The sequence below is a fragment of the Dreissena polymorpha genome, chromosome 7, assembly GCF_020536995.1.
Source record: "Dreissena polymorpha isolate Duluth1 chromosome 7, UMN_Dpol_1.0, whole genome shotgun sequence".
In the NCBI taxonomy this organism is placed as follows: domain Eukaryota; kingdom Metazoa; phylum Mollusca; class Bivalvia; order Myida; family Dreissenidae; genus Dreissena; species Dreissena polymorpha.
The window spans coordinates 20,852,145-20,996,323 of NC_068361.1; the positions used below are offsets into that span (position 1 = coordinate 20,852,145).

Genomic DNA, 144,179 nt, shown 5'->3' on the forward strand with positions numbered 1-144,179 from the left:
TGATTGCGATCATTTAACAATGCAGAGCGTGAAAGACGGCTAAAGTGTGAATTCTGTAAGTATGCATGTATAGATAAGAAGATAATTATTAGCCGTGTCACCATCCCCGGTCCGTTCCATGTAACCGATAGTTTGTATTATTTCACTTTCTAGTGTGCGATATCCAGCATATTGACCGGATCACCCATGGATAGTTGGTATTATTTCGCTTTCTAGTGTGAAGTATCCAGCATATTGACCGGATCACCCATGGATAGTTTGTATTATTTCATTTTGTAGTGTGCGATATCCAGCATATTGACCGGATCACCCATGGATAGTTGGTATTATTTCGCTTTCTAGTGTGAAGTATCCAGCATATTGACCGGATCACCCATCTTGTTTATAACCTCCTTCGTATTGACTATACCCGGATCCCATACTTCACGTGTCTTCTCATGTATTTCTTTCCATGATTTTGACAGGGGGACCACATCATCTACGTCATCCAACTCATAACCAAGTTGATACTCTAGACGACCATCCACGATGGTTTTCCTGCACAAAGCATCAGGATTGCCGTTCCTTGCTCCTGCCCTATGATTAAACATCTTGGTCCTGAACTTCATGCCACTTTGCTCCAGCTTTTTCTCTTTAACAAAGAGGTCTGCTCTGGGAGTGTTCAGTGTGATCATAAGTTTGTCCATCTGAACTTGTCCCTCTTCAAGAGCCTTCCGTAACTCAGTGGCATGACTGACTGATACACTGAACCTTGCCTGGTCTTCACTAGATCTGTTGAGTTTGTCCAACTGCGCTTGTCCCCCTTCTGGAGCCTTCTGTAACTCAGTGGCCTGACTGGCTGACTCACTGAACCTCTCTTGGTCTTCCCTAGCAGCCTTTATCTGAGCCTTGTATCCACTGACTACCTCCTGAGGATCTGCTGCATGTTCTTCAGCCTTCTGCGAAGTGGTCTGATGCTGGATCAGGATCTCAGCTTCGTATTTCTCATGGTACGCAGCCAACTGGGCAAGACTAGCATCTGACATGTGACCAGCTTCACTAACCGGTCTCTCGTATTCCTCCTTCTGTCTATCGGCCTCAACCTGCATCTGATGGACCAACATATCCAACTCACTTCTCTCCAGAATTGTGTGGTTGTGTTGTTCATTCATCTTTCTGAAATTTTCCCAACTTTGTGCCAGTCTCGTTTACGGTTGGTTATTTTCTCGTACCCCATTCTGGAAGTCATTGCCCTGCTTCTGCAGGTTCTCCTTCTCCACTTTCATTTTGTTCTCCGTCAGTCTCGACTTCCTCTTAGCAATGGCCTCCGACTTCTCTGCTTTCAAACGCTTGAAGATTGCACGAGCTTTCGCCAACTGATTTACTCGGGCTTTCTCCAACTGATTTGTTGAAGCTTTCTCCAACCGTTCAATGCATTTCTTCAGCTGCATGTTTTCGTGACCAAGTGATTGTACCTCTGACCTTGACCTTAAGATTTCTCCATCTTTTCTCTCCATCTCCTCATGCACTTGCTGCTTCATCTCTGCAATAGCTATCTGTCTGTCTTTCTTTAACTGTTCTATCATCTCATGTGCCTTTTGTACCTGCTGCTGTAATTTACTCTCGATGGAACTCTGCAGTTTTTGAAACTGGGCTTGCAGCTCCCTTAATTCTTGGTCAACGCGTGCTTTATCAGTGAGCATAGCCGCCTGCTGTTCTTATCTCTCTTTCAAGAGTTCTATTATCCCTACTTTGTCTTCTATTTCCTGGTTGACTTTCACCACCAGGTCTCTCTTTGCCTGCTGTTCCATGTCTATCTGTTTTTTCATCTCCGAGATACGTCGGGAAGCGCGGTCTTGACACTGAATCATCGTCGACTTTAACTTATCTCGTTCTTGTACCACGTCTTTGTATACGCCCATCAGGTCCCTCTTAGAGACGTTGTTCAGGTCCATCCCAATCTCATCCATCTCTAACTGTAGATCAGATGAGAGGCTGTCCTGCATATGACTGAAACTCATGTTGGTGCGGAATGATCCCCTGTTTGTCGCAGAGCAGATGGATGAAGTGCTGGCCCGAGACGTGACATTACCTGCCCTTGTCTGATTGCTGGGTGAATGAAAAGGTGTATCAATTTGCTGCTTCACAGGTACTCTGGCCGGGCTGACTTCCACAGACTGATTAGCCGTAACATAGCCAGACGAATAAAAACTGCTGAACTTGTTACTGTCTTCAGGGACTGCTTTTGTTTTCGGCGTGCTCTCTGCGAGTGGGAGGTCACCCTCTTTAATGTCAGCTGTTTCGGGGAGTTCCTGGCATATCAAAAAATGTACTCATAAAAGCTCAAAGCATTCAAGAAGAACTAGGCCCAGTACATGTAACTGAGACAGGCCAGAATTTGAACAGGGTATGCTTTTACAACATAAAAAGCAATACACAGCAAAGCAGTTCCCAGAAAGCTTTTTGTAAAAACTAGGAAAAAGTAGGAGACTTACCAACAGTTTTTGTAAAACGAAAGTCGACAACACACAAATCCGTAATATTTTTTTCTGAATGCAAGTCAATCTGATTTACATTCACCATAATATCATTGTATAATTACAATTGTACACCTACCGTCACCGTTATGTCTCGCGGTTTTCAGTTGTATTATTTTATTGTTGAAATAGAACATAATCTGTAACAACATTTTAGTTTGGCCTAGAAATAGCAGCCTTGACTTTGATTAATTTTAAACGAAAATTTAGCCAGTGTGCTTAAATAACATTCAGATGTGGTTTGAATATTAAAAATATCCAATCATTAATTATGACTTATATTTATTTTGTATGTCTCATTCATGGTCGGATATTATAGTAAGAGATGTCTTTCGAATAAAATAATAAACTACTTTCGTATAATAAGATTATATTTTTGAAAAACCCATGTAAACACAAGCACGTGTTAGTATCGTGTCGTCTGCATGGACAATTGATCATTCATGCATTTATTTCGGGGTCAACATTAAATTGGGTCGCCAACATCGGAAAACTAACTACTTTCCGTCCGATTTATTTATTTTTAAAAACTAAAATGAGCTCAATTCGAGTTTGAATATTAACAAGTTTTCTCTGTGTATCAAATGCACTAAGTTTTATTAAAGGGATTTACACACATACCGGCGCATTGTTTTGATGCATGTAAATAAATGCATTCAATTGCTAGATATAATCAACGGAATTCTTTCTTTCTTCTTTTATGATAATGGCTATGTTAAAAAAATGATACATTATGGCCATGCGTGGGGGGTTAAAGTAGAAATAGATTGATAGGTTACCCGAGTTACTCAATCAACTCAGGAAATCCTATCAACAGTGATAAAAAAAGGTGCAAAACCTAACACCATAAGCCCTTGAAACCTAAATTAGACATATACAACTGTGCATGTGGTGAGAATATTAGTAGAGTTAAAAACAGGATAAAAGCAGAAACATGTGATCTAAGGAAGGAACACTGATGTATACAGCACTGATTTAAATCCAGGGATCGTATCAGCGCCGACTCGAAATTTATTGATTTTCTGCACTCAAATGTGCTCAATTCCAGGTTCTCAAAAAGAACACTTTTAAATGCTTATTGTAGATAGTCCTCATTCCTTTAGGCTAAAATTAGACTGCCGTCATTCAAAAATGCAAAACATTAATTTTCCTTATGGCTTAAAAAACTTTCCTCATTTCAAGATGCTAATAATAGACTGTCCTCATTTCATCTCATTTCAAAATGCTAGTTATATACCGGCTTCATATCAAGACGCTAAAAATGGACTCCCCTCTTTTGATGATACTTACCCTTAAATAGACTCCCCTAATTTCATGAAGCCACAAATAGACTCCCCTTGTTTCATGTTGTAAAAAATAAGCTGTCCTCATTCCAGATGGGCAATCCTGTTCTCCCACCCTGCAGACTACACGCCTGTCTGCACAACGGAACTCGGAATGGCCAACAACATGGTGGAGAAGTTCGCTAAACGCAAGGTAGCTGATAGCTCTGTCCAGTGATGATGTGGACAGCCACCAGGGATGGTCAAAGGTAAATATTACGTGTTTTTATGGGAATATTGTGGTTATCTCCGCCGTCCGTCTGTCTGTCCGTCCGTCTGTCTGTCCGTCCTGGCCACTATCTCCTCCTACACTGTAAGCACTAGAACTTTGAAACTTACACACATGGTGGCTATGAGCATATGTGCGACCGTGCACTATTTGGAATTTTGATCTGACCCCTGGGTCAAAAGTTATGGGGGTTGGGGCGGGGTCGGTTCAGAGATTTTCACTCATTTGTATACGCCCGTTTTAAAAAATGGACGTATTATAGTTTCACCTTGGCCGCGGGCGGCGTCCACAGCAGGTTCCGCTCTCTAATGCAAATAGTTTTCATCTGATCTTCACCGAACTTGGTCAGAAGTGTTATCTAGACAATATCTAGGTCAATTTCGAGTATGGGTTATGCCGGGTCAAAAACTAGGTCACAGGGTCACTTAGTGCATTTCAAGCATTTAGCATGGTTTCCGCTCTCTAATTGAAGTAGTTTTTATCTGATCTTCACCATACTTGGTCAGAAGTTGTATCTGGACAATATCTAGGTAAAGTTGGAATATGGGTCATGCAGGGTCAAAAACTAGGTCACGGGGTCACTAAGTGCATTTCAAGCATTTAGCATGGTGTCCGCTCTGTAATAGAAGTAGTTTTCATCCGATAATCACCATACTTTGTCAGAAGTTGTATCTAGACAATATCTAGGTCAAGTTGGAATATGGGTCATGCAGGGTCAAAAACTAGGTCAGAGGGTCACTTAGTGCATTTCAAGCATTTAGCATGGTGTCCGCTCTCTAATTGAAGTAGTTTTCATCCAATCTTCACCAAATATGGTCAGAAGTTGTGTCTAGACAATATCTAGGTCAAGTTCAAATATGGGTCATGCTGGGTCAAAAACTAGATCACGAGGTCACTTAGTGCATTTCAAGCATTTAGAATGGTGTCCGCTCTCTAATTGAAGTAGTTTTCATCTGATCTTCACCAAATTTGGTCAGAAGTTGTGTCTAGATGATATGTAGGTCAAGTTCAAATATGGGTCATGGAAAAGTTATCAAGTTGTCCAAAACCTTCAAACGGGCGTATCTTGTGACAGTTTAGCACTCTTGTTTATGTTATTTTACATTAACTTCTTCATTTTCCACCGACTTACTTCAAATTGATACTGAACCTCCTTTATGACAATACGGTCAATCTCAACTATGCATGGCCCCATTTCCAACCCTGGGGCGCCCCGCCCACATAGACCACACCCACCCAAAATTGCCTTTTACTATAATTTCTTCATTTCTACACAGATTCACTTCAAATTGATACTGAAATTCTCTTATGACAATACGGTCAATCTCAACTATGCATGACAATACGGTCAATCTCAACTATGCATGGCCCCATTACCAACCATGAGGCGCCCCACCCACATAGGCCACACCCACCCAAAATTGCCTTTTGCTATAACTTCTTCATTTCTACACCGATTCACTTCTAATTGATACTGAACTTCTCTTATGACAATACGGTCAATCTCAACTATGCATGGCCCAATTACCAACCCAAAGGGCGCTCTGCCCAAATAGGCCACACCCACACAAAATTGCCTTTTACTATAATTTCTTCATTTCTACACCGATTCACTTCTAATTGATACTGAACTATTCTTATGACAATACGGTCAATCTCAACTATGCATAGCCCCATTACCAACCCTGGGGCGCCCTGCCCACATAGGCCACACCCACCCAAAATTGCCTTTTACTTAACTTCTTCATTTCTACACCGATTCACTTCTAGTTGATACTGAACTTCTCTTATGACAATACGGTCAATCTCAACTATGCATGGTCCCATTACCAACCCTTGGGCGCCCCTGGGTCAAACATGCGGCCTGGGGATACGCGTCGGCCTCTGCCGCACCATTTTTAGTTAAATGTTTTTTTTGGTCAAATTTGGAGCTGCAATTTTGCCCCATTCCCGAGGTATATGCTTGCCAAATGACTGCATAAAATTCCCCCAAAAAATAAAATAAAACAAACAAATTATTATAACATTAGGTTAATTTCCCTTACAGCTCAAAGTTGAACCTGAAGTAGATATAATAATGGAAACATTTGTATTTTAAATTTTAAAGTATTTGTAAGCGAAATTCCTAAAATAACAATTTTCCCAATTCAAAAGGCCAGAACCTTATTCCCAAAATGGTGAAAACCACTGGTTTTGTAGTTGGTGCGGTAAGTGTGTTGTCTGTTATAATACAAGGTCAACCAGATTAACCTAAAGAGTAAAAGACTGAAATTTATAAGAACACCTTTCAATTGTTTTGTCAAAGGATTTACATTAAATATATTAATGTATGCAGCTATTTGCTCTGTTTACCAAATATAAAGCCATTACTGTTGAACTCAGGCATTAATGGACAATTATTGGCTGGTGAAATTCAACGAGCCTATGGTTAACATTTTGCCTGGGGATGTGGCCTATACATGTTAAAAGACCCTTAACCCTTTACCACATAGATATTATTTTGACGCATTTGTAGTTGTGGTATATTGATACATGGTCCAAGGGAGATAAATCTTGTGAGTATGCTGCAATAGAACTGTAATAGTTATCTACCAAATGACGTAAGCTACTCTTCAATAAGAAGTTATGGTTGGTATGATTATGATGAAATGAATACACTAAAATAAACCATTGAAACAGAGTAATGACTTGTTTCTGCGTTTATCCTGTGTTGTAAGGACACCACAAATTGGCGACGAGGACGAAACGAATCTACAATGTTCAGTGCATCCTAAGAACTAACTGTCAAGCGGTAAATACGTGCAATGGCGACGTACGGCCGAATTAATGAATTCGACGAACAGACTGAAAATTGGGGTCAGTACATTGAACGTTTAGGCCATTACTTCGTAGCAAACGAAATTGACGATAATGGAAAGAAACGGGCCATATTTCTATCAGTTTGCGGTAGTAAAATCTACAAACTCATGTGTGATCTGCTGTCACCAGCCAAACCTGGTGATAAAACATTCGCTCAACTGGCTGAAATTGTCAAAAACCATTTACAACCCAAGCCATCCGAAATCGTACAAAGATACAAGTTCCACAGTTGTTTCAGAACGAGTGACCAATCAGTATCAACCTATGTTGCTCATTTACGTCATCTTTCTGCTGACTGTAACTTTGGAGACACTTTAGAGCCTATGTTACGAGACAGATTGGTTTGTGGGGTAAACAATGACCGGATTCAGCGACGGTTACTGGCTGAGCGTGAATTAACTTTTGAAAGGGCATTAACAATAGCTCAGGGAATGGAACAGGCAGAGCAGAGTGCTGCAGATCTACAGAAAAATGAGAAATTGGGTGCAAATAGTCATTCTGTAAATAAGGTCAAACATGACAAACATTCCAACTATTCAAAGAAGCAGACTCTTTACGATTTACGATTTACGATTTAATTCGTGATTTTGAAGGCATTTTCGACGGCGAAAGAGGCACTTACCAGGGAATTAAAGCTAAGATAATACTTAAAGATGGGGCACAGGCCAAATACTTTAAGGCAAGAGCGGTACCGTACGCACTTAAAGAAAAAATTGGTAAGGAACTGGATAAGTTAGAGACAGAAGGTTCAATAAGGAAAGTACAATACTCAGAATGGGCAGCTCCAATAGTGCCAATAGTGAAAGAAGATGGAAGTATCAGGATATGCGGGGATTATAAAGTAACCATAAATCCTGCGGCACAATTGGACAATTACCCCATTCCAAAGACTGAAGATTTATTCGCGAACTTGAAAGGAAAATACTTTTCCAAGTTAGATCTCAGTAACGCGTACCAGCAGATTGAATTAGATGAAAATTCAAGACAATACACTACAATCAATACTCACCAAGGACTTTACGAGTACAATAGACTTTGCTATGGAATATCTTCAAGTCCAGGAATATTCCAAAGAGTTATGGATAACATTGTACAAGGGCTAGAAGGAGTAAGGGTGAGAGTAGATGACATTTTAGTAGCGGGAAATACTGTGCATGAACACAACACAAGAGTACGCGAGGTTTTTAAGAGACTTCAAGAAGCAGGAATGAAACTGAAGAAAAGTAAATGCATCTTCATGGGTAAAGAAGTGATATATCTTGGACATAAAATATCAGAATCAGGGGTTGAACCACTTAAAGAGAAAATTCAAGCAGTGGAAGCAATGGAAAGACCCACTGACAAGAAAGAGCTACAGAGCTATTTAGGGTTGATAAACTATTATTCGAGATTTCTACAAAATATCTCGACAGTGTTAGCGCCAATGTACTTACTTCTTCAAAAAGGAGAACCATTCACCTGGGGCAAACAACAAGAAGAGTCGTGGATTAAGTCTAAAAAACTATTAGTTGAATCAGACCTTCTAGTGCATTATGATCAAAGTAAGGAAGTCATACTTACATGTGATGCGTCACAATATGGAGTGGGAGCGGTATTATCTCACAAAATGGAAGATGGTTCGGAACGACCGATTGCTTTCGCGTCCAGAACATTAACAAAGAGTGAAAAGAATTATAGCCAGATAGAGAAAGAAGGACTAGCTATTATTTTTGGGGTTAAAAAATTCCATCAGTACTTGTATGCAAACAAACAGTTTTGTATCATTACGGATCATAAGCCTTTGTTAGGATTGTTCAAAGAGGGCAAAGGGACATCAATGATGGCTTCGGCAAGAATCGTTCGTTGGTCATTAATATTAAGTGCCTACAACTACATCCTTGTGCATAAGCCTGGATCATGCATAGGGCATGCAGATAGTCTGAGTAGATTTCCGCTAAAAACGGAAAATAAGGAACCACCAGTACCAGGGGAGACGATTCTGTTAATGAACTTCCTGGAAACAAGTCCCGTGACTTCAAAACAGATTAGACAATGGACAGCTAGTGATCCTGTTTTGAGTAAGGTGAAAACATACATTCTGCAAGGTTGGCCATTTGATGTTGACAATGACTATAAGCCATACTTTAACCGTCAAAGTGAACTGAGTGTGGTTAGTGACTGCATACTTTGGGGAACAAGGGTAATCGTACCACCACAAGGTCGTGAAATGTTACTAAATGAACTACATGATGGACATATTGGCATGAGCAAGATGAAAGCACTAGGACGTTCATATCTATGGTGGCCAAATATGGACAAAAACATCGAACTTAAAGTAAAAGAGTGTCATATTTGCCAGATCAACAGTAAGACTGAAACCAAAGGACCATTACATTCATGGGATTGGCCTGGAAGACCATGGTCAAGAGTTCATATCGATTATGCTGGACCGTTCATGGGGAAAATGTTTCTCGTGATTATCGATGCGCATTCGAAATGGATGGACGTATATCCAACTTCAACAGCGACATCAGAGGCAACTACCGAGTTGTTACGACAATCATTCGCTACAAATGGATTACCAGATGTCATCGTTTCGGACAATGGAAGTTGTTTTACCAGTGACGAATTTCAAAAAATCATGACGCTTAATGGTATAAAACACATTACATCTGCGCCATATCATCCATCAACCAATGTATTAGCGGAACGAGCGGTTCAAACATTCAAAAATGGAATGAAAAAGCAAGGAGCAGGTTCGATACAAACGAAAGTATCAAGATTTTTTCTTATTCCATTATAGAACAACATGTCAATCTACAACTGGACAAACACCTGCAGAGCTGCTGCTTAATCGGAAGCTGAAAACTCGTTTGGATTTAATTCAACCAAATCTCAGAGAAAGGGTAGAGAGGAAGCAGTGCCAACAACAAATTAACCATCCCTGCAAGAGTAAAAGTGAATTTCAAGAAGGTGATCATGTGTATGTTAAGAATTACGGTGTTCATGGTGATAAGTGGTTAAAAGGTCATGTAATTGAGAAAAATGGTTCAGTGTCATTTAAAGTAAAGTTGAATGGTCAAAATGTGGTAAAAGGCACATAGATCAGATGAAAAAGTGCTACGAAAATGAATCAAGTGAAAATGAGTGGGAAAATAATGTTCCTTTTCACATTGATGAGTTGGAAAAACAACGCGATCAAGTGATTATTCAGGACCAAGAGACTCCCAAGGAGAACACTGAAATGGTAACCGACCAAACACAAACAGTCGAGAAGTCTGCCAGACCAATCAGAGAACGAAGGAGACCTGTCAAACTGAAAGACTATGTGTAGACAAGAGCTGTTTGTTATACAATGTTTTCAAACTTTGTGTTAACTGAAGTAATAATGTTTTAAGTTACTATTTGTTTAAGACAATTAGAACAAGGATAGTTCTGCTTAGAAATCCTAACTGTTTCCAAATGTTGATTTATAGTTTCAATATAAAAAGTTAGTTTCTGGTTTTCAAAAGTAAACTTATGAAAAATCTAAGGAGGAGGATGATATGTGGTATATTGATACATGGTCCAAGGGAGATAAATCTTGTGAGTATGCTGCAATAGAACTGTAATAGTTATCTACCAAATGACGTAAGCTACTCTTCAATAAGAAGTTATGGTTGGTATGATTATGATGAAATGAATACACTAAAATAAACCATTGAAACAGAGTAATGACTTGTTTCTGCGTTTATCCTGTGTTGTAAGGACACCACAGTAGTCCCTTAGAAATTTAATTTTAATTAAATGCCTTTCTTACTAGATTCAAGTTTTCAAGGCTTCATTTCCAACCCTGAGATACTGATGAGCAGCAAACAGCATAAAACCTGAACAGACTGTGACTAACTCGCAGGCTGTTCTGGCTTTATGCTGTTTGCACATATCCATTTTCACTTTGCTTTTGAGTGGGAAAGTGTTAAAATGAAGTTGTAATCATCTTTAATGGCTTGTTTTGTTGGTATTTTGCTTAACTGTACTTTATTTTGTATTAAATGCGCTTATATATACATTGAACTTGCATTTTTTGGAAGATGAAATTCCCAAAAAATATTTTAAAAATCAAAAACACATTAAAATTGTAGGCATATAGCAAAGAAATATTGTTGTATAATTTGTCTCTACTTATTTTTATCATAACTTCAGGTAAAAAAAAGTGTGCGTTTTGCAAGGTCACTGTTTCTAAATATAGACAAAAGCTTTCTGTCAATAACTTATATTAGTTTGATTGCATTGAAAGTACTAACTTCATATTTGAAATGCTCTCGAGTCCATTTCCTGGGCCTAGAACCAGTACTTTGTGTCTTTGGGGAAAATTTAAAGAACGCTCCCGCGATGGGAATCAAATCCGTGACCTCCCAGTTTCTAGGCAGACGCCATATCCATGCTTGGGCTTACATTTGGCCCCAGTCATGTCAAGGTGAAGGCTACTGCTATCTTAGGTTAGCCTTTGTGTATTTTAAATAACTAAATCCACGTAAACACTCAAAATCAACGAATATATGATATATGTTCGGATATTGTCGCGGGAAATTAAAATGGTATATATTGTCCCACAAGAAATAAACACGGAGCGTTAGGTATTTCCGTAAAGCTAAGTTACCAGATCACATCTAGCGTTGAAATTTTGGCTATTTCTGTAAGGAATACCAGTTTGTTATGGGTTTACTTTGTTTTAAGTAATAGTTTACAAAATATTCTTTGATTTTGAGTGTTTTTGGAGCTTTAAGTAGGTATGGTAAGCATGATTATATTGAATGTAGCGAGCAAGTCACCTAAAGTAGGTCCAAAGTCAAAGTAACTTTCTAGGTCGAACAAATGTTATTTTTTTACTCCACCTGTATTTAAAGCTAGCCCTTGTTATAACTGCAAACTTGACACTATTATGAATGGAATGTCTGATAAATAGAGCAGCAGAGTGGAGTATTTTTAAGGCTTGTGATTTAACCTGTCCTGCCCAAAATATACAGTATTGAAGTCCAGTGGTAAATGTAAGGGCAACTGTTATGTAGGGTTTTTTACTTTGCTGTGCAAATATAAACACAGTTATAATTAAAAAAAAAAAACTGGTGGGACTGCTGTTAGCTGTAGTTTTCAGCATTATTCCTTAATTATTTTACTCACTTTTTTGTTTCACTTTAAAAAATCCACAAAGTTTTTAATTGTCTGCTTTTGAACATATCCAAATGTTTACAAAGCAAGATGCATATAAAATATGTGGACTGTAATGTTTCAAATAACAAAACAGACAATTTTGAGTCCTTTTTAACAAAAACAAAAGATAATTTGGTACAGCTTAGTCTTATTGTCATAAATACTGAATGAAAATTAAATGAAAGATTTAATTCCGAAATTATATATTTTAAAATGCATTTTTATTTTCACATGTTTACAAAATGCACTATCACACTGAAAGATGAAAATATTTATGTGTTTAGACTAAAGTCAACAATTATTATTCACATATTCTCTATGTAATTCCCAACCATTATGTTTCACAATGGAAGATAGCTATGTATGTATGTATTTAAACAAGGGTTAAAATTGAACAATGATTATGCACGACTTCTTGATATAATTCACAACAATTACACACCTCTTATTCTGCAGGATGAGGCTGACTTTGGAGGGGCCGCCAAGTTCAATTTCCCGATCATCGCAGACCCTAAAAGAGAGCTGGCAGTACAGCTGGGCATGCTCGACCCCGATGAGAGAACTGCTGCCGGGCTGCCCCTCACTTGCAGAGCGGTACACTGATCTGTTTGTTTGTTTATTAAGCAATTCTGGGAAAACTGGACTTAATGCTTGACAACTGAGATATGTATTTTGATCACTTAGATAAGTATTTTGACCACTTAGATAAGTATTTTGACCAATAAGATAAGTATTTTGACCACCAAGGTATGTATTTTGACCACTTAGATACGTATTTTGACCACTAAGATGCGTATTTTGACCACTTAGATAAGTATTTTGACCACTTAGATACGTATTTTGACGCATTTGTAGTCCCATTGAAAGTTAAATTCTATTATAAACCTTATTTACTAAATTCAAGTTTTAAAGGCTTCATTCCCAATATTGATGAGCAGCAAACAGCATAAAACCTGAACAGACTGCGAGTTACTCTCAGGCTGTTCTGGTTTTATGCTGTTTGAACATAGCCAATTTTACTTTGCTTATGAGCGAGAAAGGGTTAATAAAGGTGCAACTTTCCGCTTAAACTAAATTTTTGTTGAGAAGAAAATTCCTTTAAACAAAAAATTGATTAAAAGCAGAAAGATTTGTCCCTTATTAGCCTGTGCAGGGTGCACCAGCTCTCAACAGGCTAATTTGAGACGACACTTTATACACATGCATTAAGCCCAGTTTGCCTAAAAAGAGGGTCATTTGACTTTGTTCCTATTTATAGTAATATTTACATGACTCTGACCGTTACAAATGAATGTTAAAATGACTTTAATGATGAATACATAAGTTTTATACTGGCAATTGGCCCTTGTTTCTTAAAAAATTAAAAATTGTTTCTGCAGGATTAGCTTATGCTAACGTATTTAATAATAATATTGCAATAAAGTGTGCAAAACTTACATTTTAGAACTTCTACCAGCCATAATTCAAAATTATAATATGTGAATTTAACAACACAAATACTTTACAGTACAACACCATCAACTTTTAAATAGTAAAATTAATCAATGAAAAACGTAAATTTGATTTTCTTATACCAGATTTAACTTGATTAAGAAATCTTGGCTGTGTTACCTAGTCACAAGACTATCAGATTACTTTCTGTTCTTGTGATATTTATCTCAGGAATTATGTGCAGGGAACAAAACCAAGTATAAATATAGGACACATTTCAAGTGTGTTATCAGGTTTTTTCTGCTATGTAAAAAACGGCTGTAAAACGGAGCCAAACCCAAAGCAAATGGACCTGGTACCAAACCCAAATTGAAAAAAAAATCCAAATAAAAAAGTGTCTATTGATTATTATATCTCAATTGTATTTCATAAACATTTAACAAAATATATGACTATAATTTATATTATTTTTTTCTCAAAATAGCCAGGAAAAAGCCTGATGTGTCAATATTTGTTGTTACAAAAAAAAATAAGTTGGTCCATTTTGTTGATCCAAATTTGCCATTTTTATCGATTTAAAAAATCCCAATTTAACCAGACTCTTTCCCAAAATACCTAGAAAAACCCTTTTTGAGATGGTCTTTTGTTAACACTCTAGGGCCACATACATTGTCCAATCTTCATGAAACTTGTTCAGAATGTGTGTCCCGACGATGTCTTGAATGAGTTTAATAATGGTTCTGGTTGGTTGAAGACATGGTGCAAAATGGTACCACCCACGTGACATGGAAATTACATAGCATATCTTGCATTCTGCACTAATAGGGCGATTAATTGTCCAATCTTCATGAAACTTATACAGAAAATTAGTTCTAATTATGTATTGGATAAGTTAAAAAAATTGATTACGGTCTGTTGAAAAACATGGTCACCAGGTGGTCGGGCATTTTGTGAAATTTAATTGAAACTTAGTCAATATACTTGTTCTCATGACTTCTTGGTCGAGTTCCAACATTCTTCTGGTTTGTTGAAAAACCGATGAACATACAAAATATCTTTCGCCATCAGCCATTAATGTTTACTATATAAAAAATATTTTTTTTTTTTTTTTTTTTTTTTTTTTTTTATTCAATATAATACATACAATATATACATGTATATGATTAAACAACATAGTGATTGTACAAAGCAATAAAGTTCAGACATGTTATACAAGATATGCTAATATATATATATTTTTTTTAAGAGAAAAGAAACGAAAAACAGAAGAATAGTTATGAAAAATGATGAGTTGTGTAAATTTGGAAGAAAGTATACTGGACTTGTGTGTTTTTTGTATATTCACAATGATCTTATAAGAAAAATATACAAAACATATTTTAGAAAGATAAACTAACATTAGAGTGAAATGTATATAAGTGGACAAACATTATGAGAATTTAATCCGATTCCATTTTTGTTCAAAGATTTGTAATGTGTCATTACTGAGGGCTATTTCTTTCTCAATCTGGATTTTAAGTTTAAGACTATGGACAAAACAATTAAAATTTGGTACTTGTTTTTTGTACTTCATGTTAAAGATAAAAAATTTCATCAATATAAGAATAAAATTCACAATATTATTATAGTCTATTGATTTCAATGAGTAAATTCCGAAACTTACATTTAAGAAAGATAGTTTAACGTTTAGTTGCTGTTGTTCAAGAAAAGATACTAATTGATTCCAGATAGGCTGGATGTGTTTGCACTCCCAAAAAAGATGTTCTATAGTTTCGATGTTTTCACCGCAGAAGTCACACAGATTTGAGTTAGATAATTTGCATTTAAAGAGATATTTATTTGTAGCTATAATTCTATGGATGTATTTATATTGAAAATTTCTCAGTGTGCTTTCAATAGTTGATTTATATGACATTGTAAATATTTGTTTCCAATTAAGTTCATGTTCTCCGAAAAGGACTTGCCATTTATTTTGGGTTTTAGAGTTTTCTGTAGGGTTTTTAATTTGTAGTGTGTAAAATATTTTATTCGTTTTGTTTTTTCTTCCAAGTATGTTTTCTACGAATGTTGTTTGAGTACATGGTGTATTATTTGTATTGATTTCAGATTTAATATGTATGGGTATGCTTTTGATTAGTGTGTAGTACTTCAGAAAATGATTTGAAGGTATTCCGTATATGTAGCATATATCATCAAAAGAGTAGAAATCCTTAATTCTGTAGTCATATAATTGGTCGACATATTTAATGCTTCGTTCAAACCAATCTTTATAGAAAAACGTCTTATTGTTTGAAGTTATGTTTTTATTGTTCCATAAAATAGTTTTACTGCTGGTTTGGGTTTCTAAGTTATGAGTGACATCACTCCATGCTGATAGAACATCAGACAGAAATATGTTTTCGTTTGCAATTTCCTGTAAGATAGTATTGCTGATGTTACATTCAAAGAGTAAGGAGTCACCATATTTTTTTAGGATTTTCTGGTAGAATAATTTCCATTTACTCGTATTGGTATTATCTAGGTATCTTTTAACCCAGCTGCATTTGATTGCATTCAAGAATGAGTCAATGTTTGTTAATTGGATACCTCCATTTTCTACAGATTGAATTAACTGAGTTCGTTTTATTTTATCAGGCTTACCGTCCCATATGAAATTAAATATTGCTGATTTTATATCGTTAATAACATCATTTGGTGGATTTGGGAGAACTGTTAATACATAAATTAATTTAGGAAGTGCAAACGTTTTCAATACTGTGTTTTTTCCGATTAGTGTAAGTTTACGGTGATGCCATGATTTTAAGCAGTTTTTAAAATTCTGTAATTTAGGTAGTATGTTTTTAAGAACTGTATCCTTTTCATTATTTGTGAAAGTAATTCCTAATGTTGTGGCTTCATCGGATGTCCAATTAAATTTCATTTCTTTTTTATATAGGACATTACTTTGTTTTAATTTACCTACTCGTAGCACAGTACATTTGCTTTTGTTTAGTTTAAGACCCGATGTCTCTCCGTAAAGGGTTAGTGACTCTATAAGGTTATGGAAAGAATCGTAATTGTCGTTTAAAAAATAGGTTGCATCGTCAGCAAATAGGGACTGCTTGATATCTTCATCAGGTTCTAGTGATATGCCTTTTATGTGTTTATTTGATTGGATGTGATGTGATAGATACTCGATGCAAATAATAAATAGCGATGATGAGAGTGGACATCCTTGTCGAACCCCTCGTTCGATGTTAAAACTGTTTGAAAAGAAACCATTGTTAATGATTATACTGTTAATATCGGTATAGAATAGTTTAACCCATTGAATAAGACTTTCACCAAAGTTCATACTTTCTAAGCAAGAGAACATAAATGAATGATCAAGCGAGTCGAATGCCTTTTCAAAGTCTGCAAAGAATATTAGACCAGGATTGCTTGAATTGTTGAAATAGTTTATGCATTCTTGGATAAGACGAACGTTTTCACCAATGTAACGTCCTTTTATGAAACCAGATTGAGATTTTGAAATGATTGATGGTAATATTTTTTTAATTCTATTTGCTATACTTTTAGTTGCAATTTTATAATCATTGTTTAGTAAACTAATCGGGCGCCAGTTTGATAAGGATTCTAAGTTTTTTCCAGGTTTTGGAATAAGTGATATAATACCTTGTTTTTGTAGCGTAGTTAAGTTTTCGTTGTTATATGAATAGTTAAGTGAATTAATTAGATGTGTTTTTATATCATTCCAGAATATTTTATAAAATTCGATTGTGATGCCATCAGATCCTGGGCTTTTGTTATTTTGCATTTCTTTTAGGGCTAATCCACATTCATATTCATTAAGCAATCCGTCGCATAGTTGTTTTTCCTCTTGGTTTAAAGCGTGATGTGTATTTTTGAAAAGGGTGTTATTTTCAACATTTTTTCGTTTATAGAGGGTTTCGAAAAATAAACGTTGTTCTTCTAGTATTTGAGTTATGTTTGTTATATCTTTGCCATTGACTACTAATTTGTGTACAGTTTTTTGTTCACTTCTACGTTTTTCAATGTTTGCGAAATATTTTGTATTTTTTTCATTGTGTTCAACATGCTGTGCACGCGCTCTTAATATTATTCCATTGAGACGTGTATGATAGATTCCATCTAATATTTGTTTTTTTAATGCTATTCCATTTTCAATGTTGGTGGTATCATTTGTGTTTGTTTGATGCAATTGTTTTTCAAGTGTTTCAATAGTTTTGATGGTTTCAGTTTCAAGTTTGTGTGTTTCTTTTTGTTTAAATGATGTGTATCTAATTGTTGTGTTACGGATATTTCCTTTAATTACTTCCCATAAGGTGTTTGGGTTTGCATCTTTATTATTTTGAACTGTATTTAATATTTCCTGTTTTATTTGTGTTTGATATTGTGTATCCAATAAGATGCTGTTGTTAAGTTTAAAGTATCCTGGGCCTCTTTCAGGTTGTATATTGTGTAGTTTAAGTTCAACTAGAGAGTGGTCAGTCATAAATCCTGGTTTTATATTACATGTGTCAATAATGTTGCAAAGAGATTCAGATATTAAAAAATAGTCTAATCTACAAAATATTGTTGGTTTTGTGTTTGAGTGCCAGGTGAATTTGCTTTCGTTTGGGTATACTGTACGCCAGATATCTATCATATTGTAGTTTTCAATTATGTTATTTAAAATGTTTCTATTTTTAGGATGAGTATAAAGATTTCCATTCTTTTTATCTAGTAATGGGTTCAGGACAGTATTGAAATCACCACCGATTATAATATTTTTATCTTGGTTATTAATTATAAAGGATTGTAATGTTTCGTAAAATGTGGAATCATCTATGTTAGGACCGTAAACGTTGATTATTGTTAGTTGTGTTTCATGTATTTTGATATCTATACTTGCTATTCTGCCAATTATTATTTCGTTAAGGTTATCAACTGTGATCCCTATGTTACTTTTTATCAGAAAGGCAATGCCTTGTTTATTAGTATATTGTCCACTGAGGTAGATGTCCCCGTCCCATTCATCTTTTAAGGTTTGTGCTAAAGTATGTGTCAAGTGACTTTCTTGTAATAAGCATACATTATATTTTTTTTCGTCTAACCATTTGAAGATTTTTATGCGTTTATCTTTGTTGTTTAGCCCTTTTACATTTAAAGTACATAGTTTGATCATATAAAAAAGGTGGAGGGTGATGTAAATGATAATGTGTGTGTGTTTGTCCAGTTAGTTTCTATTTGAAAACGTGTCAGGTTGGTTTCTAATATGAGAAATAAAATGTCTATATATATATATATATATATATATATATATAAAGATGTGAAAATGATTTATACAAAAAAAAAATGCTTTTTATCAAGGATTCGTCGAAAAAATGACAAGTAATATGACAATATATTTAGATCATTTCAAAATCTAGCCTGTTTACATAGTGCATACCTTATAATAGCAATACCTTATCAAAAAATCATTTTCATTGTCACAATTATATCATATATAGTTAAAATGCAATCATGTCAATTCGTGTCGCAAAGAAATGAAAAGTAATATGACAATATATTTACATCATTTCAAAATCTAGCCTGTTTACATAGTGCATACCTTATAATAGCAATACCTTATCAAAAAATCATTTTCATTGTCACAATTATATCATATATAGTTTAAATGCAATGTCAATAAACAACATTTTAACATAACACATTGTTTTTATGACTGTTAATATTATACATACTATCGTCATACACATATTTTACCAACGCCTATGTGTTACAAATAATGTAATCAGTGTTGTTTTATATACGAACTATTTTACACAAAATGTTATTTATATAAAAAATACAGTTGCCATGTATCTGTGGCCGAGTAGCAAGATTGGTATATTTTATTTTATTTGAGTTTTTCATAATTATTTTATTCACGCCTTCTTTTTTTAATCATGTTCGGTTGTGTTATATTTAAAAAAAAAACAACAAGATATGTCCATACAAATGTTAAACAAGATAGTTTTAGCCAGCGGCTGACAGTATTAATTTTATAAAATAGGTTTAATTACAAACAAAACAATGTTGATAGTTGCCCATGTATGTTTCTATAAATGGTAGTTATAACTGTACTTAGTATAATAATCTACCGTAGAAAAAAAGATCAAGCTATAGATTCAGTGACACACTGACAAGATATATGAGGACTATAGTACTAACATATTAATTGGTAGTTATAACTGTACTTAGTATAATAATCTACCGAAGAAAAAAAGATCAAGCTATAGATTCAGTGACACACTGACAAGATATATGAGGACTATAGTAGTAGCATATTAATTCACGGTTATTTCTTACAAACACCATGATTAATGTCGTTTGATTTACATATACATAATTACAGAAAATATATATTGGGTTAGTATTCATATAATAAATCAGAGTAGTTCGTTTAAAAATACAGTAGTCTTAACCGTACAAGCGTTGTGTTTCTAAATGTTACTTTTTTGTTATAAATATGTGTATGAACGTATTTGCACGTATGTTTCCCGGTAAGGAGACCTTGTATTCAAATACAAGAGGACTTTGAGGGAAGCATTTATGATTAATCAATAAATAATCTATTCGATCGTTCTTAGGTCAGTTTAACGAAAAACCGAAAGTGACCCAAGAATATTCCATGCGTATTTAACTTATTCGTTTAGAATCAGGTAAATAAAAGGCTTTGTTTCTTGTTAAAAGCCTATATATTGATATGAAGGTGCAATATTTATGAAGACGAAACTCTATTTTCAAGTCTATTGACATCTGACTATAACTCACCTTAAACGTACGTGTATATGCTAATTGTTTTATCAACATACAATTTAGACATAAATGAACCAATTAAGGAGTAATACAAACAATGTTTTTATAATACAGTTGGGCTTTTATATGTAAAAGAAATCTGTAAATATAACAACACTATCAATTATCGCAACTCTTCAGTAACACAAAACACACCCACGCACGCACGCATGAACGCGCACGCACTCACACACACACACACAAAGCATCAACTAAAGGCGCTATCAAGGTACTAATATGTCCATAATATAGCTCACACATAAGCTCAATATAACTAGTATATGCATTGCATTTTTGTTAAACCTATTGATCCTAAGCCAATTCCAGGTTTACATATTTCCATACAACGCAACATACAACAAACAGTTATCTTGCTTGTCGACGGCACTGGTTATTACACACAAGATTTTTATTATGAAGTTTAAATATCGACAATTATTTGTTTTAAAATGCATTTTGGTTACTCTGGTAAACCGGTAGATAAAACAACGGCCTCACCTCAATGGATTAAATATATAATGTTCACATGGTTGAAGCATGAAGAGGCATGATTTGCTCGTGTTTTGTTTTGTTGACTTTTCCAGTATGTAATTGTGTAGTATATTTTTCAAAAAAAGAAGGGTGGTCAACAAGCAGTTGGTGTTATCAAAAGAGAAAAAATGATATCACCCATACTAAGCACTGTCTATATGATATTATTATGAATGCAGATCTTTTAAAAATAAAATTTTAGTGATATGTGTTGTTAATTAAACTTCTATTATTTACGATAAAGAGTATTTGTTTAGTTAGTTTTACACATTTATGGCCAAGGGAGGTCAATCCAGGTTTGGTAGCTTTCGTACGGGACTGTTTGGATTCTACCAGATTTGTTTTTGTAGCGTAAAGTTCCGTTTACTGACCATGCGTCTTCGACTTCATCACTCATCTTTTTTTTGATACACATTAGTACGTGAAGGTTCAGTCTAGTCAGGTCTTCATTAATGAAGACACCGGTGCTTTTCAGTTTCCGTCTGTTGCTCATCACCGTTTCTCTGGTTAGTCTTGAAACAAACCGCACTATGATGTCTCTATTTTTATTGAGTGGGTTGGGCAACCGATGCGCGATGTCAATGTCAGACAGGCTTAGGTTTGCAATACCTTTTTCGTTGAGAAACTTTACAACTTTTTTTGCAGAATCAATTGCAGTTTCTTTTGCATCGGTATCTTGGATTCCCCGTATTTTAATATTGTTTCTCCGGCTATATTGTTCAGTCTCGTTTTCTAGCTTTTTCAATTTCTCTTCTTGTTTCTTAACCATCTCTTCTAGCCTATCATTTGCTTCATCTTTGTCATTGACCTTACTTTCCACCGTTTTTAACAATGTTCTTAGGGCGTCACACTCTTGCTCTTTCTCAAAAACTTTACTTTCTACAATCTCAATTTTGTTAATTACCGATTTCAATAGGTCGTCTTTCATCTCTTTGATCAACTCTTTTAATGTTTCGCGTAGGCTGCCATCGCCTTTCATCACTACATGTTCAAGCTTACCATTCACTCTATTCATCGAACCATCTAAACGTTCTAGCTTGGAGTTGATTTGCCTCATTTGCTTTAGTACGTTTTCTAATTCTTTCTTAAAACATGACTCATTTGGTTCTTCTGTATCAAGTTCATCAATGCAATCAATACGTGTGTCAGAAAGCTGTCCTTTCTTTTTCTTCTTTTTCTGCTTTTGGTTTGTTGGTGCCTCAGCAAGACTTGTCTCTAGTTCACTAGTACTGGAGACTTCACTTCGTTTTCTTTTATTATCATCTAATTCTTTGGCGTTACTATTGGCCTTATCAGTTTCTTTTGTTTTTTGTGGGTTTTGCACTGTTTTACCTTGTTTGCTTGCCATGGTTGTACCTGCTGTATGCAATCTTTTTTGATCAGTATACTTCAATTTTAGGCACGAGTAATGTCGATCACATTTAGTTCATCAAAAACACTCTTTCTATAACTATATTGCTTTAATTTACATTTTATACAGTAAGAGTCACTCACATGTCATCCTCATCCCAAATCCTTGATAAAAAACTTTTGAAAAACACAGTTTATATCATTTTTTTACGCTGATCAAAGTTTGTTTACAACTCACGTTAAGGCTACACATCACCTTTTACTTTTGACTTTTCAATATATGGATTTTAATATTCCTTTTGTCTTTAAGGTTTTCATTGTTCGACCAGATTTCAAACTGAAATTGTCCATGCTTTATCCTGCAACTGGCAGAAACTTTGAGAAAGTAAAAAAGGTCACGGTGGAATAGTGGATACGATGCCTACCTAGGGACCAAGAGGGCAAGGGTTACATCCCCACTGAAGGAGCTCTATTTTTAAGATTTCCCATTAAGATTCCAAGTACTGGTTTTGCCCAGGAAACTGACTCAATGCTGTTTTAAAGCTGTCAATCACGAATGAGGAAAAAAAGAAAAGTTCTAAAATACCGTATTTTTTTTACAATTATTAGTTTATGTTGATGATGACTATCATGACTAGTATTATTACATTACTTGAAAAAAGTTCATATTTTCAGTATAATCGGTAATACAATTTTGCGATGTGAAATCGAAAGTACATCGCGAAAATAGGTGACATAAGGATATACACACTATAAATAACGCAAGCAGATAGATTATTTTATATATAAAATATATAAAATTCACTACGCATGCACAATTTGCATTCCTGGGTTGACCAGGTGACGATGATGATCAATTTACTTGCGCTGTTTATAGTTAACTGGTAGTTACCTGGTACTAATAGCCAGTAAAAATTTTATTACCGAATAGAGCTAAATAAAAATATTAAAACTTTTTTCAAGTAATGTAAAATAACAGTCTATTTCAATCAATATAAACTAATAATTGTAAACAAATACGGTATTTTATAACTTTTCTTCAACCATGGTTGACAATAAGCCTCCGACTTTCAATGAAACGAAGCTAAAATAAACAGGTTAAAACTAAGTATGTTCAAATACAGTTTGCTCACATGTCTTTCTGTAGTGTTGACATGTTTGAGGATTTCATGTATTTTACCTCAGAAGTAAGAATATGCTATTTTCAGGTTATATGATGTGTAAGCATTCGATAAATGATTAACCAATCTACCAATTCATTGTGCGACAGGTTTTAATATAAAAACAAAGGCCACTGAATAGATGTAGCTATGCAACTCGACCATCTCTCAGAAGTTGCATGGGTCTTATTCAATAGTAAAAACTTGTTGAGCAAACGTTCATATTTACGCCATATTATGCCCTGATCAGTGTGTTTTTTTTCCACCATTTTGGGAATGGGACTGGGTCCCTTTGGATTGGAAAATATAGCGTCCTTTAGACTAAAATTGGGAAATTTCGGTTGTTGATTATTTGCTTAAAACACATTAAAATTGATAATAAAGGCGATTTCAATATTATATTTTCAAAGGGTCCATTTAAAGACCTGGAGTTGGAAATAAATGACATGTTTAGACTCCTTTGGAAACCTTCAATTGGGATTATGGAGGTCCCACTTGGGAAAAAATATACTTTGTTGCCATTGGGAATGGGTCCCCCTATCAGACCCAAATTTGAACAAAACAATTACTGCTGATGGTATTCAGCTTTATTCAGATCATTGTTTGTCATTTTGTTCAGTTGCTGAAAAATACCCATATCACATGACATAGAGGTATAAATAGTTGAGCATGATTATAGTCCTGAAACACTACCTTGTTGTGTTCACATTTTAAAAATTAAATTTAGGCCGTGCTCTGTGAAAAGGGGCTTAATGCATGTGCTTAAATCGGCACCCCAGATTAGCCTGTGCAGTTCACGCAGGCTTGTCAGGGATGACACTTTCCGCTTTTATGATATTTTTCGTTAAAAGAAAGTCTTTTCTAAGGCTCTTAGCAAAATCAATGTTTGGTGGAAAGTGTTGTCCCTGATTAGCCTGTGGGGACTCTACAGGCTAATCTGGGACAGCACTTTACACACATGCATTAAACCCCTTTTTCACAAAGCATGCCACATGTATTTTATTTCTATATACAATATAGTGAAATATTTTATAAAATCGGGTTCGGAATACTCATTTTTATCCACTACCGAGGGGACTTATGACAAAGGTAAAAAAAAATCAAAGCGGCGCAGTAGGGGGCACTGTGTTTCTGACGAACACATCTCTTGCTTATTCTATAAATATAAGAAAACTGCCCCCCTGGCAGCAATGTTATTCAACTGACCGGAACCATTTTCGAACTCAACTCTCGTATCAAGGAAACAAATGTTCTGATCAAATTTCATGAAAATTGGGCCAAAAATGTGACTTCTAGAGTGTTCATCATTATGTCATTTACTGATTTTTTAGGTCAATATAACAAATATTTGACTTCTAATTGATACAAATGTACCATAACAAGATATGCAACTGCAGCTTTTTTAGCAGACCATACAAAATAAGTCCATATTAACAGTGACCATTTTTAATCCCATTGGGAACATTTAAGCATATATTTTTGTATACGGCATTCTCACTAATCTTTGAACATGCTCAAATTAATGGGAGTAATAAAATATTTTTACAAACAGTTGTAGACCTATTTAGTTTTTAAGTTATTTTACATATTTCTGAAAAATTAGCGTTTGATCTATCCAGTGAAAAAACATTTACATGTACCCTAATATATATTTACAAAGCAAGATATGGACTTAAATAAATATCTAAATTATAAGTTTTATAGTTATTAAATCTTGACCAATAATTCAGTTATAATTCAGAATTTTTAATTTATATAGACACAAAACTATAATTTGAGCTAAATAACTTTACAATTTACCACACATTTAGTTGTGACCAGACAGTGTGGATTTTTGCTATAAATCACAAATTTATTATAAAAAAATTCAAGTTACACAATGTTTAAATACCATGAATTTAAAAATATTACATTTGATATTTGAATTGTTTTCAAACACGAATATTAAAAATGATAAATATAAGGAAACCTGCAAGAATAAACTGTGAATAGAATCAACCTTATGTAAACATTTCAAGTATAATTTTATTTCCTTAAGGTAAGGTAGGACAATTAAAAAATGGTTGTCTCCTTTAGTTTTGTTTCACATGTAAATTTATTAAGATTTAAGAACTGCTCAATGAATTTAATTGTTATCATTTATTTTTGGTCAACATCTGTATATATATATATATATACGAGTATGCACCTGTGCATTTAAATATGGTAAAAACATGTTTAGTTGCGATAATAATATAGATCTCAACAATTGAATAAAAGCTACAGACAATGTTAACAAACCTTAAATCTTTCTGAAACTATTCTGTATCGTAAACATCTGTAAATGTCACTACCTGTGTTATTCATCTCCTGATTGGAACATTCCATTAATAATAATTCCCTGACGCTTTGAACATAATCAAATATAACCTTCCAGTTAATTCAATCCTAGAAGGAAACTGTGATTTTGTTACACTTAACAGTCGTTAGTAGTTGCCACAATAAACATGTTCGTGTCGTCTGTATCAATCACCCATGTATTCCATTTTACTCTATACATTCCAGTTTGACATAGATCTAACTAACCATTTAAAATATACAGTAAGAGTCGCTTTGGTAATAATCCTCTCTTCTGTATGTATAAAATGCTTATCCAGAACTACAAAGCACGGTTACTGCAGTAGTGGTTATTCAAAAGAAACATTACATTAAACTGTGTTTACATTTGACTTTGTTTTCTCATTTCGCAAACAAGTGAAACAAATGTGCACTCTATAATGTATATTCCATAAAGATAAATCATTAAAATGTGCAAAGATTTTCCGATTTTTTTCATTTTCAAGAGAAAAGTCATGTTTCTTTTAAAGAACAAATGAACTTTAAATAGTCATTTTTGTTTTGTAAAATTTGTGAAGACGTTCACTCGCTTAGGCGGCCATATTTGCGAACGCTTCGACAGCAATTCGTAAATTTTACATTTGGAACTTACGCATTCGTAGGAGGTGGTTGCGTAAGAATTTGTTTATGAAACTCTCGGATTTTCGTACGACGTTTGTAAATAAACTTACGTAAGAAAACGTGCGTACGAACTTTTATGAAACGGCCCCATTTACCTTATTTAAACATCTGCATTAACACATACATGCAATTAAATGTACTTATCAGTTTGCAATCAATTCGTTCTTCTCTAATAGCATATGAGCAGCGAAAGTACGGTTTTTGACTGTTGTCTGTGTATGCAATTCAATTGTTTTGTTTACCGATTGATTACCGCATGTTAAAATAAATATCGCTACATTTTAAAGTGTGCTCTAAATTGTGCTACATTAATCTGTAAATCTAATGATATACAAAAAAAATTGCCGATAACTTTCAAACAAATATGTTGTTGACATGTTATACAATGTATGCATTGACTCTGAGGGGCAATTTCTTGTTTGATAATTTCTTGCAAACAACACAACTTTCGGTAAAAATTGCAGAGATATTCAGCACAATATATGATGCATATAGATTTGAAAAAGTAACCAACTAAATGAATTTGAAAAATATACATCATGGTACATCACTTCACTAGTCCAACTTGTTGACGCTCTCAAATATTAAGCTACTTTTTATATTTGTAATATTTGGAGCATCGAACGGCTGAACCTTTCGATTAATGGTGGAATTTTTTCCTTCTTTGTCTATATTGTTGCGCAAAGATTTTGTGCGCAACATTCAAGCCCCGATATAAGACAATGTCAACGGATTGCAATAATATTTACATACCTGTGTAGATAATTCATTTCTCGATAATGTTCCGTAAAAATTATGGAATGACACTTTGAATTGTGCACGCCTGAGCAATTTAAATCCAACCACTATTCAATTTTTCAACGACGTTAAATACAGTTTGCGTTCGTCTGTTGTGGTGCAGAGCGTTACATAGTAAACCGATGTTCCCAGCTAGCACGTAACGTTCAAATAACGTTACGCTTCAGTTCTATTTAGGTTATGATCACACAGAACGTTCCCAGAATGTTTTCAGAACGTTGTATCAAAAATCAAACTATCAGTATTCGTAACTTATTTTAGTTATATAAAAAATATATGTTATGAAAGTCACATTTGAACAGTATATTTTTACGATCATAGGATGTGTTGGTGGACTTTAAAGGTGTTACGTTTCTGTAACGTTCTTACAACGTTTTTTTCGGAACGTTATCGGAAAACCAAATGTCAACGTTACATTCCTAACGTTCGCAGAACGTTATAAGAACGTATAAAATCACACAATATAAACATGTACATTAAATATGTTTTCATAAAGAATTTGACTTGGTTTTTTGTTTTGTTATTTACAAAATACGCTTATAAGTAGATTTGCATTTTGACCCTGCGTTTGTGTATCTTCGAATGTTGCAGGCAAGCGCGATTCTTATCACGAACTGCGATAAATTATACCTTGGGTGTGGATGCTGGATCTGATATTGTTCGAGAGAGAGAGAGAGAGAAATAGTTTGTTTGTTTAGATTAAATGTGCTCTTTTGTGAGAGAGATGACATTCTCGGGCTGTTTATGTTGTGAATGTTGAGTGTGGGTCTGTTTGGTGATTGTGGACACAATTGTAGTTAGAATTTAGGCTTTAAAGTATGAAACATTGAAACACTTTTCATCGTGGATTATAGTTGTATTAAGACCAACAATGAGTTAACACCAGTTGAATTTCTGCTAAGAATAAGACATAAAACTATGTGTTAAAGAATAAACTGTTTAATTTGTGTTATAAGTTTATCCGATGTTGCGAGTAAATGAAATACAGTCCGAACAGTTATTCAACAGCGCGCCACTCGCGTCCTTTGTTCACTGCATGACCTACTGGCTAATTGGATTTTCAAACTTTGCTGTTTTTGAATGTAAACCTTTTTGTTCAATAAAAAGAGAAGTTGGAAACTACTACAATCGACGATAAACAACAGTTTACGAGGTAGGTTTTATTGTTATTTCAATTCGTAACATTAAAATTGATATCATTATGCACTTAGTTTAAATTAAAATTCGGTGGGAAACTCGTGACATGGAGACTTCGTACCAAAGGCAGCAGAATCATAAATTTGCCCCCCCCCCGGACCCCCCCCCCGAACTTACCCCAGGGGTTTCAGATTGTTAAATGTACACCTATTGTGTATGGTTTGAATTTTCTACAACGAATATTGACAAAAATTCATAGTTTGAAAAAATAACATCGTATAGGTATTATATATACACAAGGTATGAAACGCACTATATGCCTATTGCTGAAAGATTGTGGAACACTGGACGTGACCTTTTTCATCGAAAACACACATGTTCCCATGCAGTTGCCGACAAAATGCAACTGGATTCGTTAAAAGACAGTAAATGCAACGAGATTACACTACTAACCGATCTCCTGCTCGGCTAATAACTTTAATATTCAATTAAATTCGATTTTCTCGCTACATGTCTGTGTTTTGCTGTCATATTTTGTCGATCGAATGCTGGATTCTAAAACACCATATCATTGGCCAACACAATGAGAACAACCAGCCAGATAACGCGTTATAAAATTAAAATGGTGTACATGTGTAGATGAAACACCGAGTGACATATAGCGAGAAAGTCAAATATAATTGAATATTAAAGTTATAAGCCGAGCAGGAGATCGGTTAGTTGTGTAATCACGTTGCTTTAACTGTCTTTTAACGAATCCAGTTGCATTTTGTCGGCAACTGCATCGGAACATGTGTGTTTTCGATGAAAAAGGTCACGTCCAGTGTTCCACAATCTTTCAGCAATAGGCATATAGTGCGTTTCATACCTTGTGTATATATAATACCTATACGAGGGTTATTTTTTCAAACTATGAATTTTTGTCAATATTCGTTGTTGAAAAGTCAAACCATACACAATAGGTGTACATTGAACAATCTGGAACCCCTGGGGTAAGCTCGGGCGGAGGGGGTTGGGTTCGGGGGGGAGGGGGCAAATTTATCATACTGCTGCCTGTGCTTTGTACCACTTTTGAATATACTAACATTCACTTAAAGTCATTTTTGGTAGCAATTTGTTGTTGAAAACATTTATGAAAAAACAAGTAATTACGTGAAAAATAAATATGTACACTTCAACACTGTTATTTCGAACACTGATAATCCGAATTCACCATTTATTGAAAAAGAAATAAAATTTAAAATTTTACCTTAACCTCAATTATTAATTTTATTAAATTTAAACATTGAAATATTTAATTCTGTTAAATGTAGCTTATAAAAAGTATTTGTTTGTCATGACATGATTAAAATATTGATCTTGTAGGTTAATTTCAAATTTAGATATGAATTGATACAGTCATAAAATGCATTATTAAATTTAAAGATGTTGTAACGCTTGATTATTTTACCATGTATGATAGAAAATTCGATTTCATATGTGTATGTTCAAGATGACGCATATATGTGTGTTTTCTTGGTGTTATTCATGCGGTACATGTATGTCTTGTCATTATTTTCTCCGTTTTATTAAAAAAAGAACAGTTGGTCATTCTGATATTTTTTGTACTTCCAGGAAAACAGGGAAGACACCCGAACAGATCCGGTATCAAAACAAAAAAGAACATCATGACCAATGCGATGATATATATTTGTATAAATTACATTAATGCAATAAACTTGTGTATAATAAATATGTGTTGGTTTTCAACCTCAATATGAAAATTAGATTTAGGTTCGTTTTAGGTTAAATGATAACGTTATTCCGCAACGTTTCGGGAACGTTAAGCGAACCATACATTTTAACGTTAGGAGAACGTTGCAATGCAACGTTTCTGGAACGTTTGGGCTAACGTAGGGATAACGTTCTAAGAACGTTTGTGTGCTAGCTGGGTTATTATACTTTTCTGGATTAATTTAGGATTGTTTTTTTTCTAAAGTGACAATTAAAAAGTTCTGAAATAAACTACATCTTTTATTTTTATACTGCACATAAATAATATTGATAAAGATCGTACAGTATACCGTCCTATGTAACGTAGAATATAAGTAAATAAAACAACACAGACAGAGGTGCGAAAAAGACATGCATAAAAACTTGCTGAAACTTAGAAGAGTGAATAGAAATTGCACCATATCTGTTTTGAACATATGCTTATTTAATCGACAAAGATTAGCATACTAGATCTAGTTAGGTAAAAGTCGGTGTTAAAAGCTCATGTTAAATAAAATTACGCGTACACGTTACACCGTAATGCCTTCTTCTGATTGGTTCATATTTAAATCAGTTTCATGACATGGCTACAGGTCAGTTATTGTTTTGCGATTTAAGCAGAAGTTTAACTGAAGAATTTATGCCTTTCTAACTTCAATTAAAAGATATTTGAGATAAAAAATGGACTTCTGAACTAAAACATTATGAGTTGGTAATGTTATTTTGCAATTTTACGCAAATTGATGAAAATTTAAAATTTCTGGTGTCCACCACAAAAAAAAGTCCTTCACCGATGAGACGTTCCAAATAATTTAGCCCATATAAAAGTATCTCTAAATTCTTTGCGCGTCTTATAAATGAGACTAATCACTACACTTGGCTGTGTAATGTAAATATAAAACAACATCATACGTAGATATAGTTTAATTTGAAATAGATTCCAAGGGGATACATACAGCAGCAGGTCGTTTACACAATCATACGAGTTTGAGTAGCAAATACATTAGTAAGAATAAACAGAACATGCTAACATATTATCGACCATATATTAGGGCAACTGGAAAAACAAGATGACTTATGCATTTCAACATTTTATTTATTTCGAGAACACCCGTCTTACTTGTTTCGGTACACGATTTTTGTTTCAAATAAGTTAATAAGCTTATAAAGTGTATATTTTAGCCATATGCCCACCCTCAAGCATCTCCAACGAGACATAAACGAAATAAACTTAAAATACACATATTATGAGAAATCAAAACTATGATCAATATTGGCTTTGCATATACAAAGAAGAAAATATTAAGTATCATTTTGCTATACAATTTATATTAGCAATGTAAACTCCGCGGCACCAGTTTTACCGCATGGGTATCATATGAACAAAATAAGTTGAGGACTTCTAAATGATGATTTATACAGCAAATAACACACATGTTGTTTGTGTGTGAGATATGCTTACAAATATATTTGATATAAAGTCTATATATAACAGATTTACACCAAGGCAGAGCTTGTTATGACCACAGTGTCACGATCTGAACAAACGTAGTGGAATACAACTTTAACACATCTAAGGGTGAATTGTTTCTTAATAAAGTCCTTTTTTGAATTTGATCTTTGTGCGATGCCAGTTTTGTCCGCAGTGTGATTTTGGAAACAACCTATGCAAAAACAAACATATGATGTTAACAGGCAAATATCAAGAATCTGGGCCGTGTGGTTTTTAATAAGATGTTCATATTAATTTTGATGTGTATGCCTATATTAATTACGTGACCCACAGCCGGTCCACCTCAAGCAATTTTTAGAACACAACTCGTAGAGGACTAATATTTGTTGATGCATACCAAACATTACATCTCTTGTCCTAGCGTTATGAGAGAGGAATCAAAATATTTTGCTAAAAATACTACACTGATATTGTGACCCTGTTTTTAATCTAGGGAAATCATTTGAAAATCCGTGTAGTAGAGGAATATACAAGGTTAGGCATCAACTTTTTACATTGTGTTTTAAAGATCAAAATACTTGTTGGTGAATTAATATTGGTAAAAAAATCAAGTCGAGCATCTGATTCTCTGCAGCCCTTGGTATCATTACACATTTAATAAATTGATAATATGCATATTTAATTGAGTCTCCCACAAAATGTTTATTTACATCTTGACATCAAACATAACAATAGCTTAAATAAATTTAAACAAGATAATATGAAAACTAAACTTAACAACATCAATGCAAGCAGATGTATCACTTATTATATGTGTAAATGTTTGTGTTGCTAATACATGATTAAACAATGTTCAAACAGTTAGAGACTCATGGGTAAATCTCATTTTCTGGTTTTCAAAATTCATATTGGCATCCTCAAAGATGAAACGATGGGACACAACAAAATGGAATAAAACAATAAGACGACTCTTATTGTGCTCCTCCTTGCAGACATAATGTTGCAAACAACTGTTCGTATTACGCGTTCAATCATACACTGTGACAGAAATGCACATAACAAGTCAAAAATTGTTTTTTGTTTTAGTTTCAACTAAGAACGCGTTTTCTTATAAATATACAGTCATAGTTATTGTTATCAATATTTCTTAAGTTTGCGTATGATTTATAGGTATATTATTAACAAAAAAGGATGCAGATTTCAACATATAATTTTACTTTATTGCATAGATAACCACGTTGATGCAGGTCGAAAAGTTAATATGTGTACATAAATATTTACCATACAGTGATTTAGCAGTATTAAAACTATTTCGATTCGAAATTGAATAAGTTATTTTGAATTGTGTAGTTTACATATAGTATTTGCGAAGACAGTGTTGATGCTGTCTATCTGAGTATTATTTCATTTGATTACACAGTGTGGGACCTTAATCAAACTTAATATTTATTTAAATGTAAATGCTTCTAAAAGGCACTTGTCTGATAAAAATATTCCGTGAATCATAGTATATTGAATCTATACAGAGATAATTATAGAACCACAATTTCAATAAATTCGCCGACAACTGACAATTCTAACTGCAGTTACGATCCAAACACTTTATGCACAAAAGCAGAGTATGAGCCATTCGACACCATATTGACTTAATTGTTGTTTTACAAAAATGTTTACAATTCTATCAACTTGTACAAATCATAGCCATTAAATTATCTAAACGTCCACCGCATGTTCTTTTGTCAGGAATTCGCCAACTTCGGAAAATATTCATTTTAAACAGAGAAAATCATAGAAAAGTCATGATTACCATTTGAAACTGTGCACGCCATCGGACAATTTTATTCATTGAAGATATATTTCTCATGGATCTATATTAGTTGGTCTAGTATGTCGCCTAGCATGTGCAATTTATAACGGTCAAGTATTTAAAGATTGAAACATGCTTATTATCTCTGCTTAATCGTTGTTTAAAACTCATTTTAGCTTAACACTAAAGTTACCATCTAAATTGACGTTGAATATTTCCTCAAAACCATTATGTTTTACCTAAGATCATCATTTTCTCATGACCATTGATAGAACGGTAATATTATAAAAGTCGCGGCTAAGATTGAAATTCACGTGCCTAAAAAAACTTTTTTCAGTAATAGTATTGCTGAGTGGGCTATACATTATACATATAAACATACATTTTTGACATATGTAATTCAATCAATATTGAGGACACACAGATACCCCTTAGTTTTCTAAATAAAATATCCAAACTCAGTTCGAGCGTTACCTATTGTTACATAGAAGCACAATAACTGTTAGACAACACGAATCCGAGTCTAATTTTTAACAAGAATCGTGTTCGATCAGCTTTACATCGCATGTTTGAAGCCGATGAACTAGACTGTCACCCGATTATCTGTTTGTATGGACTTCATTATTTACCGTTTATCATAACTTTGCATCAAACAGATTTTAGTAAATATCTATGAAATGTATTTGTGAGCTGAGTTATTAACATGGTACAGTAACTGTTAAACCGATACACTTTCAACGTAACTATAAAATCATAGTATGCATGTTAAGACAATTCACCACCATATAACATAACACATAACATACCAAACTAAGAGCAGTTATAAAGTTTGCACAAATAAAATTGAATATATATTTAACATTTCATTAACGTATTTATAAATCGCTCAAATAACACAAAGACTTGATCAAAATTAATGAACTCATGTTCCAAATAATACATTAATTAATATGGAAAAAAAACAACAGTGCAATAACTTTTATAAATGTGCACCAAAATAGTATTCAAATAGTTCTTAATATTTACGTCTTCAATATCACACACAGAGATTTATCTTTTTTAAAGTATATCTGAAATGTGTTATTGTCATATTGTGTTTTATTCATCTAAAAACACAAATAACCGAACTTACTTGAACATTGCTCATAAAAGGCAGCCCATAACATACGATGCATACATATTAAGTACTCTTCTTAAAAGATATAATAAACAATGGGTATGCCTGAGTATCATTAAATATAATGAACATCTTTTGATCTTGTAAATCAAGAGAATTCGTCACCGAATCATATAATGCATGTTTCCCACCTGACGGCTTAGGTGGCGGTACTCGCATTTCAGGGTCACCCTTTGCATATTCTCCTGTCAAAACTGAGCAGTAGTACATTCGCTTGACGCCGTTAGCATCTGGTTTGGAATATATGTCGTGTGTAGAATACGACGCTTTGATCGCAAAGTAAACTCCGCATCCATAATAGGTCGCTGAAAGTGAAAACTTTAATTTGTGCACTCGTTATTAACATCATCCACACACTTAAGATGCACGTATTCATACTGTATATTAAGTTTTGTCCTCCTGGGTGTTTTGAATTATTAGAAGATATGCATGCATTGAATACTTTTCAAAGAATAAACAATAAAAAACAAAAATAAACTTAATTTAAAGGCTACCTTTAAATACTTATTTAAAACCCCTTTATCACACATTTATAATTCTGGCTTACATAACTTACTATGTCGCTTTTTATTTCTTGTTCAAATGTGATACTTAAAGTTATGGCTCAACAGCCATACCAAAGTTTACCAATCTACACACGTCGATAAACCAAAAGATAAGCAAATAAATAAAACTGTGGTACAAAAGTTACATCGGCAATAAGAAGTTATCTGCATATTTCGATTTTGATTAGTAAATGTTCCATCACATAAACAAACATATGTCTTACACTAACATGCGCTTAATGAAGAAGATTATATATATATATATATATATATATATATATATATATATATATATATATATATATATATATATATATATATATATATATAAATAATAATAGTGGCATACACAACTTGCAACAATAGGTGTGTCCATTATGCACGGCTGTCTTCTTTTCAGTCAAAACTCCACTCATGTAAAAACAAGTTAAGTTTGGCAAATTCTTACTTTAGACTTATAAGTGTGACCTTGAGCATTGAGATTATGAGACGGTGGATGCACGCGACACTATGTCTCCGCATGATGTCATTTGTGATAAGTTATCTCAGATTTGCATGATTTATGACAAAATACATTCCGGACTAGCTTCTTTGTGGTTAAATTTAATCTTTGACCTAATATGTGACCTTTACTTTTGTCGAAGGGGGGCAGTTGTAACAAACAACTTGCCTTCCCCTATTTGGGGTCACTAGTTATTTCTAACAGCTTGAGGATGAATGACACATATTTATTTTAAAAAAGCTACAGTATGCCCAAAATTTACATTCGACCTCATAGTGTCACTTTGACCTTTGAGGTAGGGACATGAATGTTACACTGTGCACGGCGTCTAGCAACTATTTGCATTTGTGCTAAGTTATTTTAATATTAATTAATATATGGCTTACTTATGGATGATAATTGTTTTTCAATCCGTTTTCAATCAGTGTTATTGCCAAATTTTATCTTAGGCCACTTAGTGTGAAGCTAGAATTGAGGTCGGATGTCCCAATGGGTACGTTATATTATGATGCATTACATTTAATCCAAGTTATTATAAAATCAATAAATATATAGCAAGGAAATGGAAGAGACGGGAATGTTCAAGCTAATTTATAGCCAAATTATGCTATATTGTAAGAATATCCCATGGTAATAACTTCCAATTGTGCTGGTCGGGGTACTTGGTCTACATGTTGTGCCTTTTTACATGATGAAATGTTAAGTCATACCCAGATACAAACTGTTTGAGTACAGAGAGAACCTCTATAAAAAGCCATGTATTTAGACATAAAAACGAAATAACTTCAAAATGCCCTTAGAGATTAGGCATGTCATTGAACTTAAGTGGATGCTATTTAATATTTTCAGAAAGCTTTGTAAGATCAGATGAAAACTAGTTGAAGTAGAGAGTAAAAACCAAATTTGCAATCATACTGAGGATTGTCGGACATTAAAGAAACTACATATCTCGCTTAGAGGAGCATATCATGCGTTGGTATTACATGATTGTCGTTGTTTATATTGACCCATTTTGAAGCAAACTACAGAGGATGATACAAACCTTCTGGAAGGTCGTTCATTATTCGGTACCGCATAGATTTCTAAGCAAAGATAAATGAAGGATTGGAATGTGTTTGTTTATAAATAAGCCCAACTAAATTAAAATATGTTGTGCAAAAGACATAACTTATTATTAATAAATCCCAATCTGCGCAAACAATTCAAGGTTAGTTGTTTTTTGTGTGTGTTCTTATTGTGTACACATAATTTTACACGATACCCATGCTAACCTATATTATGTCCTTCAATTAATAAATTAATTTGGATAACATTAACATTTTCTGTGTTAAATACTTTGTCACTATGCTTTTTGCAGTGATAAATAATTTCAAAATGTTTTGTGATTGTATTAACTTTTTTCGCAGAGGTAGTTTCTTTTGTCGCGTTGAGTGCCATTTAATACTTAATCTTTGCGCCGGGGCTCTGATTTCAAGTGTAGCATACACACATTAACGGTAATAACTTTTTTGTTTAACGTTGTTATGATTTTGTTGATTAATACGGTCATGTGCATCAATATTTTGGAAATATTGTGTCATGCAACAAAATTTACGGTACGTTCCGTTTTAAAAGGATTCTTTATATTTTTATTTCATTTGTTTTATAGTTGTGTTACAATTGGTTACTATTTCGAATAAGGAGTTGATTCTTTGGGTCGGTATTAACAATTGTAGGTGTTGTTTTCCATCGTCTTATTACGTTAGTTTGCTAAAAAAATGCACACATGAACAGGTCGTGTGTCTAGTCTGAACAGTAAGCCTTTTTCTCTGAAGTTTTTAAAGCTAAACACCTTCATAAACAACCGAATCCATAAAACATAGCAAAGTAAAGTAAAAACATTATTTGTACTTATTGTTTATGCGAATAAATTAAAATTACGTAACAGTATTTCGTATCAGGATGATTATGTACGAATAACCATTTAATAATGGGATCAGCGACAATAATTATGTTGTATGCGTGTTCAACTAATATGAGCATGATTGCTCAAGGGTAAGCTACCGTATTGCGTTCGTCAATAATTTTATTTCGCACATTATTGCCTATAAAACCGAAGGGTATGTTCAAATAAATGTTAAGTCGTTTTTTGCTCACGAAATTCGTTAATTATTCAATTATTTGGAAAACGTAAGCTGCTATGACGTTATAATCAAAACTAAACAAACGATGTTATATCAGAAAACCACTCATTTGAAATGAAATTATTTTCAAAGTAGATCTTAACCTAATTCCTTAAATTCCATAAATGCCCAATTGCATGTGTACTTAGAGTAGTATGTGGCATTTTGGTAACAAAACATTATACAAAACACACACTGGCAAAACAAATTCTGATGGGATGTGATAAACCCTCATACACATCATTGTGTGGCGACCACCTCGTGAGAAACCATTCACTAAATGTTTGAATGAAGGAATTTAGGCACTAGCTACATTTCTAGGAAACGTTTAATATCTGCTGTTAAGAGTTCTTTGATTAGTTGAATCACTCTGACAAATGTGTTCAATATCTGACTTAATTAATTCAGGTGATTTGATTTATTACTATTAAAGATTCAATGTGATTTTATGACCAACTAATGACCGACTGGGCAATTTGACAATTCAAAAACAACTTCATTGATATAAAATATCGCAAAATATGTTGATTTTTTTTCGAAAATAGCATATTTACAATTAAGATAAAACTTCTCAAGTTGCAAAATTGTATCTATGTTGAAAGCATTGCTGTTAATAAAAAACATAACTCGTGCAGATTTGTGTCCTTCTTTTTTGCTATGCGTCAAACCCGTCGCAAGGCCCGATTTCAGCTATTCACTTTAACCGTCAACGACAATGAATACGTTTTTTTTGCGTGTTTTTTAGTGTTAATAACCAAATTTGCATTTCAATTTCATCGTCCCTCTAAAAGTGTAACTCTGTTGCTCTGGTCTTCTTCCTACCATTGAGTAATTAAATGGTAATTCAATTGAATGCATTTTAATTATCTTTTATTACTGTTTAATTTGAGCTTCAATGTTATGAGGTTATATTGTATATACACTTATATGTATCATGAATATTTTTGGGCCAAGTGTGAAGTTGTGCGCACTAAAACCGGTTTAAACCCCCAGTGCTTAGTATTCACCGTTCCAAGGCGGAACCCAGCTTAATTATACTATGTGTGTATGTGTTTTCGTATAGTGCCGTACTGTTTAGGCAATTGGTCACTTGCCATGAATAAAGGACCACGAACGTGTTTATAATATGAATGCAATACTGCTGGAGCAACCTGTATTTCACTTGATTTTATATAGAGTCAAATGTTCCAGACCATACCAGAAAGCCAGTACGAAAACGAGTGAATATGTAGTAATAGTTTATTCCTGTAAGAAAGTCAGTGTCGTGTACATGTTTCCGAGCGCTTAAACTATGATAACGAATATCCAGAAATAGTATCTAGAGAGAAGTTCTTTACGTGTCTAAAATTTAAGGTAAGTATAAAATTTCCTGTACAATACGCACTAATGCATGAATATCGTTTAATATACAAATATTTTTTAAACTGGTGTCACCGCCTTGGAACGGTCAATACAAGACTTCGGAGGATTTGAAGCCGGTTTGTGCCTAACCTTATACAAAGCCCATTATGTATAAAAAACACACTTGTGCAAATACATATTTACATAATAGCCTCGCAATTAAAACAACAACAATTTCAATGAAATGTGACCAATTCATAAGCTACCTAACACAGCGCAAAAACACTAACCACAACACAAAACACAAACGAAAAACAACAACAACTTGGGAAAAAACGTTGGAACGGCCAAGGTTAATCAGAGTTTACTTCACTATGTTTTTTTAATGATTAACGTCATTTAGACATGTGAAGTTTCTCACGGCAATGTTCATGTCGCGATATTGATAAAAACACTGTCATACATATATCGGCATGGTAATATATCAACATTTAATTGTTCATGTAAAGCCGTCTTAAAACATTGACTTTGCGTTCACTATGTGCTGCTTTCTTTAAAACACCCTTACGGAAAACTGGTTATCTCTCGGTAAAGGTTTGCGCGAGCAATGTTTGTAGTCCCTCCTTATTATATATTGTTTTAAAAAAATATTTGATTTCATTGTAATGTAGGAAAAATTTAACGCAAGTCTTTGCGTCAAACGTAACACTCAAACCATCAGTGCTTTACAAACTTAATTTCGTTGAAGTTTAGATTAAGCTTTCAATACCTACCATTCTTTCCACAGTAACTGCGATTGAAGCCATGCAGATTGACGCTATCCACGGTGCTCTCTGTTGTTCCATGCCACAGGAAACGTTCGTTTGTTGTTCCCGGCGGATTTTGTTCTTCTAGTTGCTTCTTCTTTGCATGATATTGACGCCATAGGGCCTTGTTCTGGACCTCCTCAATCTTAGTACGAAATAAGTTACTAATATACATACATAACAGTTGGTGCTTACATTTGTCCCAAAACATGTCAATAACCAGGCATGTTAACTTCTTTTACTTCTTTCTATTGTATATTATGTGATAACTGGGAAGGTATTCTATGCAATTAATTAGTGACGAGTTTCCTTCCCGGAGGCGGTGATACAAACAACAATTATACTCTTAGTTTAAAGGACCGATATATTGGATCGCAATTTCATTCGCACACATATAGAATTATACAACATACAAAAACAACTTCCCCGATGACGATTATCGTAATATCTAGTTAGTTAGACTTTCAAGATATTCTAAAATATGGCTTTACTTAAGTAATATTTAAAAAGTGGGAATTTAAATGCGTCATCAGGATAACGAGGCCCCCGCATTAAGTCAGAAATAAGTATAAACAAAACTGTCAATTAGTGGAGAAAATTCAACTATTTATAATATTATCAAAAATATAATTTCCATTTATGAACCGTTAACCCGTTGATAAACACATGCTTATTACCTTATTCTCACCTTGATCTTTAACTCTCGGCTTAAAACATCATTCATCATCAAAAAATCTTTCAATGACAAATATTAAAATTGTACGATTTTTCATAAAAATTTTGTCATGCGGGGTTAAGTTTTGTTTTTGAGTATTATTTGGTATAAACGAGAGTTCGAACAGAAATTTGTGATAGTGACAGTGACAACTGGAGCCTCAAATCAACGTTTAGATCATTCAATGCACAGACAAAATCGGTATATAGGTGGACAGAAAAATGACCAAGGTTTTAATATGAAAAACTAAGCGATATCGAAGCAAAACTAACTTATATATTGGAAGAACAGATAAAAAATTAATTCACAATGTCTAATATCAAACATAGACACATTATTATGTTAACGCGATCAGTTTAGTGACATAAAAACTATGTTTGCTAAATATTCAACCAAGCATATCAAAACAATCTAAAAAACGAATGAATTTTTTATAGTATAAATCCTGCTGTAACACAATCCCATATAAGTAGATTAATATTTAGTGGTTTTACCTTTAGGACAGTCCACCCGGGTCCAGACGTTTCCTTGAATGTATTTTCAATAGGTTCATATTTAAGATCCGTACAAAGCAAGACGTTCACATAGCAATTTCCTTTTGTTTTCTTCCATTCACTTGGTGTTTCTATGTGTCGGTCTGTACCAATGTAAACATAAATACCGTGAGGATCATTAATAAAATAAAATAAGATATACATTACAATATGCAAAATGTTAAATACCAAATTGCAAATGTATGCTTAATCTGTATTACGAATATATTAAAAATTACTGTATACCTTCAATTAAATCTTTTCGAACTAATTGCAATTTTTTACTATCATCGGTTTCGCCCTTCTCATATTTTTGTAATGTTTTGAAATCAACGACAATTTCTAAGCCGCCGCTTCTGTAATAACAATAAAAAAATACGTTTATCTACAACAAACCAAAGAAAACTAATAATGGCTATAATTGATAGTAGGATCAATTGTATCAAACGAAGCATTCCCGTCTTTAGTATTACTGTCTGAAGAATTTCTATGTTACATACAGTGTGCCATTTCAACATCTATTTATAACATATTTCTCTTGAATGTGCATGTAAAATACAAAACATATATATGAATCAAATAAGAAAATACAATCTTTAAAAGCATTATGTTTGGATTTTACAGTTATTGTACAATATTTTATGAAGCCGATTCGATTTCTTATGGTCATTTACATATTGAATTAGTGAATATATAGGAGAAAAGAAACTCTATGAACAAAATCAGTAGGAAAATTATTCTTACATAAAGCAAGTTTCCTAGTGTACTTTCAATACACGCGATATGACATAACACATAAAAATGATTTAAGCTAGTTTCATTTGAAGTTTACAAGCATATACATAATAAATATTTGCAAGTGAGAATTTTCGACTTGTACGCGTGAATTGATATGTATTTTTGAAATTTTTAGAATGAATTATTTGTAATAACACATTACAAATAAGTTATTCCTATAAGTACATTCAAATTGATGTATTGGTTTAGTTTCAAATTAACCTTGTTGCGTTACCAATTATTTGCTTAAGCTATAGCTGATAAAATTTATATTGTATATAACGCATAGTTATTTAAATATACATATTCAAAATACTTACCGATATATGAACTTGTCTTCTTTATTTTTGTATGATTGTTCTATTTTCAGATTTACTTTGTCTGGAAACGCGGTATTAATTTCATCACCATTCACTTCTTCAATGAAGAACCATTTGACAACCGCTTTACACATCAAAGCTAGTTCACTGTCGTTTTCTATCTGGATCGCATCCTTAATGATCCTGTAAACACACACACACACGTTACCAAATAAAATACACGATTTAGGGCGAGTTTGTCGCACTGCGACGGCTTGTTCATAAGTAAATGATTTGTTTTAAGAGTACGACCTTTCTCAAACAATACAATATTTAGATTTTGGTATATTGACCTTCTAGTTCTTATTGGTAATTGTTGAATCGTGCTATAAAATTGTTCCAACATTCACTGATATTTTCATGATAGGTAACATAGGTAATTTATATGCAGATTCTACTCATACATTTACATGTGCTTAATCAACAAACGGACAAGAAAAATGTACATAAAGTATTTTTTCACTTTAAGTTTTACTCACAACATAAGAGGTGCATTTACACGCAATCATTTGTTTTCATTTTTAGTCTGTTTATTTCAATTGTCGTGATATGTATATGTATAATATACTACTGTTTTCGAGTGTAAAGAATATATATATTGTGCACAGGTTCCACAACCTCGTTGGGTAAAACAACGGTGATACATTTGGCCGAGCACAGGGCTGACATACCATAATTGATAAGCCGATTAGTGAAACTAAGTTGTGTATGTCAGATGTGTACGAATGCAGATAAATCACAGTATTTTACACAATTACACAATGCTTTAAAATAATCGTTTAATAAGATAATTTTAGCATTCTATATTTTAATATCCACTTTCAGAGCGCGAGCGTTTACGTCATTCTATGACGTTGTTTGATGTTAGCTGAAAAAAATTCAATAAATATGCCCTCAAATCATATTTAGAATGTTATTTTAAGCATCTTTATTTGTGGGATTTATTATTGAACCACGTGTTCCAGATAGGCAATAGTTATAGTTTTAACATCACATATATTCTGTTTATACGCGCGTGTGAAGTAAATACTCGGTATTGATCTGAAATTGTCGCTTAAACTCGGACCGTCCAATAAGGAATATATTGGACGCACGCGTAGTTTTGTGGATTGTTTACATATGTATATTATAAAGCCGATTATTTAATCGGGAATCTATTTCAATGTTTAACAATGATATGGAATGTGTTCTTCAATATGAAATAGTGTCGTCAATAAGGGATTGAGCTGATATGTGTATTCACTTCGTTTTATAATTACTCACAAAGGTGCTCCAGTTAACAATCTGCCTTAGGGTAATTCTTGCAGTTTAATAGAATTGTTGTTCTTCTGTATTGCTTTTTTTATATTTTAAATACAACGGTATTCGACTTTTTTAACGTGTGTGTTTGTTAACTATTTCTGGGTTACACGTTAGATTCAGGATGTTTTTTTTCATCCATCTGACACAAAACACAACCGACTCATAAGCAACCCACGCGATGTAATACGAAAGCAATCAGCAGCAACATGTAAGTGGTTATATATAAAACTCGGTTGCTAGTAAAAACGTTATTAAACTTGAAATAATAGTGTATCAAAATATATTAAAAGCACAGTTGGCATAGCATTGTCAAATATCGGTTAAATATTTAAAGCTTGTTTCTTCTTTTCAGCTGAAATGATTAAAAGCAGTAAATCGCTTATATCAAATAAATACAATTTGTGGTAAGCGCGTCAGCTTTCTTTGCTTTTAAAACATTCTGTTTCAAAACGTTTAGATCTAAATTACACATAATGCATAAGGTAATGATAACAGATGAACTATTAAAATGATGATATTTGTTTGATGCCGTTGTAATATCTAGAATGATATTTGTTAAACTAGTTAAATAGTAAATATATGGGGGGTTTTCTAATGGGACCATTTATTTCACGGTATACCTCAAGGCAAACATATTTTCTGTCTATTTAATCATTTAATAATTATTTTTAAATAAATAACTGTTTAAATGTTTAAAGTGCCAACTCTTGTCCATTAGATGTGTAGTGAGTGGGTGAGAAAAATCAACATCCGAGCGTCGTGTTAGATTTAGATGAATGTTTGCCATGGTTTTCAAACTTAATTTGTGTTGGGTCATAACGACCAAGACCGTTTGTGTGTCATGACTTTATAAGACTCAACTTAGCCTAATGCTGTAGAGGCTTACTGAAAGTTAATGTCATGGTCACAAAATTGAAACGCAGGTGTGTTTTCGTTAACAAGATGAATAAGTTAAATGCTCCTTATATTGTAAAACTGTATAAGGAATATGGTGGAAGAGTAAAATGTCAACGTACCTGATTTAGAAAAGTGGCATAGAAAACGCGATGCGGTATAATCAATTAATCATGGTAATTAAATACTGAGAATATGATTAAAATTACTATGAATTGTAAAATGAAGTAGTACCAAGAAGGCTATAGCCAATGTGTAGTGGGTTTTATATATACTATCGAGACATCGTTTGGAAAGGAGATAAAGAAAAAAACAATGGAACGCAGAGGTTAGTCATATGATTCAATGCAATATTGATTGTTAGCAGTTATAATAAGTTACTGTACACTTATTTATCAAATACGACTTATTGAACCATTTAATATTAAAAGCAAGCAATTGTATGAAAAATAAACACAATAGTTAGTCATGTACGTAGTTTATGTAATACATATCCTTGATAAAATAACGTATTACTTATAAGGGAAAGCATACTTTTGCTGAAAAACATTACTCACAAAAGACAATCTCCTAACGAACTAATTAATATATACGCTGTACAACCGGTAATATCTTTAATGTCAAAAGAGAAAACAAAGTTAATATTAAGGCATGTTCGACGCTTTCAACATTCTGTGAAAGGTATTCGTTAACTGTTTTGCGACAAATAATTAACAAATATGGTTTAAAAAAAAAAATATGCATTGCAATTATTCAAAGTAGCAAAATTGCACATTGTAGCACACATATATGTTGGGTAATTACTAATCATCAATCAAAACTGATAGAAGCTTGCATCGATACATAGCAAAAACATGATTTACCAACAAAGCTCTTTAACAACCCTCAACATTTTGTTGCGTGCACGGTGTAGTGGCAGCGCTTTACCTTTGCTTGTAGAGGTCCCTTATTCAAACGCCAGGGCAAGCGCTTTGTTTCTTTTTGTATCATTCTCCTTGTTATAATAATTATTTGACAAATATTATAAAACATATAGTTGTGTTATTGTTTTTATTTAATGGCATCGTTCAAAGTTATAAAATATTGTGAACATGTCCCTTTAAGGCATCATACTTGGTCACAAAGTCAATACAATAAAAAAGCAGCATAACGTGCGACTTCACTACCATCAAGCGTACTTATCCTTATATAACAACTAGCATTTTGCAAAACTTATTCCGCAGTATATCTTTTACTTAAAGACCAACCTGTACGTAGTTTAAACATTTACTGTTGGTAAAATCGCATATGAATGCCACATGTGAAAAAGTCGAACATATAAACGAATTAATCAAGAGAACAATACTTTTCAGTAATTTACATTTACAAGACAGCATGCTAAATTACCTGTTAATATGAGTACTTGCTTCGTGTACATTTGTTAGAAGCCCATAAATTTCTATTCTACCGTCGGTGTGTTTCAGGCAAACATGGTTGGTTTGTACAACTTTCCCGATCGCCTGCATCTACCATAAAAAATATTAATTATGTGTAACTGTTTTGTTCGTCCTATTCTTTATTCAAACAGGTACGCAAAATTATTATCGTATTGTTTTAATTGAAAATACAATATATAATGTACTTAAATACACTATATACAAAAGATTGACACAAAGATAGAGCATGACCCAGCAGTGTTAGAAAAAGGTCTACCACTGCCGATTCGATTGTTGGTATTTTAATACTTTTACAGAAAAGAAAAACATTCATAATGACACGGTTTCCACCGAATCGTTCCCATAACTGATTTAGTATGTCTTCAGATGTCTCAACATGCTAAAAAGCGAAACGTTTCATTAAACATGGATGAAGAAAAATAACTTTGTGCCCATATGAAATGTACTGACCCTGAATTAAGATGACCCTGAAGACCTATAAACTATCACATGTGAAAATGTATCCCATACATATTATACCTGAGAACCTTTCTGTATATTTCGTTTTGACCTAAGAAACTAAACAAACTAAGTAGAGGATCAGTACCAGATGTGTCCTACCATTTATTTATAGTTAACGGCATTGCCATTGTGAAATGATTGTATCAGTTATTTTGCTATAATAATATATAATAATAATTTTACTTCATTTAAAAAAATGCGACCCCTAGAGCGAGGTCAGTTCTCAAATCATAGGAAGGATTTAAACATTTGTAGAAAAATTCTAGATAATATAATTTTCCAAAGATGAACTTAAGCAAACGGAGAAAATCAAGAAATTCTATCAGGAGAAAAGTTCTTGTTCTTATCCACTAACTTTATAACAGAACACCAACTATAAACTTGAAATGTCTTAAACTGAGATAACCGCATTGGAACGGTCAAATATAAAGCATTTGGGGTTCAAACTACTAGCAACCTTACACTTACACCTTAATTATTCGCAAATAAAACACACGTTTAATACAATGTACATATGCAGAAAGAAAGCCATGGGCTTTGAAGTTTTAAAACCACAATAATATTCTTTTTTAAAGACTGCCCCTATATTATTCATTGTTTAATGTTCAAACTGTCGACCCCACTGGGCGAGGCAAGTATTCATCTCAGGGGGGATAATTTGAATGAACGTTGCACAGGACTTTAAGGCGATGCCACTTACCAAATATGAAAGTGTTTTCAGAACAGAAGATTTTTTAGGTTTTTCTATATGTCAAACTGGTAAATCTCAGAAAATGAGAGTTTGGGCTATCTGGGCAAAAAGGAATAACATATGTGCATGACATTTTAATAATTCCTCATAACAAACATGCAATCCTTGGGCTTTGCGATATTAGTTTAGCGGACACTGATGGACAACACACAGAAGAAAAGCGGAGGAGTATAAGTGCAATTGCTAAGGATAAAGCAGGTACTCGGAGAAAGTTTAAATCATATATTGATCCGTTGGATTCAAGCAAGCATCCAATCAGTCTAGTGAACATTAAGGCTGGAACAATAGCACCAAAATGTGTTGATCAAGCAATAGATACTTGTAAACCAACGGAATTCGAAAATGCACGACCAGGCAATGTGTATGGTTCACTTTATAAAATGAACCAAACCCATGTTGTGTCCAGAAAGCAGATTAGGCTTGCAGACTACTACTAGTGTATGACATCATTTTATTTATTCAATATGTATTGGCTAACAAGCTATTTCTAGTAAAGTTGACATTGACCATATACTAAGCCATGAATTAGCTCTAATACCTAGTGCTATGTTGTCTGAAAAGGAGAAGTTTAGATTAAGAAAAAACAAATCGATGATAAAGAAACAATTAAAAGCAGAAGTGTCTGAGTGGCAAATTCATAACCAAATCATATGTTCCGTAATAGATTATCCTGCTTTGCTGTATGTCATTCACTGGCTCCTAGACGGAAAAAAGACTTAACTGATACTTTAAAATCTTATATAAGAAAAACCCGAAAAAATTGGATGTCCACTTAGCGATTGACCTATATATGGGGTTCAGCACTGAAAATATGTCGAGGTCAAGTAGATAATGCAATTCCTCAAGGGTGTACGAACTGACAGATGACATATCATTACCACCATCGAATATAAACCTAGGTGTCACTGAGATCAAACAAAAGCTGATCTCTTTAATGTGTAAAGCTTTATGCACGGTTAAACAATTTCGTATCTAGTGATCTAAAACACGCTACAAATCGCTACATCCGATCATGACAAGCCCGATGAGATTTATAAGAATGTCAAAGACATTCGCAAAACTGCCCTAAAGCATAGACATATATTGAAGACTTGCTTTCTGTTCACGCCGTCTCTGGATGCTAAACTGTGGCCGGGTATTTTGGTATCGGTAAAGGTAGATTTATTTATATGCTGAACGCAGGCAATGTCATCAGCTATTAAGCGATATGATAGCTAGCATAATAAAGTTGTGAAGAAATTGCCCAGATTTGTCACAACATGCATGGAAAAGTCCGATACATAGAGAATTTCTATTACAAAACTGACCTTGTGGCAGCAAGGAAAAGCAAGTTGGGTAGGTTTTGCCATCGCTAGCAAGAGCAAGCTTTCCATTTACCACGGAAGCATCAATGAACATTTTTAACCTGTCCACGCGTGTGTTTATGGAAACATTAATTAAATGCAGACGACCCCCTCACAACTGAATCTATGTGATTATGGTTTGTGAAACTTCAGTGCGTCAAACAACATTTGCACATTACAGTAGCATCAATTGTTGCTTAAGCTTACCCCAATATGCTTACAATTATGAAGTGTGGGAATACAAGCGATAGCTCGTTTTCAAAACTTCATTGCTGGTGTTATCAAGCACGACTTTCATGTATCATTTCTAACGGTGAAAAGGTTCAGGTTGACATAAAATAATTTTAAAATGAGCACAAACAACATGCCCAGTAGATTATACTTTGTCGATGAAAAAGATAAGACGGAGAAATATAGTGCATTGTGCTAATTGTTTGCATAAAATAAAACTTTACGACTATTTTCATTAGATTATGACTACATACTAAACAACTCATAGCATGAGCTAAACCTATAAACATACAACTGTATACCATGATTTTAGAAAATGGCGACCTGATCGTCACTTTCGTGAACAACGGTTTAATAAAACGTATATGGTATTTCAATTGTTATAAACTTTGCTTTATGATATTACACCGGTATATTTTCATAAAACAAATCATACATTGGACGAAGGTGCTGTACACAAAGATAACATATTTTTCTCAAATATGGCCGATATATTCATGCTATACTATTCTGAGCACATACGTATTTAAATTGATATTATCAGACACTTATTAAACACTTTGCTGCATAACTATTATTATTGTATTAGTTGCGTCATATTCAGTAAAATATTCGGATATGATTTTGGTTTTAGAAGCAGTTTTTAGCATCCATCTCGATTCTTGCAGCCAGTTTGGATGCCATCTTCATCATTATTAAAAAATAAGATAAGTGTGCACTCCGTTTTTCATACATAATATGTGTAACAATATCAAAATGGCATTAATACACATAAAAATGCATTTCAATACGTCATACCAAATGAGACTGAAAGTGGCAGCCATCTTGACGGACATCTTGAAATGAGACTTAAAATAGCAGCCATCGTGGACGCCATCTTGAATTTCTCAAAACCCTCAATGATGCGAGCCTGGCATCATTTAGATTCTTCATCATATACATATCCCCTAACCAAAACCCTTTAACATTTAATATACACCTCAATGCCCGGTCTATTGAAAAATCAAAGTATTTACAGAACTGGTGTGACGATGATTTTGAAGAGGTCGGATATAAAAGCATCAATATAAGTTGATCTACATCACCACAATTATATACTTTTTATTGCTTGTCATTTATTCGGATCATTAATTTAATATTTGTCATAGCTGCAGTGTACATCGACTTTTAGACTATCCACAGTTCTTTGTAAAACTATATTAAGAACAAGAGGCTTTGTTGGCATAATGTTTTCATACCTAAAATTTTCGAACCCAAATGTTTTTTCATACCCCAAATTTTCGTACCCATATGTGAAAACTGTGGGTACGAAAATTGTGGGTACGAAAACAAATGTGGGTACAAAAATGTTGGATGCGATAAAAAAATTGGATACGAACATTTTGGGTGCAAAAAAATATGACCCAAATAATATGGTACGAAAAATAATTTGAGTACGAAAAAAAATATAAAAAATGGGTACGAAAAAAATGGATACGAAAAAAATTGGGTATGAAAAAAAATTGGAACGAAAAATTTTGGGTACGAACAAAAATGTGGGTACGATTTTTTTATTTGGAAAGATGGGGTACCTGTAAGTATACCGTGGTACCCAACAGTATCTGTGAAAATCAGTGTAGGTTGAAGTATACTTCAAAGTACCCGGGGGAACGGGGAGGTAGTACCCGTGGGGAACTTGACCCATTCAGCCTAAGAACCGGTACATAGATTGTTATATATACTTAATTTGGAACGAAAAAAATTGCGTACGACAAAAAATTGGGATCGAACAATTTAAGTTCGAAACAAGTTTGGGTGTCTGGGTCATGTCTCGAACCTCTTGATAAATTTGAAAGAGGACGGGAATCAAGCTGCCTTTACCTTTATCAATAATAATCAGCGAGGAATGCCGATTGAGAAAATTTAGCTAACTCATTAAATTTAGCTCGGTCTTTTACATAGGTCGCCATTGTGAAGAATTTTTTCACGGTATGATAACTTAGACGAGCTGCTTCGCTGAAGCAGCATTGTCAATAATCATTTTTCTGCCGGACTATAATATGAATACAGAAAGTTTCAAAACGAATAACGCGTCAAATATTTTGTTGAACATAACTAAAGCCTTTATATTTTACTTTAATAAAAAAAACTAATATATGTTTACTTGTATTTTCTGACATTGTTAAATTAAGTTGTTGTCAAAGTTTGTCTTTGCATATTGAAAATAGCTATGGTATTTTGCAAACAAAATCAAATTTAAAGAAAAAATTACCGAGCAAATACGGTTTTTGAGACCTTCCAAGTTGTCAAACTTAACTTTTTTCCCCCATAATCATGTTATTATAAAGTTCATTATTATGAACATAACTATTGACAAATTAAGACTTATTGGGTGTGTATTTGTAAGGAATGGTGACAATTTTTCGAATATTTGAATATCGGCCGAATATTTGAATCCAAAATTCATAATTGAATATTCGATTTTTATGCAAAGAAACTTGTATCAAATCTATAAGTGGAAAGTCGTATTGTTGGGGCAGTGCAGGCGACATTCTTGTATCAGTCATTTTAAGATAACAGCTCCCATCAAGTAACGAAATGATTATTTGCATACGGGAGGGTGTCAAGGGAGAGGTAAGGACCTTTTTAGTTCTATCTGAGGTTTACAGGACTGTTAATACACTGTGTTTAACCATTTGCCTGTGATAATCAAAATGTTATTCAGCGTCTTGCAATTAGGGCAATAGAGGTGACTTGCTTTACTTTAAACAGCAATTGCTATATCTATATATTGAATAAAATATTATCTTATCGAAATTTATTTTCTCAAATATAAATCAATAAAATCGTCGAGGAACTGGAGTCCTTTTAAAAATCAATTAGCGAATACAAAACATATATATATATATATATATATTTATATATATATAAAATAAATGTATACATATAGAATATCAGTCATATTTTCAAGTCGTACCTGTGTCTCATTTAAACGTTTTATGATGGGATCGGTGAAATGTAACTCCTTGCACTCGCCCTCAATCGTTCTGTCCAACTGTTTGATAGCGTTTCTGATGTTTGAATCATCCAATGCGTACACTCGTAGGTGAATGGTATCGACAGCCATTTCTTGAAACCGTGTTGAACCAACATCGATAGTTGGTTTCTTGGCCAGTCCTATAAAAAAAGGTGCACCTCTAAAAGTGTAAGGTTCAGCTAAAGGAGTGTATTGACGGCTAAATCGGTAAAAATGTAAAACTAAAGTTTTCTTAAATTCACTTTTTCAACACATTATATCATGAGTGACAAGTATTTTTTAAAATACAAACAGTAATATATATTTATTGGCTTGCCAGGGTAAGAACCTGGCACTACTTGCACTACTTGCGGGCAGGGTAAAATAAAAAAGAGGCTTTTCAAGCGACATATTTGAAATGTGCATAACATAAAGCAATTTCCAAGAAATCTAAAGTCATAATAATAGCGTGTGAATGTTCAAAATGTCATCTTTTTAGTAGGCGCCATTTGTTCAAATTATGATGTAACAATCAAAATCGTTTGGAGATTTTCCATAAATGCCACTTAATGATGCCATTGATATTTGAATGATATTCAAATGGTGTATATTTGTGTGTTGTTATTTATGTAATCGCATCACACACTATTTACAAATATATATTACTAATCTAATTTTAGATATTCTAAGTAATAAAGCTTAAATGATTATTACTATACGTGATTAGAATGGAGCTGTCATACAACAGAGCGCTCAACTTTATTTCGTTGGACAATTGTTGTTGTTTTTTTAAACAACCACAACAACCAAACCAACAAACATTGCAAATAGTTGAAGTAAATAAAACAAATTTTATTTCATTTTCAGCAAACTGAGATGACATTATTTTTTACATTTTCGAATCTGTGTAACAGGTTTATTTGTTTTCCAGGTCTCAACATTTTTATTTTGATTACATTAACTAAAGTGTATGACGTTTGAAGCAAGTTCTTGAATTAATATACATTGATAACAATAACACCATTTCCTATTGAACACTGAGCGTGTTTTAAACATAAACAATTCTGTTTTAAGTATCACTTAAACATATCTCAGCTATCATATTTGTTTTTACAACCTGGGTCTTTAACTTTGCATCTGTATATTAACATTTTGGAAATTTCATAACGTTAATTTCCGAATGTGTCGTTTTAAAATGACCACAACCATTAGACAACATAGTACGTATGTGCTATCCGTTACATGTACCTGCATGCGACCACTGAGCATGTTGTGCGGCTTGGCGGAACTTATCAACCATCTCAGTCTTTAAAATAACAAATCTGATATCTGTCATCGATCCACATCCTTCTTTTGCGAATTCGTGAACAGCCATGCACATTGCATTGGCCGTATCGTCAACACGGATTGTCAAACCTGTACCAAACGTGATACGTATAAATATATAATTTCCCGTTGAATGTCTGTATTACCATAAACAATGAACACCTTTTAGTTTATAATTAAGTAAATAAGAAAGCAAACCTGTCCCTAATGCCGGAAAAGCAATGCTTCGATAGTGATCAGTTTTTGCTTTCTTTAGACATTGATCAACAACTTGTTTCCACTCATCTGCAGTATGTTTGGCAACAACGTGCATAATGTTTCTGCACGGAAGTCCAGGCGCTTGGGTTATCGCTAATCCTGTCGTTTTCATTTCTCTTTCTGTTCATAAACATCAATATAAAATATAATTATTTTGTCTGCCAAATGCGTTTTAGAGCATTGTTGTAATTCAAAGTTACAAGGAATGTAAACGATTGAAAACTGACAACAATACCGTTGGCATTAAACATTTACATTAATTGACCTATCACTAAAAGGGAATAATTCTCACACATAGTTTTGACAACATTGTAGAATTATTGAAAGTGTGTCGTATTTTGACGCTCACTTTTTTACCTTGCAAATTGTCTCAAACAATTAACATTTGAAGTTATTCTACATCATTAAATGTATGTGAATGAATGCAACATAAAGACTTGAATATACAAAGACACATTTATAAATTTGTCTTCCTTTTCATCTGATTGTCAATTTTAGAAATAATATAGTATTACTCGCGACATGCTTAAAAATTGACGTAGGAGTATTTCTTTTTTGAGTGAATAATCTCCTGTCAGTCATATTCAAATCTATGTCGGCCGTCTTTCTTCTGCTAATTAGTCTCTCAACGAAAGTTATATCGCACACACTATTTTTTTATGTAAACCAGTTGTAAGAGGGTTCAGGGCAATAAGTATTTCCCAACGGTTTAAGAAATCTGACATGGCTTCTAATCGGCAGTCTTCTTTTTTTAATCGAAAGGAATAATGTACTTCTACTCATGTTTTATATTAAGTTGCTTGAAAATCGAATACAAATTGCAGAACTAAAATGCTATATAACATTCTTTCAATAAATTTTTGAAATAAATCAAACATCACACTTTTCGTCGTCGATGAGGTGAATAAATTACTTTTCACAAAAAGCTGACTGAAGAAAATTAGAACATTACTTTATCAAGTAAGAAAACAATAGGAAATATGGCGCTCTACATGTACTTAAAAACGGCGGCCATTGACCATATTGACCTGATCAACGAACAAAATATGATACCCACTTATACATTTGTTTGAATATGAAGATTCATGTGTATTGCGATAAATCAGATCATTTTGCTCTACAAAATAAATGTCACTTATTTAATTTTATATACTGCACATTTAAATATTCATTTAAATTGAAACAAACAAGTACCTCTAGCTTACTTATCAGCCGACATAATGACTTCACTATTCAACCCATTAATCCTGTTTGATTTGTTATGATGGGAAGAGTTAATTTAGCGTCCGGTGAGACGAAAGGAAACTTTCAAGATTTTCTAGTATATCAAAAAAATAACCCCACCGGTTTGAGGACCATATTTTAACGAATAGATATGATTCGAGAAAATTTAATAGTGAATTAACTTGAGGACATTTTGATGAAAAAAAGTAATCCAATTCAATAAATGGGAGTAAGTGAAACATTCTGGTTAATTGTTATTATAATTTTTGATAAAATGAGATCTCAGATTGTTTGAAGTTGTTAAAAGCTATCGTAAACTTTGAACAAAGTATGACGGGCAGCTGCTAATAGTAAGCCACTTAAGTCACCCTTGATCACGTTGTGTAAAGGTTTGGTATCATCGGTATCTTTAAGTTAATAAACAAAAACTAGTATTGCAATCTTATGTCATTAAGTATTAATTAAATACAATTAACACATTAAACATACGCTTGGCCTTGGCCTCCTCCACAAGCTTTTTCCCACATAGATTGACAAGGGCTATAGATACTTGTCCTACAACATTTAAAAACAAACATGAATTTGTTATCTTTTTATTACATCTTCATATCGTGTTTTAAAACATATAAGTTCCATTTTGAAATTATGTATATCATGTCATGTGTACCAAAAACGTACCTGCTGTAAGATCTAAATTTTCATTGGAGCTGTTAACAATGCAGTCAGCATCTTCTTTAGTGATGTCACCATCTTTGATTGTTATAGTTACCTTGCCAATAACAAAAACATGTCTCAACTCTCCGGGCGTCGATTCAGGCAACTCTTCGTAAATGTGGTCTTCATAACCGTCTGTCAGAAGAAAAAACGTTCTGTATTTGACGTCGGTTTGTCGCGTATACAGCTGCTTAATTGAAGGGACTTTGTCATTTGAAAGGGGCAACCTCTTAAAAAATGAGACATTGACTATCAATAATTACAGAATATAATAAAGTTTACAAACAGTGTTATATACAAAATATTATACGATATGGGACTTGTTTGTTTGTCATTTTTATGTTTACATTTGGGCGTCATTAGTGTGATTATTGTTTATATCCATATGTTTGACAGAATTATTTACACATCATGATCTCTCAATGTTTCTTCGTATCGCTCAACTTGTGGATTGATTTTTTTTTACTTGACTATTTTAGTTATTTATTGTTGCATGTTTTAGTATATTATATTTGATGAACTTAATGAAAATGTTTAAGTTATGTGAACTTATGTAATTTACATTGCAGTAGGAATATTGCTTTTTTTTCTTACCATGTCTTTAAATGAAATGAGTGAAATCTGTCTTGCCTAAATAATTCATTTACAGTTATCCTTGCAGTTATACTATTCATGAAATGAATATGTTCATCAAATACAAATATATATCTTAAGAAACGTTGTGTTTTTGCTACTCGTGCAACATTGTCCTTTTATTAGAAATGTTGAATTTAAAATGCTTACTAGAATCGATATGACCTTGCACAAGTCTGGCATTTATCAAAGAATACCGTCTTAGACCATAACTTAATAAATTTGCTTCATGTTAAACAATCGCTTAAAACTGATTTGGTTTAAAACTGAACTCATGTATTCACATTTTCGAACCCATGTGCATACATGCAAGAAAAACATTAATCAACCTAAAACACAAACCATACATTGAACAATTGCATTACCGACAAAACAACACGAACACTGATCTAACAAGCATTACGAAGATGTATACAGCTTCCGTAAAATAAATATTGTTATTAATAAACCTCGACCAGCACTAGAGATTTACACAGTAGTTACCATAAATACCCACTCACGCCACATGCCGTAATGTGTTTCAATTGGTACAACCTTTGGCGTGACCATTTGTTACGACTAAGGCAAGGTTCAAAACAAATGTAAAGGGTTACTTTATAAATCAGGTGACAACTAGATTGTGGCGCATTTTGACCGATCGGGGCATGATATAAACACCTGATGAAGAGGAAAGGACAACAGTATGATGTTACATACCAAATATAAAACACATTCACGTTGTAGTCTTATGGGAATATATGTTAGTTTGTAATATAAATCTATACAACATTGTGACCCCTAAGGCGTTGCCAGTTTTCATCATACGGATATACTTTAACCAAATTTGTAGATGAGAACTATGCGATATTACATGCCATAATTATATAACATATGTTAACCCTGTAATTTAAAAGAATTTATTTTGCTGATAACATCATATAGAATTGTTGACTGTAACAGTAGTATCACAAGTTACAATATTTTACAATTATACGTTGAACATTATAAGAGAACGCCTTTGAACAGGTTTGTGTAAAAAGACATACACACAGTTAAACAGAAGAAAATAAAGACGTAAAGCGTCAATGGTTATTTAAGTTTAACCCCCTTAACTTCGTTAAGGGTATGCAACTGAAACATGTTTTACAATAAATACAAGATAAAAAAAATGTGTACGAGGGATGATAAACCTATATAAGAATCTATACATTAGTACCAAACACGTTATATGATAATTAAAAGCTACAGCAGGTTTCTATATATAAATAACATTCATATAGGTTTTAATCAACATTTTAAATAATACGAAGCAACAACCAGATACAAATATACATTAAATAAGAAACGGAACAAATCCGGAAATGTCGACGTCAACAATTATTTTTAATGTTCACATATATTGATCTCCATATTTTGCACTAGTTTAAACATACATTTTATTATTAAGGTGTATCTTTCGAGATATTATTATTATAGTATCCTTCAGTACAACAAACAAGAAATCTTGTTAAAACAAATGTGGTCAGTATCTTTATCTTGGCTTTAAACAGATCAGCATTCCGACTTGACTCGCATATGGCTTTCTCCTCAATTAAACGAATACATACACGTTTTTTCACCACTGCACAATCCATGTTAACATCAAGACTAAATAGTAGTATGATGTGCAATTGTTGTAATGATTATCATATTTAAATGTAACGATACAGAGTGTATTTGATTTTCAACAAATATTGCATGATTTTATTTACAGATATTCATGCAACATGACCCGTGGCTATAACAACAGCTTTGCACGTGGTCCTAACTGACCATTGATATTCTTGAAGTCGTACTCATTAGAAAGCATATTCTCACGCTACCAGCGTAGACAATTTGTCGGTCGATTGAATGCCTTGTAAACCGTTCATGTAAGCGCAACATAAACAAATGTGATGCAGGTTGCATACGTTTAGACGTGTACATGAAAACAACACTTGGGAAACACATAGATTCCAGAATACTTAAACTACATTGCGTCATTTGAATACGTGTTTGCACTGGCTTATAACTGATACAACTTTTGTAATACCTCAAAGCGTGTTACATAATTATGTTGCAAGGCACGTCATCTTGATATGATGGTAATGTGAACAAATGTGTGAAAATTTAGTTTGAGATCTCATCATTCACAATTGAATTATGGACCCATCACGAAATCCACGTCATTATATCCATTTGAGAAATGTGTTTTCTATTGAGAAATTGTTTAAATTCAAATGCCCAATGGGCCCATTGAACTTCATACAAAAGACTTCATTTTAAAAACGCCAAGTTGTCTTTTTTATGTTGATTATAATGTAGCATTTACTGAAAAATACCTACACGCTGAAACGTATTATTAATTGGTTATCACAATTAAATGCGAACGTGAATGACAAGTATTTATGCCTTGGAAAGTTGTATATAAGTCCAACAAAAATACTATTTTCAGTGAGTTGCTGCAAAATAAACTATATAAAATGCATAACATCACTACATGAGGTTATTTTTACAGCATAGTTATTGCAATAATATTTATCTGATTCTCCGGAAGTAATCACTTGTAGTAATACATTTGTACTGATAATGATTATTATTGTAAACTATTATCAACGTTATTGTCATCATTCAAATCATCATCTAAATTATCATATAGCTGCTATACCAAGTGCTGTTTGTGTAAATTTAAGACCACACTGTTAAATATAAATATAAGTTTTAACGTGAATTCTTCAAAAAAAAAAGATAGTTTCATTATTATTAGTATTATAATTTAAAGTGCATAAATAATTGATATGACGAAATAAAAGGAAGTTTACCATTTTATCTTTATTATACTGTATTAGGCAAATCGGCATAATCCATGCCTTTGGCCATTTACAAATACAGAATTACAAAGAGATGGTCATTGCAAAACATATGTAAAGTTTAAAGTGCATGGTATTAAAATAGTCATGTACAAATACATATCGAAAAATAAAACAAATACATAAATACATCTGACCAAACATATTTATAGAGCTTAAGAAGCAATACAATCAAGGATTTGGGAACGTCGTTTCATAGAAAAATATACAAATTTTGCCAGGCGTCTTAAAACTCCTGTTTGATTTGAGGACATAAGTTTTATAAATTTATTCATTGTATTAAAAGCAGTTGGGATATGATATTTTCGTATTAAATCTTGATACAAGGGACAACAAAGTACAAAGTGGAATTCCGATTCAACTACATTTAAATTACACAGTTTACAAAGTCTTCTTACTCTATCAACATTATTGAATCTACCTGTTTCGATCTCAAGCTGGTGGGAACACAGTCTCAGTTTTGTTAATGCGATTCTATAATTATCATGGTCTACTGCATCTAGATATTTTTCATATTTGAAAACAGTTTTAAATTTGTTAAAATAGTATAATTTGCTTTGTGAGCTAACAATGTCGCACCAAGTCTATATGTATTGATCACGGATTTTTGTGTTAACATATGTACATAGCTACAGTTATAATCGAACATTGACCATAGGTATCCATAACCAAGGTTATTTAATATATAATTAATGGCTTTGCCCCAGCTATTTTTTACATTCAATGAGTTGAAACTTACGTCATGCATTGGTTCTTGAAATATTTTGCTTAAAGGAGACTCAGAATTTTTCATAATTTTACATCAATACTTTAAGGCCCTTTCCTTACAGATGACCGAAAAAGGAACTCTGTCTAATTCGCCAAGGACTGCAACTCCGGATGTTTGGGGACGAACGCCAAGGATATGTTTACAAAATTTAACATGGAGTTTGTCTACTTCCTTAAAGTCATATACGCCCCATATATCGCTACCATATAGAGTAATCGGCGCAACGTTGCAGTCAAAAAGTAGCAACTTGGTTTTAAAATCAAATGATACTCTAGTAAACAATGTTAAAAGACCATTATATGCTTTGGGTGCTCGTTCATTAAGTGTTTTTATAGCCTGGTTAAAGTTTCCGTTATAATAAAATGTCATGCCTAGGTAACAGAAACTATCAACCATCTCAACATCTATATTGTTGATACACCAAGTATAGTTGTTTCTAGATTTTTTTTCGTTCAAAAATACAAATTTTAGTCTTTTCTACATTTATTTTAAAGGCCCCATGTCCAAGAAAATCTACTTATACAATCAAGTTGAGTCTGGAGATTTTTTTGGATGTGTTGTAAATGATGCAATGTCATCAGCAAATAACAGCGTATATTGTGACAATTTTTCAATATCATTTACAGACAAATTAGTTAAGTCCATATAGTCCTTGATGTCATTTATAAATAATATAAACAAACGAGGGGAACGAGGCTCGCCCTGCTTTACACCAAGTGTTAGATCAAACAGTTCAGAATACGACATATTTTCATTATTTCTTATACAGGCCTTAACATTCGAGTATAAGGATTTAAGCATGTTTAACATCTTAGAACTTATTTGTGAATTAGTTGATTTCATTTATAAAGCGTCATGTATAAATGTGTCAAAAGCCTTTTGAAAATAAATACATGCACAATATAATTTTAGTTTATTAGCAAGTACTTTCTGTATTATAGTATGAAGAATAAAAATACAATCGCTAGTACTACGGTTCTCACAAACACCAAATTGAGCCTCATTCAACTTTTGTTCACTTTCGCACCAAGCGTTAAGTCTATTTCTTAGCAAGAGTGAACATACTTTAGACATTGTATTTACTATTGTAATGCCCCTGTAATTTGATGGGTCAGATTTACAACCCTTTTTATGAATCGAATTTATCAGGCTTCGCATACAATAAAACTATTATCAACCTCATCGTCATCATTCATATCATCATTACAATTATCATATAACTACTATGATAATTACTTGAACATTTATATGTGATTGTCGTTCATTTCCGTGTATATCTGTAGTATACATCACTACTTGTTTTTGTTAATTGAAGACCACAAATACATATATGTTTAATGTGGATTCGTAATGGAAAAACGTATTAGTATTACTATAACTATAAATTAAAGTGTATAAAGGATATAAAAAAGGAATGTTACTGTTTTATCACGCCTCGCATACAATACAACTTTTATCAACGTCATCGTCATCATTCATATCATCATTAACATTATCATTGTTAATAACACAAATCGATATATTAAAATGTAGAAAAAATGTTTCTTGATTTTTTCTTTTATATGAGTCCAGTACTTGTATTTTAAAAACAGAGACACAAAACGTTTTTTGTGAAGGTGTGAATATACGTAGAATGTCTAAAATAACATTCTTCTGATGGCATCCTTTTCTATAATGCACATTACAGACTGTTAGTTTCTTGTTTCCACCTTTGGATATATTTAATATCATTAATTCTATGCATTTATTTTCTCAACCAGGGCACAGCAAGAGTCTTGACTTCTTTCCAGTTTATAGGAACTGTCCAACATACTCGCAAATACTTCGAATGATATTTCCGTGTCTTCTTTATGTCGCTGAAAAAAACAACAAGTGCACATTACTTAATGACAAGACGATTTAGTGTTCAGTGCGCCAATGTTAAGCGAATATTGAAAAATAAAGAAATTATCATATATCATAAGGATGCCCGAAGATATTTGACGTTGGTCTATACTAAACTGAGTATTCATTTCTACAAAATATTACAAATATTTACATGAACACACGTTTGCCCTATTTTTTCAGTAGCATTCACACCAAATTGGATATACAAAAAAGAGTTATTCGAATGATTAAGCGTAATACAGTAGTGAACTTTAATTTACAATAACATTTATCAATCACATATTTTTCGGCACCGATCGTGAGTGAAATTGAAATATATCTCGTAATAGTAAAACGTTATTGTAGTGTATTAGCTGAACGTAGCGAATGAGATGAAGCCATAAGCAGTGTACTTAAATTAATCTTTTTAACACAATATTTGAAATGTTGACAGTGACGCATAAACAATTGAAGATTTTGGTATTTAAGTTCACCAGCGACGACATCATATTTAAGAATGCCATATAGCAAGGTTTTGTTTATTTAATAATACACAACATGTTACGAACATTAAATGAAATAATTTGAAATACTAAATAAACGAATAAGTTATTACCTCCGTAAGCATATTCCGAAAGCATTAACAAACTCCTCGAAAGCCTACACTGGCGAAAAAGTACCATTAGGCATGCTGAAGTGTTGCGTTGTTGTTACTTCATGAGCCATTAATAACGTTCTTCATGTTTCGCGAGTTTGAACCTCGGATATGACATTGCTAGTCTGTAATCTATCATACATCCACATGATTGTATACTAGTAGTATTTCGAAACTTTGGAATTATATTTAATATTAAAAAGGAAATATTTAAAAAATTTATGCACATTACATTATATCTCAGTGATGGGACGCTGTTTTACTCTTGTTGTTAAACATTTCTTGATATCAAGAAATATATTTTTTTTTAATAAAATAATTTCTTGATAACAACAAGTCTCTCTTAAAATACGTCGGAAAATAAACCCAACCGCTTTTGATAATTATTTCCATATAGTCGTGCGCTCAATATTACAATCAAATCATAATTATCCATATAACGTGTTCCCAACACATGGGCGTGTTTAATTTTGTAAAATAAATGCGTATGTTGATGTTGGCCCACAATATTTGCAAAGAAATATTTGCGAAAGACTGCGTGACTTCTAGCTTATGTAAAAGTCTCGCACACTTATCATTTACAATAAATAATAATTCACAGTACCGTTAGTAAAACGGAATTTATGCATTTGTAAATAGATTTATACATATTTATCCCGATTGTTTTGTAAATATTTTATTCGGTCACGCATTGTAAGTATTTCTTGATATTTGGTCTTATTTGTACTTTAAATAACTCGACTGATATACACGAATAGTCAAAATTTGTATATTCAAATTCATCATATAAAAAAATGAAAGTCTGCTTTCAGAAATTGGACTAGATTTTGCTTAAATTTCAATAAAATCAATTTCTTAATTTTAATAAATGAATTTTGAGAATCAAGCATTCTTATATAATTATAAAAAATGCATATATTCATACCAGTATTTGTTATTTGATAAAGACGAATAAATACTGTCATTGGGGATTTGAATTACTGAGGCGTTTATCTAAGTAAATCTAGGTTTTTACTTGACGTTTCGATTTTGAAGTGTATTAAGTCGGTTGCGTGACTCTACCAGCGGGGACAATCCATGGATTGGACTCATTTTTACTGAGCTAATGTTTGTAGGAATGTTGAGGTTTAATGTATAATTTCATATTATAAGAAACTATGATATTATAAAGTATGTAATGTAATATATTGTATATTGTTTTCACATTTGCGAACATTCAAACGGAGTAAAATTTAAATTATTTGTGAACGAATGAATTGATAAATGGATTGTCAGGCAGATAGGTTACTAACAACAAGGTCGATAATAAAACATCATCAAAATAAAATAACCGATAACTTACCTGCGATTTTTACCGATATAAACTGTGCTGTGTATAAGGTTACACATTCTCAATCTTCTATAATGAAGAGTTTATCAAAGTGGCATTACTCTTGTAAATTTCCCATCATTGAATACACTTGATGTTTAGGATACTTGTTATTCGAAATACGTTTTCAGCAAAGAAAAGTCCTCAATAATATAAGTGTTTGCATACAGTTCGTTTAACACTGGGAAGTCATCAAATACTGCATCTTTAATTCGTTTTAGAAAATATTTCAGTCACATATTACGATGCTATTTAAGTGGACGCATAATATGGCAAGAACAAAAATGTTGCTTCATTTTAACTTATTTTAATTTTGTGGAAATATAAGAACTTCCAGGTTTTATTTTACCTTGAACACAGCGAGCTTTAACGCATCTTCTGATAAGGATGAGCATAGGATCCAAATTTAAATTAATTTGTTTATATAGACATACGTTCAATACGGGGCAGGAATTGACCCTATTGCTCTATATGTTACATTTAACTAACTGTTTCTTGCGCGCGATACAGCATCGTCTGTTGTTTCATAATTACAAAGTCACATTATTTTTAAGTTGGCTAATGACAATCAAGTATGGACAGGCCAAGAAATATGCATTTTATTAGCTACGAATACACTTTGACTTCAAGTGTGAAATTTAGCTTGATATCTTAGAGATGAAATCATATTCACACGGAGGCACAAAGTCTTCATATGATCAACATATGCACCAAATAAAACTGTTTTATTCTGGTCGCGATTAAGACCTTTGAACTAAAAGCTTGACATCGATCTGGAACAAAATATAGTAGTTCCTGCGATGGAACATGATGTGGCGTAGGTTATTTAAGAAATAATTCGTGTACGTTATAGTTTGTTGTCGAATAACCCACGGCCGGAAGTTTAGATGCGTAGGAATTAAATCACGAGTGCGAAGCACGAGTGATTTGAAACCACGCATCTAAACTTCCGGCCGTGGGTTATTCGACAACAAACTATAACGTACACGAATTATTTCGATTCTAACACGATTTTTACTAAAGATTTATAGAATGTATCTTATTTTTCTTTCATACTATTTTATGTGAAGCTCCGCCCATAAAAAATAGCTTTCGGCTGTTCTGTCGATCAGATCTCCGCCCTCAATAACAGCCAAACTGGATGGAAAAAAACCCATTTCATTTCTCACGTTTGGTTAAATAAGAACAACAACAACTTGCGTAAACTAACATGTTTCCATTGTACACGTACTTGTGTATTTCTCAAAGATTTAAAAACTAAAAACGCATTTAATTTCTCAACTTGTCACGGATCGAATCAAGAACTTTTTGACAAATCCATCATGTCTTGTATCGATAACTCTCCAGTTATCATTCAATCCGCGATAAGAGCACACTGCCCCGATTCGAACTTCAGCCATTTTAGTATCGAAGCAGCAGACGAACACCGTGGGAAATTGGGTCAATTTTACGCATTTCTGTTCAAAGCGTAGTATTTTGTCACGTGACTTTCATTCATAAAATACCGGATTATTACGCTGGTGGAAAATGTATCGGTATGCTTTGTTTAGCTACAGCGCGTGCTTTCAGTGTATAAGCTCCGCCCATAAGTTATTGCAGAATAACCCACGCTTGATTTCCTTCTTTGTCTATATGAAACAAGTCATATGGTCAAGTGCCGTGTTAGAATTATTGATATCACATTGCGCTTATCGAACACAGTATGGTGAATGATAAGTGTAAGTCGTAAAGCAAAATGAACTTGATGTTATTATTTGAAACAATAAGTGTTGATACATTTCAATTTCACTTATCAAACTTTGAACAATATGAATTATTAAAAGTCTAAAATTTGGTGCCAAAGTTGTGTGCAATAGATTAAACATGTTGTTTTGTTCATATATACAGTTATTAATCAATGTTTAACTTGGTATGAATGCTGATGAGCATTTAATTTAAAACAATCGCAAATAGTTTTCATTAATTGACGCATCATGAATAAATATAAATATACGGGGTAGTAATATCATGTGCCTATCCATGTAAACCAGCTAAGAATTTTTTTGCAGATCATATAATAACGACCCAATTAATAATTTATCTTATAACAACCAAAGTGTACGTATAACAATGCAACACATATTTATTGACAGGTCAACAAAATATAAAGTTGAACCGATTTGAATTATAATACAAATTATGTGGAGAAATAACTATGTTGTCTATGATCATTTGCTGGTGCATCCAAAAAAGTATATTCAGTCTGCTCTGTCCGCTATATACAACAATTTTTCATGAGTAGAAATCATATTTATTGCATAAATGGCTTGCGCAGAAATGAAATTGGTTTAGAATTTACAGCCGCGACATAGTTGCAAAGTTGCTGCAACACACGTCTAATCTTAAGTTTTAAAGTATGGCGCCGCCTTGAAACACTGAATTGTGTAATTCCGAATGTTGATTTTTTCAAAATAATGACCTGATGGCGAGATGAAAATTGACACTTATCTATTTATTGTAAGTTATTGTATTACTGACACCGTTATAATTATGGATTGGAACAGTTCCGAGAATTTGAAATTGATGGCAATTCTGCAGTTTCTTCTGTGTTTTTAAATTGAAATCAAATATTCCTAATTAAGATATTTTTTTCTTATAACGAAAAGCGATTACAGTGTTTAATCTTATTCCAATTGGTAAAGCAAAACAGTATAATTGTTTCTTGATTGATAATATTAAGATGCAATGGTTAAATAAACGGTATGCATCAAAGGCTAAATCACCAATGAAATAGCAACACTTATAAGCATTCTCAATCAAATATCAGAAAGCAATCGCACAACAGGACACACGGTACTGACTTAAGCATCATCGCATATTCAGTTTAGCGAATAGGACTAGTCGTTCAAATCCCGTTGGCTAAACAAACATATACAATTTGAACATTAATACAACCAATTCAATAAAAATGAAAACAATTGGCAATAACATAACACTACAAAACAAAAGCGATCAAACTGGGTTTACTGCATGATAATGAAAAATGTAACGCAAAATTTCTTCGGGTTTAACAAACAAATTCACAATTGTTGGATTGCCTTAATTGTGTAAAGCACCTTGGTTAACGGAGAGTTATGTACATGTTGATATGTCTAAACCAACAACAAAAATATATAATTTTTAACAAAGCATTCCAAATACCTTTGGTTCGTGAATTTCCAACGTAATCGTAGTCTCGGTCTCTATTTTGTTGACTAACCATCGACCATTTTGAAAATTCCAGTTCAAACGCCTGAAAATTAGGTAATATGTTATTTTTAATGAAGTAAACTAATTTTAAGTGGCCATTATAATAAGTATAATGGCAATTGAAATAAATAACTACATTAACACTATGTATTTCAGTTTTATCGATTTTATTTCAATTCATCAATTTCATAATGATTCTACTTATTCGCCATTTTTTAGTTTATAATGATGATAAATAGTCTGTAAACAGAAGATAAGTCGGTGTGTGTCTTTGTATGATGTCGAGATGGCTAATTCCATTGTTATCCTCGTAAAAATCGGTGACAGGTGTTATTTGTAACATATTTCGCTCCTTTTTGAATTTTATATCTTGACACATTGATACTATATATAGATATATATATATATATATATATATATATATATATATATCAATAGATATATATATAGTTTTTAATATGATATCGTAGTTCGTGGGGAGCAGCAAATATAGTTTTCGAGTTAAGGATATTTACATTTTATTTCAAGTATATTGATGGTTTTTTCTTTACATGAAGAGTATGAAAATAACGGTGTTGTGCTGCATATAATTTAATGTTATTACGTCAGGTCAACAGATACGGATATAGTATTCTATTATGAGGGATTATCATCTCACAATTAGGAGAAAATGAAACTTTTGTCAATTAACAATGGGCCAGTCTAAGACAACACTTTCTTGAAAAAAAGAAAAGCCTTAAACAATACAAACGACGTTGACATTCTTAGAAAGGTTACTGTTAGCCCTACAATAATGCATCCCTGCGTAATTGTTTGTTACAAGACTCTCAGACCCAGAGTGTTCGGTCCGTTCTAACGGAACAAAAATTATATTAAAATAGTAATATAAACTTGTTTTGGTAAATACAAACATCCTAAGAGGTTATTGATGAAATGGAAAATAAAACATATAAGGTGTCACAAGTAAGCACATTTGACTTTTCTATACTACATAAAACGCTTCCTCACACTTCAATAAAATCCACTGATTGAAATAAAAACAGTTTCAAGAGAGAAGTGTTCTTATCTTGCTTTAAACACTAAAACAGCTTGTTTTACAAATCAGATATTAGATAAATACATAAATTAAAACTTGTCTTGACTTTTGTGCAGCACTTACTTTTCTTCTGGATAACTTGTTTGCTGAATTTAATGGTAAAATATTTAAACTTATTTTCGGTGCTCCTATGGGTAATTATTGTGCGCCACTTATAGCTGATCTATTGTTATATTGTAATGAACATGATTTTATGTTAGATATATCGAACACTATACAACTAGATTTGCTTCAACGTTTTAACTTAATTTGTAGATACATAAATGGCATATTAAACTTAGAAAAGCCATACTTTGAACAATATATTTATAAAATCTATCCAAAAGAAATAGCCTTAAATAGATCATGTCAATACAATATAGATGCTGCATGTTTAGACTTACATCTAATTTTAATATTAATATGATTGACAAGTTTATAGGAAAAACGGGACGACTTTAACTTTGAAATTATTAATTTTCCTGTAAAAGTTGGTTTTATCCCTAAAGGTCAATCCTATGGTGTTTTCATTTCGCAGTTAGTATTATACGCCAGAGCATGTTCATGTGTTAAAGATTTTAATGATCGTTACCGTGTGTTAACGAAGAAATTGCTATACCAGGGTTTTTGTATCATAACCGACGACGTAAATTCGCATAATTTCACTCAAAGTATTGTGTTTATTTATTTTAAAATATAATATTTCTTTAAAACTTCATTTGGCTAATGGAATTTCCCACTCATCATTTTATGGAGATGTTTTTAAGCGTGTTTGCAAATTTAAATATCTTAAAGCAAATGTCAATATTAAATTGTTCAATTTAATTAACTAATTTGTATCAAAAGGATATAATGCTGACGTACTTAAAAAGACATGCTTGTTTGTTTTCGATTCACTATATCTTTCTTCCCCGAAAATTTGAAATAATTAAAGGAATTACCCTTTTAAATGTGTGCTTCTAAAATGTTTAATAAACACTCTTGGTGTTCTTGGTAATTCGATTTACAGTAGTTCCCCTTTAATACTATTTTATTTTACAGTAATGCCCCTCTAATAGTTTTGTATTTTGTTACCGGTGACGTCATCGTCCCACCGCTTCCTAATAACGTCATCAGATCGTTTTCACTGTCTCAGCTACATACATAGGTCATCGGGTTTACATCGTTCAACTTTATTTATATGTTCTATCTGACGGGCGTTTCTTGATTGATTTACGTTTAAGCTTCGGTTTATTTATTATGAGTACACGCGTGTATAGATCACGCAGCTTTTTAGCATTAATTGTATAATTTTTGTTTTGATAAATTATCGCCTTAGTCTAAACGGTTTTTCTGTTAAGGTATTGCATTCATTTGCTTTTACGTTTATTTTTCTATTATATTATTGACACATCAACAACCAAGCCATGTAATATGGATTTTTAAAACTCAATATTGTTGCTTCGTTCTGTATTCGCTCGATCATGATCTGAAAAAATTACTATATGGTGCTAGATATTCTTTAATCTGTTTGTAAAAATAAGAGACTTAGTTGATACGTGTTCGTAATTTCATTAAATCGTTCCTAAAAAAGTTGATTTCCTGTTTCTCTGGTCTCCTTCATACCATTGAATAATTAAATGGTAATTAAATTGAGTGCGTTTTAATTCCCTTTTTAGTATAATTGCTGTTTTTCAGTTACAATGCTATGAGGTTAAAGTTTATTTAAACGTATATGTATTATGGATATTGCTGGGCCAAGTGTGAGGTTTAGCGCTCTTAAACCGGTTTAACCTCCTAGTGATTTGCATGGCTCGTTGCAAGACGGTGACTCCAGCTTTAGTCTACTTTGTGTGTATGATGTTTCGTTTTGTGCTGTTTCGTACTGTTTTGACAATTGGGCGCTTGCAAGAAGTAAAGGACCACGAAATCGCTTTATACAAATTGCAAGGCTGCTTTAGCAGCTGGAGTTTCATTTCTTTATATTAACAACTAATGCAGATAATTTTGTAAAATGTAATCCCCGATGTGTGCAACGGTTATTGGTTGACATCAAACCATTGCAAGTTAGTTTTCCCTACAATTAGAAAATCTGAACAATTCTACTGGGCATTCGATTCTACCGAGACATACTTATCTTAAACATCTAAGTACAAAGCGATCTTAGTCAAATACGCAAAAATGCAAACAACTAACATAAACTTTCACATTTAAACCATTGTAGTTTCATTAAAGTACCTTGATTGTGTCCGAATCCGTTGGAAACAGTACGAATTCGACACGGTTGATGGGTGAGTTTGAATTGTTTGCTGCAAATTCTGAGACAGCAGTCAGCATTTCTGTTGCCACGACGTCTTTTGGGTAGCCAAGCGCTCCAGTGCCAATCGCTGGAACTGCAACTCCATCATGGCCCATCTTCTGTGTTTCTTCCAAACAACGTGTAACGAAGCGTCTAAGGTCCTTAAAAACACACGTACATTTACAAAATTAACAATACTGTTACTGTTGTGTATACATTATAATGTGAAATATGTAGAATTCATGCACATGTTATACTCTTGAAAGTCATGTCCCTTCTACGAGTATCAATTAATTTGAATCATCATCACCAAGGCTTTTTCAGAAAACCTGTGCAATTTAAAACATTGTTTTGAGACTAAAATAACTATTTAGATTCAAAGAAAAGGGAGTGATACCCGTGGTCATCAGTCATAAAATAGAGAATGACTTTCATTTCGTTCTTGTTTTCTAGGTTTTACTGTGTATTTTGGAAACTCGGCCAACTCCGTTACGTTTATAATATAAAGAAGGGAAACTCCAGCTGTTGGAGCAGTATTGCATTTTTAGTATAAACAATGAGTTGGTCCTTTATTTAAGGCAATTGGCCACTTGTAAAAATAGGACGAAACAGCACAATACGAAACAACATACACACATAGAAGAATAAAGCTGGAGTCACCGCCTTGGAACGGCCAATGCAAATCATTGGGGGTTTAAAGCGGTTTAAGAGCGCTCATCCTCACACTTTGCCCAGCAATATTCATGATACATATAAGTGTAAATAAAATTTAACCTCATAGCATTGCAACTCAAGTTAAACAATAATAAAAGGGAATTAAAACTTATGAATAATAAAGAAAGCTTTACATTATGTGATCAACAACACAAATGCTGAGTGGTTTTATAACTGAAAGATATTGTCATCGTTTTGATTTCTAAATGTATTGCATTCATAACCGTTTTTGCTAAATACCAGATGTATGAACTTTTCATTTTTTCTCATTGGCTTTATGATCAATCATTGCATTTAATATGCATGTAATGCCAACACGATAGGGCATTCTTAAAATGTTTATCAACACTGAATCATATTGACAACTTTCTCAAAGTGATTCTCAGTTATGTTCACCTCAATCGGAAGGATGTTTTTTACGTCACCGTCTATTGCGCTTTTACGATGGCTAGCAAACCGGACAACGATTTGTCTGGTCAAAATCCGATTCCGAAGTCGACGATGGATGGTCGAATCCTCGGTCCGGCGCAAAGTTGTCATGGACATCCTCTTAGTAGTTCTTTTTGTTAACTATAGCCAATGCGATCTTCGTAATTTGTAATTGCGATTCTTTATTGAGGCTATTAACGGACATACGATAAGCTGTTGTTTATTTGTCTGTTATCGTTTATGTATAATTTTCGGATTAGACATTTTATAATTTGCAATTTATGTTAAAAGGTCCCCACTGGTTAAGAAGGTCGCAGTTGCTCGTTACACAGTTCTCATCGGCATCCAGAATTGATTTTTCCTTCTCCGTGTTCGCTAGTAATGCTTCGTTAGATTTTCGTTGGGATTTTCCAAGTACTCTACGAACGAGTACTATGCACAATGTGTCTTAGATTTTAACTATTCGGTGTAAACATGGCATGTCCTTTGCCAGTTTCCCACTGGAAATTGAAGGCTGTCAATAGTTTAGTACAGATACGACAACGAAAATAATTGATTGCATATACCTGGATACAATGGTAACTCGTCAAAGTATTTGGCTGATTTACCGTCAAATCGCGAACGTAAGAATATAATCTTTTCCACCTATGAACGCGTAAGTGCACTAACGACTGAAGATTTGCCACCAAAAGCACCACCGAACTCCTACAGCCTCCGATAGACGAAGCTGGGGTATGTCTTCAAGTTATCGTCGTTCAAGCGAGCGGCGCATAGCATGGTATCGTCCGGTCGTGTGTGTCCTTATCTGTTGGTTCCAAGTTGCTTGTTCTTCAGTGTTATTGAAAGTGAGAACTTTGCAATTTTTGCAAATTTCTTAGTGTAATTTTTTTGTAAGGTCGAACATGTTTTTTCCGTTTCAATTTTTGTGTCATCAATTTGATGCGTAGTTTGCTCATTCGAGTTCCTGATTAAGGAATCACTTCATAATGTATTGAATATCATACTCAGACGTGTCTTCCCTTATTATGGTCAGCATAAATACACTTTTTATCTGGCTAATATAACTTATCTTCAGAAGTTTCATGCCTTTGTCTTCCGTGCTGATTTTTTTTAGTGAACCACTCTCTCGACTGGCTGCGCATATGAAGAGAACATCATCTTCGAATTGCAGTTCCTATCGAGGGAAACTATTCTTGGACATTCTGTTCTTCTCAAAGTTTAATAGTGTTTTATTGCGTTAAAATAAATTAAAACTACGGCATGTCACAGAAAGATAATTTGTACAAAAGCAATCGGGCTGTGTCACGAATTGTATCAACATTAGCAATCGGCTGATTTGTTGAATTGCGGTTGTTAGTATTTATATTAATGCGAAAATGTGCACAATTGAACCAAGGGTTTTTGTTCAAATCCATAGCTAGTTTAATGCGTTGCACATACATAAAAACAATATAAACAAGATATGTGTTTGTTAGAAACACTATTTCCCATTTTGTGCCGTTTGGAAGCTCTAAATTTGACCTTTAACCGTGAAGGATTACCTTGACCTCGACCTTTCACCACTTATAATGTGCAACTCCATGAGATACACATGCATGCCAAATACCAAGTTGCTATCTTCAATATTGAAAAAGTTATTGCAAATGTTAAAGTTGGGGCAAACAGACAGGGCACAAACAATATGTCCCCCACTATAGTGGCGCGGGACATAAAAATAGAAAAGACGAATAGAAAGCTCCTTTGTCTGAAGACTTAAACGCGTATAACAAAAAACATATTTCATTGCATTACTGCGCTATATTCAGAACAAAAAAGCTAAAACGTAGGTAAAATGCATCAGGCAATTCAAAAATCCAGATAATTAAGAAAAACCTATTAACTATGTTAGTGCTTTAAAAATATCCTTGCACTTCACTAACCAGTAAATTTTTGTCTCTGTATAGGATAAATATGTTCGTAGAAAATTCCATTTTCATTTAAAGTAAGACCTTGTCGCTTGTTTGAGTACACACAGGATAGTAAAGTATTATTAAATTTCGGACGGCAAGATGTTTTTGTAGTAAGGGTAAAATATAACATTTATCTTATTTAAAATTAACATTTCGTGCTTGAGAGTTGATTGTGGAACATTATTGTCGCAAGATGAGACGACTTATGAGCTATCATTAGCAAACTCTCTTGTTGTGCTCAATGAAAAGGCAGGCATGTAAGGTCCGTCACATACAAATAATTTAGTATCGCAAACAGAGCCTTGAGGTAACCCCGCACTTATGAGTGCGAATAAGAAGATTCAATGAAGGCATTTTGTTTCTGTTTTATTTTAATAACATGCTTACAAATTTATAAAACTGCCACATTTCCCAATTTGTTTAAAGTTAAATATGAGACGATTGTGCCAGACTCAATCGAAGGCTTTGTTGATAAATATACAACACATATAGAATTTCGTGCATGAAAGTATTTACGTAAAGAAACAGGCCTTAAGTTGGATGTTTTAAGCTGTTTTCCCTTTTCAATCTTTCCAATTTTCTAAGAAGACTTTTTAAAAGCAACATTAAAAGTATTCAAGGTGGTTTTGCAAATGATTAAGCAGTTTTACGTAAATGCATTATCCGTTTCAACACTTCACGAATGTGAAGATTTTATTGCACTTGGTCGATCAATAAGAAAGAGGAGTTACTCGCGTCGTTTAATTAATGAGCTATTCCATTTTGTCTAAGGGTAAATTATCTTATTTATCTGACGACATACTTTTGTGTCGTTAATGTCTTTAACGATAACTATTTCTGGTGGATGTGGACTTTATCAAAATTCCATTGTTGTATTAGAGGTACGATATACGTTCCAATATGGTACTCAAAGAATGGACATATACAGGGACCCATATTTAGTCTGGAAGAAAACTTTCCAATTCTAAAATTCGCTGAGGTCTTAAAAGGCATGCAGCATAAATTAAAAGACCATATTGGTGATTTGTATTATCTCTCCTAAATATATTATTTAGAAAATGGTTGTGAAAAAGAATTGTTACTTATTTCTGCAAAGAGATCATTTATCCCGTGTGAGTTACTATGGTACTACATAAATGCCTTAGAAGTGTAAAAAATCAAAATCTGCGACTATTATCAATTTCAACAAAAATAAATCGCATGAAGAACAAGAAAAGTGTATCTTATCACATCTTATTAAAATGAGTGTCCATGTGTCTTATATCTTTAAAAGTTTAAAACTTATAATAATTACTTTGTGAACATAATGCTAATAAATATTGTGAACACGAATGTTCTATAGAAACTAATCTGTCGTTTCCCAATTTAGTAAAACACATTTACCGTAGGTTCAAACTAAGCAAAAATGCTTAGTCAATATATTGAACATAAACTTAATACGTGTGCAGTATTACGTTTTGCCGAAATGGGCTCAAGGGAAACACACAACAAAGCAAAAAGAAAGTAAATCTTACAGTGCGCGTTTTCTGCTGTCCGTCCCAAGGGGCAACATAACCATGTATGACATGTGCGCATTTGAGGTTGTATCCCTTTGTTACCGCAACCCCTCCGTCAGATAGCCCTTTCGGATAATTTAGTTTGAGTGCTTGTTGTATTTCAGGTCCAGCTTGTTTCAGGATCGTCTTGGACACGGCACCATTACGAAGATCAAGGTTTGTTGAAGTTGTGCTGACTAAAACCGGAATCTGTAACAAAATATATGCATTAACTTTAAGCGTTAGTTATATAAGTGCATTTCTTGTCTGGTGATCTCGTATTTTGTCTCACTTTGCGTTTGTTATGTACGTGTATTTCTTGTCTGGTGCATGGGTTTTGTGTTTCACTGAGCTTTTTTATGTACGTGCATTTCTTGTGTGGTGCATTTGTTTTTTGTCTCACTTTGCGTTTGTTATGTACATGTATTTCTTGTCTGGTTCATTTGTTTTGTGTCTCACTGTGCGCAGGTAATGTACATGTATTTCTTGTCTGATTCATTTGTTTTGTGTCTAAATGTTTGTTTTTTATGTACATGTTTTTCGTGTCTGGTTCATGTATTTTGTGTCTCAATATGCGTTTGTTATGTACGTGTATTTCCTGTCTGGTTCATGTGTTTTGTGTCTCAATTTGTTATGTACGTGTATTTCTTGTCTGGTTCATGTGTTTAGTGTCTCAATGTAGTTTTGTTATGAACATGTATTTCTTGTCTGGTTCATGTGTTTTGTTTTCTCAATGTTCGTTTGTTACGTACGTGTATTTCTTGTCTAGTTCATGTGTTTTGTGTCTCAATGTGCGTTTATTATGTACATGTATTTCTTGTTTTGTGCATTCGTTTTCTGTCTCAATGTTCATTTTTTATGTACTTGTATTTCTTATCAGGTTCACGTGCTTTGTGTCCCAATGTGCGTTGGTTATGTACGTGTATTTCTTGTCTGGTTCATGTGTTTTGTGGCTCAATGTGCGCTGGTTATGTACGTGTATTTCTTGTCTGTTGCATTTATTTTGTGTCTCAATGTGCGCTGGTTATGTATGTGTATTTCTTGTCTGGTTCATGTGTTTTGTGTCTCAATATGCGTTTGTTATGTACGTGTATTTCTTGTCTGTTGCATTTGTTTTGTGTCTAAATGTGCGCTGGTTATGTACGTGTATTTCTTGTTTGGTGCATTTGTTTTTATGTCTCACTGTGCGCTGGTTATGTACAAGTATTTCATGTCTGGTTCATTTGTTTTGTGTCTCATTGTGCGCTGGTTATGTACGTGTACTTATTGTCTGGTTCTTGTGTTTTTTGTCTAAATGTTTGTTTTTTATGTACATGTATTTCATGTCTGGTTCATGTATTTTGTGTCTAAATGTGCATTTGTTATGTACGTGTATTTCTTGTCTGGTTCATGTGTTTTGTGTCTCAATTTGTTATGTACGTGTATTTCTTGTCTGGTTCATGTGTTTTGTGTCTCAATTTGCGCTGGTTATGTACGTGTATTTCTTGTCTGGTTCATTTGCTTTGTGTCTCAATGTGCGTTTGTTATGTGCATGTATTTCTTGTCTGGTTCATGTGTTTGTGTCTTATTGTGCGTTTGTTATGTAGGTGTATTTCTTGTATCGTGTATTTGTTTTGTGTCTCAATGTGCGTTTGATATGTACGTGTATTTCTTGTATGGTGCATTTGTTTTGTGTCTCAATGTTCGTTTGTTATGAACGTGTATTTCTTGTCTGGTTTATGTGTTTTGTGCCTCACTGTGCGCTGGGTATGTACGTGTATTTCTTGTCTGGTTCATTTGTTTTGTGTCTCAATGTGCGTTTGTTATGTCTTGTATTTCTTGTCTGGTTCATTTGTTTTGTGTCTTAATGTGCGTTTGTTATGTACGTGTATTTCTTGTCTGTTGCATTTGTTTTGTGTCTAAATGTGCGCTGGTTATGTACGTGTATTTCCTGTCTGGTGCATTTGTTTTGTGTCTCACTGTGCGCTGGTTATGTACATGTATTTCATGTCTGGTTCATTTGTTTTGTGTCTCAATGTGCGCTGGTTATGTACGTGTACTTATTGTCTGGTTCTTGTGTTTTGTGTCTAAATGTTTGTTTTTTATGTACATGTATTTCATGTCTGGTTCATGTATTTTGTGTCTCAATGTGCGTTTGTTATGTACGTGTATTTCTTGTCTGGTTCATGTGTTTTGTGTCTCAATTTGTTATGTACGTGTATTTTTTGTCTGGTTCATGTGTTTTGTGTCTAAATTTGCGCTTGTTATGTACGTGTATTTTTTGTCTGGTTCATTTGCTTTGTGTCTCAATTAGCGTTTGTTATGTACATGTATTTCTTGTCTGGTTCATGTGTTTGTGTCTTAATGTGCATTTGTTATGTAGGTGTATTTCTTGTATGGTGTATTTGTTTTGTGTCTCAATGTGAGTTTGTTATGTACGTGTATTTCTTGTATGGTGCATTTGTTTTGTGTCTCAATGTTCGTTTTTTATGTACGTGTATTTCGTGTCTAGTTCATGTATTTTGTGTCTCAATTTGCGTTTGTTATGTACATGTATTTCTTGTCAGGTTCATGTGTTTTGTGTCTCAATTTGCGCTGATTATGTACGTGTATTTCTTGTCTGGTTCATTTGCTTTGTGTCTTAATGTGCGTTTGTTATGTACGTGTATTTCTTGTATGGTGTATTTGTTTTGTGTCTCAATGTGCGTTTGTTATGTATGTGTATTTCTTGTATGTTGCATTTGTTTTGTGTCTCAATGTTCGTTTGTTATGAACGTGTATTTCTTGTCTGGTTTATGTGTTTTGTGCCTCACTGTGCGCTGGTTATGTACGTGTATTTCTTGTCTGGTTCATTTGTTTTGTCTCAATGTGCGTTTGTTATGTACATGTATTTCTTGTCTGGTGCATTTGTTTTGTGTCTCAATGTGCGCTTGTTATGTACGTGTATTTCTTGTCTTATGCATTTGTTTTAAGTCTCGATGTGCGTTTGTTATGTACGTGTATTTCTTGTCTGGTGCATTTGTTGTGTGTATGAATGTGCGTTTGTTATGTACATGCATTTCTTGTCTGGTGCATTTATTTTTCGTCTCACTGTTTCAAAATTACTACCTTGCGATAAATATAGGACAGCATTGTGATACGGGTTTACTTTCCTACAGTTGAAGTTTTAATTTATATGTATTTGAGAGCAGTTACATGAATAATCATGTAAATTTACTAAACATGGTATATGTATATCCTCATAATGGGCTTCTAAGTGCATACCATACACCGGGAAATACATTTATATTGATGGTTTTTCAATGTGTTTAGTTACAACTAGAACTGTTACGGTCAAGTCTGAAATACCTCTCGTATACCGCTTTGTCAGAGAGCATTGGCAGTTCAGGTGTTAAGTCAAGCTTTCTACCAAGATGTTCTATCTTGATGCCTATTATTGTAAGTCAAATTATATGCCATTGATAAAATTTCAGCATGAACATCACATGGGCAATTACTAAGAAATAACGAAAGCAGGTGTTATGGTTTTTATGCATTTCACCCCCTGGAGACCTACCAACATATTAAATTCAAACATTATACCCTATCAAGATATGTTCCGAACAAAATTTAGGTATTACACGTTATGAAGGGCAATAACTCAAAAATAATTGAAATAATAGTCGCGTTTCTTCTAAACTTCACATCCAACTAGGAGATAAACTTACCTTTCAAGTTTACAATTAATATATTTTACAATGTTCAACATATGATCCGGACTCAAATTTCCGTACATATATCTTAAACTCTTAACATATAGAGGAAACATGTTTAATTCTTGTGTATCGTACAATTTGTAAATGATACACATACCTATTAAGTTTTAAGTTATAATTCTTTACGTTTTAAAGATACACTCAGCACAAAATTTATTACACACCTTAAAAAAGGGATATAACTCTAAAACTTTCCGAACAAGAGTTATGATAATTGTGTCCTGCATTTCCCCCCAATCCTGTCTACTGTTTAAGTTTCAGATTGATTCCTCTTTTAGTTTAAGAGATATGCTACGGACAAAATTTAAGAACAAACATTTGAGACCTGGAAATATACGTTGTAACACTGAACGTAAGATATAACATGCATAATATCATAAGGAAAAATTAATGTTTGACAGTTGTACATTGGAAAGTGTCGGTCGAGGAACGCCTCCGTACACGTTTTGATAAGCGGACAAACAAACGGACGGACGTGATTGGCGATTTCAGTATACCCCTTTACTACATTCCTGTTGGTATAATAATGTATATATAATAAACAATTCATTCTATACGATTTATTTTCGCCATCAGACAAATATATCACATTTCATATTTTCGCAATACTGAGAACTTAATGATACTTTTAAAATTGCTGGAAAAACATATAAAGGATAATTGATACTTTTTTAATTGAGTTAACTTGTGCATTATTTCCGTAACTGTAGGCCAATGCTTCATTCTTCCGTTGAATGTTAAACATTCTATTTAAACAAGAGATGCGTTTGTAAGAAACACAATGCCCCCTAATGCGCCGCTTTTTTTAACCTTTGACCTTAAAGGATGACCTTGACCTTTCAGCACTCAAATTGTGCAGCTCCATAAGATACACACGCATGCCAAATATGAAGTTGCTATGTTCAATATTTCAAAAGTTATTGCAAAACTTTATTGTAGGTTAAAGTTTTGTTGTTGTTGTTTTTTACCTTTGACCTTGAAGGATGACCTTGACCTTGACCTATCACCATTCATAATATGCAGCTCCATGAGATACACATGCATTCCAAATATGAAGTTGCTATGTTCAATATTTCAAAAGTTACTTTACTTAAGGTTAAAGTTTTGGGACAGAATGACAGACAGAAAGACAGACAGGCCAAAAACAATATATCCCCGATCTATCGATCTGACAGGCCAAAACCAATATACCCCTGATCTATCGATCCGGGGGCATAAAAACATCTTAATAAAGACCACATATATTACTTACTGTTTGATCAGCAAGTGCAGCTTTCTTCATAGATACACGAATGTTTCCTAGTACGACTGAAGTACTTTTTCCCGGATTATTCACTGGCAATGTGGGGCCTGCGGCGAGTAATTAAATTGTGAATTTTAAAGATTATATTAGTTGCCATACAATATATAATATAACAGTTAATTATAAACCTGTGTACACTATTTGTAAACCTAAGACTGTTTCAATATGTGAAACTCATTTCCATAGGTTTTTTCCGATCGCGTATTATCACGCTAGATGGACTACAGTTGTACTATTTTCTGCGTCTGATGACCTAATTCAACATCATAGAGCAGAAATAAAAGCTTGTTTTCTTTTATCATGATCAACAAACAATAAACATGAGCTCATGTTCCGCAAAATACGTATATACTAACAAGGAATATTACGCAAATCGATTGTTCTTAGAGTATGTAAAAGTATCGTGTCTTGCACTATTTGGCACTCGATGCTCAGCCATTCGTGTTATACATGATATCAAAGGCCAAACAGCTGAAACAAACTCTTTTCCAACAGACAAGCGACATGTCCATATGTAAGAGCTAATGTTTATTTATATAATTGATTCAAAAACCAATAATAACATCATAGTATGTGTAAAAGTGTAAGGAAATATGCTAATGCTATGCTTATTAGGATGCTTTGCAGTAGGCCCTCACAAAGAGATGATTTTGAAGAAGTTTGTTATATTTATTGGTTTGTTGCCATTGGTATTGATCTAGGTAGTATTGTATAAAAGGACCTTCATAGATAATGACTTGAGCCATCCACTTATAAGTATATGTCATTACTTTAGGAAGTGATTAAACAAAGTTGTTATATGATACCTAGCGTTTAATTATCACATCTTATAACTTATCATACAAATTTAGTGAGTCCACTCGGCATTTCTTAAAGCAAGTCCGGATAGTTCGGGTCTTTAGGATTTTAGACCCATGGGCGAATTTTAGCTTCATATATTTTAACATCATAGCCATTTTACATACGTACATACATTAAACAGATTTTGGAAGCAATATATTTTGATAGGTCGAGTAATTCGAAACCCACACAACGGTTCCCGCGATTTCCCTCGATGCGCTCCTGGATCATGCGAACATATTAACAAGTGCGGGACGTTATAAAAAGATTTTAAACAAATTGCATCGTCAATCATAACGACAAATACTAAGATAAGACAAATGAAATAATGTAATATTTTACTGTTACGTGTGTGTTTTATCCTTTATGTGAACATTTCACTAAGGCTTGTCCTCTTTTTACTTTCCGTGGGATTGAGTCAATCTTGGCGGCGTCAATCACCTATTCCAGAACTTACAGCTGTTCGTTCAAAACATGCCAGACTCCTCACTTCGTTTCGTACGCCAGCAGAAGCGGTTATTAGGGTGTGATCGGAGCATGGTCCCGGAACCAGATGTGAAAGTTAAGTCAAGTGTCACGCGAGAACATTTGTTCCAGTCCTACCGAGGGATCTGCTGCAAAGCGACAAAGTACTATTACACTGAACAACCAAAACATCCCACTAAAAGAAAAAGAAGAGGACAAAACTACGGAAAACCAAGTCGGATCAGTCGGGGCTAGGAAAAACAATGACAGCGCACTCCACTGCTAGTCTCCATGGTGGATGCGAAAAGTTAATAAGCTACTGGAGCTTATTAAGCGATAATTATGACAACAATGGGCACCATCATAGACATATGTAACGTAAGAACACACAATTCATGCGGAAAAAAATATATGAACTGACAGAAGAGCTGATGCGCTACCGCTGGGATATCTTCTGACTAGCCGAGGTAAGGTCACAAGGCTTCGGAGAAACATCCATGGGCGAAGGGAACAAGATGTTGTTCAGCGAGGAGGTTTCCAAACATCGCCACGGGGTTGCTTTCATTGTTACGAAGAGGTAGTCAACAGCGTTATCAGTCGTTGCATCTCAGTATCCTGCAGGCTCAACACCAGCGAGCCCTAACAACATCACCGTCATCCAGGTCTACGCCCCAACATCAGACTATAAAGACAAGGAGATCGGACAGTTTTAAGAAGAGTCAGTGCGCATCATAGCGATGTTCCCGAAGAAACACATCAAAATTGTCCAAGGCGACTTGAACGACAAAATTTGACCTAACACCTACCAAGACTGGTTGGGGACAGTAGGTAGATTTGGTATAGGAGAGACCAACGAAAGAGGGCTGAGATTTCTTGAGTTCGCTAGAAACCCCCAACTCAACCTACTCGATGCATCCACACAAACCTTTCATAACAGCGACTAAGCATGCTCCAAATAGACAAGAACACAACAAGATTGATTTCATACTGTCAATTAAACGGTTAAACTCCAGCATCAACAGAACCTCACATTAAATTAAACTTGATAAAAACTTAAAGATCCCAGAGATAGCAGAGGCATTTCAAGCGCAGATAGTTGATAAGTTTGCAGCTCTGAACATCTTATACGATGACATTGACACCCTCACTGACAACATAAACAATGTCTTTCGGTAATATACCGAAGAATTTGATGGAAAAGAGAGAAGAAAGAACAAGCAATGGGTGCCGACAGCGATCATCAACTTAAGAAGAGAGCTAAGGCATTAGAATTACACCAGTACTAAGACAGAGTGCAAGAAAGCGAACAGGGAGGTCAGGAAGAAGACACGAGTGGCCAGGAGGGAGTGGATTGAAGAGGTATTGTCAAACATTGACAAACAGATGACCACAGGTAACAGAAAGAAGAATAAGAGCACCCTCAAGACCCTTTACGAATACAAATCAACCCGATGCCAGTGTTATAGCAGACGCTACCGGGTACCGCCTGACCAAGAGTGTCGTAGTCCTGAACAGGTGGACAGAATATTGCAGCGACCGTTATAACTTCCCGGTGCAGTAGACCCAGTCTCAGAACGATCCCTGAACAGAATGGGATGGCGAAAGTTCGTCCATACTAAAGCTAAAGGAGGCATCAAGCAGTCTGAAGGCTGGTAAATTGCCGGGAGTGAATCCTCAAAGACCACCACAATTCCATCTCCATCGGTTGCAAACCGATCTCTAACTTGAAATTCGCTGATGAAATTGACATTGACCTCATGGGTGACATTCACATTGAACTCGAAGGCCTCACCAAGAGACTTTGTGAAAGAGCATGAGCATACGGGATGGATGTAAGCACGGAACTTAAAGATCATGGTGAACAGCACGACCAACATCCGTGCAGACATCACCATGAACGGCAAGAAGCTGAAATAAATTACCAGCTTCAACTATATTGTACTTTAAAGCAACCCTGTTCAAGGATGGTAGCACTATTGTTGAGGTCCGAAAAAGTCCCTTGTATTATCCATCCAACTAAAAGGCTGCTAGACTTATCACGCAGGATACAGGCCTTTGGACACAAGTGTCTATGAAGACTTCTCCACAACTCTTACACAGAGCCATAGACCAACGAGTACATCCGTAACATGACAGCAGCACTTGTTGATCCATAGTTACCCCCTCCTTGTCACCATCAAACGCAAAAAGCTGGTTTTATTTAACTTGGCCCTCATGTCTATTCCGTTGGAATGCGTAACCGGTTAAAAGTGTTTAAAATACAAATCATGCAATATTGATAGGGATATTTTAGGACAAATATATATATACATACATATATATTTTTTTTAGAAAGGTCAAAATTTGAGTTTATCCGATAGCTTAATTGAAACTGCGCAAATCAACTAATCGCCTGTTGTCTAGTTTGAGACGCAAAGTTTGATACTTCTTGAAACACTGACTTTGATTGTAAATGCGAATGGTTTTTGGTACATTACTTATACTATAAATATATAGTTTTATGTATATATGTATTTATATAAAAAAGTAAATAATACAATAACAAAATTATATATAAGTAGTTAAATTATTTCGACGTTATCCATAAAGTATTATATAAGAGATTACACGAGTCATATTGTAAAAACAAACACGGAAGCATTTGATTATTTATCTTTTTTTTGATGGAAAATATCCATTGATGGACAAACGCTATTGAGGGCAAGGTTAAGTATATCTTATAATATGCATGTCAATGAAAGAATAACACGTTTGACATGCAAGTCTGACCTAATGCCAACAGGCGGTAACTGAGTTTAAAAACAATTGCTTTAAGAAGCTTAACAAACAAGTTATTTCAGAATGTAAATGCATACAGAGAATAACTGGTTACTGCCTGATCTTTTTGTAATGTATCAGGCAAGGCTTAGAATAATATAACGGCGAGGCATGCCGAACCTGATATTACAAAAAAGATCAGGCAGTAATCTGTGTTTCTGTGTATCATACCTCTACGACCCCGATTTTAAAGAAATAATGAAAACATCGATTAAAAGCTGCAGATTTAGCGGGAAAGAATATGACTTTTTTCATTTGACGTGTTAAAAATGACGGCATGAACACGTGCGCTTAATATTTGTAAAAAAAATGTTTTTGCTGTTTGTGTTGCATTTTGTTTTTAAATTATATTACATCTTGGTATCAAATTGTTCGTTTTATTGAAACTGATTCGATTTTACTAACAATTTTGACTTTATAGTTGATTCCGAGTAATATGACCATCCTCCACACATGACTGATAAAAGAACTTCCTATTAAACATGATATTTACATTCTCTTAAATAATATATTTTGAGAATTTGTTTTTTTTTTCACTTAATTAATATTGCCTGAAATCCGGAGTATTTTTTGACAGGGACTGCGTTCAAAATAAAATATGATCGGCCTTATTGTGTAAAGCAACATATTAAGTATACAGTTGTGTTTAATGAGAGTTTTGTTGTATATATTAAGTTAGATTTTCCATACTATTGACTTTGAGAATGAACATGAGTCATAAGATTAATATCCAGCGTAAACAATAATAACGTTCGACCTGTCTGTTAAAATGCTTAACATGATACATATTTTAATGTCAATTTTTTTTAATGGCGCAAATTGTAAATCGGCATGAGTATAGTGTTATATTACCCCCATTTTATAAAAGACTAGAGCTAACATCTACAATATAAAGAAGTGAAAAACATATCTAAGCAAGTTGTTGGCTCAACACTATGACTGAATTGAAATCACTCTCTATATGTATTATTTATTCATTTATTAGTTGATTATTTTGTAATATTATATAGTCATGTCCAAGACTTTACGCCAATACATATATGAATGTAAATGAAGTTGTTTCGTTATGTTTTGCTTTGATATGTAAGAATGTGTGTACCTGAGGTTGGTTTGAAGACTGCATTGTAGTGACACATTTCTTTAAGATTTTGCTATATGCATAAGATTAGTTGGGAATTCGACTGAAGAAAAGTGATCAGTACACTTTATTGTATTAATTCAACATGCACGCATTGATATTTTATAGGAAATAAACGAGTGTATCAGGTTGAATGGACATATACATCTACACAGATAGAAATGTGTAAATAACAGCATGCATGTAATTAAAACTTACCAATACCCTTAGTTGTTTTAATGTTAAGTCGTTGTGTTCCGATGTCAGCGCTTCCCGTCCTGTCCATCGCAAACCTCATTCCAGGCGTATGCACAGTATCTGAAAAATTGTCAAAAGATACAAGCAGCCTGTTACATTGTAATACAAAAATACATATACCATTGAAGATGTTATATAGAAATATAGAAATGTAGAAATACATAACCTGTTTTGTTCCAAATTAAGAATATGCCGTTGAATTTCGGGTTATTAATAGGTTATATTATATTGCTATTCAAATGTAAAGTATGATGTGTAATTTGAAATCAGATGCTATGAGATTAATATGCATTAACAGTTAAACGTTTTTAAATATGGCTGGGCTAAGTCTAAGGTTTGAAATCACTTCAACCGATAATTACTCCCAATTCTTTGGATTGACCAATCCAATGAGGTTAACTCAGCTTTAATCATGGTTGTGTTTTAAATGTTTTAGAATATGTATATAGCTTGTATTGTCTTGTTTTTTGTAGACAATGGATCGATTGCTTTAAATGAAAAACTGGCGGACAAGTTTTTTTTTTTCAACATGAAAATGTCTGCAGAGTTATACTACTTTTGTATATGTATATTGAATTATGTAAAAAAATAGAATATCGCTGTTGATGAAAACAGAAAGTTTCGATGCATATGTGATGCATTGCGATCTGACATCACAATCTTACCTGTACGCATTTGCGGTCGATTGTACCGGCGAACACTATGTGCTCCCCATTCTCTTTCGAGTCCTTTAATAAAGCCATTGGTAGTTTCTTCAGTCATGTCACACAGGTATATGCTTGTCAGGTCAGAATGTGGCATTTCTCGGAAAAAATCTTTGACGGCGGCCACGATAGCACATGTAGCTCTGTCGACCGGGTATCTACCGGACAAAGAAAAACTAACATAGAACCACATATACTCTAGATAAATCAACATAATGTGCTCAATGCATACCTTCTGTCAGACATACATTCCGTCCAATGAAAACTATTTCTTAGGTATAACATAAATACAATTACGTTCGAAAGCGTTTTGTGCGAATGGCATCTATTCTAGACAGTGCGTTTGGTACCAACTTGGTTTATCTATTCGATTTACTTCAGAGATGTCGCATTCTTTAGCGTGGATATAAACACTGTGTATAACCTCCAGCCATTTATCATGTGACTAAATTCAATACGTTTTAGTTATTGATTGTCGAATGGATTACATAACTTTTGAAAGTAAAAATAAACATTTTTGGACTTGAAATTTTAAGGTGCAAGTACACCAATTATTTATATAACAATCTTACCCATAAGTTCCACAACTCAGAGCAGGTATCGCCAGAGACTTATGGTCGTATTGGGTTGTTTGACACATGGCCTTTACTACTATCTTCATTAATTTTCTATCGTCGTCGTCGTTTCTCCACGGAGGACTTGCGACGTGAACTATACTCTTGGCCTTTAATTTACCTCCTTTTGACACAAACACGTCTCCTTCGCCTAGTGTTTTATGTTCCTTAATATACTGCTCGCACTCAGACGCAATTGACGAACCACCTGCAAAATTGTAGATGTGTTTTCTTGCCTTAAACAATCACTCGAATAGAAGCATAATTAGTAAATATATATTACTACTTTTATGAATATTGTATCTTAAACATAATGCTTAAATACCTTAGGTACACTTTGGTAATAATTATGCTTTAATTAAATCATCACGCTACAACGTAGTTACAGCACGGTATCGTTTGATTTTGAAGCAGTATTCAGTTATAATTACATGTACTTACTGAGACATATAGTTATTCAAAATATAGTTCTTGAATTGCTATGAATGTACAGATATAATCAGGGTAGCAGTTTTCTGTTTTTCGTCGGTGTATGAATGTCGGTAAAATAAAGCTTAATTTTTACATTTAAACGACGTCTGGAAGATAACGTTTATACACATATACAATACTTATTCAGTAAAATAGCTAAATTGAAGGTTGTCGTAAGTTTTAATCTTTACATTCTAAGAGCTCCAGCTAACGTGTTTCCGCGAATGAACGAATCACGTTCCACGTGCGGTTTCATTACGTCAATTGAACAGTCGCGCAATACTATCACATTATTTCGCAAATAACAGAGAAGCAAATTGTTAAAACATGAACAGCTTATTTTGCAACTGGTGTAAAAAAAATACGGTTATCAATGAAAGAAATACACAAGTGTGTTCAAAGCGCACATCGTGAACGCATATACCAGTTAATTTGCCAATACATTTTCCTAGAAGGTTTCTAATCGGCGTATCACAAAGCAGATCACGATGAAGCATGTTGCTAAAGTTATGTGATATTTTAAACGCTTGAATAAACATTATTGTGATTTCTAAAAAAGAAAATTAAAGAAGAAAGAACGAACGTTGTTTTACATTCATAAATAAGTCAAATACATATTTTTCAAATTTGTTGTCCATGGACTGTCCGCCTATTGCTATATTATTGATCAAATGTCGTATTTTTAGCAACAAATTAACAAATCAAACAGTTAATTGTATGTTTCTTTTTTCCAAGAAATTATTTCATTTAAACGTGTTAACGATATAACGGTTAAATTACAAAGCAAACATCAAGGCATTTTGGATTCAGGTATACTTACTTCTGTACAGCTAGTTTTTTTCATGTTAAAAAAGCAAAGCAAAGACGCGTGTGTCATCATTGGCATAAAGAAAGTGATGGCCGATGAACATATCTCTGCAAGTACAATTATAACAGCCTTGGCAAATCAAAGAAAAACATACAGATACTAAAGTGTAAATAACTTTTAAAGTTACCTTTTGTCAAGATTGCTTTCCCAAGTCCACTGTTTAGTTGTAGCATTGAATTTGCAGAATAGACAATAACATCAACATCTAGGTCTGTTATATCACCACGTGTTACACTTATCATCCTTGTTCCATACACGGTGCATGAGGCCATTACATTACTTCCTGAATGATGATCTCCCGACCTAGCCCCTATATCGAATACATCAGGTTCCTCGTTGCTTCTGTCATATGATGATTTTAAAATAACATGATGTGCGGTTTCAACAGAATTTTGTATACCACGACCTTTGTCAGATTTCCAAAATTCAGAAATACCAGGTTTGGATACCGAATATGGTTCTTCCTTTATTTGTGCGACAAAGGTATCAAGCTTTCGTTTGGCACTTTCGAGGTCATTCTTTGTTCCAGTTAATTCAAAACCAAACGATTGTTCTTTACATTTTACATTTGTTCCCTTCGTTATTTGCCGTATATCATGCCTATGATATTGCATTAGAAGTTGCAGTACATTTTCTTCAACACGCCACATTTCGGCGTATATTGTATTTGTATCTAGGAAATCATGGATGTCTTCCAGTAATTCATCGTGTATGTCATCCGTTGAAAGCAAAGTTATTTCTGAATCTTCGGAAATGTCGATCTGCAACTTGCCTTTGTGCTCTGTGCTTAATTTTGATAGAAATTGTTTCCATTGAATCGTCTCAATCAATGATTTATGTTCAGTTGTTAATTTTACTGGGGGGCCTATTTTCACAGACGTTTGAACAATAGTAACTGCTTTATCGACCATCTCACCACTTTTGCTAATAACGTGCAACTTGCCATGTTCTGCTTCCCAAACCGCAATAACATCGGCCTGTTCAAGTTTATGTTCAATGTATTCGTCCACAATCTTGCTCCTATATATTTGTTCTAATTTAACCGGACTTGTTGTTTGTATTTTCTTGTAAGTATATTTTCTTTGGTTCATTTCCGCTTGAATGTTTTTCACCACTGAATCAACTCCTTCTATTTCTATTTCGTGGTTTTCTTGATTAATTGTCACTTTTGCACCAGTATATTTTACTTCCATGTCACGGTCAAATTTGTCTGCTATAAGCATTTTTATTTCAATAACAGTCAAGTTAGTAATCTGTATTTTTTCCAATCTCCGATCAACCGTGTCCCCTTCTGCCCGCCCTATGCATTGGAAGTATCTCTTAACTTCGAGCAGTCTTCCATCAAGCTTCTGCTCTTTTGACAGAACATTATCCACACCTGTTAGTAAAACATACACACGAAAATTATTCAATGGTCATGCAGTAAGTTACAATATATTTTATGTGAAATGTCTCTTTTAATTTTAGAAAACCGTTAACTTATTGTAGAATTAACTAACTCATAGTGGTTTTTGTATTTTTCGAAAACGATTCTTTGGATCTACACGAAAACTTCAATTGTTTCTCACTAGTCAATGAAAAACCTCATGTAATATAATAAAACATCATTTTTCAGATGTGAAATAACGTTGTAAGGCAAAACGAATTGTTTGCATTGATGCACGCGTCGACTTTATGGATATTGAGTGTAACATAAACATATAGACATTAATTTGGAAATGGAATACAGCAAGCAGATATAAAGAGAAATGCATTATCATAGGGTCACTTATTGCAACACAATACGAAAACAATATGAGTATTCATGCAGGCAAGAAACCGAGCTTGCGCCTAAAACTGTATGATTCAAGTAATAAGCCACAAGTATAGACCACAGCCCAGTGTAATTGATCGGATATCCATCGGTTCAAATACATATCGACCGAGGTGCAGTCGGATCAAGTATATGTTCTGCCATTGAATACCAGATCATACTATGTGGTACGCTAAGCAATACTTGGCTGATTTATTATGTGACGCCTTACAAACAAGATATATTGTCTAACGTTATACGCGCAGTGTTGTGTTTTTTGAAATATTTACGAGTCCCATATGTTGTTGTTGATTTTAAATGACATCTTTTAGGTGTTGTTAATAAACGACTCCCGCCTGCTTTATGTCTAGCATTAAAAACGAGTACCAACATAAACAGTTTAGTTTCAGCTTATTTGTGTCATACATTTATATGCGCAGTATTTAATTGCATAATGTACAATTCTGCATTTCATATGACACATAAAAAGCAATTTCAAAAAATGCTTGACATATTTAGACACGAAAGACACATTTCATTTAGATGTATTGACTTTAAAAAACGACACAATGAATAGTGAATAAGGTACATTAGTCAATATGTGTATGTTAATTACATGAAATTAATGTGAATAACGTGTTTATACTGGCTAAATATGCAAATTGTGTTTATAATTACATCACTAATTTAATCATTTGGAAGTTATTTTGTAAAACTAAATAATAAAGTTAGCATAGACATTTTAAAATAATGTGTTACGTTCCTCGATTAATGTGAACGTATATACCGAAAATTGATCAGCATATATTTAAAAAAAAATCTTAATATGTGGAGAGTCATTTGTGTCGGCAAACGGGTATGACTTATGTTTTTAATTTCGCAATAAAGATAAAACGCTACATACGTATACCAAACAAAATATCAGTCATATGCCTACTTTGCACATCTCCTATTCTTTGCATTCTCCTTATTAAAGTAATGCTTTATAAACATTGTTCATAACGCAAGTGCCAACTTAAAACAATTCGCTAAAATTTAATGTGAACCAACGATTACCCAATAGTCCATACAACTTTATACTGATTGCAGTTATGCCTTATTAAACATTTTACTTTTTTGTATATATGCTTGTTTGATTTAAAAGACTTCTAAGACCATACGTGCATTCTTTGAGACCAGAAGGTAATTTACTGAATCAGCATAATTGTTCAGATAAAAATCGATTTCAAATCTTCAAATAACTGCGGGTAAATTGCATCAGTTGTAAAACGTATATACAATATACTATTGCTTACTTTTGTAGTCAACGAAATGTACAAGGCAGTAGTTCTGTTTGGCAAACATCGCAACTTTTTCGACTAGACCTCCATTGCTACTTTGTACACTTTCAAAATATAAAGATAACATATCTTCTGTAACAGCCTCGCTAATGTTGGATACAAGCACAATCTTGGACATGGGAACTTGAAGAATCTTTAAGAAAGAACCTTCTAGTGGGGCGGTTTTGCATGCCTCTTGCACTGTCTGTATATCTGTAATATATCTGTATATCTGTAATATTCATCGTGCTATATATATATTAAGCATCGTGCTATATATATATATATAAATATATATATATATATATATATATATATATATATATATATATATATATATATATATATATATATATATATATATATATATATATATATATATATACTCCAGGAGTGAAATAACGTAATGCTCAATTTTGTTTATTACACGGGTTATATAACTGTGAAATGACGTCATTTTTGTGACGAAATGACAATATTTTTCCAGCGAATTTCTTCAGTTGAGCTCTTTCACAATGAGAATTAACGATGAAAACAGCATAAAATAAAAGAAAATGTGTTGGTCATGTTATAAATAGAATCTTAGATTCGTGGTAATTGTGTATTAAATTTATTAAATAAGTCATCTAAATAAGGATAAAAACTCGAAAAGCCTCGTTTATATCTTTATTTAGGTAACTCGTTTAATAAATTCAATACAAAACGACCACTCATGCAAGATCCTATATATTTAAATACGCCATGTTTACGCATTTAAACCTAAACATTATCAACAACGTATTTCATTTAACAAAACATACCTATTTCTCCATTCACTGTTACAAGAACCGTATCATCATGATCAATATGGTAAGTCAGTAAGTCTTTCACAAGGGAACGTTTTGTTTTGCTCTCTATATATAGGTCTAGAACACTAAATGAAGTTTTGGCGCTAAGTCCTTTGATCAGCAGCTTGTTTGGGTAATTAGGTGGAGGAACCGGTGGAGTGTACAATGTCACTTCCAGCTTCTGCCCTTCAATGGTGTGTACTCTTCCAGCGACATCCTTAGCAACTACATACAAAAGAAAGTCTTTATTAATCAGATAATCAGAGTTGCTATGTATCGACGTGTATTTATTTATAAGTGTACTAACAAGTCATGTTTTTGCGTACACAGTATACACTATTTGCTTGGTTTTAGAATTCAAGAACTAAAGAACACATACACACACCTGACTCATCTTTATACAAAATGTAAATAACATCGTCATCCTCATCATCCGTGGACCGCTGTTCTATGTCACCACCGCCAGACTTGTTCTTGTTCTCGAAATACCACTGTACTGACTCTCTGTTTGACAATTTGTTGACGCCACGTACTTGAATTGATGTGACTGGTTTGGGCTCATCAGTATTCCTATCTGCGCAGTGACTTCCCTTAATGGTGTTTCTATTTTCACATACAGTTGTCTTTGTTGAACGGCTCGGAATTGAAAGCTGCACGTCAATGTCCTTGCCACAGAGGCGATGGCCACCTCTCTCCACAACTCTTTGAGCGACTTTTACATGCAATAAAACACGACAAATAACAGAAGGAGATTACACTAATAAAAAGAGAAAGTCCTGCTCTATCAGCAGGGCTATGCTCACAACATATTCAGGCAGGTGACCGACTGCGATACATATCGACCAAGACATAAACATTAGACACAAACACAAGTTTCTGAATAAAGCTAAGGTCATCGCCTTGGAAAGTCTCTGTAAATATAGGAATGCACTTTCTCTGGAAAGAATTTATTTTAACATCCGCTGGTCCTTTATTTAAGACAAATCACAAATGTCGTATACAAAACAAAACACACCATACAACACAACATTAAACATACAAATTAAAACTTCGGTCACCGCTTAAGAACGGTTAATGTAACGCATTTTGGGTTTTAACCGAATTAATTCCGAGCCGAACCTAACACTTTGCCCAGTATTACTCACAAACACACACGTGTAAATAAATATTTATCTCATAAAAGTGTTGTTTGATGTGATCCAAAAGAGTTTAAACCAGGAGTCAAACACAAATGATATTGGTACACTTTGATACATAACAATACCTTCAATTCCGCTGTTTAGCACACATGTTTTATCAATTTATATTTATATAATACTGCATAATATGTGTACCAATTTTAGAAGTACTTCTTTAGCAATGCGGGGAATCATGTGGTCAGATTTGAGAAAAATGACCGCCGATGCCTCAATTCGTTGGAGAAATTGAGTCTTCAAACAGGTACATCTACCTTATTACTTTATTATTTTTAATCAGATTACGCCTAGCATAGAGCCAGCCGGAAGCGGTTTCAGCGAGTATCAACCGTTTTCCTCTGGTTTGTCTGAGTGTGGAGATAACTTATAGAATATTTCGCGATTTCCTGAACCGTGTATTGACATTGAACATTGACATTGAACACGGACTAACAATAATATCACTGTTTTCACTCTAATAAGCACTGTTTAAAGACCAGTTGTTCATGTGGATGCATTTTGTTTGACAAACAAATGTATAACTCGATTGCTCATGGCGTTATTATCAAAGTCAAGTTGAGTTTGGATTGGTTTTGACGATTGATATTGAGCACGCACATGGCCCTTATACACGGATAACTTCTTGAACAACCTGATATTGAGCACGCACATTTCAAGCCATAACAAAAAGCAGCTACACCGAAACAGGCTAGCAATAAAATTCCTATTGAAAATAAAATGTTGATGCTCCAGTGAGCCAATTTCGTATACGAAACTAACATTTACAGTGCTTTTACATTAATTATGTATCGCTACATGTACCGAACATGCCAATGCGAGGTTGTTTTAGACTTATTGGACGGAGAAAACGGTATTCCTTGACATGTTTTCAATTTCTCCATCGAATCGAGGCATCGGCGGCCATTTTACTCAAATCTGGCCACGTGATTCCCCGCATTGTTTAGAATTGATGGAAATTATTTAACTGGATTGTGTGCAGAAATTTTGACAAATGCACATTTTTCCATGGTCAATATTGATTGATTGTGACTTTATTATAGCTAAATCGCGAATGTTCAATCTTTTAAGTTATGCCATATTGTCAAAATGCTTAACAGTCTGTCACAAATCCAATAATATGTTCATGTTGAGCAAAATAGAAGTAACTTACACATGTAAACACTCTAAACATTGATTTCAGCTGTGTTTTTCTTATAACATTTAATACAAACATTGTCGCATTAAGGTAATTATTACCCCCAACGTTGTGAATTGAAACAAAACCCTGTATTAATGTTTAACACGAAATTCACAAAAGGACCAATACGTGGGTGCAGTTCAAATAGAAAAACAATTAGAATATATTTCACCATGCTAGACATTTACATGTACCTGTGACTTAGCAATAGACATCAGAATAACACAATTTCCTAAAACTTGTATGATGGTTATTGTTTGCGGCCTTCTAAAAGTATAAGATCATAAATGAATTTCACACGAATTGACTTTGACTTTTGATATGAAAGTAATTCATTTGGTTCTTGTGCTCAACATCATATAATAGAAATAAGCACCTGCGCACATTTATTTCGAAAGTCTTACTAAATGTAGTATTATGACAATTAAAATGCTCTTTTTTATCGTTTACCTTACAGTATAATCTTTTCCATGAATATAACCATTTTAATATTCTATTAATTACCTATAATAGACAAAGTTATTTCAGTATACATAACGGAATGGAGGTATTAGAATTATGATAACACACACTTGTTGTTGCTGTGTTTTAACCTTTGTAAGACCCTGGTCGCAAATGTAGTCAAAGGAATTGGGATAAACACAGATCGATGTAGTAAAGAGTTTGCTGCAATTTATTTGAAAATGCTCAAATCCACAAGACGTTTAGAACAAATAAAAACATAAATAATATGTGGGTTATTTGGTATGATCTTTGATCCTAAGTTAGAAATTTCCTTAAAGTAGCTATCTATTATTTTAGTACTATTACTGTCGTATATAGGATGAAAATTGTGAAAAGTTGTTATACAATCCTAAGGCAATATAGATTGAAGAAGCTCTATCTTTTAAATCTTCGTTTATTTCATTCGTAAATTATCGCCCGCGCGTTTGTAATATGAGGTCCCCACACTGATCCAACAATTCCCTAACCGTTCACACGCGCGGTTGCACTTTACTGAAAAAATACTTATTTGTTTAAAACAAATCATGATACCTATAGAAACCTCTCACGAATGAACGGGCTCTCCACTGTATTCCATTAAAAATAGTGAATTATTTAAAAAGACATTCTTAAAAATGTTATCTGGGTCGCGCATCATTCTCCCAACACATATCTTAAAAAGTCACGTGGTATAGGCACCGTGTAATTGTATCGACTCATAGCTGGTGTTTTTAACGCTGGCAGAATAGAAACGTGCTACGCAATCGAGTATGTACGAAATATCCCACATACATGCAACACATAACTTTATATGGTGACGTTGAATAATTAGGTTGATAAATTTATTTTCAAAAAAATGTGAATGGCTTATTCATTAAAGTTACTAGTTTTACCGATTAGAAGGCATAATGAAGAACTTTTGAACATTCACACAACAAAAACCCAAACAAACAATCCCAATTAATCTGCAACGCAATGTTTATTATTTTACAAATAGTTAGCTGGCATTGGGTACATTAACATTAAGTTAACAGCATCACGCTAATGGCTACACATGTTTTGTGGTGGGTTTTATGTAAGATTTTGATGTCAAACACCGAAACGCGTATTTATTTCATTGTAAGACAATTATGAAATATGATTCACATATTGAAAAAAAAAACATCCACGGAATACCGTATCGTAGAAATTCAATCGAAAATATAAAGTACTGTAGCAATATTATGTTTCTTGAATGAAAATATAGTACCGTTTCACTGTTATACCCACAACGCATTTCAAGAAGTTTATATTTAGACCTCCGACTTCGAAAGTTGTTTGCTCAAATCATAGACAATGTAATATATATACTTGATCCCAAATAATAATGAAATAATGGAATATGAAGCAAAATTAAAATATAACAAAATGTACCTATGTCGTCTTCAAACGTAACGATAAATACATGTACATTGTCTGTTGACTGGAATACTATATCTGTAATGTCCCCTCCACCCGATTTCCTTTCATTTTCAAAATATGCTTCAAATCGATCTTCATTTTCCGCTTTCATGATATCCGCTGGTCCACGCACAATTATAATACACTGCTTCTTAGGAACGTATATTTGTACAGAAACCTCCTTCTGTTTTATTTTTATTGGACGGTTATTTAGCACAGTCTTCACATCTATAATAAATCAATTGTAATGATACGATAAGTACAATGCCTATTTACTTTCAATTAATCAACAACACCAATACAGAGCAAACCTGTGAAAGTTTGCATGGCATAAGAATCTATGATGCTCGTATATTTATGTTTTGTTTTTTTATTTTAACCTGTTTCTTAAACTTAATGGATTTAACCAAACACAGTTTGCATTTACTTAACTATATTGCGTATGCGGTAATTGAATGCACATCTTAATCATACAAAAGTAACTTTTACTCAAACGCGCGAATTCATAGTTACTCATATAACCGATATAGACTTACCTTCAGGTTTTTCAAACCGTATAACAGCGTTCATTTCAACTGCATCAAAGTCGATATCCTCTACTATACATGATTTCAGTTTCCTAGAGGTGAAACTCCTCTCCAGTGTGACCTCGTCCACACCGGGTGGAATGTCTTCCACCAAAATCTCGGTCTGTGTACCGTCAAATATATGCGATTGTTTGACGTCTATTTCTTTACCATCTTTTGTACTTATACATTCTTTTGAAGCCGTTGATTTTGTTGATCGACTGGGTTTTAAAAGCTCCACATATACGTGTTTACTCAAAATGCGATGACCACCTCTTTTCACAACCCTTTCTGCCACTGTGTTTAATCAACAAAAATTGTTGTTTAAATGAAACATAATACCACATTTTAATTAAGATTAATTTGTAATAAATTGACTGGTGTTAAATCAAAATCATATATGAGGTGTAATCAAACAACATTTTGATAGCACTTGCAATTTAAATGCTCATGTCAGATACCCATCCTTGTAATAAAGTATTATTGGGATACTAACACATGTCACATAAGCGTATTAACCCTATTTTATATATGTAAACAATAACTAAAATCATCAGTTGAGTGCCAGTTTATAAGTTTCCCAACATCTCACAAGTTCAACACACCACTTTAAACAGTTTGCATTAAAAAAGTTGATGTAAAAAACTTGCTCGTGAGCATAGAAAACAAAAATTCTACAACCAATTGTTAAATACATTTTGATAATAATAAAAACATCACAAATTATGTATATGTTACTTATAATTGCAAGTCATTATCTAACGATTACAATAGAATGGTCGTACGAAATAACATTTCATATACTATATTTGCATCCGTATTGGCATAAGATTCGATCTCGGTAATATAGCAAATATCCGTCAGAAATGAAAAACATTACTTCATACTTCGACTTATTCTTAAGTAAGTGTGATTTCTTATCGACCATGTTTCTGACATAATATAAAATAATTCACGAAGAACATGCATACTACCAATGATCAAGACCTAACCAAACAAACGCAATAAATCCGTAATACAATTTTTAATATTTATCATATAATTAAATGTTATGTGATATATTGACTGTCAGTTGACCACATGCAAACACGTGTGGCAACAAATATTAAATTATTGAGATACATTTGTACTGGGATTTGAATTGTCGTTGTTCGGTAGTAAGTACTTTAAGATATTTTATTTTATTTGGGACACGACTAAAACATGTTTTACAAAGCGGAAACAAATTCCATACAGTATCGCATATCAGAAAAGTAATTTGTAAAAGATTACGCACAGCAGTTATATAACTGGAGCAATAAAATGTGAATTGCATTTATGTGAAGCACCTTTTTTAATTGGAAGATCATTATAGTACAGCATATTTCCAAATAGTTCAGGTTTTGATTAATACGATATGAGTTTGCGCATATCATCTGACATGAAATAGGCAATAGATGCCAAATAAGAAAAAAAATATACGACCAAACTTTAACACTACTAACCAATGTCGTCTTGAAATGTAACGACGAAAACATTGTCTGTTGACCGGAATACTATTTCTGCAATGTCACCTCCATCTGATTTCTTTTCATTTTCAAAATATGCTTCAAATCTATCTTCATTTTCCTCTTTCATGATATCCAATGGCCCACGCACAATTATCACACACTGTTTCTTAGGAATGTATATTTGTACAGCCAATTCCTTCTGTTTTACTTTTATTGGAAGATTATTCATCACAGTCTTCACATCTAAAATAAATATAGTGTAATAATGCGACTCATCAAATGCGGATTTAATATCAATTTATCTAGAACCAAACAACATAACCAACCTGATTAGGTTTGTTAGTAGTAATGTCGCTCGTATCTTAATGTTATATTATTTGAAAAAAAGTGATTCTCGATATAAGTTGAATTAACACAGCATTGTGTCTTTTAGGAACTGAAGTAAAACACAACAAGTAATCAGGTTCGGGTCTAACTTCTGGTTTTGTAAATCATCATATAGATATTGTTTATTTCTCTGTTTAACAATTATGTAACATTCATCGTTAAATGTTAATCATATATATTTGGCTACTAATTTAACATATGCCGGGCATTTAATGCTCGGTGTTTGGAACGGGACCCTTTCTAGAAAAGTATCTTTGGACTTTATAATTGTCACAACTGATCATAAACCCGCCAACTTAAAACACTGACAAGTCTTATTACCATGTTCCATTGTAACAAATACAGAAAAAAACAGAAACGATGCCGACGTCGTTATATGTTCAAGGTGTACAATTATTAGACTGCAGATTATGTTCATTAAACTGAAAATCAGCTGGCGGTTTGCTTATATATTGTCAGTAGTAATTATTTAAAAAGCTGTTGTTTTTGCTTGAATAAAATTGACAAAAAAAACATTAAACAACTTAAGTTGTACGTTTGACGCGATCGACAGCTGACTTTGAGAACAAGTGGAGGTTTCACACATGCATGACCATTTGTCTAGAAAGTAATATCGTAATTAATAATTAAAATGAAAAAGATACAACTTTCACAAATGTGTATCAGTCGTTGAAAACGTTGATGTTCTTACACATGGTAAATGGCATGTTATACAGGAGCAAACGAAAACAGGCGAACGTTCTTTCGATGTTTCTCTTTTCATCTTATTGAATTAAATGCACAGACGGAAAATTATGCATGTGGACGCAATAATAGTTGCGTCTAAAAAGTTATATTAAGAGAGAATTTTTAAAGCAATAGTCCATATATTGTATGTTTAAGTAAATTAAGATATGACGGTTGTGTGCACATCTTAAACTATACGATGGCGCTTTTAAAAAAAACACATGCGAATTCATTTCTAAAGAAAACTGCACATATTTTTTTTATTGTATTAATTATAAGCAGGATATACTTACCCTCAGAACTTTTAAACCGTATGACAGCGTTCATTTCAACTTTATCAAGGTCTATCTCTTCTACGATGCAGGATTTCAGTTTCCGAGAAGAAAACACGTCCTCTAGTTGTTCCTTGTCCACACCAGGTGGAATGTCTTCCACCAAAATCTCAGTCTGTGTACCGTCAACTATAAGCGATTTTCGGACTTCTCTTACCGCGCCCTCTTGTGTACTTCTACTGTCTTTTGAAGCAGTTGATTTTGTTGATCGACTGGGTTTAAACAGGTCCACATTTACGTCTTTATTCAAAATGCGATGGCTACCTCTTTTCACAACTCTTTGCGCCACTGTGTTTAATCAATATACATGATTGTTAACATAAATCATAATAAAAAAAAAATATTTTATAATATATAGATAAGTTTGCAATAAAAAGTCTGGTTGCAAATCGTAATTATATAGAATGTGTTATTATACAACATAAATGTTTCGTATTTTTAAAGTTCATATCCGATGACCATTTGTGACACTCAATATATTATAGTTATAAACACAATAATGATTTTAGCTTATAAAATGGCAGTTTCTCAAATCACAGGACATGAATTATACAATCAATCCCACGTAATAACACAATGTGTAGCACAATTACAATTTAATAGCACTAACCTATTTCGTCTTGAAACGTTACGATAAAAACATTGTCTTTGGACCTGAATTCTATTTTTGCAATTTCACCTCCACTTGATCTCTTTTCATTTTCAAAATATGCTTCAAATCTATCTTCATTTTCCGCTTTCATGATATCCGCTGGTCCTCGAACAATTATCGCACACTGCTTCTTAGGAACGTATATTTCTACAGACACCTCCTTCTGTTTTATTGTTATTGGACGATTTTTCAGCACAGTCTTCAAATCTACGATAAATCAATTGTAGCGATACGATAAATAAAATGCTTATTTGCTATCAATTAATCAAAACCAAAACAACATAAAACACCGTCACAAGTATTGCTAGCCTATGAAGTAATAGGACTCGAATCTAAATTTTGAATTTGTATTACATGTCTTTCTCGAATAAAGTTTATTAAAACAATTTGAGTGAACATTATATAGACTTATTGAAACACACAAACAATCTGTACGGGTATCTTACATATTTTTCCAAATTGTATAATACTGCCTAGAGGTAGCGTAAAAGTCTTGCAGTGCCTTAACATTTTTTGGTAAATATTTGGCGACTAAATTAATATCATAACAGGCACTTCTTTCTAGATTTTAAGAATGGAGTGCTTTTTATCACAAACGTTTCTAAGAGTAAAAAATGATGGTAACCCCACCACCTGTAAACCTCTACGTTGATTTTTACCACATTCATTTTTAATAAATAAAGAAATAAAACGTAGACGATGACAACGTTTATTTACTTTGACTCTTCGCAAGGATTTAACTGCTGATGATGTTCAAAAACATGAACATTAGCGAACGCTTTCAACAGATATTTTCATATTCGTCAGAAGTGATTATGTTGAAAAGATGTATATTCTTTACCATAAAGTTGTAATAAAATGTTAAGACAAACACAATCGTACGTGCGACGCAATCGACCGCTTGTGTACACAATTCTCAAGTTCAAGTTTCACACATTCAGAATAATTATACTATAAAGTAATAATGTGATTAAAAAAGAACATGAAATTAATGATGAATAAACTTATTTCAATAAGTTTATAAAAACGTTGATGTTCTAACACAGTTTAAGTCGCACGTCATGCGGGATAAGATAAGCAGATTAATACAAATCCTTTCAATGATGCTCATCGGATGTTATCAATGAAGCGAAATCCATGCGTGCGTAAGTAGATATGGCGGCGTCATAAAACTAACAATACCGAGTCATGTTTGTAAACGCATGCGTCCAAATACACTTGTTTTAAAGTAATTCAAATTAATTAAACGTTAAATTAAAATTAAAGCACAAAATGGTTTTATCACATAACAGAACCAACATGCAGATGCATTGTTGATATTACGGTTTTATGCACCGTTTACCAACATTAAGGTTACTTATTAATCAAACGCGCCAATCCACTTCTTAAAAATGCAAACGTTTGTCTGGGTTATAGGCAAAAGCGACTTACCATCTGGACTTTCGAACCGTATAACAGCGTTCATTTCCACTTCGTCAAAGTCTATCTCCTCGATTGTACATGATTTCAGTTTTCGAGAAGTAAAAACGCGCCATAGAGAGTCATCATCCACACCAGGTGGGATATCTTCCACCAAAATCTCCGTTTGTGTACCGTAGGACGATTGTTGGAAGCCTGTTTCCGCATTCTTTATTGCACTTTTACTGTCTTTTGAATCCGTCGATTTCGTAGATCGACTATGCTTTAAAAGCTCCACATTAACGTCTTTACTCAATATGCGATGACCACCTCTTTCCACAACTCTTTTTGCCACTATAAACATGAGTGTTTACGTGAAAAATAATAGCATATTTTACTTAAGATTAATTTGCAAAAAAATGGCTGGTGTTGAAACATATTAATGGAATTTGTAACTGAACAGCGTGTTAACACGTTTCTTATTTTAAAAGTGCATATCAGATGAACATTCTTGTAAAAATAATGTTTCTAAAAATAATAAAAATGACATTTGAGTAAGTGTGCTCTTAATTTATACTTAAATTATATCTAATAGCAAAAGGTGTTTTGTTGAATGTCTCAACGTTTCAAACTAGTTAAACGCATCATATGTAACAGTATGCATTAAAATAGTGGATGTAAAAATACATTTTAGAGTTTTAGAGAAAGTTAATTATTGTTATGTTTTCGCTCGCAGTAATCGAAAAGTGAAAAATATTCTATAATCACTTGTTAAACTTCATTAGAGCATTGACAAAAGCAATATATTTATTTTGTATGTATATTTTCCTGAGTATTAACAGTCATTTACTTACTATACAATGGTCATAAATAAGACATATGCATATAATATATTTTCTCCGGTATGACCTTTAATTTTAAAACCAGTTATATACAAGATAAGTATTGATGCAAAGCATCAAAGGGCGTCGGGAATTACAGTGTAAAAGACACTCAATGAAGTTACATGGAACGATTTTTTTCTACTGTAAATATTAATTTATTGGCCGATTATTTTAGACAAAATAGAAAAAAATACTGGTATAACCATTTTCTATGATTTTGTGTTATAACTCCCAAATAACCATTATCTGTGATGTTGTGTTATAACCCCCAAATAACCATTATCTATGATTTTGTGTTGTAACCCCCAAATACTTCATAGTTCATTTTATTTACATTGATTTCCTTTTCTTACTGGCATCCATGTGTGCAGTTTTCATTAATGGAACAGAACTGTGTAGGTTTTAAAAAATCTGCTTCATCTTGTAAGCGTAGTTTTATATTTTTCTCAACTTCAAGGGGAGATGATTCTGAACTTATTCTTACGTTGCTCATTTACAATAGGGGTTGAGTACTCATTGATATGAAAACACTGTAAACGTTTTAATGTGTTTACGACCCCCCCCCCCCCCACCCTCTCACACATATATTTCATGGGCGTAATAAAAACAAAAAATGATTACAATAAAACAGCATATTTATTTAAACTAAAATGTCTACATCAAAACAAAAAGTTAACATAGAACACAAATAAACTAATTTGGTTCTACTGGGGCTCGAACCTTGGGCCTCTCACATATGAAGGGAGCGTTTAACCACTACACTACGGAACCGCTTGAAAAATCACCTTCTAACTAAGATATTAATAAGCTATTAGCAGTCGGTTTAAATGTCAACCCGGAAGTTTAAACGCTGAGTTAGTGAGTTGGGTTAAAGGTCCATACCAACGGGTCCATACCATTGGCAAGATACGGGTCAGGCCTCCGGCCTTCTATACGTGGTTCTTAATAAAAAAAACACTGTAGGAGGACTTGAAAGTAATTAAACTGGGGTGCTGTGATGGTGCGCCTCATTGTTTTTCACTTGTTTCCCCATGCAGCACAACACAGTACATCAAGCTCTTACCTAATACTATAGCAGTTTGCTCGAGTCATATGATATTAAATATATAATTTATTTGATCGTGAAAACTGCATCAAATTAACAATATTACATTATTACCTATGTCGTCTTCAAACGTTACGACAAATACATTGTCTGTTGACCGGAATTTTATTTCTGTTACGTCACCTCCACCTGATTTTTTTTCATTTTCAAAATAAGATTTAAATATATCGTCATTTTCCGCCTCCATGATATCCGTTGGTCCACGAACAGTTATCTCACACTGCTTCGTAGGAACGTACATTTCTACTGATACCTCCTTCTTTTTTATTTCAATTGGACGACTATTCAGCACAGTCCTCACATCTAGAATTAATACATGGTAACAATACGAACCTTTAAATGCGAATGCAATGTCAATTAATCAACAACACACTCTAACAAAAAATTGAAGGTTTAAGAGGCTAAACTAATCATTATGCTCGTATCTAAAATGTTTATTGTAACCTTAACACTTGATGCAGATTCAAGCTAGGGATACTGACAAGATAAAGGCTCTGACTAAGTGTCATCAATATTGAGTCATACATGTGGCCTCTATTGTAGCAACCAGGCTTTTTTATGATGTTCCTGGTTACCGATTTGTGGACGCCCGTGACCCAGATTCGTAATCAGCAAAGAAAATGTCAAGAAACTAATTTTGTCACGTTTTACCTAGTTCGATTAATAAATGTTTATTGCCAAAGTAGTTACAAGATTTTTCTAAGTTTTGGCCCGTTGACATAGCTTTTAAACGCATCATACCCGTATCCGAACTTGGCCAAGAAATTGTCAAGATAAAACATTCTTGCAAATTAGATTGTGTCATAAAATAGACCACTTGAATACTTAAAAGGCTTGTGTATTTTAATTAGATTTGGTCTGGTGATCTAGTTTTCAGACACACGCTACCCAGATTCAAATTTTCCCTCGATATTGTTTTTATGAACACCAAGTGGCATCAAGGTCAGATGAAAAATGTAGCCTGTAGAGTAAAAACGACCTATAGAAGTTGACCTCGCCCGCCACACACTGGACACCGAATAACGGTAACGGCATAACGCCTGACGCCGAACAAAAGGTGATCACAAAAGCTCACATCGAGCAAGTGGTGATCAGATGAGCTAAATGCAGAAGATCATGGAACGTTCTATACACATCGGGCTATAGGTTTATAAGATGTGTTTTTGTCAATCCCGTCCGCAAAAATCGAAAGAACGACGCGAACTTAACATATGATAACATAAACTCTATATACTTATTACATTTGAAAACAATAATTCACATAACCCTTAATTCCTCCAAAGGGCATATGTCAGGTGACTTTAACTTATAAAATTAAACTTACTACTGAAGAAGTTTCTAACGTATATACGATATAATATTGGACCTTGGTGAACACATTAAGAACAATGCAAAACACATTTTTTAACAACATACACTGTTTTGGCGAAGTTAAACATATGTATACTGCTGTAACAAAACGACAATTGATTTCATTTTAAAACATGTCAAGTGTATATTGTATTTATAAAGGACACTTTGAAGTCTGCATTTAGTTTCCACATATAGAAGACACGTATTGCGATACGGTCAAAGCCATATTAAATAAGGTTGAAAGCACAATTAGAATATGAACATGCTTATCATGCCATAAGTAAAACTGGTCTTGCAACATAGTATACTCTAATAAAACAACCCTCGTCATGAAACTATTGCTTGATGAGAATTACTTATAACTTAGTTTACAAATAAATAAATATATAACAAATAAATGGCGTATGTTTCATATTTCATTTGTATTGATAGCATGTTGTGTCAACTTTTAAACACAATGTGTGATGTTTTTCTATTTATAAAAAGCCTCTATATTAAATTGAATAGAAGTTGGCACTAAATTTGACTAAATTAAGCTTCATGCCATATTATCGATGCAAACCGCAACCACAAATGTATGTTTTCTTTTAATGGACATTTGTTTTAAATGACACTTAAACATCACGTGTTGCTTGGAGTAGATAGCTGGTGATCTTCAACGTTAATATAAAGAACATAAGTTCCATTATTGTCGTGCAATTCACAGTATGTGTTACAAAATATCTAATAAAAAATTGCATTGGTAATTTTATACTACATAAACATTACAATTTTCCTAAAGCTAGTAACTACAATATCAAGATTGACTTACCATCTGGACTGCTAAAACGTATGACAGCATTCATTTCAACTTCATCAAAGTCAATCTCTTCAATTTTACATGACCCAAGATTCTTAGAAGCGAAAATTATCTCTAGACTGTCTTTATCCAACCCAGCTGGGATGTCTTGCACTAAAATTTTTGTGGGTGAATCATCAAATGCAGCTTCTGCAGAAGTCCAAACAAACATTATTAAGCTGTGTTTTTCCTTGATGTATCTTTATACTTATTTCAGAATAGTGTAATAATGTCTTTATTAAATATACACAACTGCTACTTTTTAGAAATATTCAAAATTACCTATTGTAATGTGTTCACCAGCATTTCTTGTTTGTGTTGTGTGTAAATGCCCTTGTTCAATATTCCGTTGTTGTGGTGGTTGTGGCTGTAGCATTTGTGTCATGTACTTCTCAGCTACTGGAACAGCCATGCCAGGATAAACATTATGCATGAGATATTGTCCAGATATCGGATCACGTGTAATCGTATGTTGTTGTGTCTGTAATTGGCCATACGGTCCAATCTGTCCATATCGTTGTTCCATATTTCTTACAGCTTGACGCATCGGACCATACCATTGAGCCTGATTCAAGCTTAAAACCCCTTGACCCATCGGACTAAGCCCTTGTTCCATATATCCAAATCCGTGACCAACTTGTGCTTGGCTCATCGTATTTTGCTCTTGAAACATGGTTCCCATAGGTTGATAATCACCTTTTACGGAGCCTACAATTCTGTCTTCATATTGTCCAATCTGATTTATAATGCGAGTCTCATCACATGGGGACGCAGTCGTGGCAGGAAACTGAACATGCATCAATGGTGCGTTTTGACCTCCTATAGCGGGACACTTACCAGACATTTCCACACTCGTTGAAACAAGACTCTGCGTGGGTTTGGCGACATCCTGTAAAAAAATTATATTTTGGTCACTATAAAATATTATAAGTGTTACATTCAATTTTCAATAATAAGCTCAATTGATGAAATTGGTGCTGGTGATTAAATGGAAGTGTGTTTGCCGTATTAAAGACTTATTAAATATATTGAGAAAAAATCGCAGATTCTAATGATGAATCTGTCAATATTGTACGGGTGGTATTGAACGTAAATAATTTAGTACAATTTTTAATTGTGCGCATACCAAATTTTGATTGAAGCAATAACTATTTGTTTTTTAAAATCCGTGTGCAGTTAATCGTTTTAATTAGGTTTGTTTTAATCAATCCCATGACCACTAGATGTTACGAACACACGTGTGGATACATTAACTACATTTTGCATAAATTGAATCTATTTTATTCTTCAGTCGTTGTTTTAAAGAATTTAAAGTTCCCCTGAGAACAAGTTGTATTGTTAAATGAACATTTTTGCATTAACTGGTTTGCATTATATATTCCTCACCTAATTATTTGGGTATAACTAGTGGCGCCAACTGCAGGGCCTTTAAAAGTTTTTAGTTGATAATTTTCGACGTTGCTACATTGTCGGTGAATAGCGTTAACAACGATATATTTGTTTCGATTTTGATTGATGTTTGTCAATAACCAAACATACTTTTTTATCATTTAATCAGTCAGGAGTGTTAGTAAGCCTTTTTGAATATAATGCATACATTAGTTTTTTAATAGATATAAAACCAAATGTATTTGAAACTTTTTTTATTTTGCTATGTACATTCTGAACAGGTCTTTTTAAAAACATCTAAATTTCACTTATCGTTCAAAAAGGGCAACATTGTTTTAAAAACAAAACAAAAATAACTTGCACTATGAAGCATACCAGATCCGATTGGCTGATCCAAACTTGCGGCAACTCAAATTCAGATGGTTCCTTGCATTTGACGATGACACATTCTTCATCAAACTCCAGCTTTAGATCAGTACCTTTCAGTTGCTTGGCATCTGGCAATACATAATGAAAAGAGGTTGCATCACTCAACTACAGTGCTTAAAGATGATGTACAGTCACGTTTGTTTAAAAATATTTGGAGAAAAAAACGACATGGATGGTTATATATGTATTATCATCTCTTAAATTGCATATGCTCAAAGGTGATATTTATAAACAACAAAACAAACAGTTACAAAACAATCACTAACAATCAAAACACATGTTACACTAGTAAGATGTTGCGTTTTCCAATCAGTGACTTTAGTAAGATATTGATCAAGATCTCAACTTTATTGACCAGGTACCTGCTCTCTGAAATTATTAAATATGTAAATATTGCAAGCATAAACACAGATCCTCCATATTCGTTTAATTAACAACAGATTTGCTAAATGGATGCAAGTAAAGCAAGGCTTCTTCATATCGGATCTACACATTTTCGATTTTTGGTTGGTGTTGTACACCCTTCATAAACATTTTTAAATGTATGCTATGTGATTATACCGATATGTTCACGAATAATTCATTAAAAAATTACATTTTTTCTTGTTTACCGAAAACAGTTTTCATGCACACATTTAAAGCTACAAGTCAGCTGTTTTAAACAAAATATTTGCGATTATAACGCTGTTAACACAATCATGCTGCGTGATTGATGTTTCAATCTCAATCATTTAATTATACACGATTTGGGGACTTTTAAGCGTTATCGTAATTTTGCTAGATACAAATTAGGAAACGGAAGCATATTATATTCTTAACTGTTTATGAATTCAATGATAAGTATACTATCAAAACCTATTAAGAAATGAGATGATTTTTGTGTGTAAAAAGTCAACAAGAAAAACAATGCACCGACATTTTTTGAAATATCGGAACGAAAGTCAGATGAAGCACTTATTGTTTGTGGAATATTAACAAGTGTGTCTAATTGTTAGTTAGTTGGGGTAACGAAAATCAAAAATGATTTATATTACCAACTATTTATAAACAACATTTAAGTAGAGGATTTTTTTTAAATAGGAATTAAGAAGACTAGCAGTATCAACCGGATTTTCGAACAATAACTTAAACATACTATCCTCAGCAAGCAAGCGTATTGGACAGTAAATGTTACTGTTTAATAATATCAGGCTGCAGGTTTAACTCATTACATATTACCGCTTGCATACTTCAATGGAAAAATCCTACTTTCGATTTCGAAAACGAAAGTGCACGCCTTAATTATCAACTTTGGTGAAAAAAACAACATGTTTGATATTCAGCCGATTAAACTGTGGTGCTATAAATATGTATCATTCTCTCAGAACAATCGGTTATTTCTTTTCTGTTTCCGCATACCAGATTGTATTCTTAGTTTTTCTGCTATTCCTCTCCTGCCAACCCAAAAAACAACAACACCAAAAAACATAAAATAAAATAAAAAAATACACAACACTGTTCCTGCAGGACAAATAATGACAGTAACAACAAAAATAGTTTATTATGCCCAGGTGTGACATGCATAAACGAATGGCATGCACAATCCAAAGAAAAATAATATATATATAATATGTATGTAGCTGCGAAATAAAGGGCGAGCGTTGATGCTATAGTTTTATTCCTGTCTTCAAAAATGTTTGTCAGCATTTTATTCTTGCGACTAATTATGAATACGATCTTAAAATCTCGTCTCCAAACTTTCTTTGTTTCGATTTCGAAAACGAAATTGCATTGCGTAAAAATCCATTTTATTATTATTTATTTCATTTTAGAGGGTAACACCATAGACATTATATGTAGAATTATATGTATAACCATATACCACAATACGCTTACATTGTTCTCCCTCCAGTTCCAGAATCCATCGTTTGCGTGTGTTGTCGGCCTCCGCACAGGTAATCTCTTCAATGCGAACAGCATTGACATGGTATTGATTTTTGATTTCCTGTCGCAGAATATCCACCCCTACTTCTTCGGGCACGCCATATATCGAAATACACTTACATAAATAATCTTTAGTAGTCATACTTATTTCTTATTTACGCCATTATTATATGTTATATATCTGAAGAAAGACTGATCGAGAATGTTCCAAATCACAACTTCGCTTCATGCGCAGGTTTGCGTTCACTTTTCTTCCAAATAGGATTGGTTGTAATCAGACCATTGCAGGTCATGCCGACCTGTCGTCAAGGTTTACAGTAAACAAGTGCTTATTTATAGATTTTGCGTTAAACCGTGTATGTCACAAAACAAGGACGCGATCATTGATTTGCGGTCATTGTTTTGCGAATTGAACGAATTCAGTATGTACTTGATCAGACAAGGACAGCAAACGAAATACAGCCAGTTGTAAAACAGCAAAGATATAGGTCGATTATAATGTTTACGGCTGACAAGTCTATTTGCGTAGAGCCCTAATAAAAATGCAATGTGTTCAATAAATAACGAACACTTAAAACAGACATTTAATGTTTAGTGTTTAGTTTATTCGTATTATTTAGGTTTAAGCTTCATTTATCGACTGTAAGAAATGTGTATGTACTTTTATGGAAACCGTTTAAAACATAAACACTATCTTCTAAATTAAACTGTTCATGAAGATTAAATTTGGTCATTTACTAGTGTGCTGAGTTTCACAATGCCCATGATATTCATTAAAAGGTCATCTTCTCATCATCATAATCTGGAAAATGTCGTTCTGAGGGCTGTCTATAAAGCCGTTTTTACAATAATTAAATCATGAAATTTATCATTGTATCTGCAATTTACAAACTAAAATTCAAACTCCGGTCGCTTCGTAACCAATATATTTAGAATTATTTCTGGGAAACTGGGGCAGAAAATCTGAACCATTAAATTAAGACAAAATAAAATCATTTATTTTAAAAGTTTGATAATTTACTTCGGGAATAGTGCTTTCTTTTATGATTTCGATAAATCTTGGTAAACATTGAAGATTTATAATTCATGCGACATCTCGTTCGTGGCGTACACAAACAGCTTAATCATCGAGCTCGAAGAAGGTGCAGTTGCAAACCTGAATGCACTGCCCTAGTTTATTAGCGATGAGCGGGAACACTTACCACTTATCTGGCCTTGAGCATTGCGCTAGAGCAAGACGCTCAAAAGTAGACAGCACGAAGTGAGTCATCCTACAGTAAACAAGAAGCGGTTCTACAACAATGGTGTTCGATATTACAGTCACCAAGGTAAGGATGCTCTGTGTTCCTTCGTTTCAAATAACCATTTTTGCCGATGTTTTAGGAGATTTAAAATTACAACGAAATGGAAATAGCCAAATACATGAAATTTGAAATCAAGGACCTATCGATGTTTCCAAAATTTTCCCACGTGTAGTATACAGTCAATCAAAATGCATTAAAATTGAAACGCTGAAGAAGGATTTATAAATAAACATGTTTTATTATAGATCATTATGCTGGAACAGAAAGCACATTCACGTGACGTCACGAACATGGCTCGATGCTATCTTGGTAGACATATCTGACTGGTTACGCGTAAACATTTTTTTTTTATAATACTGGCAAAATTATTGTATTTAAATGTCATAAATACTAAGTTCAAAACGCCCGCAGGTTTTGCAGTGTATAATTGTTCAAATAAACATGACAGGTTATTGTATCGTCTACCAAATGCATTATTTACCAAGGGTAAGCTACGAAAAAACTCTAGCAAACTGGCCAAAATCGACACATCCTATCTTAAACCAGCCAGCTACGACAATATGCGGGTGTTCTTAGACCATTGTATTGGTAAGTTTATTATCGTTCTAATAATGATTTATTAAAACTGACGGATAAGTAAATAGATAGTTCAAAGCTGACAAGTTTCGTGCACTCCTGAGGCTGCTGTTTGTCTATTAAGTAATAATGTGGGAATCCGGCTATAGTCCCACCTCCTTAACTTAATACATTGTACTAAGAGTAACTATATTTAACAAATGCTGCAATTTCTAACTTTTTAGTTTAGACGGAAATATTTGTGTGTGTTACTGTGATCAATGTTTGCAAAGGGACCTTACAATACAAAACTATATATATCGATATATACTATATAAACTATATATGTAATTAAGCGACCTGACTTGCAAATAGACGATCTAGAATGTCTTTGGGTTAAATTACGTATCAAGGGAAGGCGTCTTTTATCTGGCTTTTTCTACAGACCACCAAACTCGTGTCCTACTAGAATGCATAAACGATTCGATCTCACTAGCCGTTGACACCGGTATTGAGAACATTGTTATCACATGTGATTTTAATCTCGACATGAATAAACCACAGTGTAGGATAAAAATGAACTCCCTTCTTTTACAGTATAATCTCACACAGATCATTAAAGAACCTACTCATTTTACTGTAACCTCGAATTCCATTCTTGACCTTTTTATGATAACATCTTTATTGACAGTGCTAAAAAGTGGTGTTGGAGAACCTTTTCCTAACCAGCAAGTTCGGTTTCATTGTCCAGTCTACTGCGTCATAAACTTCAATAGAACAGCTGGATCTAATTTTAAACGTAAAATATGGAGATATACAGATTGGGACAACACTAATCTAAGACAACCTGTGCAGAACTTTGATTGGAACAATTACTGCGATAATAATATTGACATACATACCTCAAATTTTACACGTCAAATTATCTGTTTCTGCGAAACAACAATCCCGTCCAAAATAGAAACAATAAGAACAGCTGATCCTCCATGGCTACATAATAAAATTTGCAAGGAAATCCGACGCCGAAAAACGAGCATACAAAAAAGCCAAGGCTACCAATTTAGACCGACACTGGCACATCTATCGCCAACAACGTAATATTGTAAATACTCTTGTCAGATCAGCGAAAAAGTTCACTTTGATAATCCTGCTAAACTATTACATAAAAAATCAACCATCCGACTTCTGGAAAATAATTTTAAAAAATCACAAATAAAACAAACTCGCATAACGATTTTCTAATTAATAATGGCACCATATATGAGTCACCCTTTGATAAAGCGTATATTCTAAAATTCTTCTTCCAATCTCAATCTACTTTAACTACACCCAGTACGCATATGCACAATCTACATTCCCAAGAGCCAGATTTCCTTTTTTTATAAATGACTTTGTACGAGATATGCATAGTCCAATTCGCCTGTTTGTAGACGATACCAATCTATATATTATCGTTGACAACCCTGTTGATGCAGCTATTCATCTTAACCCTGATCTTGCAAAGAATTCAATCCTTGGCTGATAAGTGGTTGGTTAACTTCAATTCATCCAAAACCGAATCCTTAGTTATATCTGGAAAAATCAACCGCCCAATCCATCCCCCCTCTATTTCTCAACGACTGCCAAATCACTGAGTTTTCTTCTCATAAACATTTAGGCTTAACTTTTTCTGATACATGTTCCTGGCATGACCATATTGAATCAATCAAGAAGAAAGCATGACACAGAATCAATATAAGGTGAAGGTGTAAGCTTAAGCTCGATAGAAAGTCCCTTCTAACGATATACACAACATTAATTTGACCAATTATTAAATACATGTACGTTGAAATAGTCTTGGATAAAATTAATACCCAAGTTAAATAGAACTTCAACAGGACGCAGCAAGGAAATTAAGCGTGGGGACACGTTTGACATCTTTGCAAACCCTATATAATGAAACTGCTCTCGAACCATTAAAAATAGGAGAACAAAACATAAACTTACCCACTTCTATCAAATGTATAATTCACTATCACCCCCATATTTGGACACACTGATCCCCTCTAGCGTGGGGAAAAGATCGGCTTAGACTCTTCGTAATCCTAACAATATTCGTAGCATTCAATGCAAATCACAACTTTTTACACGATCCTTCATACCATCAGCTATAAACCTATGGAACAATCTACCGGAATCGGTAAGAACGGCTCCTTCTCTCTCTGCTTTCAAAGGAAATCTTAACAAAGATAAAAAGATAAACAAATAATTTCTCAGCATTACTACGATGGGGAGCGGGCGTCTTATGTCCTACATGCGCGTTTACGAATGCATTGTAGCAGCTTAAATGAACTTTTGTACGCGAAAAACATTGTTCAAAGTCAATATTGTCAATGTGGTGTGATTGAAGATACATATCACTTTTTCTTTATTTGCCCCATTTATAGAGAAAAAAGAGTTATCCTTTTTGACAATCTGTCCAGTTTCCAACCCATATTTTTACAACTGCTTCTTTTCGGTGTTAAAGACGGATCATATGAAGTTAACTAATTAATATTCAAACATGTTTAGTCTTTTATCTAAGAAAGTCATAGATTCTAATTATACTCTATCTCAGGAACAAACCACATTCTGCTAACGATGCCCCGTCCCGCAACTGCTTCTTTTCTTACCGCAACTTCTCTTATACTGAATCTCTACTCTTTCGCTCTTTCCCTTTCCTTTCAGATTCTTAGCATTTATGCTATCTACACTTCTCTGTTATACTATTTGTATTATAAATTATATTATTTTTCCGTTTCTAAACGGTATAGATCGCAATTTGGTCATGTCTTTAAATAGTTGCTATATGTTTGGTTGTTTACACCATAACAGCAGCGCTTCTAACTGACAGAAGAGAGACATACTATAAGCCTCGAGCTTTCTTCTCAATTCTGTCCAATCGTATTTTACAGCCTTTATGCTAAGCAATACTGCAATGTCTACCTGCCTAGTATATTGTTCGAATATAATGTGTATGTTTGTATTGTATTGCTTATATATACTTTCAATGAACTAAATATATAGTGTTTAAACCGAATATATAAAAGGTATACCACTGTCAAAAAACCTTTAATAATAAACACCTTTGTCTGAATAAAATTCCATGTCCCATACAACTGCAATTAACGCAACGATTATACGGTATATCGACAGGTAACACATTTATCTACTAGATATACATAACATTTAAAGGTACCGTCAACCACGACGACGAAGAAAAGAAAAGTTAAAAAATACCGTATTTTTTTACAATTATTAGTTTAAATTTATTCAAATATCACGACTGGTATATTAAATAACTTGAAACATGTTGATAAGTTTTCATATTCTCAGTAAATTCGGTAATAAATTTTACTGGGTATGTCTACCAGGTAACTACCAGTTAACTATAAATAACGCCAGTAGATTGATCATCATCTTCACGTGGTAAACCCAGGAATGCAAATTGTGCGTGCGTAGTGAATTGTATATATTTATATTTAAAATGATCAATCTACTTGCGTTATTTAAAGTGTGTATATCGTTATGTCACCTATTTTCGCGATGCACTTTCGATTTCACATCGCGAAATTTTATTACCGAATATACTATATACTCTCTTTATTTCCTCCGAAATCGAATATTCGAACAACATAGTTATACAATCATCACACAGCATGTTTAACATAGAAAGAGTGGCAAGATTTACAAAATATGTTATCATGAATAAATATACCAAAAAAACTTAATGATATCATTTCACCTGTTGTTAAGTTTACAATATCACATACCAAAGTCGAAAAACAAAATTGGTGTATTATTTATAAACATATAAAGCTCATATGAAGTTATTTATCTAAAACCAAATAGTAGGTAAATATACATCAAGTATTCGATTACCCCACTATTTTACTATTATCGATAACTTAATATACTTTACCTTAAACGAAAACGAACATGTAAGCTTAAGTTAGGTTCTCCATAATATATTGACAATTTCATCCTGTAAGTTTGATACCATTACAAAGAAAGTCGATTTTAAGCGAATGTAATATAATCAAGTTACAACAAATCACATATGAGTTTGAGTTAAACGAAATTGCTAAAATGGTCATTTACTGTTAATGCAAGACACACTAGATGTCTACGCATTGTCATTACTGGAAGAATAATAAAATGCATAAATGTGCAGTGCCCAGTCACTTTGTACAATTCAACAATAAGATTATTCCTTTTGGATTCTGTGTTTTCACAAAACCAAAGAGTATGATTCACAATACTGTCGATGAACTTGTTACATATTGCACGTTTACTTGCAAATTGCCTCGACATCGCCATACTTAGAATCTTCGTTGTCTTATGGATTATCACAGAGAGTGACGGCGAAGTCTTAGAAATGAGGATGGCGGTAAGCGGTCTATCAGCTTCATATAGCCTCGAGTCCTCGAGCCATGTAATTTCATTTGCATTGTGTGAGCGTCTTTGTCTGTTTGCCATTCTAACACTGTTTTTGATTGTCCGTTTCCATGCCATCTGTCCGGCGAATACAGCAATTTCCAGATACGTTTATAGGGTAGGCATCAAACTGTACTTTTGTAAAAGTCTGTAGATGTCAGGAATCAGCTCTTGCATATTCACGCACCCTAAACAATATCGTACTAGTCTATGGACGAACACTTTCTTGGCCACAAATCTAACTGAAAGCCGGCACAGTTGCCCAAAAAAACTCAAGTTTCTCAAAGTCTATCAGTTCTTCCGCGGATTCAATCGTTAAACATTGTCAATGCAACATCGCTGTTTGTGTTCCTACCGACGATAAGAATTTGTTTAACACCACTTCTATTGGATACTTCAAGTTGATTTATGTCACTATTATAATAGTTACACCATAGCGGCGAACAATATAAAGCTTTGTGCAAGAACACATTAACATTTATTTTTCGCAGTGTTATAGGATTAAGTTCAGGAGGATTAAATCCGCAATGAAGAATATAATTGAGAGTACCCCTCATCTTCGACGAAGCTTTACACATCAGTGCACCGCTCGACATGTTACGGCACATTTCAGTCCAAGATGTGTGTACGATTCTGCTTCCTGTATAGATTGTATTCAAAGCGCCATTTACACGAATAGTCATAGAATATTTTCATCATGACATCAAGTGCGTGCTTTGAAAATGCAAAAAGAATCATGTCGTCTGCTACTGTAGGACTGTTCACATTCATTCCGACATACAAAAACCTAGACCAGAATGTTAAAGAGCATTGATTAAACCATTTATATACACTAGATATCAGTTCGGTGAACTTTTTCCGCCTTGGCGGGTTCCCTGACGAACAGGGAACCATTTCGATGTATGACCACGATTTTTCACACAACTAGTCATGTTCGAGTATTATTCTATGAATGCGAGCAGTGTTGTCTATTTTTGTTCGGAGCTTGTAAAAGGGGCCGTCATGCCACACTTTATTGAACGCTTGTCTCCCATCCAGGTAGCACACGTATAACTTTGATCCATGTTGACGTTAAAAATGAACACTTTCACGTAACATGAATGACGTCATCAGACAGCCAAGGCCCTCCTAGAAACCACACTGTTGAATGTTAAGGTCGGCCATCATATGTGTGCTACATCGTTGTAACAGTACAGATTCAAAGAACGTTAACACAATAGAGGTAATGGTTATAGCTCTGTAGCTATCCGGATTGTCCTTTGGTTTCAATCCTCCTTTATGTAGGGTTATTATTACACCACGCTTGAGAACGTCAGGAATGTACACTGTACGAAGAATTGCAGTGAAGAGATGAGCTAATAATGGCGACACAGCACTCGCTATTGGCTTGAGATGCTCGTATGTTATACCATCATTTCCAGGAACCTTTCTCTTTTTGGACAAGAACGTGAACACCTCTCAATGTCTTCGGGCATTATTGTGGCGCTGTTGTCAGGTATCAATGTTTCACGCAATTGCCCGACGTTTTGTGACACATGATCACGCCATTTGCCATCAACATGTTCCGAGTTAGATGGCGAAAATAGTCTTTCAAAATAAAACCTCCATTGTTCCGTAATCGCTTTCTGACCACGATATATATTTTCACCGAACTTGATATTAGATGTGGACTTATTACAGTTATAGGCCATTCGACGTGTGTTGACCTGTTTCCAGAAATCATTTGTATTCATTTCTTCAGATTCGTCAATTTCCCGGTTCAGCTGCATCATATGCTCACTGGCTGCCTTTCTATGGGCTCGCCGGAAGTCCCTCTTTGCCGCCTTATAGGACATATACTCTGTGCTAGTTTTGTTCCTCGGACGTCCAGCACGACACCACTGGGACCTATTATAACGCCTCTGTTTATGGTATTCACGTAAACCACTATCCCAATACGGCTTTAAATGAGATTGAAATGATCTATGACAAATACAAGTTCCTGCCGCCCCTGTAAGCACGTCACATAACAAAGTATATGTTGAGTCAATACTTTTTTTTACTATCGCACGTATATGTACATTGATTAAAAGAGTTTGTAACATTTCCCACATAGTCACTTATTTGTGCATCTTTTGCTCTTTTCCAGTTAATACGTTTAAGAGATTCTTCACTGACGTTGAATTTACCGTCTGACACAGGAAAGTTTATGCTAACTGCGACCGGCCTATGTCTAGATACATTTAAACAATTATCATCTTAAATTTCACAATGCGAAACGAGATCAATACAATCACTATGTTTACAAATATGGTCAATCACTGATTCATATAATCATCATATGATACAAATGTAAATGTCATACCATTACAAGCTGGCAAACAATTTACATTCTGCAAATCTGAAAAGAACTTCCTAAGAAGCAAACATCTTGGTTTGTCATCAAGTACAGAACAATTAAAATCACCCATACAAATTACCATACCTACAGTTTCTGCACGTTATCCCTGTATATTACATTAGAATGATTGGTACGTGGCATATACACTTGAAAAATAAATTCATTATTACTTGGTGATATTTGTAACTGTATACCAATAACCCTATCATCATCAATTTCAAGTGGCGAAACTTTGTCATTAAGTTCACTTGGCCAAAGTCGGGTTACTCCCCCTTTGCCAATTTCCGGTTCCTATGCAATAATAGATCATTATCACACTTGACAATATATCTATAGTTTTTGAAAGCAGAATCGAGAAAATGTACACTGTTATGAAACAACCAATGTTCCGAAGTACCACAAATATGTATGTGAAGGTTAGTCAATGTTTTACACAAGTATGATGCGCTGGACATAATTCCAGTTGTATTCCATGTCAATAGTTTTAACTTAAAGCCTTCCATTTACACACATTAAAAAGAACAATTATCCCAAACAACATTCGGATAAGTCCACCGCCATATCCAGACTGCTAAATCGATTTGCCCAGGGTTCGTTATAATAGGAGTCGAAGCGAGCACCGTCCACCCGAATTACCGAACGTTTACGTCGCTCTCGAAGTATCGGCGACTGCTCTCTCGCCGCCCGTGTAAGCCATGGCCGGCAAGAAATATATATCGGTCAAAAGTCATATTCCAACAAGCGGTCGGCCATGTCATTGTCGTAAACGTTTAGACGAATCACAGCCTTTCCTGTACTTGACTTAGAGGGGAAACCACGCAGCATTGACACAGTTGGGCCTTTTCGTTTTATAACTTTTGTAAGAATGTCTGTGTTAACCTTTTCACTAAGGCCAAGTAGACAGAAAGTAGCGCCCACCTGCGTCGTTTTACTTCAAAGTCATCCCCCTCCTGCCAGTCACGTGTATTTATGTCATCTGACCGCTCTGTGACACGTACCGGTATCGGGAGTTGCACTGAAGTTTCCTGCGACGAGTGTTCTGTCGTTTTAGGGACACGACGCGAGCAGGCACGATTGCTCAGCTTATTAACCTCGTGAGTTTTATCGGAGACTTGGGGTTTATCGCTCTGATTGTCAATCACTTCCGGCACAGAACTAACGTCGCTCCTTATGTCAGGCGAACCTTTGACCGATACGCGGATAGGAACCGCGGTGAATGTAACGCTGCTATCTAACACACAGTTTCCAGTATATTCCGTGTTTAAATCTTGACTATTGACATCATTTTACAAAGGGTGCACCTCTTAAACCATAAGTATGTCCTCTAGCTCCGTGATCTTCGCCGCAGATGCACTAACTAACTTTATAATGGTCGATAAAGTGCTGTCGGAACAGTCTTTTATATCCTCATTACACATCACAATTTGTACCTTGATTGACCTATGTAGCTTCAATTTCCTTCGTGCGCAACTCGTTACTTGCATACATAGCCTGTTTGAGAAACAGGTGATCCGCCTGAAAGGTAGAGATCTGGTCTTTCAGTATGCAGATATCATGAGAACACATACACTTCCCAAGTTGTCGACCATTACCAAACTGATTTTCAGTATCTATATCCGGAATCGCCCGCGCTACTGTTAATTTCCTAGCCCTTTCAGTGCTGATCATCGACTTCAGGATGTACGGGTCTCCACCTTCAGCAACCTCAATAATAGCGTAAATGTCTTGTGCGAGCCGAACCGGAAGTGGCTCGCCGCTCCGTGTACACATTCTTCTCTTGAGCACAACATCATTGCTAATCGGGAAGTCCTCACACGTTTGCTTTAAGTGTTCAAAGTATGTTTTGCGTATCCGTTCAAGGTCAATTTCACTAGAAGAAAAGTATCTCACAATTTGCAAAACACACATATCTCTAGGGAGCTCGTGAAAAAAATGTAAAAGTTTCAGAAACTCCTCATATGTCCGGATGTCGTCAGCTTCGAGATCGTCAATGTTTAGCGTCCCTTCGTCGCAATAAGGATCACCGCTTCGTGAGATCCCGTCTATAGCCACTTGACCAGGTGAGCCGTTATCCATGATTCTATATTCCGTTATACGGTCTCTTCAGTTATACGGTCTATTCAGTTATCATCGCTAATCTAATCACGCGGCTTATAAAGCGTGACGAACTTTTTGCCGACCGGAGCGTTAACGTCGCTCACAATATAATGTTGAACTTTGACCTCGCAAATATGTTTGCTTTTACACAATGAAGACAAAGAAGTATCTGCTAAGTCAATATTTATTTGATTAAAAGTTGTGAAACTTTGTTCAAATACCGTAATATACCAGTCGTGATATTTTAATCAATATAAACTAATAATTGTAAAAAATACGATATTTTAGAAGTTTTCTTTTTTCGTCATTTGTGGTTGATGGTCCCTTTAATGGGTTTGAAGTTGAACACAAGTGTGGTGTGTAACCGGCGTATATTTGCAATAAATGTGTTATATTGAACGTTATGTTGCGATTTACATCACGATTAGCCTGTGTCTTTATATACAAATTTACACTGCATTATATCGAACATCGATCGTCGAAGATTTTTAGGCATATTCAGTGATTTTGTTTGCTTAAATTAACAGCTATATTTGGCCTCTTCCCTATGGCGAAAAGTAAGTTTTATTCCCAATCATCAGACCAAAATTTGTTTCTTAACATTCCAAATAACAGATAATAAACATATAAAAACATAATTTTGACCGGCGATTTGAATTTCCACCTCGACGATCCGTCTGATAAGAATACTCTTAAATTCAATAACATACTCCATTATTTTGGTATGATGCAGCATGTAAAAGAGCCAACACACGTACGAGGACACACTCTGGACATTGTGATCACCAAGGACATTGTGGATACGGCATCCAACGTAGTTGTTACCGATCCTGGACTTTCAGTCAGCTCAGGAAACATTTCTAAAGACCATTATGCCGTCATCTTCAATGCAATAGCATCAAAACAAGCTCCGATAAGAAAAACTGTAACCTTTAGGAAACTTCGAGATATCAATATTGAAACATTTAAACAGGAAATCACAAAGTCAGAAATACAATTTCAAAATATACATGACCCTGAAAACCTTGTCCAAACTTATGATACTAAACTTTCAGCTTTAATAGACGAACATGTTCCACTAAGAACAAAATTTATTACCCTGCGGCCGACTTGCCCGTGGTACACAGATGAGCTTCATGACGCTTAATATATCAAACGAAATTTGGAAAGAAATGGCTAAAATCGAGACTCAATATTGATCATGAAATTTATAGAAACCACTGCGCCAAAATGAACAACATGTTGAAAAAAGCACGTGTAGATTTTTATTCAGATAAAGTAACATCCTGTGGCCGTGATAAAAAGAGCATGTACAAAAGTACAAAACACTTACTAGATGGTCCATCTGAAATAGCTCTCCCGTCTGGCAAAACATCCGATGAGATAGCACAAGATTTCAATAATTTTTTCATAGATACAGTTGAAGGTATCAGAAAAGATATTTCTGAACACGCCCTCTCTCATTCACATACAAAACAGAGTAATGCTAATAACCCAACAGCAGAAACATGCAGTTTGACAAATTTCCGTCCGACAACTGAGAAAAAAGTTGAAAAAATCATTATGCAATCTCAAAATAAATCTTGCGAGCTTGACCCTATTCCGACTTTGCTACTGAAAGAATGCAAAACTGAACTGCTACCAATACTGACAAAAATCATCAATCTTTCGATGGAAACTGCAAGTGTGCCAAGATCCTTTAAAACATCACGTATAAGACCTTTATTGAAAAAGCCAACCTTAGATAAAGAAACACTACAAAACTATCGCCCGGTTTCGAATCTGCCATATGTTCCAACATTATTGGAGAAAGTTGTCAGTAAAAGAATAGATGAACATTTGACAGAAAACAATTTAAATGAAGAAAACCAGTCTGCATACAGCAAGTTTCACTCAACAAAAACAGCTTTATTAAAGGTACATAAAAATGTCCTACAATCATTAGATAAGAAAAATGTAACTGTCTTTGTTATGCTGGATCTCTCTGCCGCATTCGACACCATCGACCACAAAACCCTTTTAAACCGCCTCGAACAACAGTGTGGCTTTGCTGAAAAACAACTACAGTGGGTAGCTTCCTACCTATCTGACCGCTTCCAAACGGTGAGCATTGACGGCAAGGTATCAGAACCAGCGCTGCTGACCGTCAGCGTACCCCAGGGATATGTGTTAGGCCCAAAATGTTATACCATGTATACTAAACCTGTTGGGGAAATTTGCAAAAAAACATGGACTCGGGCATCACTTCTACGCCGTTGACTCACAGCTCTACCTTTCCTTTGAACCCACCGATGGAGCAGCCCAAAACAAAACACTAAATCGAGTTGAAAGGTGCCTACAAGACATCATCTCGTGGATGAATACAAATATGCTCAAACTTAACACCGACAAAACCGAGGCCATAGTAATTTCAAGTCAACACAACGCCAAGTACGTAAATGGGTTAACTGTTAAAGTAGGAGACTCGACAATTAAACCATCGCAATACGTTCGAAATATCGGTGCTTGGTTTGATTAAAAAATGAACATGGAACACCATATTAATGCTATAAGTAGGTCATGTTTCGGTCAGATTAGGCAAATAGGTCACATTAGGAAATATCTTACACCAAATGCCACAAAATCCTTGGTCAATTCACTTGTTACATCTCGGCTAGACTATTGCAATTCATGCTGTATGGAACACAAACATCAGCTATCAAGAAAATACGAAATGTTCAAAACACTGCGGCGCGTGTTATCACAAGAACATCCCGCTATAGTCATATAACACCGATCCTAAAAGAATTACACTGGCTCCCAGTAGAAAAAAGAATCCACTTCAAAATACTTACCAATGCGTTCAAAGCCTTAAATGGACAATCGCCTGTATATCTGAAAAACCTACTTGAAGTCTACGAACCAAGGCGAAACTTAAGATCAAAGAACGAAGCGACTTCATTAGTGATTCCAACGAAGATTCAATCCGTATCATACGGGGGGCGAAGTTTCATGTACGCCGCTCCCAAACTCTGGAACTTACTTCCATCAAACATTCGAGGATCTTCAACACTGAATTTCTTCAAAAAGGCACTGAAAACTCACCTCTTCCTCCAATCTTATGCAATATAAGCAGTGGTTTCTACAATTCATTATATAAAATCTCAATCAGCATGAACTGGAAATAACCCTTTTAAATGAAGCATAATTATTCCTTTGGGGGTTTGTGGACTCGTGGTAATGGTATCCTGACGTTACCCTTGTCTAAATCAGCATAAACTTGAATTAACCCTTTTAAAGGAAGCATAATTATTCCTTTCGGGGTTTGTGGACTCGTGGTAATGGTATCCTGACGTTACCCTTGTCTAAATCAGCATAAACTTGAATTAACCCTTTTAAAGGAAGCATAATTATTCCTTTGGAGGTCTGTGGACTCGTGGTAATGGTATCCTGACGTTACCCTTGTCTCTGTTCTGTTTTGTCTCTGTTTTGTCGGGCTGATCTTTCTAATGTATGGTTACTGTGCATGTTGTTTGTGTTGTTTTTTTACGAAGTTCTTATAGTTTACGTTTAAGATTGTATTGTTTCATTAATTGTCTTAAAGCTATACACATAGGGTAGTTTCATAGTGTCTTGTTGATTTTTCAAACCTATGTGCATGTTTTACGTAGTACTTATGGGATAGGTATAATACAGTAGTTTTAAAGTATAATTGAGTAGTTTTGATCGATTTCTTATGAAACAGTGTTGCAAAATGTAATTCGTATCTGCGATACGTCAAATGTTATTATGTAAAGCGCCTATGAACGTGCACTCTCGCATGAAAACGGCGCTATATAAATCCGGTATAATAATAATAATAATAATAATGATAATAATAATAATAAACTACGATTAATATTTTTATACGGATATAATTCCGTAGCACGAGTGCCAACCGAAATTTAGCTTTCGACCTAAAGTCATTCTCATCTTTAAACTGAGTATTAAAGTTAGATAATGCGTATTTGCTTTCGCCACCAGACACGATGGAACTAAGATAATTATTCAATTCCTCATTTGAAATATCATCTATAGCGTCAGATTATAGTCGCGTGTTTGAATAAAATCGAATTATTTCGCCGACTTTTGCCTTAGATCATTCATCTTAAAACAACTTGAATTAGTAAATATTGATAGCATTGCTTTTTAAAATTGTTTTATCGAAATATGCATTACCTTATTTACATAAAAAAGAATGTTAATATCGATGTTAGACAATAAACATCCCCATTTTCGTAGATTTAAAGTATGTATATGTGTATCTTAAATGATTGTTATATCGTTTTAAAACTATTATTTATATTTGTTATCTAATTTATAATACTTTCATTTACAGTTTCAAGTTGATTTGACGCTTCACATATTCCATATTAACAATCACCGAAACGATTGGCAGTGGGATCATAAGAAATCCGAGGCAATGGTAATTACGCATTTAACACCTATATTTCGATCAAATTTGATATAATACGGTTCACTACCCAATATACAACATTGGTCACTGGCTACTGTTTTATTTTATAGTTATTTTATGTATGCACCTATCGATTTTCTGCCATAATTTAAGCACAATATCTTGATAGTATGCACTCCTCCTCCTGGTAATGAGGCTTCGAATAAATTTCGTTTAATTATAGCTAACAATTGCTAAATAGTCACGAGAAGACGGTCGGACAAAGCGGCTAATATATATTGTCCAAAAATTCGTTGAGTCTTAAATTGTATTCAGCGCGTATCAGCGCTGCGCCAGTTGTTTGGCCTTTTCAAGGCAAATGTGTCGGTGTATTTTGCAGTTTATTAGATCACTCCGATCTTGATGAACTAGAATTTCAAAAATTGGGCGAAATGTGCATTATAGCTGCAATTTCCAGTTGTTTATTTAACTTAAAGACATTTAATTTTAAGCATGGTCTTTTTTCAATTGATGTCTCTTTTCAAAATGACATATCTAGGTGAGTGTTGTGCTTTGATACGTTTTGTATCTCAGAATAGCCGAACTATAATACAATAACCCACACGTGGTGAACACAATAGAGTGTACTTCTAACGATAACCGGGGCTGAATTTATCAACCAAGACTTAATATTAAAGAATAAACAAAAATGTAAAACATCATTTTGTTTAATTTGCATTATCATTACTTTACATTACTCGTTTAATTTATAATAATTTTACATTATTGTTTATCTATACATGTATTACTAGTGATCGGTACATGATCAACATCAATTTGTCATAGGCAATAGTCGCCTTTTCATTTCAAGTTATTTCTTATTATTACTCTCATTACATTTCGTTAAATTTATATAGTTGTCCTTTACACTGGCAGAAGAAATCTCTTGATTAAGAGTTACGCTTCTGTAACGTATCATTACTGATAACTGAATTTGATTCGCGTCATGCGAAAATGGGTTTTAAGCCATAACGGCAATGGAGACTTCAAAACCTTGCTTGGCTTTTTAGCGGACAGCGTAGATCATTGCAAGACTGCGCGATTGCACTGACTGATCTAGAGCTATCTGGCCGCATATGGTATAAGTCCCATTTTCGCGGGTCGTTGATTATCTTTTCTTAATTTTATAACATTTACTACTCTAGTGGCTGACTGGAAGATTTGCTTTTTTTCTCCGACTATATTTGACTACGAGGCATAATTCTACGTTCAGCGTTGTTCTACAATACTCATTTTATGAGACGTGTTGTTTGCTGGGTGAAAAAAACTTTTTTCCGCGAAGTACTAGTACTAGGTCTTTTTCAGACGAGGTCACATATTTCCGCGAGGCCGAAGAAATTGCCTCCCTTTGATTTTCTAAGTGTTACGTTATAACACTGACTTATGCATGCTAAAGTGGATAAAATCATGGAGAGCCAAAACGCTCAAGAGTATGTCGATGCGATTATGTTTTCACAGGTAATCACCAAGGTAAACACACCGTGCACAGCTTCTCGCAAACGTTCACAATCAGATTCCTCACAAGTTGAACTTGAATGTTCTATAAAGAAACGGTGTGGTAATTAAAGAAACCTGCCAGGGGCGGTAAGACGTTCTCTATATAATGAATCGGACTCTGGCATTGTTATAACCAATGCTGACGTTCATGTTGACTCAAATCCCACAGTAGAGCAATTAGTCTTGAAATTATCAAGTGACATGCATTTGTTATACTCCAACCTTAGTGAACGTTTGGACAAGAAGGAGTCTAATCTAGAGCAGAAAATCACGACAAAAATTTCGCAATTACTAGATAAAAGAATTAGCTCTGAGGTCAGTCGCATAAGGAAAGACGTGGACAGTAAGTTGACTGAAATAAGAAGTGAAATCAAGGCTGACTTGAAATCAGATTTGGATGAAATGAGTGTACGCATGGATTCGCTAGCGGAGGCATGCAAGACAGAGGAAAATATAGACTTGAATGTGGTGATACGTAATCTACCCGAGTCACAGGGAGAAAACATTGAAAATAAGGTTAGTGCTTTGTTTCGTGAAGGGTTGAAGCTGCCAAACGTACACTTTTCTTCTGTCACTCGTAAATAGTCAGCTGATAATGGGAATGGAAACAAAAATGGTGTTGTCATTGTTAAATTCCAAACTGCTGAAGATAAGAAAATGGTTATGACAAACAAGAAAGATTTGTTCAAATCTAAGCAGTATGCGAATGTGTACATTAATCATGACCAACTCAAGAATGAACGGCTAATGGCGAACAATTTTAGAACATTGTTAGCAGCCCTGAGGCAAAACGATAACAGGATTGGTATGAGGGGCTCGCGTGTCGTCATTATGAACAATTCTGATAGCCGGCAGGATGGATTTTCTGACTCGAGGAGGGATAACGATGGTTTCCGTCATAATTCAAGGGGAAACAACTTCGACAATCGCATTACATCGGATAACGGAGGGGTACCAAACAACGCAAACCGTGGTTCTAGTAGCGGTAACAGAGGGAGCGCTGTTGGCCATAACAGCGGGGCACTGCAACGGGGAACTCAGTGGCGAGGGCGTGGTATTAACAGAGGTCGTGGAGGAAACGGTCGAGGAGGATATGGTCGAGGTGGAAACAGTCACTTTGGTAACAAAAACTTTTAGGTCAAAACAGGATTTTGGAACGTTCGCGGGTGGAGTAGTGATCGTAATCATGAAAATTACTTATTAAGGTCATCTTGTGTATTAAACGAGAACTTTGACATACTGGGTGTGGCAGAGACGCATTTACAGAATGAAGATTCCATTATGCTCGACGGGTATACCTGGATCGGCAGCAACAGAACATTAGTCCACAGAAACGCCAGGCATGGTTCTGGCGGTGTCGGCTTTTTTTATAAGAAATGAACTGTACAATAGTTTTGATGTTTCTGTATTAGATAAATCTAATGAAGGTATTTCGTGGCTTAAACTTGAACACAAATATGAACATTTTAATTTAATTCCTTGTGTTTGTTACTTGCCATCGGAAAATTCTTCACGTTATTTTGACGTTAATGTATTTCTTGACTCTCTATTGGCTGATATATATAAATTTCAGGATAAGGGAATGATATTTCTGTTCGGGGACTTTAATAGCCGTTGTGGTGATTTACAGGATTTTATTAATGGTATTGACTGTGTCCCTAGTCGTAATATTGTTGATTTTAAAACAAATCATTATGGAGAGCTTTTGATAGAGTTTTTTATAAATGTAAACATGTGCATTTTGAATGGTCGTAACTCTAAAGCTAATGATTTCACCTCAATCTCAAGTAAGGGGTTTTCGGTGGTAGACTACTGTCTTGTTAAATATGATGACTTGCATTCATTTGACAACTTTTCTGTTTGTAAAGCTATTGACCTAGTTGATAAATGTAATATTATTGACGTTACACCATCTGCAAGTATTCCTGATCACTCTTTGTTGTCATGGGACATAATGACAATTTTTTCACAACAAAATGCATATTGTGATAGTTCATTTACATGTAATAGTCAGGACAGGTATTTTAAGAAGTTCGACCTCTCTCAAATACATCAGGACTTTTTATCTGATCCAGAATGCCTTGGCCAGGTGAATGTACTAATTGATAAGTTAGAACATAGCTTGCAACTACAAGATGATGTTGATAGATTTTATGATGAATGGATTAGTGTAGTTAAAGATAATATGTATGATAAGGTGCCTTATAAGTCTATACCATTTGCACATATAAGTAATAAAAAGAGAAAACCAGCCAAACAGTGGTGGAATGACATCCTCTCTGTTTTGTGGACAGATGTTTGTAAAGCTGAACGTCTTTGGTTAAAATGCCCAAAAAACGGTGATAAAAAGGTACTGAAATCAAATTATATTGGGGTGCGTAAAAAATTTGACAGAGAAGTTCAGCGTTGCAAACGCCTACAGTGGTACTCACTACAGAATGAATTGCTTAATGATTGTAATGCTAATCAGTCACAGTTCTGGAAATCTAATGGACGAATAGGGGTTGGTCATTGTAAGAAAAAGGGTATCCCGATGGAAGTTATTTTAGATGATGGATCTGTATCCGAGGATGTTAATGAAGTTTTGGATAAATGGAATAGGGATTTTTGTACATTATTCAGTAGAAATTATGAAGAACACATAAATATTATAGCTGCTGAGTCAGACACAGTAAGTGAGCCCCTGTTTAATGATGGTATCAGTATCCTTGAAGTAATAACCGTTATTAAAGATGCTAAGCTAGGAAAGGCCTATGGTATCGATAATATACATGTTGAGTCACTGAAAAATAATACTTCTGATTTATTTTTACATTCACTTTTTAATATATGTTTTAATAGGGGTGTAATTCCCTCTATTTGGGGTAAATGTATAATAAATTCCATACCCAAATCAGCAATGAATGATCCAAGAGACCCACTTTCATATAGGGGGATTTCCCTTGCATGCTCAATGTATAAACTATATTGTAACATTTTGAACACTAGATTGGTTAAATGGTCTGATAATAATAATTTATAAGTTGATGAGCAGAATGGTTTTAGGGATAACCGCAGCACTATAGACCAAATATCTGCTTTGACCAGTTTGATTGACACTAGGAAAAAATCTGGATTGTCGACTTATACCGCTTTTATTGATTTCAAAAAAGCGTACGATTTTATTAACAGGGCTAAATTAGGGCTAAATGGAGACGTCTTACACAAATGGGAATACATGAAAAAATATTTTCCAGTATAAAATCTTTATATAGTTCAGTTTCTTCCTGTGTCCGGTTGAATGGGTTAAAGACAGACTGGTTTGATGTCAATTGTGGCTTAAGACAAGGATGTTCGTTGTCGCCTTTATTGTTCAATTTTTATATTAACGATCTAGCTACTTCCTTAAAAGCTACTGGCATAGGTATAAAGGTCGATGAAGACATTATTTGTATTCTGTTATATGCAGACGACATTGTATTACTAGCAGATAGTCAACAAAGTCTACAATTATTGTTAAACCATTTAGATAGCTGGTGTTCGTCAAATGATATGGTTATTAACGATAAGAAAAGTAATGTTGTTCACTTTAGACCTAATAGTATCCAACAATGTGATAATGTGTTCAAATGTGGTAAATCAGTGGTGTCAACCGTGGATAGATATACCTACCTTGGTATTTTATTGCAAGACCATTTGGACTTCAATATTACAGCCAAGGTGGTTGCACAGAGTGCTAGTCGGGCGTTGGGGCTCCTCATTGCTAAATGTAAAACTGCAGGGGGGTTTACATACGATGTCTATACTAAGTTGTATGATAGTTTAGTGTGGCCCGTGATAGAGTATGGCGCGGCAATTTGGAGAACAAAATCCGTTTCATGTATTAACGCAGTACATAATCGGGCAATGAGGTTTTTTCTAGGGGTTGGTAGATATACCGCCAATGCAGCTGTAGCAGGCGAAATGGGTTGGGTTTCTACTATTGCGCGACAGTGGAAAAGTATTTGCAGTCATTGGTGTCGACTGTCCGCAATGCAGGAATGCAGACTTAACAAACGAATTGCACTCTGGGCTCTATCCAAGGGTAAAGGTAACTGTAGAAACTGGTGCTATTTAGTTAAAACTAAGCTTAGCGGTTTAAACTGTGAAGAGTTTTGTGATCTGAGGATCTTGAATACTAATTATGCACTACCAGTAATTGTACAAGACAAGATTTTTGAACAGTATGTAGTAGACTGACATACAACTATAAATCGTGAGCGAAGTGGTCGAGGTAATGGGCGTAATAAACTTAGGAAATATTGTATGTTTAAAAACATCTATGGTTCTGAAAACTATTGTAAAATGATCCTGCCTTTAAATCATCGTGCAGCGTTTAGTAAATTTAGGTGTGGTGTAGCACAACTTAGGATCGAAACGGGGCGTTATGAAAATTTAGATGTTGATGACCGCAAATGTCCATTCTGTGACTCGATTGAAGATGAGTCTCATGTTCTGTTTCAGTGTTCTGTGTACAGCCATATAACACATGTTCTTACCCAGAAAACCTGTATAGTTAATCCAAACTTTGAAAATATGTCAATGTTAGAGAAGACTATTCTTGTGTTCTCCGACCCACTTTTGATAAGAATAACTGCAAAAATCCTGTTTTGAAATTCTTAAATTGCGCTCATTTTATTTATGTAAATAACTAGATAGAGGCTTTTTAACATACTGGTCAACTAGTATTTTATTCACCTATGTGTAATACTGTGTATTTTAATCTTTGAGTTATTGTACTCAACATGGTTGTAGATATGTATAGTTGGTTTTAAGATTGTATAGTTACTGATGCTCTCTATTTCCTAGCAATATAAACTGTAAAACTATGATGTATCAATAGCTGACTTGTGTCTTAACACTTTCTTCTTCAACACCAAATTCTAAAATTATCCAGTGTTGCCGTGTTTTATACCATTAAAACGTCAAGTAGCCTTATTTAGGCCAACATCGTCTTTTTGTCAGGCATCAGTATGTTTTCCAGTTTTCCTATTATTTGTACAATGATTAGCAATAGTTAATGGGTTTGATTGTTCAGACAATATATGTTGATATGTATATATATCAAAGTCTCTGTTTAAGGCCTTTGTATATTGGTCATATGCAATGTATCAATTTTATAAATCTTAAATGACATTTTTACAGTACATTGTATATGATGGTACTAAATAATCTCAACTTGCTTCCTAGCACATTTGAATGTCAATGAAGGAAAGATGACTCTGCAGGGTTTAAAAGTAGATATTTTAATGATAAAGTCGAAGGGGTTTCTTCCCTTCAGTCTGAAATAGAGCAATTGTCTTCAGTCTGATAACTGATTGCAAGTTTGTACTAGGTTAGAAGTATGTATTATCACCACTAATCAGCTTATCACGGTATGCCTTGATGGTGGAATGTTTTCTCTCGGTGGCTAATTATTTGTGAACTAATGTCACAATTTACAGTGTTGGATATTTTTCGGCAAATTTAAATGACAAATAGTAAGATTGGTGGTGGCAATATAGCTTTTAACATGCATACTGATTGTCATGTAAAGTACATGGATAAGCAGGAAAAGTCTCTTATAACTCATTTTATGAGTGGCCAATGTTTTATCTTATTGTTTTATATGTGCAAAACTGTGATAAATGTAAATATTGGATGAGACTATAATAAATAAATAAACTAGTTATAATTTCGCTGATGAACAATTAATGTTTAAAACACTATGTTCATTATTTTGATAACATTCAGTGTTATTGTCACTTATTCAATTACAAAGTTTAAAGTACAAGCCTTGTATCATAAGTCACTATACTACACGTCACTATAACATTTCATAGTTTATCGGCCTAAAGACAACTGCTTCTATTATTTGCTAAAACCTTTCGTAAAATAACGTTTATGATTAATACAGTTATTCAACAATAAACAATAACAGCTTTCATTATTATGCCTATATTCATATTTCTTAATTATGGCAATAATTTTATTATTTACCAGATTCAACTTTGCATATTCATTTCTCAAAGTATTTATCAACATATCAAAGAAATGTCATTGTTTTTACACTAGGGCATACCGTCTGCGTTACTTCGTGGAATGTCAGTACAGTATATATTTTGGAGAAGCCTCTAGGTAGTGCATGATGTGAACGTCTATCACCGAAAAGCTCGATCAATAGAACGGAACGGCTTGTAGCTACGACAACGATGTCAGACCGAACAGACTGCATACGTGGGAATAAGCGGTAATGCTACAAACGACACTAACACTGATTATTTTAAGGGATTTTGAGGATATATCGGTATTGGCATACATGTACATAAGAAGTATGATCACTGATAAAGATACATGAAGCCTTGTTATTAAACAGAGAGGACAGATATTGATTTTAATAGAGTTAAACAATAAATATATATTTTGTTAGATATTCGGCGTATATTCTGATTTTGAAAAAAAGGTTGAACATTACCGTTGCTGAATAAGGAAATTGAAACCCGAAGGTTTAATTGTTGTTTATGTTTTTCGTGTGTTTGTCGCTTATCGTGAATTTGTTATTATGTGTTTAATTGCATTGTTTGTCGCTTATCTTGACATGTTTGTCATGTGTTTGCAGTGAATACATAGTACACAACACATTTCCGTCCGTTGCAATTGTATTCACTTATACATTATGATATTGCAGAATATCAGAAACATGAAAAATATCCAACACATATATACTACATCGGATGATATTGTGTCCTCACATGGCATATTATACATTTAACGTAAGTTTGTTCTACACGATATAAATTAATGATATGTAAGTATTTCACTAAGACGCAGTTCCTTTATATACATTCGAATTGCACATTTGGATCTGATTATGTTTTGTAAATTAAAAATCTAACCACGATACTTGTCGATATGTTATTAATAGCAAACGAATACATGTCAGTAGGCTACTCTGGATGCAGATTTTCCGACAGGCTGATCGCGCACTGACTTATAATCTTGGGGGATTTAATATCTAAAGTTTACACAATAATTAAAAATATGTGCATGTCAATATAAAACTATATAACATGACTTTGCAATAGTATGAGTGTAGGGAACAACATACTATGTGTGCAATAGCAATACGTACATGATATAAAATATATAAGTGCACACGTTGCAATGTGAACTAAATTGTTTAAGGTAATGTTTGAAAATACTATTTACAAACGTCTATAAATGTAGTGTGTAACATTAAAATTCAAGCAAAACCGTAAGTGTGTCTTAATATCGACCGCAAGGTAGAATCAAGCCCTACTGCAGAGAAGACTATCGCGATTTTCGTGCAATTTGTAAAGTTCAAGCCCGGATCTGAAACCATTGAATGCAATGTTATGCCACGAGATCATCTTTCCAAAATACACAGTAAGAATGCAACACAGGGGACGCATTAAACATCGTTAAGTTGTTTAAGAGTTATCAATATGCCGGACATGGAAGGAATGGTGTTATATTACGGATCTTGATTTTGCTTCGTTGCGTTATTTCCGCTTACTCCACTTTACGTGTTGCCGTCATCATCATTTGTTATTTATAAACAGTACACTCTCGAACCCAGATTTCACATAGTCATGTTTGGAACAACAGCCGAAATGTTGACTTCATTTATTTTGCAGTCTTGCAAAAAATTGAAATTGGAACATAACTAATATTCGTAAAATTATAAACGGAATTCATTTTTTGAAGCAAGTACATAGTTTTCATGATATCGTTTATCAGCTTAAAAACATGTTGAGTTGCAAATAACCGATTTTTTATTAAGTGAAGGACTTAAATGGATACTTCTTTGGTGTGTTGAGTCCGAATTGTGTTACGAATCTGATTAAAAGTAGGCTCATGACCATTTCGAAAAGGGACTTTGTGTTACATAGAACTTTTATATTCTAGCTGATATGTGCCTCGCTTGATCATCGGGATGAGCGTACGTTTTCCAAACAGTCCACAAAGTAATCTGATTGGAATATATAAAATAAAACTAGTGCCACGTTTCTGCGAACAAAAAGTCAATGTGCAAGATATTGAGTTAATATTGTGTTTTAATATAATATATTAACCTTAAGTGTCAGAAAACATATATATTAAACACAAGTTGGCACTATCACCATAATAAAGCGCGTGGCTCGCCCGCAACAAAAGTAAGGCATCTATTAAATATGAGACAGGCATGTTTACAAAGTTGATCAGACTCTTCACTTTCCCGCACTCAGAGGAGCGCAATGAAAAACATCCTCCGATATTCAAATATTCTGTAGTTAAATACTTAGGTGGTTTCTTGTATGTTATGAGTGTGTTCAATTGTGTAATCCATTAATTTTATTTCTCAGCTCGCGATTATTTTAAGTGTTTATATGAATTTCGGAGATTCTTATAATTTCATAATTTTATTAAATGCAGTCTTATAATAAAAAAAACATTGGTTTTATTTAATTGACACACATGTTTTGCTATTTCTCGTTACTCGATTATTTTGGGTTACTCAATCCTGCTGTATCTGATGTTGCACTGGAAATTACCTAATTATACATGTTGATATCTCTTATTTCAGAAAGCAGCTCAGTACTCCATTAGTTAACCAAGATTCGATGCATTCATCCGGTAGAGTTATTCGGATTACAAAGTGTAACCGTCCTTTACCATTTGTCTATATCATGCACGTTCGGTTACAGTAGCCAACTTATCAAATTGATCCCTGATCTTTTGGCGACATCCACTTGTTCTACGCGCGAATTTATTGACAAGAACAATGGCTGCTGAATATGTACAAGAAAAGCCAGCTTTGTCAGTTCATATTTATTATAATGTTTTAATGTGATATTTTACGTAAACATATTTTATATTCTATATTTGAACAATAGAAAACATATGAGAGGAACAATACAAACATATAAATGGAATTAAATGGCCAAATGGCGGAATATAATTTACACCAGACTAGCACTAGAGTAAATAAACCTCAGCTATAGACTAGCACTATATCCGAGTCATGTCGAGGAGGCGACCGGAATTACGGTTTTAAAGATAGCCCAACCCCAGTTGCACTTTTGATTAAGCTTCTCGTTTATGCAATAATCGCCAACAGACAATGCACACCATTGTATGCTATTTCGCAAATGTATGCAATTCCTATTTCAACGAACACGTTGGTGGTTCGGAAATAGATATTATAAATGCGCAATCGCTAAGGCCATCCGCAACCGGCCAAATAAATTCTCGGTACGCCGTACTGTGCAACATAACATACATGCGCAATCGCTATGGCCATCCGCAACCGACCAAATAAATTCTCGGTACGCCGTACCGTGCAACGTAACATGCATGCGCAATGGCTAAGGCCATCCGCAACCGGCCAAATAAATCCTCGGTACGCCGTACCGTAGGTTTTTAAGCCAAAAAGAGTTATTCCAGGTACGCCTTAGCACGCCGTGCCATCGAGCGAGTACTAGAACACCCATATTATCCCGAAAATAATTTTGAAAGTATTCTTGCCATCCTCACACATACGAGCACTACGTGATAGGTGACAACAACATGCTATGTTTACCTCCCTCGGATGTATGTACATCAATATATAGTTACCTATTTATAATTTTAATGGTTCCGTTCACCTCCAAGACATAGAATTTCCGCCTAAATGACATATTTAAATGACGTACCAAATATATAAAATGAGTTAATAATGACATATGTTATTGTGTCAGATTGTCATATATCTCAATAATTAACTGTCGTAATAAAAACAATACCTCACACAATTATGCAGCAATACAATTACCAAATAATACACATTCATTTCCTTTCAATAAGGCACACGTCACAGCACTTTTACATGGCACATTTAAGTAGCAGAAACACTCAAACACATTGGGTGACACTTTGTTTCCCATAATGTCTAATATATAACAATCAAGTATAATCGTAAAATAAAATGACATTACAACTTTGATTTTTAAATTCTGTAATACAGTACAACTATGCTTTGTATACCTCACTTCTATTCTTTATCCTTAAATGGTGATTTCAAGGCCAGGGTTAAAAACCAGAGATAAAACTTCATCCGAAATTATCAGATGCCCAATGTAAAATTACTCTGGAAAACTGTACCCGAAAACAACTAATATAAACATGTAACTGTGGACATTATGTAACTCAACAAACATAACGGGTCATTTTAGCCAACTTATTAACGCGGTTCGAATTTAAAGAAGTAAAAGTTTACTGGTCTAAGTGTAGCGTAGGACTGACCAAACAATGAAAACCCCGTGCACATTCATGCCTATGTCCGCCTGAGTGTCCATCACTCACGTGACAACCATACGCATAAACAAACCGAACATATACCTGCTGTGCGCAATGCGTTATTTTTAGACCTACGTTCTGTGCTAAACTCCGTAACGCTCAGAACTGAAAATTCGATTCACTGATGTCGCGTCTCAGCGACATCCTGGATACTTTCCTAGTTCTGGACGATAGCGATGTGTCCATGCAATGGCCGCTATCCACGGTTTGAGGCCCGACGATTTAACAGACGTTTTACCGACGAGTCTTGTACGGTTTGTGAATTTAACCCGAACGTTTTCCGTGGTCGCCCGCGACAGATTAACAGCCTTTCTATTAATAAACATTCGTGTCGCTGCAAGAAGGCACACGTCACAGCAATTTTACACGACAGGTTAAGTAGCAGAAACACTCAAACACATTGGGTGACTCTTTGTTACCCATAATTTCCATTCAATGATGTCGCGTCTCAGCAATATCCTGGATATTGACCTAGCTCTGGACGACAGCGATGTATCCATGCCATGGCGCAGCCGCTATCCACGATCTGAGGCCCGACGATTAAACCGGCGTCATAACGATGAGTGGTGTACAGTTGGTGATTGTAACCCGAACGTGTTCCTTGGTCGCCCGCGACAGCTTGGCAGCCATTCTGTAATAAATATCTCGGCAGTACATTTGAACATTGCAAAAAGGTTTAACATAATTAACAACAATCTCTTTGGGCGGGTGAGTGGGGTTTCTCAGTCAAAGCTATTTCGCAAAAAGAACGAGATACGTGGAGCACGAGCATATATACCGTATTAGTGACGTCAGAGAGTCACTACTGAAATCGATTTCACGCATGGTTTATTGTCGTCTGCTTGTATCTAATGATTTATACGAGATTTAAACCTTTTATTTACCGGAGACATGTATTCGCTACTTCAAATAAAAGAAATTAATATTTAAAGAAATTAATTTTTATTAATATATGTGTTATTGTTTATGCTGATATTTCCTGAATGTATAGGTAAATGTTTTTTTTAATAATCTTTTTATAATTACTAAACTTACATAGATATTTTATATGTGCTGTACTTTGGAAATGTATCGAACGATCATTCCATATTAACTTTATGACTTATGCACATAAACAAAACGACAACATGCAAATATTTGACGTGTATATTTCAACACTACCTGGCTAAGAAAGCTGAGTGGTAAAAAGTTACACACTGCAATGATCAATATCTGCAGGGAATTTCTCAAAGATGGCTTATCAGTAATAGTTCCCATTATAGATTAATTTGCTACAAACTGATAACAAATGTGACAAAACAATAAGTACAGATTTACACAAGAAATTACAACTTAGCCAAAAATGTCATTATACTAGAAAAATATGCATTTTGAAGTATTTACCCTTTAAGTGTTTTGAAACCAAGGGGTCTAACAAATTCTAGAGCAGAAGTAAAAAATAGTTTGGGAAACATGACTCAGCAGGTTAAACAAGGGAGATAGATACTGCAAAATTGTGTACATGTTGTCTTTCTTTCAGCTATCTCTTAGTTGATAGGCTTACCATAAGTTATAATGACTAAAACAGTTATGTTAATTATGAAAAGTCTGTGTTATGAAAAATTACATAATACAGTTAATGGTACATAATACTGACATAATAAAACCAAACTTTACTACACTGGAAACAAATGTTCTGACCAAAGTTCATGAAGATTGGGCAACTGAATTAAATAAATAATTTTAAAGAGGTTATGAATTAATGATGTTATTTAATTATAAGAATCTATAGATTATTGCAAGTTTAATATGCAAAATAGGAAGGATATTGACTTAGCATTGTCTTCATTGTAAGAATACATTAAAGCAGCACTTTATAACATAACTAGAGTGTTAACAAGGTTTTACTATAGTCATATATGAAAAAATGCCCCGCCCCCTAGCGGCCATGTTTTTCAACCAACCGGCATCATTTTCAAACTCGTCCAAGATATCATTGGGATGAATGTTCTGACCAAGTTTCATGAACATCGGACAATAAATGTGGCCTCTAGAGTGTTAACAATATTTTAATATAGCAATATATAGCCATATAAGGAAAAATGCCCCGCCCCTTGGCAGCCATGTTTTTCAAGCAAAGGCTACCATTGTTGACCTCATCCAAGATATCATTGAGACAAATCATCTGAGCAAGTTTCACGAAGATTGGACAATAAATGTGGCCTCTAGAGTGTTAACAAGGTTTTACTATAGCCATATAAGGAAAAATGCCCCGCCCCCTGGCGGCCATGTTTTTCAACCCACTGGCATCATTTTTGAGCTCGTCCAAGATATTATTGGGATTAATCTTCTGACCAAATTTTATGAAGATTGGGCAATAAATGTGGTCTCTAGAGTGTTAACAAGATTTTACTATAGCCATATAAGGAAAAATGCCCCGCCCCTTGGCAGCCATGTTTTTTCAAGCAAACGTAACCATTTTCAACTCATCCAAGATATCATTAAGACTAATCTTCTGACCAAATTTCATGAAGATTGGACAAAAAATGTGGCCTTTAGAGAGTGAACAAGGCAAATGTTGACGTCGCACAACGAAGGACGGACAACGGACGACGGACAAAAGGCGATCACAAAAGCTCACCATGAGCACGTTGTGCTCAGGTGAGCTAAATACGGAATGATCCTATTAAAATACATCGTAGACATGCAAGTCAGTATAATCTCGTGCAGCGTAAATTACTTTAGCCTCGTGTATTGCAATAATGTCATCGACAGTCGAATGATGGGCGACACTCAAGCATTTGGTACTTTTCAATAAAGAAACCTCCAATTAGATGTCATTCTATACAGAAACTTGTATCACCGTTTGAATGCTTTGTCGAGCGTCTGTGTGGACCATTACCGCAGTGCTAACAATTAGAAGATGAATTAATCGAATTAATCACAGCGGACGAGCAAATACAAAATATGGATCATTGATAATCGTATTCAGTACTTAATCGGTGTTCTATTGTGCTGTTGTTGTTTTTTCGGATATTGCATCAATTATCGCCCTAAGAGCATGCTAAAAGTGGAATTCTCAATCAACGTGATCGTAAGCTGAACTCGTTTGCACCATTTACTCGTACGAACATGATTTTATCGGGAGACGGAAAACTACAAGGGCGAGGCATGGTATGGTATTGCGCGAGGGGGGGTTAGAGGGTTAGGGTTTGGGTTAGTGTTTAGGGTCGGGTTAGGGTTTGGGTAAGCCTAAACCCAACCCTAACCCTAACCCGACCCCTAACCCTAACCCTTACCCTAACCCTTTTTTGGGGTTATCACCCCTGACCATGCCTCGCCCGTTGTAGTTTTCCGTCTCCCGATTTTATCCCATCTTCACCGTGACATTGACGGTATAACACCCCATTTGTCGCGTGCACGACGAATGACGTCATTAATAAAAAAACAATCGTGCGCTGTGTTTAATTTTTTTAAGTTTCCAAACATGCCATTGTTTGTTATGTTTCTTGTTTAGTAAAAATGCGATGGGATAAATAGAATACTAGGATTAGCGTTGAATAAAGAAAAGTTTATGTTGCTTGGCTCTAACACCGAAAGCGCTCGCCGAGGCTCGCGCTCCCGGTGTTCGAAGCCTCGCAACATGAACTTCACCCTATTCAACGCTATCCTAGTATTTTCTATATATTCCGTTAAAATAAAATACTTTTAAAAGAGCCTCGCTCTGAGAAAAAGGGGTTTAATGCATTTGTCTAAAGTGTCGTCCCAGATTAGCCTGTGCAATCCACCAGTTTCCGCCTTGATTTTTGCTAGCAAGAGAATGTCTTTACACGAAAAATATAAAAGCGGAAAACGTTGTCCCTGATAAGCATGTGCGGACTGCACAGGGTTGTCTGCAACGACACTTTACGAACATGCATTCAACTCCCTTTTCAAAGAGCACGACCCAAGTATATTTCAGCTTTTTTTATTTAAATAACTTACACATATTTCATTCAGATTTGATGACATTATTCTAAATGCGTCTTCGGCTTCTGTTCTTTGTGCATTTGTGTTATCTATTTGGATACATTCAAAGGGATATGGGCTCATAATAAATCACGCGTCAGTTACGTTGTAGTCTGTTCGCGTTTCGTGTCTAGCCTTAGACTGTACGAATTTAATGAAATGCAGTTACTGTAAATTTTAAAACTTTATTAAATTATATAAGACTGAATGTTAAAATGTGGTAAGGTTTTTGTGGTCTTTCCTTTTCTGTTTGTGAGACTCAATGGCAGACTCGGAAGTCTTTAACTTGTTTAGATACGCTTCTAGAGAGGAAATCTTGGTTCTTATTTTTGTTGCAATATTCTTGTCCCTGAAAAGAAATTGAAAAAGAATATGAATTGTTTTCATTTGCGAAGACATTTAAGTCATAGAAACATGAGCCTAATGCAGGTGCGCGAAGTTTTGTCTTGCATGTATAGTCCACAAAGGCCAATCAAGGACTGATGGAATTTTTCGTTTAAAGTACGACTTCTCTTAACGGAACTTTAAGCGGAAAAGTCGTCCATGATTAGCCTGTGTGGACGGTGCGATACATTACCCGCATGAATTATGCCTGGTTATCCCAAGACGCTATTCATATACAGAAATTTCAATCAATGTTTGCGTCAAGGTTGATTCACAATCTTGAATATTGTTGTTGATGCACCATAGACACCACATTTTATATAAAACTAATAAAGAACTAATATTACTGTATCTCGTTCTAAGAAGGGCATCTGTTAAATGTAATACCTCTGTTTTACAAAAAAAACAATGTATTATTTTCTTATTTGTAATGTATGATCATTTATATTGTATCTTGATAAATGTCAAACAAAAAACCCTGACACAACTGAACAATTGTTTAAACTATAAGGAAATAAACATGCATACACTTTAAAGTGTGTTAAGCAATTAATGTATAATTATGTAAATGTATGAATAGAACATTATATACTAGTAATTTAACAGCAATTACCAGTAACCAACAAATTCCTTATTACTACAAAACGTACATTCTTACTTACAATAAATACAATTTACTTTTTTATAACTGTACTTCTGACTAAAAACAGTTACTGACCTGTTTTCATTTCTGTTAAGTGATTGTTTCAACTTTACAAGCTCTTTTTCCACCGTCTTCATTTCCTCGCTGGTTTTCAGAAGCTGAAAATTAACAAGTAAATAAAATGATATAGACCGAAGCAAATAATTATTTACATGTACACAAAATGTAAGGCGTTTTTTGTTAAATGGGGTAAAAAAGAAGAGTATAGGTTAAAGCAATAGAATTAACATTATTCATTCTATTCGGATATAAATCCCTTTTCTTTCTAAATAATTCTAAACCTTTTCTTTCTAAATAGTTCTGGATGTCAGTTCTGAAATGCACCTGAAAAAAGTACTTAAAGCTCATAATATCTGCATAATAGCATTTTATCCGTGTATACCGTGATATTTTAAAAAGGCGCATAGCACTTATATGTCAATTAAAACTACCCAAACCATTCTTAAGAAACTATCATGACCATAAACTTTAAACAAGACAGGACGCCAAAACAGTCGGCGAGTAGTCAATTTTGTCATTTTTGCATAATTTTGTTCAGAGTCTCCAGTTAAAATGTTAGCTGAGTACATAGTAGAAAATTCCCCCCCCCCTTCACTTCGTTAAAAACCTCGTCAAACTTGACCTTAGAAAGAAATCAATTACAAAGAAAACAATATGTACCTTCACCCTCAAAACATATGATATGCATGAGGTATACATAGACAATATTACATGTACATTCCGACCAATTTCAAATTGCTGCTTACCTGTATATTTAGATTTTTGTCTGATTTTGCTTTGAGGTCTATCTCTGATATACTGCGGTGTAGCCGGCCGTCTTTGTTTGACTTTGAATGACCTTGAACTTGATGTTCATGTACAAGCTCACTCAGCTTGCCTGTGAAAACACATCGTAATAAATCAGTTACTTTAAATCATGATATTTAATAGTATAATTCAGATTTCTAGTTTCCACAAACAAAGTCTTCAGTATTTGAATAAAGACTACACACAAGCATATTAAATAAGCACAGGTTTAACAAGGTCTTAAATGTAAGCGTCGTGGCTTTTATATAAAACAACAAGAGCTGTCACCATAGGATGACATATGCCCCCTATAAACGCTTTGATAGAAGTTATGAGCATTTTTCGAAACCTAAACGCAGACTTCGAAACCTAAACACGGACCCTAAGTTCAAGGTCAAGATCACAGGGGTACAATTTGTTGTGCGTATGGAAAGGCCTTGTCCATATATCATATTGTCAAATATGAAGGTTATATCTCAAGGGACATATAAGTTATGAGCATTTTTCGAAATCTAAACGCATAGTGTGACGTTAAGACAGAAAGATGGACAAATGGATGGACGAACAGTCCGATCACTATATGCCCTCCTTCGGGGCATAAAAATTCCAAACATATACTTAATGTATCTTGCTGCATAACCACAAAACCTGATGACAAAGCAAGAATGTCTTCTTAAAAAATGTCACTAAAGAAGAAAATCGAAACACCCATGATTAATGAACACTAGGTATGAGGCTCGCAAATTGATTTATTTTCTCCACTTGAGGGGATCGAACTGGTGAGACCATATCCGCTTTGCCATGGTTCTTCAATTAGCATGACAATTACAAGTTTATGTATCTTTCTTGAGTCGCAGACTCACCTTTCTTTCCTCCAAGCCGTTTATTTATGAACTCAAACACGTCCGGCCTACTCTCCAGCTTGTGATACTGCTGCTCCAGTTTCCGCACCATCTTTCTGTCCTTCCTCTCTTGTTGCTTCATGGCATCGAATATATCTCGGTCACCTGCCAGTTCCTTCAGGGTCATAATTCTGTCCAGAGACTTGCCTGTATAAAAATGACCCAGGAAACAATAAAACTGAACTGCATGCTTGGGCTAATCAGGGATGACACTTTCTGCTTAAATGTTATTTTGATGATAAAAGAAGTATCATCTTAGAAAAAGTTAAAGAGAAATGTGTCTCCCTGATTAGTCTGTACGAACTCTACAGGCAGACTACAATTTACAAACATGCATTTAGCCCTGTTTTCCAATGTTCAGCCTAAACAGGGTCGACAAATTCATACTAAACTGGATTTTTGGTTAGAAAAGACTTCCTTTAAAAAAAAAATCCATAAAAGTGGTTAGTGTGGTCTCTTATTAGCCTTTGCAGACAGTACAGGCTTATCTGGGACGACACTTTACGCACATGCATTAAGTCCAGTGCAAGACTCATTTGATTTACTTCATTGCTAAACATCTTATAAAAAACAAAATTATACCAACCCTGGGGTAGCAGCTGAATGGGTACTGGTTCTACCCGGCCCTCGCCCCTACAGCCAAGCCCCTGTCCCGGCACATAACCCATCTTCTGTAGCAAACGACTGCCTATACCCTGTGAAAGAATGTTAAAGTATCCGTTAAATACAAATACTATGTTTCAAAACTATCTGTGCAGCAGACGACCACCAATACCCTCTGAAAGATTAGTAAGATATAGGTTAAATACAAATAATATATGTAACGGTCTG

The 144,179-nt window shown here is 34.2% G+C and overlaps 3 protein-coding genes and 1 pseudogene across 3 annotated transcripts in view; 1 reads left to right on the forward strand and 3 right to left on the reverse strand.

Moving 5' to 3' along the window:
* The first annotated feature begins 2,750 nt into the window (after positions 1–2,750).
* Positions 2,751–22,638, forward strand: LOC127839518 (peroxiredoxin-6-like; annotated as a pseudogene).
* An 11,838-nt stretch (positions 22,639–34,476) lies between these two features.
* LOC127839519 (protein mono-ADP-ribosyltransferase PARP14-like) lies at positions 34,477–81,499 on the reverse strand. Its single transcript, XM_052367908.1, has 11 exons — positions 81,398–81,499; positions 74,572–74,802; positions 69,905–70,126; positions 66,565–66,655; positions 55,001–55,066; positions 51,744–51,864; positions 42,212–42,394; positions 41,361–41,470; positions 41,076–41,218; positions 39,834–40,011; positions 34,477–34,815 (listed from the first exon to the last, which is right to left on the reverse strand). The coding sequence occupies exons 1-11, from the start codon at positions 81,497–81,499 to the stop codon at positions 34,514–34,516; spliced, it is 1,749 nt and encodes a 582-aa protein (XP_052223868.1). The 3' UTR covers positions 34,477–34,513.
* Positions 81,500–81,501: 2 nt separating this feature from the next.
* LOC127839520 (uncharacterized) lies at positions 81,502–109,713 on the reverse strand. Its single transcript, XM_052367909.1, has 18 exons — positions 109,442–109,713; positions 107,513–107,634; positions 106,031–106,637; positions 105,722–105,898; positions 103,612–103,860; positions 101,602–101,922; positions 100,129–100,377; positions 99,480–99,806; positions 98,068–98,316; positions 96,554–96,880; positions 92,107–92,433; positions 91,695–91,946; positions 90,871–91,107; positions 88,556–89,161; positions 86,566–86,652; positions 85,088–85,186; positions 82,418–82,515; positions 81,502–81,573 (listed from the first exon to the last, which is right to left on the reverse strand). Exons 1-18 carry the CDS (start codon positions 109,629–109,631, stop codon positions 81,502–81,504), a joined length of 4,596 nt encoding a protein of 1,531 aa, XP_052223869.1. The 5' UTR covers positions 109,632–109,713.
* Positions 109,714–140,744: 31,031 nt separating this feature from the next.
* Positions 140,745–144,179, reverse strand: part of LOC127838032 (zinc finger CCCH-type with G patch domain-containing protein-like) — a 15,297-nt gene continuing 11,862 nt past the window's right edge. Inside the window, exons 9-13 of the mRNA XM_052365543.1 lie at positions 143,935–144,043; positions 143,310–143,495; positions 142,407–142,537; positions 141,676–141,758; positions 140,745–140,922 (exon numbers count right to left, since the gene is read on the reverse strand). Coding sequence (XP_052221503.1) covers positions 140,784–140,922; positions 141,676–141,758; positions 142,407–142,537; positions 143,310–143,495; positions 143,935–144,043 — 648 coding nt within the window. The 3' untranslated portion in view covers positions 140,745–140,783. The remainder of the gene's footprint in view (positions 140,923–141,675; positions 141,759–142,406; positions 142,538–143,309; positions 143,496–143,934; positions 144,044–144,179) is intronic.

Excerpts from the sequence above, each read along its gene's own strand:
- LOC127839519 (XM_052367908.1), bottom strand. The coding sequence starts at position 81,499 with ATGAAAGCAACCCCGTGGCGATGTTTGGAAACCTCCTCGCTGAACAAC. Across the intron at positions 66,656-69,904 it reads CGGATTCGGACACAATCAAG|GCGTTTGAACTGGAATTTTC; the intron begins GTACTTTAATGA and ends CCTAATTTTCAG. Across the intron at positions 40,012-41,075 it reads CCGGGTGGACTGTCCTAAAG|ATTGAGGAGGTCCAGAACAA; the intron begins GTAAAACCACTA and ends TTTCGTACTAAG.
- LOC127839520 (XM_052367909.1), bottom strand. The coding sequence starts at position 109,631 with ATGACTACTAAAGATTATTTATGTAAGTGTATTTCGATATATGGCGTG. Across the intron at positions 107,635-109,441 it reads GGAACTGGAGGGAGAACAAT|ATGCCAAGCAACTGAAAGGT; the intron begins GTAAGCGTATTG and ends ATGTATTGCCAG. Across the intron at positions 106,638-107,512 it reads GGATCAGCCAATCGGATCTG|GATGTCGCCAAACCCACGCA; the intron begins GTATGCTTCATA and ends ATTTTTTTACAG.